The sequence below is a fragment of the Scardinius erythrophthalmus genome, assembly GCF_964197995.2.
Source record: "Scardinius erythrophthalmus genome assembly, chromosome: 9".
Classification (NCBI taxonomy): domain Eukaryota; kingdom Metazoa; phylum Chordata; class Actinopteri; order Cypriniformes; family Leuciscidae; genus Scardinius; species Scardinius erythrophthalmus.
In genome coordinates, this window is record NC_138229.1 from 19,107,775 (window position 1) to 19,251,953 (window position 144,179).

The 144,179-nt window shown below is 36.9% G+C and overlaps 4 protein-coding genes across 12 annotated transcripts in view; 2 read left to right on the forward strand and 2 right to left on the reverse strand.

The window, feature by feature from the left end:
- Positions 1-3,208: 3,208 nt before the first annotated feature.
- htr5aa (5-hydroxytryptamine (serotonin) receptor 5A-a) lies at positions 3,209-6,950 on the reverse strand (the record flags this gene model as incomplete). Its single annotated transcript, XM_081375526.1, has 2 exons — positions 3,209-3,544; positions 6,252-6,950. The coding sequence occupies 2 exons, from the start codon at positions 6,948-6,950 to the stop codon at positions 3,209-3,211; spliced, it is 1,035 nt and encodes a 344-aa protein (XP_081231652.1).
- Positions 6,951-18,556: 11,606 nt separating this feature from the next.
- paxip1 (PAX interacting (with transcription-activation domain) protein 1) lies at positions 18,557-36,371 on the forward strand. Of its 2 annotated transcripts, XM_081373403.1 has the most exons (21): positions 18,557-18,738; positions 19,366-19,500; positions 19,660-19,703; positions 19,870-19,933; positions 20,038-20,148; positions 23,058-23,687; positions 24,593-25,454; positions 25,616-25,710; positions 28,136-28,228; positions 28,406-28,543; positions 31,041-31,162; positions 31,384-31,568; positions 31,685-31,728; positions 31,893-31,960; positions 32,704-32,806; positions 33,135-33,303; positions 34,150-34,250; positions 34,453-34,587; positions 35,483-35,558; positions 35,725-35,785; positions 36,047-36,371. In XM_081373403.1, exons 1-21 carry the CDS (start codon positions 18,658-18,660, stop codon positions 36,060-36,062), a joined length of 3,333 nt encoding a protein of 1,110 aa, XP_081229529.1. In that variant the 5' UTR covers positions 18,557-18,657; the 3' UTR covers positions 36,063-36,371. The 2 variants fall into 2 exon arrangements, with proteins under 2 accessions (XP_081229529.1, XP_081229528.1); XM_081373402.1 differs by having other exon boundaries at positions 35,725-36,349.
- Positions 36,372-38,860: 2,489 nt separating this feature from the next.
- On the reverse strand, positions 38,861-103,873 carry LOC308696313 (sickle tail protein homolog). 8 transcript variants are annotated; one of them, XM_081374869.1, is made up of 22 exons: positions 71,267-71,396; positions 70,418-70,433; positions 70,153-70,249; positions 61,159-61,354; positions 60,384-60,582; positions 59,244-59,337; positions 53,466-54,256; positions 52,563-52,664; positions 52,383-52,423; positions 52,066-52,232; positions 51,093-51,268; positions 48,949-49,085; positions 47,489-47,636; positions 46,959-47,397; positions 46,653-46,854; positions 45,610-45,863; positions 45,152-45,292; positions 44,553-44,669; positions 43,559-43,624; positions 41,715-43,436; positions 41,124-41,246; positions 38,861-40,489 (listed from the first exon to the last, which is right to left on the reverse strand). In XM_081374869.1, exons 4-22 carry the CDS (start codon positions 61,259-61,261, stop codon positions 39,947-39,949), a joined length of 5,565 nt encoding a protein of 1,854 aa, XP_081230995.1. In that variant the 5' UTR covers positions 61,262-61,354; positions 70,153-70,249; positions 70,418-70,433; positions 71,267-71,396; the 3' UTR covers positions 38,861-39,946. The 8 variants fall into 8 exon arrangements, with proteins under 8 accessions (XP_081230995.1, XP_081230997.1, XP_081230991.1 ...); XM_081374871.1 differs by lacking the exons at positions 70,153-70,249; positions 70,418-70,433; positions 71,267-71,396 and adding exons at positions 74,399-74,679; positions 103,627-103,873 and having other exon boundaries at positions 43,335-43,436; XM_081374865.1 differs by lacking the exons at positions 70,153-70,249; positions 70,418-70,433; positions 71,267-71,396 and adding exons at positions 74,399-74,679; positions 103,627-103,873.
- Positions 103,874-124,618: 20,745 nt separating this feature from the next.
- The window catches only part of cUnh10orf67 (chromosome Un C10orf67 homolog), a gene marked incomplete at both ends in the record, with an annotated part of 19,955 nt that continues 394 nt past the window's right edge, over positions 124,619-144,179 (forward strand). The window contains 15 exons of the mRNA XM_081373780.1: positions 124,619-124,704; positions 124,839-124,959; positions 125,549-125,692; positions 125,791-125,865; positions 125,960-126,082; positions 128,620-128,758; positions 128,920-129,017; positions 129,738-129,803; positions 135,250-135,312; positions 138,679-138,732; positions 138,808-138,884; positions 138,974-139,039; positions 139,123-139,210; positions 141,528-141,614; positions 141,692-141,791. Of these exons, the coding sequence (XP_081229906.1) occupies positions 124,619-124,704; positions 124,839-124,959; positions 125,549-125,692; positions 125,791-125,865; positions 125,960-126,082; positions 128,620-128,758; positions 128,920-129,017; positions 129,738-129,803; positions 135,250-135,312; positions 138,679-138,732; positions 138,808-138,884; positions 138,974-139,039; positions 139,123-139,210; positions 141,528-141,614; positions 141,692-141,791 (1,387 nt within the window). The remainder of the gene's footprint in view (positions 124,705-124,838; positions 124,960-125,548; positions 125,693-125,790; positions 125,866-125,959; positions 126,083-128,619; positions 128,759-128,919; positions 129,018-129,737; positions 129,804-135,249; positions 135,313-138,678; positions 138,733-138,807; positions 138,885-138,973; positions 139,040-139,122; positions 139,211-141,527; positions 141,615-141,691; positions 141,792-144,179) is intronic.

Here is a 144,179-nt window from a genome sequence, read left to right on the forward strand (position 1 = left end):
ATAAGCCATTCAGTTGCGGTCTGTTTCAAGATTTTTATGCAGTCAGATTATATTGTAAAAAAAAAAAAAAACACTACAGAAAATATGTGCAATACCTGAATTTATTGACTTTCACTTAAAGGGATAGTTCACCCTTAAAGGACAATTCTGCCATCATTTCAACACCCTCAAGTTGTTCCAAACCTGTATGAATTTCTGAAAGTCAGTTGGGTCCCATCAACTGTTTGGTTACCTACATTCTTCTAAATATCTTCTTTTGTGTTCAGCAGAAGAAAGAAATCATACAGGTTTGGAACAACTCGAGGGTGAGTAAATGATGGCAGCATTTTCATTTTTGGGTGAATATCCCTTTAATAAAGGTTATAGATCCCATTAAAAGGTGTCACAGAAAAAGTGGCGACCCATAATCTTCAGTGAAGGAATCTCAGATGTGATATTTCAAAGAATGGATCTGACCTATAGCTTTTTCTCATCATTCAATAAAATATGCGTTATGTTTGTTGGCGAAGATGTCGTTTCCCAGGTTACCATCGACAATGGCATTTTCTTCCATCTCTTTGTGTTGTCTCTTTCTAAAGGCTGAAGAATCTGAACATTATTAAAAAAATAATAATTTCTGAATTCCTCGAGTCCGAGCTCACTGATCTGAAATCACGACAGAGCTCTCTGAAAAGCAAAAAATTGTGTGTTCTGTCATCCACTAAAAGAGATGTTTTAGATGCATCTGTCCTTGGTAAAGGAACAAGATTTTGCCAATAAATATTATCCCACACCAGTGGTTCAAAAATAGATCCGTATTTTACATGCAGCTGATTTCATTCTGATCTGCCTGTTTTTTCCCTCCTCAGGTAAAATAATGAGGACATTTGAATATTTGAGCCACACACTGATAAAATTATAATTTCATACCTGAATACCTGCAAAAAAAGGATCATGTATCTGTTTATTTCCTCAGTGAGTCAGATGTTTTACCATCCCTTCCATCTCTGCTAAAGGGGAAGGTGCCATTTAGGCAGGTGTCACATCCATTATTCATGTCTCCCACGCCACCAACAATTTTCTTACCTGACACTTCACTTCAATTAGCCCTAAAAACGTCTCTTTTTTTGTCACAGTGTAAAAAATATATTTGCAGCCATCTGAGCCTTTGGTCTGTCAATCTCTTGTCTCATGGATTTCAAAACACATTCTCTAATGTGTAAGTGCAGCAAGATAGAACAAACAGCTTAATAAGATACAGTTGATTCCCATGCACATATCTTAATACTCACAGCCAGAAGCATCTTTACTGAAGGTGAATGAGGGCATAGTATTAGATCTGAATACCTTTCAATGGCTTAATTATTTTCTTTAAGGCCCAAATATTAGACAATATATCTACAGCCCTTCATCTGTTCTTGATCAAGATTGCTTCTATTTACATTGCTATTTCCGCTCGTAATGATGAGCACTTCATTTACAAGTGGGAGCTTCAGACACGGATGGGACTGAATGAAAATCCAGGCTCTTCACAGATGTCAAGTGGCCCAATATAATTTGCACAGACATTACAGGGGAAATAAGTGCTGTTGATCCACCATTTTAAAATTCTAAAAGCAGAGATGACTTCAGTCAAAGTCTAAATTACATAGCTACTCACTTCACAGTTGGAAAGGTTCTGGCTTGGTCATCAGCTAAAATTGACGAGAACATGAGAATCAAATAACAGTTCGTAAATATTATCAGTGGAGCTGTAAAATAATTTCCATATTCAATCAAAACAGAGACAGTATGTCAAACTTATTTTATTCATTTTACCAAGCTATATCTTTCAGATTAACACACAACGGTAACAAAAAAACATCTGTACCACTCATTTGTGTCTGAATATGGCTGCATTGTAATCAGGAACAATAATAATCTACAATGAATAACATAAAAGGTAAAGGTTAAAAGGTAAATGTGTCCTAAACAAAAGGTGCAATGTGCCTGTAAATTAAAATGTAACCAAATCCTAAAACAGATCTTAGTTAAAATCATCAATTACCAAAGGGATGCCAATTACCACATGTAGTTCTGGGTTCTTAAATCCCATAAAACTTAATAATTCAATGGAAAGTTATTTTTGAAGTAAGAATTCCATACCCCCAAAAAGTTAATATAAAAACATAAATATAGTTCTCAATCGCTGTCTTAAATTATATACAGTATGTCTATTTTAACAGTTTTATATATAGGCTACTGTTCAAAAGTTTGGGGTCTGTACAAATGTTTTAATGTTTTTAATGCAAGGGGGCATTTATTGGATCAAAAATACAGTAAAAACCAAATTTCAGATTTTGAAATAAACATTTTCTATTTTATTATATATTTACATATATTTTAAAATGTTATTTATTCCTGTGATGGCAAAGTTGAATTTTCAGCATCATTACTTCAGTCTCCAGTGTCACATGATCCTTCAGAAATCATTGATTTGCGGCTCAAGTCTCATTTCCTGATTATTAATGTAGAAAACAGTTGTGCAGCTTAATGTTTTACTTACAGCTTAAACTGTTACTTATTTACAGGATTCTATCAAAAGACCAGCATTTTTTTTAAATAGAAATCTTTTAAATGCCTTTACTGTCACTTTTGATTTAAAGCACCCTTGCTGAATAAAAGTATACATAACAAAAAAAAAGTGTTATGAAGATACTCAATTTATAGTCATTCTACTGAAGTCACATAATGTTTTAAAATGAGTTCAGTTGAAACTAATGAATGTATGTCATACTGTAAATGAAGAGTTCAGATGCAAAAGCCTCTAAGTGCCATCTGAAATTTTCTTCTAGAATGATAATTTTTATCAAGCTCGTATATTTAAGTTCAGTAATTTCACTTAAATGACAATTAATAGGTTATTTTCATTGCCATTGAAGTGAAATTGCTGAACTTAAATATACGAGCTTGATAAAAATTATCATTCTAGAAGAAAATTTCAGATGTGTCTGACTGCCAAAAGCCAGAAGCAGTCTATATTCATTTAATGCAGGGAACAGACTGGCATTTCTGATGAGTGTTCTTCACTGTTATACACTGGGTCAATTGGTCACTTTTCCTGGCATTAAAAGCCCAGACATCATTCCGTTTATAAATCTGTGCTTTTTGAAGAGCTCAGATAACCACACTTCCCCAAATGGGTGGTTTAAACTGGCATTTGTGGCGAGGCCAAGATTTCTGCTATCTCTCAGTGTTGGCGGGAGAAGAGATTCCTGAAAGCATTATTATAGTTCTTGTTGAAGGCTGTGTAAATGAGCGGGTTGAAGAAGGAGTTGGAGTAGCCCAGCCAGAGGAAGACACTCTTCCATATCGGTGGAATGTGACAGGAGCACAGCGGAGTGATGAGCTCGGTGAGGAAGAAAGGGATCCAGCACAGGACGAACACTCCGATCAGGATGCCCACCATCAGAGCCGCTCGCTTCTCCTTCTGTTCTCGCCACGTCTCACTGTCAGTCTGAAATGTCACAGTTGCATGGCGGACCGTGAACACCATCTGAGGCTGTTGCCTGGAGGCCTCTTTTACCTGAGGGAACACATTGTGTCTTGAGTGGATCAGTCAGGAGCATAGATTATGATTTCAACCTACATTTATTTTATTATATTTTCTATAAAATCATTCAATTTCTCAATGTGTCCTCATACAGCATATATGTGGATTTAATTGAATAGGAACGTAATTTACATACACAGTAAAAATGAATACGCTATATCTAATCAATAAAATTGTGGCAACAGATTACAAGCAATATTATTAATTAAATGTAACAAATTAGAATTGAGTAGTAATTAATCAAATTAATTCCTTATAAGTTAAGCATTTAAAATGAGTAAAATGTACAAATTTTTTTTTATTGCCAACATTGAAGACACCTGATGTTAACAAGCAGAATCACTGAAGGAGAAAACCATTATTCATTTTAAGTCACCATTATGGTGATCGGTGTTTGTTTTAGTTGGGCTCTTGACCCTTAAATCATTGACTTTAGATTTTGTTTGGCTGCTGTACCTGAGTTATAACAGCCAGATGAACAAAGAGAAAAGGTGATCTGATGGTGTTGGTGGTGTTTTAACATAATCATTACTTCACAATCATTTGACCAGAATCTCCGAACTCATATAGATCCCAATTTACTTGGGAACCTAATTTACCAATTTAGGTTTTTAATTATAGCAGCACTGTTCTTGCACAGCATAATATTTTGAACTTTTACAATGTAGCCAAAAATTTCTTAAACATGACTCATATACAAATATATATATATATATATATATTTTTTGTGTGTTTATTTAGTTTTTAGACACACAGACATCAATAATCAGCCTGTGAATCTCAATAATGGTGACAATTATAAAGCATGTTGCAGTGCATTTTGGGTGCCACCAATCAAAACTCATTCATGGCTCCCATCATACATTTCTGCATGAATAAATAATGAGCTTATGATCAGAGGTGATCTGTTTGTCACCATTGCTGAGATTCATACTCAAATTCTTGATGTCTGTGTGTGCCTATATAAAAACTTGTTTTGTCTCTTTCTTTGGTTTTTTAAATTGATTTGATCATATGGATTTCATTGAAAAGGCTAAAAATATTATGCTGTTAAGGACAGAGCTGCTATAATTAATAAAGTAAACCTATCTCAGAATTCGGGCTCTATATGAGTTCAGTGATTCAGGTTAAATGATTGTGAAATTATAATTATGTTAAAACATAACCAACACCATCAGATCACCTTTTCTCGTTGTTCATCTGGCTGTTATAACTCAAGTACAGCAGCCAAACTAAATCTAAAGTAAATGGTTTAAGGGTCAAGAGCCCAACTAAAGCAAACACTGATCACCATAACGGTGGCTTAAAATTACGGTTTTCTCCTTCACTGATTCTGCTTGTAAACATCAGGTGTCTTCAATGTTGGCAATAAAAAAAATTGTTGTAAATTATACTCATATTAAATGGTAACCTTTTAATTAATTTGATTAATTATTACTCAATTCTAAATTGTTAAATTTAATTAATAATATTGCTTGTAATCTGTTGACACAATTTTATTGATTAGATATAGCATATTCATTTTTACAGTGTATTACATTTTAAATATTTACACTAATGTTCAAAAGTTTGGGGCCTGTAAGATTTTTTTTAATTTTTTTAAAATCTCTTGTTCACCAAGGTATGCAGAAGATATGCAGTAATGTTGTGAAATATCATTACAATTTAAAATGTTTGTTTTCTATTTTAATATATTAAAATGCAATTTATGTGATGGCAAATTTTCAGTCTTTAGAGTTACATGATCCTTCTAATCATTCTAATATGCTCATTTAATGATCAAGAAACATTTCTTATTATCAGTGTTGAAAGTTGAGCAGCTTAATATTTTTGTGGAAAGCATGACACATTTTTTGGCGTTTCTTTGATGAATAGAAAGATCAAAAGAACAGCATTTAATAGAAATTAGATAAATTAATATAGTTTTTTATAACAAAGCAAATGTTATGCTGTCACTTTTTATCAATTTAATACATCCTTGGTGAATAAAAGTATTAACTGCACCGATCCCAGATATTTGAATAGTGTTCAACTCTTAAATGATTTAATTACAGTAAGAATATAGATAAAAACATAGTAAACCAATCCAATGACCCAATGCATGACATGCTGACCTCACTCATGCATTCATGTAGGTTTTGTGTGCCATTTCTTCTAGGGTCTAGATAACATAATGTGAAATTGCATAGGACTTCTGCAGTATTAGAATGGCCATGAAAATAGCCATTTAAGCATAAGCTTTTAAACCCTTAAAGTTTCTGTGTCAAACCTTAGACAATCACTCCTAAACCCAATGAGGTAGAACAGGATTGGAATGGAATGGAAAATAATGTGGAACTTATCTAAGAAAGGTGTCAGGATTACTATTCGCCACAGTGTTGTGACATGCTCAGAGCTTATACCATGCTTTTCAAAGTAATAGAGCAAGCTAATGGGACATTCAGGTTCAATTGCCTATTGAATTGCTGTCTAGTGACGTTCTGTAGAATAATGAAAAGAGGAATATGAACAGTCTGATCTGAATCAATAGAATACGTTCTGGAATTTTAAAATATTGAGAAAGAAGTTCTATGTGCAGTACAGTCTGTACAAAATTAAAACATTGGTGTGTGCACATAAAGGTCCTAAACTATTGCTGCATTAAGAAAAAGCATTTCACAACATACAGTATCATTTATACCTCTCCAGCCTGTGCAACTGGAGTGATGGTGTTGGTCCTCTTTGATCCAATACGGAACTTAGCAGCTTTGTATATCTTCCAGTAGACAAACAGCACAACACAGAGAGGCAGATAGAAGGCCCCGAATGTGGAAAAGATGGTGTAAGACGGCTCCTGGCTCACCTGGCACTCCATGTCCATCTCTGAATAGGTCTCACCCCAGCCAAACAGAGGGGAGAGGGAAATAACAGACGAGAGCAGCCAGGTCAAGCCAATCATCCCATTAGAGATCTTCTTTCGGGTCTTCAGCGTGTATTCCAGGTGGCGCGTTATGGACCAGTAACGGTCAAGGGCTATTGCGGTCACGTTCCAAATGCTGGCCGTACAGCACAGGACGTCGAAAGATATCCAGACTTGGCAGAGAGCTCGGCCCAACTTCCATCTCCGACCGTTGAGCTCATGGACCAGACTGAGAGGCATCACCAAAGCAGCCACCATAACATCAGATATGGCCATGGATGCCACCAGGTTGTGGGGCACACGGTGGAATGTTCTGACTCGGAGAATTGTGACTAGGACGAGCATGTTCCAGAAAAATGTAGCCACCACAAGCATTGCCAGCAGTGTGAACGTCAAGACGCTGAACACTGTCTGTGGGCAGTAGACATTTCCATATTCTGAGCTTTGATTAAAGGAGCTGTTATGGCTGACATCAGCCATGTTATTAAGTGCACTTTTGTCCACTTTTGTCCACTTTACACCACTTACAAAATAGCGAGAAAGAACTTCACTGGACTGCAACAGCTGTAGAAAAAGTAAGAAAATAGAGATTGTAAAAAAATCAGCTTCTACACATATTCTGTGTTGTGAAAAAAAATAGTGATACTTAATCAACATCGGAAACTGAATGTTTGCTTGTAGAATCTGATATGAAATGATACAATTTACCATTTAGACATGTAGGGGTAATGTACAGTCAGCCAGTCAAAATCACCATAAAGCTGTTATTTGCAATATTTTGAAATATTTGACCTTTTTTAATTAAAGTGATAAATATTAAAGCTTAAAGTAGCATGAAACAGAAGTCGCAACAGTCTTTTCTTCCATTTTGTGACGTAAAAACATTTTTAGGGCGGGACTTGAATTTGTACCTCTGGAATTGATTGGATAGTTGTCATTTGTTATTTCTGTGATGTCAAAGGTTTCCTGCCTTTGCACCAGTAAACACGCCATCAGAGAAGAGATGTCGCTGCAAGAGGAAAGTTATTTTGATTAAAAATTAGGGCTGTCAAAGTTAGCGCGTTAATAACGCGTTAACGCAAAATCATATTAACGGCACTAATTTTTTTAACGCACGATTAACGCAGCGCGTATTTTCTGTTTGACCCGTGGCCCAACCCCTAGTTGGAGAAATGGAGATACACAGTGTTGCCAACTTAGCGACATTGCAGACCCTTTTAGCGATATTTTTCCCTTCAACAAATCGCCCAAACCTTATTTAGTTTCTGAGAATCTACCGGTAATGCCGACCTGCTCTCTCAGCACGCGCGCGCGCCTCTCTCTCTCTCTCTCTCTGCGTCTCGCGCGGAGGAGCAGCTCTTTAATTCACAGATATTATGTTGCTTCTCTAATTTTACAAGTATAGCCGAAATCAGAGCACAGATATTGTCTTTATCTTATGTGTAGGCCTATTTGATTTCACCAGACGACGGCTCGATTATCAGAATTTTTGTGCAGATTAACTTAACATCTTAGAAGGAAGAGCTGGTTATGTCTTAATGGGTCGCGTTTCAGTCACCATTTCAAATTCATTCCGTTGACAACAGAAACAGTAAAATATACCAATGAAAACATTTTTATTGAGAATTTAGCTTCATCAAAATGGGCACAGAGAGAGACAAACTACAATGTAATAATAAATAATCAATGTTGCCTACATTTAGCATTTTTAGAAGAGCTGCCCCTGTCATGCAAAAATCTAAACATGTTTGTGTTAGTAAATTGATCAGTGCAAAGAAAGAGAAGTAATGGTAACCTGGCATTTTTTTGTTCTTTCTACATGTCTAATAGACATGAACAAGTACTTTGAAAAACATCTATGACCTTTGAAACATGTCTCCTCCTTATGCTCATGCTGGTTTCAATAATAAACATACATTTGCATAAAGCATCTATTTATCCATGCCCACGTTGATTAGAGTATTACAAACTTGAAAAGTATTAATTTAAGGTACATTTAGAACAAATAAAAAAACGTGCGATTAAATGCGATTAATCGCGAGTTAACTCATGACAATCATGCGATTAATCGCGATTAAAAATTTTAATCGATTGACAGCCCTATTAAAAATATAAGGGCACATGAATTTGTAAAAAAAAAAAAAAAATAATAATGATGTGAAATCATTTATAATAAATACTGCAACATTCCATAAAAAATAGCAATTGTCAATTTTAACTTCTTGGTGACTTTAAAAGAGATTGCACCAGCCAGAACAGGCACTGTCCATAAAACGTAGGCTACAATTGTCCTGCTGGGAGAACTCCGAAATAAGGTAGAGCTGGATCCATGTGCAGCATGCAAGTTTTATTAATAAAAAGTTACGGAATGGAACGGAACAGAGATAGAGATAATCCACAGGGAACAGAACAGAGACAACCACCAACATGAAGCCATAGGACAAGACCTGACAAAGAACACAGGAAACGCAGGGGTATAAATACACAAGGCTAACAATACAACAAGACACACCTGGGAGAAATCAAGACTAGTGAACAGGGGGAACCAATTAGCAAAAGGACTACAAAAGAATTACAAAACCTAATACAGGAACTGAACATAGGCAGTGAATCACTCGCTAACGTCCGTCCTTCCGTCTCGTGGACTTGGATGTGAGTAATTTCTTACTTTGCACGAGTGCCCACTACTGGTGGAAATCGGACGTAAGGTTTAAATGGATTAAATGTAGTGCACTGAGCTCTTGATCACTTGGAATTCACTATGGAGCAGATTTATTATTTAAACCCCTTTTTACTTTGGTTTTATGCACCACATGCATATAAGTTGTTGAAGAACGAGCAAGAAGGTGGCTGGCTGCACACTGGATTCAGTACAGACTACAGAAGCTAGCATACATGACATATTTTTGCACAATGCAATCCATAATATATATATATATATATATATATATATATATATATATATATATATATATATATATATATAATATTTTTTTATAGACTTCTGTAGTCTATACTGAATCCAGTGTGCAGCCAGCCACCTTCTTGCTCGGTTTCCATATTCCCTTGGCTCTACGCACCTGAGGAATTTTTTTTGTGTGTGTCAATTTAGAGTGCAACAATTTTTTCTAGTTTTTATATGTTGTTGGAGAAAATATTTAAAATCCTATAGGTAATAAACACACAAAATCAATAGTATAAACTTTGACTGTGAACATAACATATAATTATTATATAATTCTTTAATAAAACAGAAAATCAAAATAACAAGACACTCAGGATACTAGAACTGGCAAATACTTGAAGAGAACAACCCAATGATATCTAACATAGACAGACAAAGAATGAACTGAGGAAAACATAGAACTTAAATACACAGACCAAACCAATCAATGCAGTGAAGGTGTGAACACTAATCAAACAATGAGTAACCAAGTAGACTAACCAGAAGCGGGAACAAGGAACAAAGGAAACAGAAAACAGAGGCCTACCATGAAGCTGGTTTAGGTGGATAGCAAGATATGTTTCAGTTTAGTTTGCGCCAAACCTGTTTTTTTAGGCACCATGAAAGTGGCTCGGCTTTTAGTGGTGTTCATCACCATAGTAACTTATGTTCCGCGGCTAACCTGCTCCGGGGCAGGTTATGTTCTAGGTAAGAAATCTTAAACCAAAACTGGACTAATCAGCTGTGAGCAAACTGACACATTTCTGATGAAATAAAGTCACTCCCCAGTTTCTCTTGCTCTAAATTAAAGGTCACTAAATAGTAAAATATTTTAAATACAAAATTGAAAAGATGAAAAAAGATGATTATTTATTATTTATAATTATTTTACATGAATTATATTATTATGTATATAATAATTATACCCCTAATACACATGATATACCCAAATACACATCAGTAATTTTAGTTGAACAACTAGGCTATTATATATAGTTTAAATGAACATATATAGATATGTAATATAAATAAGATTTGGAATGGTTTACATACATATATATGTACACATATATATCATCAAGTATGTAAACTAACAAATTTCACTTGCATATAATAGCAAGATATTTTCTTCTTTTTGTGTAAATGCATTTATGTACTTCAGAATCTTCAATCTCATAATCTTCGGCAGAAGAGAGAAAATCTCTTGCGATGAATGATTCTCTTGCGAGAATTGATTGGGAGTTTCTATATATTTCAAGGCAAGTGATTTGCTGTTCACTACTGTTGACAGAGAAAGTTGATGATCATAGTCATGGTATCAACAAAGCCTGATTTAATTGGTTTGGCTTTGTCAACTTGAAACTAATAACCATGAGTTTGTCCAACTACCATCATGGTATAGTTAAGAGCAAAACCACGCAGGGTAAAATTCCAAGACAGGAAAAACAAGACATAACCCTGACAGTATTGGGTTTATGCTGTGTCCACGCCATGGCCTAATGCTCTCTTCACGTGCTATCAGAATTATTGTGAAGGGGTGGATTCTGGTATCCACTGCTGCTTCAATGTATGTGATGAGTGATTATAATCAAGGTATTAATATTTTTCCTTCTAAATATCAAATGAGTTGAACGACTTCTCTAAGCTTATGCGATTTTATTTTGTTATGGAAGTTACCAGTGTGATTACTGAAATGTTCTTTTCATGTATTATCTAATGTCTGTATTTGATATCTGAATACAGTAACAATGCTTGCTTATTTAGCCCGGCTTCCAGAAATGAAATATGGACTTGTTTTGTTTGAGAAAGGTCTTCAACATCTGTCAACACATACATCTGTTTTCTGGGGTACCCTGCCAACTAGGTCACAAGGGTCATTTGAACCAATAGGTTGAGTGACCATTTCTTAGCTAAAAGCTGTACTTTACTTGATGTTGTGAGAAGACTCTCCTGTTTATAGTTAGAGCCTGGCCAAATCCAACCTTGAAGAAGCTGTGTGTCTGTGTGTGTGTTAGTCTTTTTGGTTACAGGGTAAAGGATTGACTGACTTGTTTTCTTCAACATGTTGGTGCCCAGCAACCCAAATCTGCGACCTGAAAGGAAAAACATGCCTTACTTCAGGGTCAGAATGTCAGCTGCAAAATCGATGGAGATATGCTTCAGTCTATCTGTTTATGTGTGGAAAATTATTGTTTATCTATTTCCTAGCCATTGAGAATCATTCAACCTGAAGCAAGGACGTAGCTTAGAACTTAGTGAAGGGTATAACTTCTGTGATCTTTGCAACTGTAAGCGGGGCAGCCTACACACTCCATGTGAGTCTTGAAGCTGACTTCTGCTGATGAAACTGCAAACTATCTTCAGTAAAACTTTTCTTCAATTTATTATAATTCTGACTACGGGGTCTTCATTCATCATATCTGGTTCTAGGTCTTTGACTGTAAATCCCCTTACTATTGTAAATATGAGTTTTCTAGTTAAAAATTGCACATAAACCCCCTCTCAAGTCGTATTTACCACTGGGAAGTTCAGAGATAATTTTGATACCCAAGTTCCAGAGTTGGCCGGGCCATAAACATGGCGGAGGAAAGAACGATTGCTGCTGTGACCGTATTCTTTATTAGATTTTTCCACAACAGTTACACCGCCTTGTCGTGTCTTTAAAGTAGTGCATATTTACATATATGAAACAAAAATAGCCTGTATTTGACTCAAAATTCCAGAGTTGCCAGCAAGCTGACTATATAGATCAGGGATGGGCAACTTCAGTGTTGGAGGGCCACTGTCCAGCAGAGTTCCAACCCAAATCAAAAACACATGAACAATGTCTTCAGAATTGCTAAAAAGCTACAGGCAGGTGATTTTTTGTCAGGGTTGAAGCTAAACTCTGCAGGACAATGGCCCGGCCCCTCCAGGATTGAAGCTGCTCATTACTGATCTAGATAGCACGGTGAATGTTCATACGGTTGTCAATTAATGAGAAGCTAAATATCATTTTTGCTTTAATGAGATTTTCCCAATAAATATGCAAGAATAAACCTGGTGTCCTCCATGATTCCTGTTCTTTCCGACAACAGAGCGCTTGAATGCAATGAGCTCGTAATCACAGTTTCAGAAGTGGGAAGTAGGACATTTCGATAGCACATGAAGGCAGCATAATTACCGTAGTTTTGAGATTACAACAGGTGACATTCTATTCTGAGCTGAAATTATGCATTTCTATGGCAACACTATTAACGCCTAAATGAATCTGCAGTGGTCATGTGGTACAAATAGGGGCTCTCCGAAAATTCCCATCTTACAAGCTGTACGAACTCTACAAGGACATGAACGCTTTTTACAAGTTGAAATAACATAATTACGGCAATTACAACATGGCACTAACGCACCTTTAAAACAGTAGTCTTCATCATCGGACTACAGGCTGCAGGGAGGACATCTTGAATCTGACCGCGATTGTCCAATCAGAATATTCCAGAGAGCAGTGTAAATAATTTTCTAGATGACCTAGAAAAATACATTTACCACAGTTTTGTGTCAGTTGACATTGTATAATAAATATCTGAAAACATGTCAAAGTTGCTGACATGCAAATTCTGTGTAACAACTTGGTAAAAACATTATAGCCCAATGGCAGAGAGGTACATACATGGTGCTGTAGATATTTTCTCAATGAAGGAAGATCTTTTTCCCCATCTGCCCATGATCAGTATAAGAAATGTCAAATACTCTTGAGTCTGAAGCTTCAGAAACATACTATTTTGAACAACCATTTGTGCTGATGATTCGATGTAAAATATAGCACTGCTTGTAACACTTCTCCTTCACAAATTGGATTCTGGGTGGATTGTGGACTCTTAACTGATCCCTACTTCTACTGCTCTGTTTTAATGATCAAAGTATTTGCATTTTGATATCTTGCTGGGAGCAAAATCTAATGAAGTCTTTGATAATTTATTCATATTTAATGTGAGCGAAAAGCTTAAATCCATATTTTACTACAGGTGCTTACATCAATATTTTAAAACAAGTATTCCTTCATGACACTAGTTTAATCATGCTTTGTGACTCCATAATGAATCTGCCACTGGAATCTGCTCAAGTATCTGTATCAAATCTGTTCGAAAACGTAATTGAGTTTTTGAACAATGTCTGTGTGAACGCTGGCCAAACTGATTAAGCATTCATGTATGGCTTGGGGAAATTCATAAGCAGAAACAATAAACATTTCAAACAGAAAAGGTGAAATACATGCAGATTGGAGACCAAAATAGCTTCAGTCTTCCCATGCCTTAAGGGTCAGTATGGATAATATAGGCTATGCTTGATGTATGTGAAACATTAAAATATTCAGAACACCTCAAGCTTGAACGTGTGCGTACAAAATATAATTTTTTTCTTTGGTCTGTGGTCTAAATCAAACACTAGCTCAAGGCTAATTCACACTGCGCTGACAGGCGATTACCAATAGCCAATTACAGTACGTCACTTCTCAAACATTCCAAGACCCGAAAACGAAAGCTGACCAACCGCGACAGGGGTAACACACTGATCAGACAAACCCTGCTGAAGGGTCTGTTGCTGTCTGTCGGTGCGGTGTGAATTGGCCTTTAGTGTCACACTGCTCTATTAGACAGTCTTTTAGAAATGATATGCATGTGTGGGAAGTTAGGACTTTCATAAACCACATAATTTCATATAATCAAATATGAGACATCCAACAAATGTGTCATCCGCTCTCACATAGCTAATGTCCTCTTCTTTGAATCATTACTTTAATGGCAGTTAAAACAGAGCAGCGTCAGAGGGCTCATCCTAATCACACGGGTACTTCTCTTCACAGCGGATTTCTTCAAATAGGTGACAAGGGTTCTTTTAACTGCTTTTACAGACTTGCTCAGTAACACAATGCTCTTTTACACTGTTTTAGCACGTACTTGTAAACCACACAGAAATCACACTTTGTTGTTGTTGTTGTGCATATGTAACACGCCAAACCAATTGCACTTCCTTATAGTTCTCACTTTTCAAGGTGCACTCAGTAAGTTTTAAAGGGGTGGTTAATTATGATTTCACTTTTCCAACTTTAGTTAGTGTGTAATGTTGATATTTGAGCAAGACAACATCTGCAAAGTTACAATGCTCAAAGTTCAAAGCAAAGGGAGATAGTTTCTTTTAAAGAAATGGCTTTTTAAGGACAACAACAAATGGCTGGTATAGGGATTACAGGACATTCCTCCCGGGTTAGTGACATCACCAACCCTAAAATTTACATAAATCCCACCCCCGGGAAAGTGATTTATAGATTATCATGACAGAGTATGCTAATCAATGACTAGAAGATGAACACATAAGCTACATAAATTCATCAACTAACCATTCAGAAATGTCCTGTTGCATTCTACATGTTGTCACTTCTTCTTGAGTCTCTCCATCATTGTCTGACTCGGGTTTGAACATAAAAGGCTAAACGTTTTTGAAATTTTCAGTGCATGTCTGAGGCTACGTTTACACGTAGGTGGCTATTTTCATAAACGGACATTTCACCCCTCTTCGTTTTCAAAAATAACATCGTGCACACGAACCTGTGTATATGCTGTCAAGAGCATGCCAAACCTGTAGGTGGCAGTGTAACGAGAAGCTCAAGCCCACCTTAGCCAATCAGAATCCCGAAAATAGTCACATTATGTGACGTCGCTACCTAAAACTCCGGTTTTCTCTGTTTACATGCAAACGTGCAAACGAAGATTTTCAAAATCTCCACTCTGGCCGGAGTTTTTAGAAAGAATCGGTTTCATTGGCGAATCCTCCGTTTGCGTGTAAACGAAGGGCACAAACGAAGGGAAATGTCTCCGTTTTTCAAAATAACCATGTACGTGTAAACGGGGCCTGAGAGAGGAGGTAATCGAAGCTCCGCCCTCTGTGAAGGGATTTTGCATTTGCATTTAAAGGGACAGACACATAAACGGTGCGTTCTTGCTCACCCTCAAAAAGTGACAATTTTAACATGCTAAAAAAATATCTGTGGGGTATTTTGAGCTAAAACTTCATATACACACTCTGGGGACATCATAGACTTATTTTACATCTTGTGAAAAGGGTAACCTATTATACCACCCCTTTAACTTTTGACACTATTGCTGTTGATGCATTAAGTTTGTTTTGCCACTTCATGTTTTTTTCTGTCTCCCGCTACACACATTTATAAGACAGACATTATTGGATTCAATCCCAATTCGTTTTTGTGCGTTGTTGGTGGTTTGTGAGGTCTGGCTGCTGCACTGCACTGTGATCGGAAGGACATGAGTTCTTCCCTGTGGTCGCTGTGTGTTGGATTAATTTTTTCCTTGATCTGTGGCATGGGACCTGCGGGTCGTCACAGTTTGTTTAATCACTCCAGTAGGGACTGCTTGTTTGGACTTTTTCTATTTCCACAAGTACTCCTGTCTGGACTGTCTGGTGGATTGTGCACATGCTGTCATATCTAAGTTCAGTTCAGTTCTTTTGTGGTATGTACATCATATTTGTTATTGTTTGATGTGCTGTTTTGTTTACATGTACTTTTAAGTTTATTCTTCATAAACCGTCAGCCAAGAGCACTGGGTGAAAGCACTAAAGAAAACAATATTTCTGATATTATTATTATTATTTATTATTTTTAACGCATGACACTGCTTGCCAAGTTGCCATGATCTCAATATGGCAGTGACCATGAGGAGATAACCTACTCCATGTAGAATGAAACAGCTTTTTCTGAGTGTACACTCTTAAAAATAAAGGTTCCAATAAAGGTATAGCAATGCAATAGAAGAACAATTTTTGGTTTCCAAAACAACCTTCCAGTGAACAGTTCTGAAAAGAAACATGGTTTTATACTGTGAATAACATTAAATATTTTTAAAGATACTTTTCCCACTATAAAGAACCTTTTGTGGACTGGTAAGATTCGGTTCATGGACTATCAATGCCAATAAAGAACCATTATTTGTTGTACTGTTCATTTGAAAAACGTTTTAATTTGCAATATGAGTGCATGATCATATATGTAGCCTATACACTTTAAATCCGTGATCCAAATTAGCTGCATCAAAAGGTACTGCACTGAACTGCTCGGTGAAGGTAGGTTACTTTTGTGCATTGATTAACATATGCTGCTAAGCATCAATGTTACTTGTCAAGCAGCCCAGCAATTAACATATGCAGATGCAAGTTAAGTACATGCGCATGCGAAAAAATCTGAATTCTGATCGCGCGACTCACAAAAGCATTTGTACAAATATTTCATGTCATTCACAAAATTGGTTAGTGCAAAGAAATTACGACTATGAAATGGGACCTTGCCATAAACATAGAAATAGGTCATTAAAATATAGGCTATCATTTTTACTTGACCACTGGCGCTGTCTTTTCATTGGTAGAAGCTTAAATTATTTTTAAGACATTTAAGGTTACAATTAAGTTCCACAAAGTGTTTAAATAAAGTCGTAAATGGTTCGCACTATAATTTCGTAATGCAATTCAACTTAGCCCACTAATGAATTAGAAAGACTAACTTCCACGTGACATTCATTATAGTACTTCAACTGTTATTTCTTAGCCAATTCAGCATCATTCATTGGTAGCATATAGCCTATATCACGTTGCTCTGTCAGATTTACACAAGCGGCATCTCTCCACATCCGTTTATTGTTTTTCTCCCCTTCCCACTTACCTTAGGAAACAACAATTTTGCTTCAGCGACGGCAGTGTCACCCAAACGGTAGAAAACAATATCCTGAGTGTCAGGATCTCGTGCAAGAGAGGAGTGACTGACCGACCGCACTACTGCAGTTTCTCAAGTCGCCACCTCGGCGCAGACAACATTGATACAAACAAGGGTTAGGCTACCATTTCACATCCCAAATGACATAGACAACTGATATGTTTTCTCGTCTACGTTTTTTGATTGTACCCTGTTTCCTTAATTTTTCATGGTTGTATATTTCTGCAGTCTTTACGCAGGGGAAATCACATTCACCGAGGCAGCTATTTCAACATGTGAAAGGCAAACAAACAAGCACACAGACTTGAAGCTGAAGCTATATTAGTAAAGCACCAATACATGTTTTTCTTATAAGCTTCATCATTTACGCTGTCTCTAAACTTAACCCTCACATTGTTGTTATATCTAGGCTATATTACTGAATAATTTTGCTGCTTTTCGAGCATTTCAAATTGAGAATAAACAAAAATGTCCTCACAAAGCCATAACAGTAGGCCTACAGAAAGGGAGAATGAATGAAAAAGTAGCTCTTAGCTGACTTTTTGGTTTTGGACTCACAAAGAAACTGGGAGCAGAAAAAGGGCAACATTTTTCATTGCAACTATTGTAACCTTATTTAGGCTATTTACACATTATAGTAACACGCTATTTTTCTTAACATGCATTTATTTTTAATAGATATTTTACTTTTCATTTTCTTTATCCATAAATATGTCTTCTGACTGACATGTCCAGCCAGCCAGTTCAATTGAAATAAAAGGTTTAATGCTTAACTTATTCTCTCTTTATTTTATTTTTGTGGACATAATATTTTACTTGATTTGAAGTTTCATTAGGTTATGTGTTGTCCTTGTTACATCATAGGTCTTATTAACAGCCCTTTAAAAATGTTTGACCTGTAACTGAATAAGTTAGATCTAAATATTAGTTACATCAAGTTTTAAACAAACAAATACAGGAAAGTGTAACGTTAGAACTGTGTAGCAACACACTGATACTTTTATATTTAAATCGATAATTAAGTTACATTTCTTCCTAAATAAAATGTTTGGTGCAGTAAAATGAAACGTTCACAATACAGAGACACAAGTGTTTCATATTTGGCGCTTTTATTGATGTAAATAAGCGCTTAGGAAATGACGCGCCGGCCACAAATGTGACAAATATAGGGGTGTTATGAAATTTACAGTACATTTGATTTTATAAAACTAAATATTTTAAGTCTACCAAACAATTTGGGAAACAAGATAAGCAAGTTAATAAGGGAATTTGTACAATTTATTCTTGCATTTTATATATTTACCAGACGTAATTGCGTAAAGTGATTGACCTCCCCCCATGAAAGACATGTAAGCGCCCAGAGCCCGCCGAATCCTCTTTGGCGCTTCTGTTCCTCTTTCCTATGAGGCCAGTTGTACGCTAATCTGACAGCCACACAATGCTTACTTTCCGCTGTAAAATAATTTAAAGCAGTTAAAACAATGTCGGAAGACGACTTAAAAGTACCGGAAGAGCTTTTCAAGGACGTGAAATTCTATGTGGTGGGAGACATTGATCAGAAGGTATATTTAACTGTAATAAGACATTCATTTAGCCTTTTGGCTAATAGTGGCTTACTGACTGGTGTTAGCATAAAGGCTAACCCACATAAACACTCATAACAGGGTGAAAAGTAGAGGATACATTTGGACAAACTGTATTTAATGTAACTCTTGAGTATATTAGGGTTTATTTATTCAGGACTCCCTCTTTTGTATGTATGGTGTACTCCTTTATCTGCTGTTAGCGAAAGTCCTTTCTTCAGCATGTTAGCCATCATCAGTGACAACAATGCGACACTTCCCACGTTGAACTAATCTTTCAGTTGTATCAGCGATTTATTTGCAAGTTAATTAATAATCATGCCCCTGGACTGTGTGTATACAATATTTGTCAAGGCTAGCTTGTATCTTAAATGGGAGGTCAAGGAAACGCTATAACGCTAGCATCTGTATCCCTCTTCTGTGTTTATCATAGTGTCTCATCTTTTGGCATTATGTGTAGTTTTTGCTTACATTTTTGCACGATTTTATGTACGGTTCCTGGTCCATATATTAAGAGTTGCAGCAAGCAGATTATAAGTTTGTTTTGATGAATTACCTGTTTTATGACTGACATGGTGATGATCGCCTGTTGACATTTGCTTATAGGTTGTGCAACTTCTGAAAGCTGGGAAAGGAAAAGAAGTGTCTTACAATGCCCTCGCCACCCACATTATAGCAGAAGATGGGGACAATCCAGAGGTCGGGGAGTCCAGAGAGGTCTTTGACTTGCCTGTTGTAAAGGTAAACAAACATTATATTGCACTGAAGGGTTTAGAAGTCAGACATTTTTAGTTGGCAACATTCTAGACAGATCTCCTGCCTATAATTATATGTGATCACTTACTGTTGCTAATACAATTGTGCTGCAATGTTTAACTTGCATATTAATTTCTGTTTCAGCCAAGCTGGGTGATCCTGTCGGTCAAATGTGGAGACCTGCTACCGTATCCTTTAAAGATTCACTGGTTTGAAAATCTTCAGTTCTACTGTTGTTTTTGCACCCATGTTCACATGTCACCATCAACTTCATGCAACCTTGGAACTGATAATGATTTAAAGAGGAATATCATACCATTTAATTTTTTTTTATCTTGACGGTTAATAAATCAGAGTTACAGGATTTTCTCCAGAGTCAGGACAAGTGTTCTTTGGTGTCACAGCTTGTCTGCCACATGTAAGTAATGCATGCATATTCATTAAAATCTACATATTATTGTCTGCCATTATCAGGCTGCGGGGTTTGATTTTAGTGTTTACTAATCTTGTCTTTTTTTATAGCTGGCAGAGGATCTCAACACACTTTGGGCCTTTATCACGTTCTATGGAGGTGACTGTCAGCTCCATTTCAACAAGAAGTGTACCCATCTTGTTGTGCCTGAACCAAAGGGGGTAAGCGCATGTCTGTCATCTTGTCTTAATGCATATAATTAATGTTTGCTATTATTAGTTAGATGTCACTCAGATTGAGGGTGTGTGTTTACTAATACTAAATATATAGGGCACAGTAAGGCATTGTGCATCAACAGTCTTATGGTCCACACTCTCCATAGTAAAGTGGGGGAGGTGTGTGAGATTCAGCAGCTCAGTTAAAGTTTACGACTAATAGAGTGCCTTTAACAGCTGCTATCTGCAAGACACTGTCTAGGTTTACATCTGTGAGTTGTTTTCTCTTGGATTATTTGAGGGATGGGACTGGATTGCTGGTCTGGTTTTATTGGCTCTGTTTTTGAGGTCTGAGTGGTGTATTCAAAAAGGGTCAGTTTTATTGCCCTATCTTCACTGTCTAGGTTTTCAAAGCCTGCCCTTTATAGGAAACTATAAAAGGTAATATCTGGTAAGCAATGCTGAAACCTTTTTGATTAAACTCATAATATTGAGAAATATTCTGTGTACTTTGATGAGTATCATGAAAATATTGTCATTGCAGTGATATGATCTCTTTGTTTTCTTTGACTTTTGGGGTTGTGGATTCAGTAGGCATTAGTGTATCTGTCAAACACAACATTTTATCATTATCATGCTGTAATTTATCATAAAATTATTTCAGAAAACAGCTATTTAAGTTGTTGTTCATTTTGTTTTTATATCTATCTGACTATATGATAATGTTTAATAAAAATAATAATAATAATTATTATTGTTATTTTTTTAGGGCTGCCTCAGACTATAGCCTATTTTCTGTCGACTGTTAGCCGTAGCCAGTGATTCCCATCCTCGTCCATCTCATGGCCCACACAACCAAACCCACAAGTTTCCACCGCCCACTGCAAGAATTTTAACAAACTTGACTTTGTCGCGTTGGTTAATGAGGACTTGGAAACGGAGATTTTTAAGTCTTTTTTTTAATACACTGGCAATGAACCGAAAATGCAGATAATGGGTTACAGAGCCCATGCCCGGTTCCTGGGTGCTCTAGCCTTAAAGGGATAGTTTGGGTGAACTATGGGTAAAATAGTTTGGGTGAAAATGAAAATTCTGTCATAATTTACTCACCCTCAAGTTGTTCCGAACCTGTATGAATTTCCTTAGAATTCAGAAATTAATTTTTCATAATGTTCATATTCTTCAGCCTTTAGAAATAAAGAGACAACACAAAGAAATGGAAGAAAATGCCATTGTCGATGGTAACCTGGGAAACGGTATATTCGCCAACAAATATAACGCATATTTTATTGAATGATGAGAAAATAGCTAGAGGTCAGATCCATTCTTTGAAATATCACATCTGAGATTCCTTCACTATAGATTATGGGTTGCCACTTTTTCTGTGACGCCGATGGTTAAAGTTTTTTTTTTTTTAATTGGATCTATAACCTTTATTAAAGGGATAATTCACCCAAAAATCGTAATTCTGCCATCATTTACTTACCCTCGAGTTGTTCCAAACCTGTATGTAACACAAACACTTGTGGACCATTTGCCAAATCTGTTTCACCAATATTCTATTATTACAGCTTATAAAAGGCTATAAATGACATATTTCAAGTTTCAACAACATATGACCAAAACCCATATTAAATAAATCGCAATTGGAATTTTTGCAAACGCTCGTTGGTGTTTTAAAGGGAGTTTTGAATTAATCGTATAAATTGTCTTATGTAGCTTGATGCTAATTGTGGCTTTAATGCACCTGCTGCACAGGTCCAGTTATATTTCATGATGTATTTTGTCAAAAAAATTCATAAAAAAAGTTTTTTTATAATAGGTGGATAAATCTGGGCTCGACATTAACGGTTGTCCGCTTGTCCAGGACAAGTGGATTTTTTTTAGAAGGGACAATTAGAAGAGAATTTTACTTGCCCAACCGGACAAGTAGCCTGATTAAAACGTCAAAAAAAAAATAAAAAAATAAAATAGGGAATCAATAAAATGAGAGAATGATTCTGATTCTATTACATTATGTAATGTAACATAATTTTTTTATTTGATCAGCCCTACCTAGAGTAGCATCCCTATGGTGTCTTATTATTCTAATTTAATTGGTTGATCAAATTTAAGAATTTAAAATGAATGATGAAGCATACATTTAATAAGATTAGGGGGGCAAATGCCCTAAATGCATTTAAATATATCAAAGCTGATTGAACTTAGGGTCAGTTTGCTTTTCCACTGCAGTTTAGCACTGCTTTAAAGTGGGTTGGATCATAGACTGATTGTTATAGTTGCGCCAAATTCAAATGACTCAAATCCAATGACGCTGGTAGTGACGATTCTCTCTGGCCAATCAGTGATCTGCTGTGTTTATACATCAAATTTTAGTATCAGTACAGCTCACTTGGAACCTCAACTGAGGTGGTACTAGAAAAAATACCAGGTACTAGGTACTGTACATAAAAATAACATTTTTAGAGATAACATCCTTAGATTTGAAATGCAGCATGAGCAGACTTGTGACTTCAACTTCATTGTATTTCTAAGTTGCTACACCACAGCCACATAATATTTTTATACATTTAAAAAACATTCTAAATATTTATATATTTGTTTTTATGTTTGAGCTTATTAATAACAGTCTGACTAATTCTAAATCTTTAACTGGAAACTGTTGGCTTTTTTTAAAGTTAGTTGTGTCTATTCAGAATAACTTATGAGCAGCAACTTTTTTTTATTTTGGGTATGTCATTTATGGCCCACTTGCAAAATGGGGGGTGCAGAGAAAATGGTTAAACAAAATGAAGAATATTACTATTGTAATATTTCACTGTAAAATAAAATTGAATATTTAAAAAATAATATAATATATTTTACAGTACAACTGAAATTTGCTCTTCATTTGTTTGTTTTTCTGTCTTTTCCAGGCCAAGTATGAGTGTGCTTTGCGTCATAGCAACATTAAGATAGTAACCCCAGAATGGATTTTGGACTCTGTAAAAGAAAAGAGCAGGAAAGATGAGACTTTATATCACCCACGGCTTACATTATATGAGGTACCGGAAGAGGATGGCAGCGAGTATGAAAATGAGAGAAGCTCAGGTTCTGAAGGCAGCTACAGTGATAGACGCTCACCTCACAGCCGAAGGTCCAGCCCTACATCATCTCGTGATGCTTCCCCAGTAGGCAGGCGTAGTCGTTCAACCTCACCAAAGCATGAGCACAAATCAGAGTTGATGTTCGATGACTCTGATGACTCGTCCCCAGAGAAGGAAGACCGCAACCTGAACTGGACCCCAGCTGAGGTGCCACAGCCTGGCCCTGCCAAGCGTCGACTACAGCCTGGCAAAGAAACGGGTTTGATCAATCTGTGTGCCAATGTCCCACCTGTACCTGGAGGCTTTGGGCCGCCAGATGCTCGGCTGGTCGGCACAGGTGGAGGTGTGCCTCTAGGGGTGGAGAGATCTGAGGTCATGGGTGGATGGAATCCAACTCCCAGGACACTGAGGAACATTACTAACAATGCAGATACGCAACAAGCCTCGCGACCCTCCAATGTAAGAAATAGTTTTGAGCGCTATAACCGTATGTACTCTATGACAGTAAAGATGTATCCATTGGTAGAGATTCTGTTAAGTACACTATTTCGGCTGCACGATATATCAAAAATCGATTTTGTGAAATGGCTTAGTACAATTGGCAAATCACGCAGGCTTACTTACCTTATTTAAATAAATGTATGTGCTACTGGTTTCAGACTGAAATGTGCCATTTACACATAAAGTTCAAAATATAGTGTTTCAGAGTCTCAGAGTGGCTTGGTGATCGGCACGCATGTAAATGACCTTATTCTGAAACCAGCACACTTATTTATTTGCTGGCAATTGGGTGTAATGGATCGTAGTCTTGCCTATTTAAACATTTAACCATTTTTAAACCTTTTAAGCACAAGAAGAGGAGAAAGAGAACTCACACACTGTTTTCTGTGCGCACACTCAAATCGTGCACACCAACAGTGCGTGAACACAGAATTGAGTTCTTTCACGTCTCCTTGTGCTTGAATGGACCCAAAATGATCTCAAAATACCCGCCTCTGCAAGCATTTTATTAAACACAGTCGGTTATGTGTTAAGTGTACGTAAACAGTTGAGAATAAAAAACGTATGTGTGCCAGTATATTGAATGCGTGCTGTCTATTATTTTACACTTAATACATTTCTGAACCTGCGTACTACAATTAGACCTTACTTTATTTGTAACTTTGTTCTATAGTATTTTTTAAATTTTTGTAATTTTTGCTTATTTTATTACTTAATTAAATATTAATTCAGTAATAAAACTTTTATTAAATAATGTAAAGAAGGTTTTTTTTTCTTCAGTTTGATTCTTTTCTTTACAGTTATGAAGCTGGTATGATTTATATTTATATTTCTTGTGTGTAATTAATTGTGTGTAATTTTAGATCCTCCAGGGTCTTTCATCCTCCTCTAAAGGTGTGGTGGAGCACCTGGGAAATCAAGGCCAGTCTGGTGTTCCCAACCAGATTCTGTTTAATCCAGGTACGACCCAGCAGCAACTACCACCTGAAGCACAACAGTTAATGCAGCAGCAGCAGTCACATCAGCTACCACAACATCCACAACAGCACCCACAACAGATGGCACAACAGCATCCTATTATGCTGCCGCAGGTCATGCAGATGCACCACCATCAGCAACAGCAACCGCAACAACAACAGCAGCAGCAACCGCAGCAGCAGCAGCAACCGCAGTCGCAGCAGCAGCAGCAGGGCTTTCCTCAAATGCCTCAGCAATCCCATCAGTTCTTACAGCAACAGATGCATCAGCAGATGTATGCACAACAACAGCAGCAGCAGCAACAGCAACACACATTCCCACAGCAACAAATGCGACCACAGCAGCTCCAGAGGCCACCCTTGCAGCAGCAGCAGCAACAACATGCATTGCAGCAGCAATTGCAGCAGTTGCAACAGCAGCATAGACTCCAGTTGCAGTTACAACAACAACAGCAGCAGCAGAAGCAACAACAACAACAACAACAGCAGCAGCAGCAAAACCAGCAGCAGTTGCACCAACAGCATTTGCAGCAGCAGCAACAACATTTCCTACAACAACAACTCCAACAGCAGCACATGCAACAGCTGCAACAACAGCAGCAAATGCAACAGCAGCATCTGCAGAACCAGCAGCCTCTGCAGCATCAGAACCAGCAGGTTACTCCACATCAGACCCAGACCATGCTGCAACCTCCAGTGATGCCTGCACAGCTGCACCAACTCTTTGGGCATGAGCCAGGCCAAGACAGTAAGTACAGTGTTTTTTTTTTTTTGTGAACAAAATACATACAATACATATGCTATTTAGATGTATGCTGAGTCTCAGCAAATTTTAGCTAGCCTAAGCATTTTTTCTTTATGAACTGAGAAGATGGCAGATAAATTTAGCTTCATGCATTTTTTTTTCAGTCCCTGAAGAGGGATTCCTGGTTGGCTGTATCTTTGCTATTGCTGACTATCCAGAACAGATGGCTGATAAACAGTTACTGGCCACATGGAAAAGGGCAAGTGACTCCACCACACCTCAGCCAATACTAAATTAGTTACACCAAACTGTAAACTTTTGTTTTGTTTTTTTTGTTTAGAAAACAGTTTAGAGTGATATGTAAAGTGTTGGGCCATATGCTCCATTTTCATATTGTCATATCGCCTGTGAGATCGGTGATACACAATATTATCGTGATGGGGGTGGGGCTTACTTATTTGATTATTAACTTGCTTATTTACTCATTAATTTGCTTTTATGAGAATCTTTTTTTTCTATTTTGTTAGCAAAGGTGGAGTGTTTATTTATAGGCTAAATCAGGTTATTTCCTGGTATAGTGAGGTAAAAAAAGATCCTAATCATTTTTGTATATTTGTACATTGAGTATATTGTACATGAGTATTTCAGCATGTCAGTGGGAAATTTATGGACACACATTATCCTCTCATGCTGTTACAGATGCTGCATTTTGACTGTACTTCTGCAAGAGATGGGAACACATTTTAATAATTTCTTGGGTCAAGAAAGAGTCAGAGTTTGTGATATATGTCCTCCTACCAGTTCTCTCTCTGTCTGCATGCACTTCACATATGCACACTTCAATAAGCCCAAAGAACGCGGGTTAATGTGTTTTAAATGCCAGGAGAAATGAGAGTAAGGGGCAAAAATCTAGCTGAGTCGATCGATTTATACTTCAACTTATGACTTGACTACGATAAAGGAAAACGGGTTAATGCGTTTACATGACCTCATGCATTGTCAGTTTATTCAGCATAATCGGGTTAAGAACGTGCATGTAAATGCGCTCATTCCTTGAAAGTGAAAGCAGACACGGACTGAGCTTTCAGCATCTGTCGCTGCATTAACAGCGCATTCTCTCAGAGACGACAATGGATATAACGGTATAGCAACTATCTTAATTTACTGGCTTAATATTTCTCTTGTGGACCTACAATGACAGTGAAAAAATTAGAATAATATTTCTTGATAAACAAGTGTTTGAAGCTGCTTTTGATTTTCACAGATGGCAGAGTTGTGCCGTGTTCGTGAACTAAAGACTGTTATTAGGCCTATATCATTTTAGTGATATTATTTTTATTTTTATTATTATTATTATTATTTTGAAATTGTATTGTTTTTAGTGTTATTAGTGTCATTAAATGTTTTGTTAATGTGCTGTGGAAACAAAATACTGACGAACAACGATGCCGTTTTCATCTCGGATCTGTATAAGAATGATGCGTCTGTTAAAGGAACACTCCACCGTTTTTTGAAATAGGGCTTATTCACCTTCTTTCCTACATTTAGATAGGTGGGCAAATGCATTTTTGTCTCAGTGCATGCATTGTTTTTGTTTGACAGGGTCGGTGCTAGCTTAGCTTAGCATAATGAATGGAATCTTTTGTTGCCAGCTAGCATGTCCTGCTAGAAACCCACCTAATTACTTCTTGTGGCCTGCGTATTCACAACGAGTACAAATAGCGATGCAGATTAACACTAGGCGATTTCCTAGGCAGATATTGACTTATATATTAAGGACTATATTAGGGCACAGGCGAAGCACTGCTACTTGGGCGTGATATCTCTGCGCCCAAGTAGCAGTGCTTCGCCTGTGCTTCCCCCTAATATAGTCCCAAGTCAATATCTGCCTAGGAAATTGCCTAGTGTTAATCTGCATCGCTATTTGTACCCGTTGTGAATACGCAGGCCACAAGTAATTAGGTGTCTAAATGTCTAGGTTATTTAAATGTAGGAAAGAAGGTGAATAAGCCCTATTTCAAAAAACGGTGGAGTGTTCCTTTAAAACAAGCACTCTTGACAATTTGTGAATGGATCACCTTGCAATTCAATTCTGATGTGGGATGTAGTTTTTTAGTGTGTAATAAAAACATTTCCTTAGAGGAGTGTCGGTGATGTGTTAGGCTTTGTGGTGATGTCGTTATTTAGGCAGGGCAAATTAATTGTAGTTCCAAATATTAATTTAATAATAATACTAGCTTTATAATAATAATAATAATTTAATACAGTAATGGGAAAACGAGCCAATTGTATTGATATCGTCAAAGGCATCTGCCATCAGCGATATCTCTGACTATCGTCTATACACAATACTATCGTCTATCGGCACAACCCTAATGTAAAGTGCTTCTAAATATACAGAAAATAACAGAGAACAGGTGATGAAGCAACCCAGTTCCAGTGCAACAAACTTCATTTAGTGGGAGGAATTAATTAAAATTGGTTGTTTTCAAGTGTCAGTAAATTTATTAAAATGAATCAGTTTCTTAGATTCTTAGATTCTGAATGTGAGTAGCACATAATGAAATGGTATTTTAGAACATCTGTAAGAAGGTGCATCGACCCATCGCTTAACACCCTTTTAGATATTTTTGTTTTTGTTTTTCTGGCAGAATCTAATTAAGACATTGCTATTTTGCAAACAGATCATTCAGGCAAATGGAGGCACTGTAGACTCTGCTCTTAGCCGCTGCACTCATTTACTTTGTGAGAGTCAAGTCAGCAACACCTATCTCCAGGTAAACATAAAAGCTTGCTTTGACAAGAAACATACATTATACATCATCCCCACCATCTTTTATACTGCATGGTTTAATTGGTGGGAATACATCCTGAATGTTATGTGTGCTTTTTTTAGGCTACTCAGTCGTGACATTTACTAATGATCTGTTATTAAACTGTTTTTCCTGCGCCAGGCTCTGAGAGAGGGAAAGCGTTGTGTGACTGCTCACTGGCTTAACACTGTCCTCAAGAAGAAGAAGATGGTCCCCCCTCACAGGACTCTTCATCTTCCCTTCAGCTTCCCTCCAGGGGCCAAGCCCTGCTCGCAACATGTAAGAACCAGCCCTTTCTATTCAAGGGTTCAGCATCATATTAAATTAGGCCGGGGTAAAAATATCAAAATTATAGATTAATTGCAGTATTAATTACATCAGTCTTTTAAACTATACCTGACTGTCATTACTTGGAAGTAATTGTTATTGTTATTATTAATAATAGATATTTGGGTTAAAGTAATGAATCATATTTATATATTGGGGTTAATTAAAATATGTGCATGTTTTTTTAAATAATCCCTATATCTTATTATTGTTGTTGTTATTATTATTATTAATAATTATTGATAATTAGGGATACACGATACAAAATATCTGCTCTATACTGATATCCGATTATTCAAAATTACGTCTGCTGATGCTGATAGTTTGGTGGTTATGTCTCAGGCTTTTGTGCTCTACTGTTTGAATTTTATTATGCTGTCGAATGCTACGAAAACCATCTCTGAAAATATCACGGTAAATGGTATTACAGTTCAATTCAATATTAATTCATTTTTATATATTTTAGGTAGTACATATCTCCCGACTAATGCTGTAAACTATACAGGGAACCTTCTCATTTTGTACATTTATATTATATGAAAGGTTAAAATTAATAGCAAAACCCAAACTATTATATTTAACTGCTATTTGTTTTCAGATATAATTCACACACTCAAATAACATATGTATGTAAACATTTTGTGACTAAAACACTGGGCAATTGCATAAGAGATGATCTTTTCATATACTAATCTTTTCACACCGCATTTAAGACTGTCAAAGTGGCATTTATTGCTTGAATTTTGAGGTGAAATTGACAGAATTTGAAACCATGGAGTGGGCAACCCTCATTTGAACTACTTGTGATTCATAGGGTCAAATAGATCCGGAGCTAATGGCGGCAATTGTTTTTTTAAACTGTGCTAAAGTGAGATTGTGTTATTACATTATCGCTTTAACTTCAACAGCCTTAAATTCTACACAAGACATTTCTTTACACTCTTTACTAGGGCTGGGTATTGGCAAGGGCCTCACGATACGATACATATCACGATACATGGGTCACGATACAATATATCACGATACGATACAATACAATACATATTGCGATATATTGCAATATATTTTTTTTTAATCAAAAATGTAATAAAAAAGAAAGGAATAGAGCTGAATGTACAACTTTTTATGTACCACCTGGGGTATTCTGGTATGTGTATCACATTATATTGATAACTCAGCAGACAAAAACTTAAATTCCAATTTATTCGCAAAGGTATTTGCATTGTGTCGAGTGTGTCTGCGTGCGCGAGCGACAGTGCGCGAGAGACGGAGTGTGTCTGCGCGCGAGAGAGACCGAGTGTGCCCCAGCATTAGTAGCCTAATTGGTACATAATATTATATACTATAAGAGGCATGGAAGTTCGATTAATGGACAGCAATAATCAGTACTACAAACGTCTTGTTTTGAACTATTGTTTATAATAATTTAATTGTTTTTATTTATATTGTTGTCCATTAATCGAACGTCCATGCTTCTTATATAATATTTATATATTATTACTACATACATTCAATCTTATTTAATCCTCCATATGGAAGTTTATGTGCTCGAATTATTTATATTTATTAAACAATAGTTCAAAACAAGACGTTTGCATTGATTATTGTTGTCCATTAATCGAACTTCCATGCCTCATATTTATATTACTATGTATGTACCAGTCCAATACTAATGCTCGGACTCGGTCTCTCTCGCACGCAGACACCCTCGGTTTCTCTCGCATGCAGACACACACTCGGTTTCTTTCGCGCGCGGATACACGGTCTCTCTCGAGCTCTGTTGCTCTCTCGCGCAGTTCGCTTCGCTTTTGTCCAGTCCGGCGCCTCATACAACTGGATAGTTGAGTGACAGTTGACAACTGTCGTGAGTCAGCGACAACTACAGCAGCGGCGGAGGAGGTCGTTTGACGCACACAGAGGGATTTGATGAAAAATTATTATTTTATTTTTTAATATCGATATTAGAGCTTGAAATATCGATACACTATCGTGAAAAAAAATATCGCGATAGTTAGCTGTATCGATATTTTTGCACAGCCCTACTCTTTACATTTCTTTACTTTATTGCCCCCTTTTGATTAGCAGGATACAATTGGCCCTGATCATCAGCTTTTTAAAAATAAATAAAAAATCAGCCAATATTGATTATTGACCAATACATCCATAACAATAATGTCCTGATTTTAAACAATCCTAGTATTTTAAGTAAAAATACTTGTGTTATTGAAATTAATAATAAAATACTAATCCAGGGCATGAACGTTCACACATTTTAGTGTGTGAACCATACTCATTGATATTGAATCAATACAAAAAAACAAATAAAATATAATCAAATACCCAGTCCTATGTTAATCATTTACCATTATCCAGTTTATCATGCATTTGAGTGGCTTTTACATGAACTTAAGTGTCATTATCTGATTTTGTGTTTTTTGTCGTAACTCAGGTTATTTCTGTGACTGGATTCGTGGACAGTGACCGTGATGATTTGAAGCTCATGGCCTATCTAGCAGGAGCAAGATACACAGGCTATCTGTGTCGAAGCAACACTGTGCTCATCTGTAAAGAGTAAGAACAATGCAGTCTCCTGTTGTTGCCTCCTTCCAACTTGTTGCTCACTTTTTTCTTCTAGCAACTGTTAAAAGTTTCGTTGTGTAGAAAATCTAAAGTAGAGTGTTTTTTTTTTTATATATAAACTAAACCAAAAGTAATTTTTTTATATCTCTCTGGAAACTCAATCAGTCTGTTTTTAGTAATTATTGTTAATATGCCCCTGTCAATGCCATCAGGCCGAGTGGGCTGAAATACGAGAAGGCAAAAGAGTGGAGGATCCCATGTGTGAACGCCCAGTGGCTGTGTGACATACTTCTGGGGCACTTTGAAGCTTTGAGGCAAATCCAGCACAGTAGATATTCACAGTTCAATTTGCCCGAACCACTGGCACCCAACCCACATCTTGTGCACAATCTTCTGAGTAAGTTTTATTTCAAATTTCAGCAATGTAATTGTAAGTTATTTTGACGCTATAGCTGGCAGATTTCCAGGCTATCGAGGAGGTAGAATATAACATGCTCTCATTTTTGTGGTCAGGTGCTTGGCGCATTCCTGTGAAGATCTCATCGGAGGCGTTGGCGGTGAGTGGGCTCTCACACGGACACACTCTGATTGCTCTCTCTCTCGTTTGTGATGCTTGAGTCTTGCAGTGAAGGTCCTCAGTGGATTCACATGTAACAGCATGTCTGGGCAGAGGTGTATGTGTGCAGACTCAGTCATCTTTTTTTGTTGTCTCTTCACGCAGACCTTGCGACTGCAGCTGAAACAGAAACAGGCTGACATCGGCTTGCAGCCGCCCAACAAGAGACCCAAGTGAGTACAAACAGTGAAAGATTGCTGGAACTGTAGGTAGAGCTGTATAGCAGAATCTGGATTGTGGTGTTTCCGTTCTTCCTATAATTTAGTTGTATCTCTCAATGTTCCTGCAAAACCCAAAGTGTACTTCAGTTTTATCGTGAATGCTTAGTGCATGAGTACAGCCAAATTCATAGCCTTTACAATAAACTCAATGTGGTAGCATATGTGAACACAGGCCCTCGACGCATGAATGATCAAAAGATTCATCTTTGTCCAGTGTCTTTCCCATTTCTCTCCAGGAGTTATGACCAATAAGAAATTCTTTATTTAAACTGGAGTTAAGTATCTCTTAACCCACTCACCCAAGAGCTAGACAACATCTCTTAGCGTCTCTTTTGTCTGTTTGTTGCATTTTGTTGTTCCATCTCCATTTCTTTTTTGACTGTGACTGACAGCTTTTGGACAAACTAATTAGTGCATAAAAAATTCAAGGTGCATGTGCTAGCTGAATGTACAGAGCTGTGTGTGTACAGTACACGCATACACGCATGATGATGAAATTTGCGCCGTGCGCATGGCACATATACACTAGCGTACGCCTAAAGACAGACATGTACTTAGGGAGTAGGTGACAAAAAAGCTAAAATAAATAAATAACATATTAAAAGTAAGTTCCATTAAGTACAAGAAGTTCAAAAACCATGGAGAACTTTCCGAGCTGAATTTTTGACAAAATAACATTGTCTCTTATTTTGCAGGCTAGAGGAGTTGCCAACACCTACTAAAAAGCTTCCACCTGAGTCCACACCTTACGTGCTTTTCACAGGCTTTGAACCTCTGCAAGCTCAGCAATACATAAAGGTATCTAAACACATGCTCACTTCCTGCAGATAGCGGATACTTCTAGTTTGAAGTACCATAACATTTCTCTATTCACAATGTGTCAAAGGCTGCTGGAAAGGTCTGAAAATGATGTTTGTAAAATGGTCATGAACTAATTTCATTTGAACTGTTTGAGAGCACTGAAAAATTGCTCCATTCAGATGCGCTTCAGTAAGTAACCCTCATGGTGTTCTGTTCGCCCTCCCCTGCATCCTTTTATCCTTTCTTTTTTGATCTCTCTCTCTCTCTCTCTCTCTCTCTCTCTCTCTCTCTCTCTCGCTCTCTCGCTCTCTCGCCTTGGCTGCAGAAATTGTATGATCTTGGAGGGGAAGTGGCTGACAGCACTCAGAAGTGCACTCATCTGGTTGCTAACAAAGTGACAAGAACGGTGAAGTTCCTCACTGCCGTATCCGTAGTCAAGCACATAGTCACTCCAGAATGGCTGGAGGAAAGCTGGAAAAGCCAGAAATTTGTGGGTGAGTCTGTGTGGAGTCTAATTTACGTTTCAATCGATTATTACTGATGTGTAGACGCTCCGAGGAGCCTTGCTTCATATCCCAGCTAGAAAGGTTTTGGATTAAAAAATCAAAAATTAATGGTATGTAATGAAAACATAGATTGGATAAAAGTTCGTTCTTGAGTTCACAAGCAGTTTCCATAGAAATGGATTACAATCTCAACTCAGCTTCTTGGGAAAGTAAAGTCCATCAGAAATGTGCTGATGTGGAAATTTGGTTTGGTATCTATAATTTTTGGTATTACTGCCAACTTTGACATCAACACCAAAAAAGTTTTTTTGCAAATGAGTATTGGAATCAATAGTCTTGTAATGTATTTTCCATAAGCTCCAGTCGAGAATGTTACAACAAATGCATTAAAACATTGAAATGCTTTGAATATACTGTTACCTTTTAGGTTTACACCTTTATTTAGTACTTTAAAAATAAGGCCTGATAAGATCTGCCTACAATATTGTTTCAGTCACACCAGTGGCTGAAATTTAAAAGTATAGTTGTTTCATCATTTACTCACCCGCATGTGGTTCCAAACCTGTATGACTTTATTTCTTGTATTTTGAGAAATGTCTGTTTTTGTCCGTACATTTGAAGTAAATGGTCACCAAACCTTATTAACGGTTATTAACATTCTTCAAAATATATTTTCGGTGTTCTGCAGAAGAAAGTAAGTCGTACATTCATGGAACAACGTGGTTGAGTAATTTACAGAATTTGAATTTTTGGGTGAACTATGCCTTTAAGAACATTATATTAGCAGGCATAGATGTATTGTGCATCCCTAGTGATAATCTGATTTGTTTGCAGATGAGCAGAGCTACATGCTGCGAGATGCAGAGGCAGAGGTGTTGTTCTGTTTTAGTCTGGAGGAGTCACTGAAGAGAGCTCATGCAGCTCCGTTGTTCAAGGTGAGGAGCTTTGAGGACATCACAGTCCGTCCACTATCACATCCCCACTGTATTCTGTGCAGGTTCACTTGTTTATGACTGTGCAGAACAATAAGCCAAACAGCTATTCATTTCAGCAGTGACATGTGGCCTAATTGGATATCACAGAGAATGCGTTTCACTGATGGGTGTGTGTTCAGTCGTCTCGCTCTTCTTTTAACAGGGGAAGTATTTCTATATAACTCCAGGAATCTGTCCGAGCCTCAGCACAATGAAAGTTATAGTGGAGAGTGCCGGAGGGAAAGTGCTCTCCAAGCAGCCCTCCTTCCGCAAGATCATGGAGCACAAGCAAAACAAGGTACACTAATCAGATCCTCAATACAGGGGTGTACGGGGCTGTTGTATTGCTGTGGCAGACTTAATGAACATCTATTTACAGCCTACACAACAGAGCTGTTTTCTAGATCTTGTGCTCTTTTTGTTTTGTTTGGTGTTTGAAATAATTGCTCACAATGTGAAATTGAAAGTACGTACTACGTACATTTAAGAGGAGTATCCATGATTAGGGCAGTACTTAATATACACTTCCAAAAGATTTTCCTTTTTTGAAAGAAATGAATACTTTTATTCAGCAAGAATGCATTAAATTGTTCAAAAGCAACAGTAAAGACATCTATCATGTTACAAAAGATTTAGATTTTAAATAAATGCTGTTCTTTTGAACTTTCTATTTACCGGTAGTAAAGAAATTCACCATAAAAACATTAAGCAGCACAACTCTTTTCAACATTGACAATAATAAATGTTTCTTGAGTAGCAATTCAGCATATTAGAATGATTTCTGAAGGATCATGTGACACTGAAGACTGGAGTAATGATGCTGAAAATTTTGCTTTACAGAAATAAATGTATTAAAATAGAAAAGTCTTATAAATTGTAATATTTTACTATATGTTTGATCAAACAAATGCAGCCTTTGTGAGTGTAAGAGACTTTCAGAAACATAACGTTTTACCCGATCTTTTGAACAGTAGTATATACAATAATTGTTAAATGCCATAATTATTAGTTATTGTAAGGTGTTACCAAAAGTTTTTGACATGTCTCATAACCATGGCCTGCTATATAACTTTAAATAAGCATGCTGGAAGTGCATGTAAGACATTATTGAAAACTAGTTAGTTCGGTTGATGTTTGTATGTGTGAAATAGTAACTGACTGTTGCACTCTGGATTCATCCATGTTTGATCTAGAACTTACCGGAGATCATTCTGATAACCTGTGAAAATGACTGGCATATGTGTCGAGAGTACTTCCTGAAGAACATTGGTAAGAGTGCATATCCTTCATGTCCAGTTCCCATCTTAGTATTTACATTTATCACTGTAGAGTATAAAACCACTGTAGTATGAAAATGACATGCGTCATGTATGTGTATAGATTTAAAAGACTGTTCATGAGTCATCAATCTAATGATTTATTTTCTTTATTTCAGATGTATACACTGCTGAGCTTATATTGACAGGGGTGTTGACTCAAACCTTGGATTATGAATCATATCCTTTTAAAATAGAAGCAAAATTTAACAGACAAATAAGCAACAATCACTTTTGAGCGGTTTCTTGTGATTCACTGAACCACAAGTATTTACTTTCAGCGATGTCGGACATCTCTCAATGAATTGGAATTTGTGCTATTAAACTTTGTTAAACTCATCATTTCTGATGTTACATGATGGCATTTAGTTAGACATTTGCAACATCTTTTTTTTTTTGTAAAGAATTATGGATGGATGTTTTGCTCCTTAACAATCTCACATATAAATTCACATGATGTCCTTGTTAGGACATGAATATTATTTGACTGCTGGTGCCCTGCTCTGGATTGATGCTAAAGGTTACTTGTTAAATTTTAGTGTACAGTTATGTTATATTTCAATGTTTGTATTTTATTACTTGATTAATAAATAATTTGTTACCAATTTTGTAAACAAAGTAACAGTGAATCTAAATAAATTACTGTTATTTGTAATGATTGTTTAAACCAAGGCAAAGCAGTTTTTACTGTGATACATGTTTGCCCCTTTTATGGTTTTGGAATAAAATCTGAATTTGATTGTGATTTTTAGCTAATGAATCTGTCAATATTTCTGACTGATTGTTTCGATTCTTACACACTTTTCTGGAGCCTTCTTGATCATTGACTAGTATTTGTTAATGTCAAGTCTAAAAGATAACCTCCTAAATCACAGATCTTGTATTCTATCTAAAGTAAAAAAAGGTTTAGCAGGTCACAAAACATATTTACACAATGGCTTCCAATCATCTCTCCTGACCGATGCTTTTGGGAGTACACAGGGTGCTCTGTTCTCATTGAGGCATTCTGCTCTTAAAAGCATTATTCCTGATAGACGAAATTCAATTAAATGCTAATGAAGTGTTAGAGTACTTACCGGTGGAAGGCAATTGTGTGCTGTCAGACAGTTCGCCTGGGGTGATCCCCTAGCTCCTGAGCTGGGTTGTGGAGAGGAGTTGGCAGTAATGCCCTCTAAAATGGGATAAATTAAAACTTACCAGCCAAGGTCATGTGCCAGAAATGCAATAGGGGAAACAATAGGTGGTTCGCTCAGAGCTGGGGATCACCCTCCCCCGAGTCTGGAAATCTAGATCGATACCTGTACCCGAAGTGTCTTCAAAATGCTTTTGTTTTGGCATCTAATATACTGCATCGGGGAATGCATGCAACTATATATTCTTTTGCAAACTTGTACTAAATTGTTTCATTCATGAATCCGTTGAAATGGTTCTTTAGCCTTTAATTGAGTGTTGTGAAATATTTTTTATCTGTTTAGCTCAACATTCATCATTCATGTTTCCATGGCGACAAAATGTTTTTTAAACTATCGGTTAGATGCTTAATATCTGCTTATGTTGCAGTAAATTCAGCTCTAGCATAAATATGAGCTTCCTCTTCTAGAGGCACATTAAAGAAAGCGAACTGCTATCGCAGCCGCCTTAATTTCCTATCCAATCGACACTCGTTAATTGCGATGAATTAAAAATGCAAATTAGTGACCAGATCTTTGATTAACTTACACAAGTTCCTTGTTGGTTTGTTAATGTCCTCAAAGATTTATGATGTTGATGCTCTTGTACCATAAAACATCAGGAGACACAATAATTAATCTTAAATGCTAAAAGGACTCGCGCTTTAATTACTCTTGTTCTCCTCCTCTCTGTAGCATTGTAGCATTTGGTCTCCTCACTTCTTAATGGTAAATGTATTATAATATACAAATTACATGCTAATTAGATGGTGCAAAGCTTAGGGATTCAGTCATTCTAAAATTTGCATATGAACTAATTATCTTTCATTAAAGCTGGCTAATTACAAATTTGAGGAGGACCTGGAATGAAAATGCAGCGCTCCTTTGTCCAGACAGTGTTTTCATGTCTAATTAGACATTGGATTGTTTGTGCCTATATGATTATTCGGAGAAACTGTGATCAAATCAGAAAAAATAATTTATACAAGTTAAAATTTCATTTTTGATATTCATTACAAACGCCCTTGAGTGAATTTCATGGTGCTTAGTATGTGAATGGCAACAATAAAACAGTCAACTCAGCTGATGATCAACTGCACCATGTGTCTGAACAGGTATGCTAAATTAATTCTTGAAGACTGAATTGAACTTGGCATTAAAAGTAATGCATATCTAAGCACAAAGAAGTCCAAATTAATAGATGTGCCAATCATTTGTCTCAGAGGAGTTTTGCTGTCCACATAATAGATATGACTCTTACATCAATCAGGTATTAATTGCTTTCACGTCTCATATAATGAAATGACTGCTAAAGGGCATAGGCATAGTTCTAAAATGGCTTTTGAAACCCATTTTTAAAGACTTTTGTTTAAGATCCCCACTTCAGTTTATCTGATATCTCAATATAGCCTTTCTTAAATTGTTACTTAAAGGTCTGAAACATTAAAGGGCAACTCTGGTATCACGTCCAAAGTGCCTGTTTACAGAGGCATGTCACATGTGAATACTTTATATATATATATATATATATATATATATATATATATATATATATATATATATATATATATATATATATATATATATATATATATATATATAAAAACATACTTTTTATTACTATGGGTGCTTTATCAACAAAAAGTGTGCTAAAACCGATGCCAGTTGCTTTCAAATGATTGGGTCAATATTATTTTTCCATCACAAAATACAGCTCTGCAAAAATGCATGATTACAACAAATACGAAAAAAGAAAAGAAAATGTAACACCTCCCCCAAAATAAATAAAATGAATTTTGAGAGGTTCATGCATTTGAGCTTTAGGTGATCCTGCAAGTCAGCACCGACTGCCCTCTGCAGCTAAAATATTGTTGTGATGGGAACTAGAAGTGCTGTCATTGGTGTTTGATCAGGCCTTGAAACAGGTTAAACTGGCTAGAGAGACAAGTGTGATGTTTTTACATTTGCTTTGAATTCTGCTCTTCATCCTTCCATTTTTCTGTATTGACATAAATATTCTAAAACATTATTTTGTTATTATGAACAGAATGAAAAAAAAAAAGCCTCAAGTGAAACGAAATGACAATACACTGGAAGCCCTTTATTTGATAATCATCTCTGGCAAGCATCTTCCAAACAATTTCTTTGTACAATTTATACAGTATTACAAAATCAGAGGTAATATTTACAGCATTTACCTTTGCATCATCCATGTTTAAATGTCTGAAAAGCATGCATAGGAGTAAAATTTGGAAATTATTCATAGCCAATATTTTTTTAGTCTAATATTTAACATTTCAGCATGTAAAGCACTGTTATTTTTGGCATTTGACATGAGCTATTTGAAGGAGTACAATAATGGTGTAACACAAAGCTAGGCTACAGAACCACAACAATGGTTGCACAACATCCACTCACGCTATATACACTTACGTTTTAGTCTTTAAATGAACAAAACTTTATGGCAAAACACTATAAACTGCATATTGTTAGTTAAAACTGGCAGTGCACTGGGGGCAAAGAGGCAAACATTTGGTTAAATCCCTTTTCAAACTGTCAAATCAATCACCACAGACTTGTTAAACCAATTCTTATAGACATACATTGGGCTCCAAAAGTCTGAGACTTCAAGTGAAATTGCTTCTATTTTGCATTTTTAATATTTAATACAACATTTTTCATTTAAAATTATATTACGAGCATTATATATATATATATATTAATAAGGATTCCTTATTAATAATTTTTTGTTATAAAAAAATAATCAATGTGCTCTCAGACTTCTGGACCTATATATATGAATATATGGCTAGATAAAACTAAAAACACAGAAATATAATGTATTCATCTAATTTCCTTTCCCTAAAAAAGCAATGTATATTTTACATAGTTCATGTAAGTAAACAAATGCACGTCTATAAAATATAAAGCCAACACTGTCAAGTTTAATCCCATACATAAACCAAAAACAAAGTTCATTATTCAGAAGCACCATATGTGGCTCTAGATTCTGAACTACTTCTGGATTTCAGAGGAAGTGCAGAACGACAATAACATCACCCCAAACGAACAGGCATGGCTAAATCAGTGTTTCTGTTTGTTACAGAAGTACATGGCCTGCAGAAGAACACCTTAAATCCCACCAGAATGAGTGCAAACATAAATGGACAGCTCATGCCATGTCTCCGGTAAAGGATGCTGGTGTGATAGTGGCTTGGCCACTGCGGGCCTTCAGAGACCTGCGGCTGCTGAAGCTGGACACGTGTACAGCTCGACTTCCCCGGCACATGGCAGTGGGAGACAGGAGGGAGGGAGAGGAAGGGGACGAGGAGGAAGAAGTAGAGTTTGGAGAGACGGCGGAGGAGGAAGAGTACGAGCTAGAGGGGGATGAGGATGAGGAGGAATAAGAGCAGGACTGGCCATTTTGAGTCTGCGGAGGGAGGGTTAGGTTTTGACCTTCAGAACACAGAGAAGGCTCGGGAGACTGTGAGGGCGAGACGGGTCTACAGCTGGGCCAGCTCAGACTGAGACATGGGATTGAGGACTTAGAAGAAGAGGAAGAGGTTTGGTTAGTAAGCTTAGACGTATTCGAACGAGGAGCATGGGTCGAGCTATGTTTCCATGAGCTAGGTATAAAAGCTGGGATCTTAGAAGCAGGCAAAGCAAGGAAAGCATGTTTACTATTCCCACCAGCTTTCATAGCACTCCCGTTAGCCTGCAAACAAAGATGCCGGAAGACATGGAAAGTCAAGTAGGATGATGACACATACGTGAAAATATAGAGCTCTATATTCCCTAAAAATAGTCTACATTACAATACAACACCAACAAAAATATTACTCTTGTAACAAAAGGCGTAATCTTGTCTCTTTTCTCTCACAGTTTGAGTAACACATTAAACAATAAAGAGAGAAAAGGGAATAAAAGGATGAATTTGGCCACCAGACCGAAGAGGCCAGAGGTTCTTCAAAACGTCTTCATAATCCAAAGAAATGGAAATATAAACCATCACTCCCCAAACAACACAGTGGGATTACAATCTAAGATCCTTTGTGTGTGTGTTTTTATGGGTGATTTTTAGATCCTGTATAGCTTAACTGGTAGAGCATGGTGCTAACAATGCCAAGGTCATGGGTTAGATTCCCAGGGAATGCATGGGTTGGTTAAAATAAAGAAGTATATCTTAAAAGTGTCTATATTTAAATGATAACCATGCACAAGGAATTGGTTGTGATAAAGCATAGGGGAAGAGTCATATTTGATCCGTGTGTGTCCACAGTAAAATTACTCAAACACATTTCCCGTCTGTGTCTTCATGCCTTACACTGGCTGCCCTACAGTAAAACTACCTGTCGGAATTGCCTCTGGGAGTCCTGGAGCTTTTGGGGCTTTCCGGGTTTTTCTGCACTACCTGGCTGCTGGCGGGACTTGGGCGAAGAAATCCGACTCGAAACAGGAGAGTCATCAGAGTTCTGCAAAGATCGACAAGGAAACAGCGTCAGAGACAGACTGAGGCGAATGACTACTACACATCAGAATGAGGACAGAGCTTTTAAAGATTTCTTATTTGTAGACATGATTGGGGACAGAAAAGTACAGGAAGCATGCTCAAATGTACAACCAATTTCCCAACCGCAGCACATGCACATTATTAATCCCACAATAAATCAGGGAAAGTCGGCAAAGATCAGACAGAAACGGTTCATGGGTTCAACCTCAATGAAAGTAGACAAGAGTGGTTTGAAAAAGAAGGACATCAAGTACATAATCATGTCCACTGAAATCACGCAGAGCCCTCAAAACAGAGTATTCCCAAGTGAGTTCACCAGAAGACACCTATGAAACACATTTACAGTTGAATAAAGTCAGTGGTTAGAAAGTCAGGCTCTTAAAGCAAACCCAAGCCACCAGCAGAAGGGTGAAGAGGAGTTGAGAAAGACCTGTATACTGCTGGAGGAACTGGAGGTGGACGTGCTTGAGGAGGATCGAGACTGTGTTTTGGATCTCTTTTGCAGTGATGACGTGTGGGGTTTGGGCTTTAGAGGTGCCGGCCTTTTTGTGGGACTGCCGTCCTCCGGTTCAGCATGACTGGCAGTTCTCTTTGCTTTTGATTCTTTTTTGCGGGAGACTTCGGAAACCACTGTAGGTCCAATGTCACTTATGGTACTTTCTAGCTGCTTAATGGTCTGGTCAAGGCTGTCTAACGTTTCATACGTAGTCTTACGGAGTTCCTTGGTTCTGTCTTTGGTGCTCTGTGATGTGCCAGTCTGGTTTTGTGATGAAGACCTAAGGCTGGTAGAATCCGAGTCTGCGTGGGACTTGATCTCAAACCTTTTAGCTTCTTTGAGCACGGTCACGGTTCCATCTGGTTCCTCTTCATCCTCGTAGACAACAACCTGCAGTGTCTTTTTGCCAGTTTTTTTACCTGTACGAAGGGCCTGGCCAATAGCTGCAAGCTGCTTCTTGGGGAACTTAAACTTGAATTTCTTTTTCACATCTTTAGAAGATTCTGTCTTGTCTCCTTCCTCAACGTCAAGAGCAGAACTCTCGAAGGAACTCTGCTGTTGTAGAGCCCCCGAAGCACTGCTATTTCTCTGACTGTTCACACTGTTCTCAGTTCTGCACTGATCTAGAACGTTATTTTTAGGTGTAACCTGACCAACCTGACTCTCTGAGTTGGCCTCTGCTTCCACCTCCTCCTCATTCTCTTCATCGATCCTCTCCTCTGACAGCACCCTCTCCAGCTCTTCTTCACACTCAAAGACGGTGGACAGTCGCTTGTAGGCCTGACAGATATCCATTGGCTCGTCAAAAATGATGATAACCGGCTTCTTGTCATATCCAGAGTCCTCTGGGCCAGATAGGGTTGGTTCTGAGCCCACTTTAAGAGTCTGGACATCCGTGCCCTTGCTGTCTACCAGCTGTTGGTACTCTCCTGTCGACAGAGCCTGAACCTTGTTTTTAGTTATCCTAAAGGCAATGTTATTTGGTGGAGGAGGACCTTCTTCTCCTGGGAGGTCTGGACTTAGACTGGCATCCTCAGTGTATATGTCCTGACTTCTAGATGCTCTCTTTGTCACTTCCTGCCCATTCTCATGGTCATTCAGCTGTGTTGAACATGAGGCATTAGTTTTTGGCTGATGGATCGGTGAGTGATTTTGAGGTTCAGCACTCTGAGGACTTTTGCTAACAAGTGTAACTTCAACTGTGGTTGCGCGATATCCATGCTTTATTGACTTTTCCAGAACAGGTGCGACTTGGTCAGAGGACGTACACAGTATCTGCTGCTCTAACTTCTCAACAGGTGAAACTTTCTCAGAGGGTGTGGGATCTACCTGCTTTAGGGACTTCAGGACCAATTCAGGACTCTTAAGCTCTTTTCCAACTACAGGGCTGTTCTTTAGAGAGTTATGTGGACCAGAAGACACCTGATGAATATAGTTTAGCTTGCTTTGGACCTCCTTGACTGATTGGCTTGACTGAAGTGAAATTACAGATAAATCATCTGATGTTAACAATTTTTGCTGCGAGGAAAGGTCTGAAGCATTCTCAGGTGCAACCTTTGAAGTAGAAAATGTTGCTTCCTTGGGCTCCTTTAGGTCATCTGGCCTATAGGTGCCCTCATTTGATGTCTTTGACGTTCCGGTGATATAATACATGACCTGACAAAGAAATCAAGAATTCTTTGGACTTCAAACAACACATTAAAGACAGAGTGAGCACAATTTCTAACACTTAAATCTCACATAAAACTAATGCAAACAGTAAAACAAATTATATTTACCCCAGGTGATGCAGTATTCTCCCTACTTTCAGATAGTGCTCCTTCTTCAGATAGATGAGTGGTGGTCTGCTAGGACAATTGGTTAGTACAGAGTCATTGCATTACACTGTGACAGACCTTTATTTACACTCTCAAATTAATACCCAGCTAGTCAGTACAATGCAGAGAGACACATAAAAAAACCCCAGATCAATGGCGCCATCTAGAGTTGTTTAGCTTTCATAAAGAATCTAAACATTAAGTCTCATCCATAGTTTGCAAACTACAATATGCTGTCAAGCATTGCTTAAAAATAATGTTTTTATTGTGACTAGACAAGGAGTAGTGAAATGTTATACATAGCATTTTCCATGCAAAGATGTTTGATGGTGATAGAGGTTACTGAGAAATACATGCTTGAATTTGAGTGTTTTTTTTTTTTTTTACAAAATATATTAGTGGAGAAAGTGACTTGCATCTAGTCTTTGTATAGACACTCTGCTTCTCCTGTTTTGAAAACCCTGACACTGTTGGCCTGTAGGAAAAAAGTATTCTAAAAACTAAAGTTAAACACACACATACAAAATAAAATATTTGGATATTTACATATATTGTTTATATTATATCTTTATATCTCATTAGAATGGCTATTCTGGCCCTTTTTGAAAGTGGACTCTGAATGCTAAAAAAAGGAAAAGGTCAGAAGTCAGAGTGTTCTGAATGGCCTTTCCACCACCCCAGTCACTCTGACCCACACAATCTTATACAGCTGTATCTATTAGCATTCAGCAGGAGAGTGTGAGTGACAGACCAGTGTTAGACACACAATCAAACATATTACACCCTCTCTTGATGAGGGGCTACGGTCAGGCATTGACGTTCGTCAGTATGTCAGTATATCAGAATGGGTTTTGTGTATTAGTGTCAGCAGAGCGGGAGGTTATGGGACACGATTGCACATGTGAGTAATGCCATGAGACTGCCACGGGGAGTTAGCACTCATCACATCCGTTACCTTTGTGTGGTAAGACAGGGAAAGCCCTGGCTCCATGTCACTGTCAGAGGGCTTAGGGGTTGTGAGATCAACAATGTATTTGGGCTGTAAATCTTTAATAGTGTACTTCTGAAACACCTGAGGAGGGGTAAGGGTTACGGGTATTAGAGGTGCCATGTCTGGTGGAGTTTTCCATCCTGCGTTTGTGTAATTATGTCACAGCAGAATATATATAGTGTATTTACATTGTCTTACTTTTTATTTTTATATATAGTTTTTACACTGTTACTTTTTATTGCTAATTAATAAAGTCATGGATTCATGATGACATCAGATTCATAGGAAATCTTACCCATTCTCAACAATAGAGGGCAGCACACTTCAAACTTCTGAGAGAGCCAATACACCATAGTGCCCTCATTTTGAAGCTTTTGTGTAAATGTTTACATTGGTGGGGCAACCATTAATGTTTGTATGGTCTCTATATTTGTCTCTTAGCACCTCTAACATGTCTCAACTTCCTGTGTGTTTGGTTCTTCTATACACGTGTTTGTAAAAGAAAGTGTACGTTTATGTCTTTGTGTGAGTGGCTCCTGTGAGGACGATTGTGGTTTGCTCACCTGTAGCTCAGCCATGATCTTATCTCCTTCATCCTCTTCATCTTGTAAGGTGGAGGTGTTGACAGGAGGGGTGCGGGGCTTGGGCTTGACCTCTGGGGGCACACGCAAGGGTTTGGGCTGCGGGGCCTCCTCTTCACCCTCCTATAGCCAAAACAACCAGTCGAGTGTGACCGACCCTCACCCTCCATTATGTCTCTCAAAACAACAAAAGCAGCTGGAATCTCTACTGTGATTTTCCGTCATTATTATTCACAAAAACAGGACGCAATGTGCAGCGCACGGCACACCCATGCAAAATATAGCACAGTGTGATTTCAACACGTAGTAGGTACGTCGCATGTTAGATGTGCTGTTTTCAAATAATAATTATGAAAAATGTCATGTTGACTGGGAATGCGGCTCAGCAAGGCCTGAGTCGCATGGATCTTAATTAGAGTAAGCTGAAATAGCACACGCACCTGAGCACTAGTGGACTCTTTCCGGCTGGTGTAGATAACCTCTCCTGAACGTCCAGTGGTGAGTCCAGTTCCAGAGGGGTAGAATCTGCGTGGAGGGGGAGGGGGAGGGGGAGGCGATTTGCTGGTCGTCTCAGTGTTGGGCTTCACTTTGTCAACACTGGCCCTGTGGGGCTTTTCTATGGTCGGCTTCTGTGGCCTCTCCAAACTGGTCTGGACTGGTTTATCTGCTTTGGGTCCATCCTGTGGTGCGGCTTCTGTTTGAAGATAAAAAGCGCCTCATTAATCCTGCAGTTTAGATTAAGCTCGAATCAAACACACCTGAATCAGCTAAAACAAAGATTATTTAAAAACTCATTAAAACAACTGGGAGGTGCAATGCAATGTAAGAAAAAAAAAAAAAAAAACTTTTGTCAGCCAAAAAACAAAACAAAAATTAGTGGTCCAACACACATGCAGAAAACAACAACAACATAAAACAGGAAATTATATCATAGAGAGAACCCCTGCAGACTCTCAAGACAAGTCCCAAGACAACTCAAGTCAAGGTGTTTTGAAATATTATATAATTTGACCTTTTAATGACAAGGCAGTTCAGGTTGTAAAATGTCATGTGGTATGAATCTGCAAAACGTAACAATATTTATGAATTAATAACTAATTAGGATTAATTAGGATAAGATTAGGATGATTTTAAGGGCCCTGGTCAGACAGGGGGCCCATTTGGATCTTTTTGAAAATAATGTGATTTTGTAAATTATGAGGTGTTAATCACACCTCTTCATGAATCACACAAATGACTTATTTTGGATTCAAAGTGGTGATTTTTGCAGAAAGGTGACACATTTGCAGACCTACATTTAGAAATCAAAATAATTCTTTAAATTTAAACTAAATTCTCAAAGAAATTGGCAGATGTCTGTGTATCCTTTCCTTTATCATGGACACTCTTATGTAATTTACCCAGATCCCAGTTTTGTGTTATTTATGTCCTACAATCTGAATGAATGGTTTATATGCAGATACACATGAGTGGACAGACATACCAGGGAGCGGAGACACAGGAAGTGGAGAGTCCACCTCATCTGGCAAGATGGGTGTTTGAGAGAGGGCGCTGTCCACCTGGCCGCTCAGCTCCAGGTCAGGTATGGCCTTCATAAGGCTGGCCTGGGTCTGCTGGAGGATCCTTTCCATTTCCCTTTCCGCTTCTGGTCCAGCAGAGTGAACCGTGTCCTCCCGTTTTGAAACCTGTGGAGAGCCCAAAAGAAGTCGTTGTTTGTTGCAAAAAAGTATATTTATGCCAGTCTACCAATCTTAATCAATCAAAAGTGAAAGGCACAGTTGAGCCTCACCTCTTCAGGCATGGGCCTGCTTGTGTTGACAGTGATCTCCTCCGCTTGCAGTGGAGATGAGGAGGATCCACTTGTGCTGATTACAAGCACAGCTTCCTGGCCCTGCGGAGCTGCTCTCTTTCGCAGGGCAGGGCTGTTTTCTCTGCTCCTGGGACTGACCTTCGCCACAGTGGGGGAGTCCCTGCCATGGGTGGGTGTGAGGGGGGGACTGGAGTGGTGTGCGCTGACGGGAGCTGTCTGAATGCGGTGCACAGTAACAGGAGGAGAAGATGGCATGGGTTCCGAGCAGCTGATTTTGGCAGGTGATCTTGGTTGAGGGGTGGGGGACTCATGAACAGGTTTTGGAGATCTGTACTCCTCCACAAAGGAAACTGAATTAGTAGGCAATGCCTTCACTTGGACTGGGTCAGAAGTGTGGTTGTGGCTCTCGGTGGCATATCTACAGGAAACAGAAACCCTAACAATGAACCCTTCAAACAACTACAAAGCTCTAAAGGGATTTAATATTCAAAGTGGTTCACAAGTTGCACCTTCTCAGTCCACTGAGTGTGTCAGTCAGAGCTTTGACTCTCTTCAGCATGCTGTCCATTTTGTGAGGCTCCTCCTTCAGAAAGCGCACCGCCTCCACCTCCACCCGCAACACGCCACGCATTTTCATCTGCAGGGCTGGGAACTCTCCTAAAATGATGCAATTCATTAGTTTACAAGAGAAAGATCTACACTGGTGTTCAAAAGTTTGGGGTCTGTACGATGTTTTTCAAAGGAGTCTCTTATGCTCACCAGGGCTGCATTTATTTGACCAAATTTTCTTTTTGAAATATTGTTACAATTTAAAATAACTGTTTTCTAGTTTAATATATTTTAAAATATAATTCATTCCTGTGATGGCAAAGCTGAATTTTACATAGACGGTATATAACAGCCATTACTTTAATCTTCAGTGTCACATGATCCTTCAGAAATTAACGGTTATGCTGCATAATATTTTTGTGGAAACCTGTCATGATCTCAGCCTGTGTTACCCTGGTCTTGTGTGGACTTGTATGTTATTTCCTGTTCTTTGCCATGTTTTGTAGGTTTTTTTGTTTGTTGATAAGTTCTTTGATTATTCCCAGGTGAGCCAATTACACCTTATATATTTAAACCCCAGTGTTTCTTGTGTTCCTTGTCAAGTCTTGTCCTTCATGACAGTGTGTTTGGTGTGCTCATTCTGTTCCCTGGTTCTCGTGTTTGATTTATCAGTTTTGCCTGAATTTACTTTTATTATGTTTGTTTGAATAAATATTTGCTGCATCTAGATCCTACTCGCTGTCGTTACTCTTGTTAAATCGTGCCACAATGTTAGATCGGATGGATCTCCACGTCAGAAATATCAAATATATTAGATCCGACCCCGGATGCCGAATTCCTGCCAGAAGATATAAGTCTTTTTTAACTGAGAAAGCCAGGGAAGAGCAGAAGCAGAAGTGATGATAATAAAAAGAGCAGAGTTTATTGAATAATCTTAGTTGCGTATGTTTCAATGGTCAGACTTTGTCTAGATGTTACACTACTCAATGCTCTGACTTCATCTGACCAGTACAATTCCAACAAGTGTTATTATACCAAGGGAAAAACAATGGAAATTAAACTACTGCTTCACAACATCGTCATGTGACGTTAAAAACCTTGAAATGGAGACATTCTCTTATCTCCAACTCGTGAAGCAAATATCCCTTGAAACCACACGATCATAAGATTTAACAACAATAGAAAAGAAATAAGTAATATATAATATAAATGACATAAATGAAAAATAATAATAATGAAATAATTAAATTATATTAATCAAATAATAAGAATACTATGAATAAATGAATAACAACTACATAAATGACTAACGATTATAAAATATAATGAATATATATAAATCTTACTGACCCCAACAGTAGTGTACCACCTTCTTTTAGAAAAGGAAAGTCCACAGGCGGAAAAATATAAATGTAATCACCTTTGAGTGTGGCCAAAGCTTCTCCTACTTTCCGTAAGTTGACTGCCCCTTCCTCCACATCCTTCAGAGTGACTGGCCGATGATTCATGACAGACGTGGATTCTTTCTTGAGCATCTCCACGTAGTTCTCCAGCTCTCTGTTACATCGTTACAACAGAGGATGTCATTTATCAGCACAACTGTCACTTAAATTGCGTGTTGAGAAATCAGTGACTACCTTATAATATCATACAGAGGTACAGTACAACATAATTACAGAATATACAATGGGGTCTAAAAGTCTGAGACCACTAGAGAAAATGCTTCTGTTCTTTTTTATCATTAACATTTTATTACAAATATAATATCTGTATAAATAAATGGGTAAAAATTAAACTGAATGATTTACATTTATTTCAGAATCTTTACGTATCTGTCTTTGCTTTTTTTGCTCGAGCTGCACAAGTTTGTGTAAAACCTAATGATCATGATATCCAGCATGATTTGATAAAAGCATCTAGTGCTCAAAAGTTTCTGTTCATTTCCTGGTTTAAGTGAACAAAAATCCCATATTTCCAATGTAGTCTCTGACATTTGGACGCCACAGTTTATATTTATTTCAATGCATTTAATCCAGGATTTGCAACTTTTAGCGACACTTAATACTGTGTAATGAGCAAGCCTTGACTGTGAGTCCTGCTGAAGGCTGAAACCTGAAACCTGTTTAACGTGATTTAGGCTTGTTTGTTAACTGACAGTTAACATACAGAGAAGTTTGGCTGTGTAAGCAAAGATGGTAACAAAAGTCTGCCCTCAGCCAAATACCTTCAGTGGATCATCACAACCTACATCTTTCTCAGATTCTCTGACTTCTTCCCTCTTAAAAATGGTTAAGTGTGAATTTCTGAAGTTGGACATCATGAGCTGTACCTGCATTTAGAAGCCTTTAGCATGACCAGCTATGCAGGAATCTGCAAGCCAGTACAAATGCTCTGAGATCATAGTTTAGCACCGTCTCTGTGGGAAATGGTTTGTGTTTTCTGTAATTTACCTGAGGGGTGCCTTAAGGGTTTTCCCATGCACAACGTTCTGCTTTTGGTTATCTTTCTCACTATAACACAATCTAATATAAGCCAGTATTATTATGCGTATGATGAACTAATAGATGTTGGTCACTAGAATAAATTGTTTAATAAATAATAATACATTTTTGTTTGTTTCATGCAGAGTTATTTAGTATAGTATTTATTCATATTTTACACTTTTACACACACTTTTATTTTAATATTTTCAGTTTGAATTTGATTTAAGTTTTAGTCATTTTGTTATGTGCTATTGTCATTGTTAGTTTTTATACTCTTACATTTTTCTTTCTAGCTTTAATTTACTTTAGATTTATTTCCTTTTTTAGTAATTTTAGTACTTATTTTATTTGAGTTAGTTGCCAAGGCACAGTTTCAAATTTTCATTTAAGTTTTTAAGTTTAAGTTTCTGATCCAAAATGTATATAAAAATCTTTATTTCAATTAACATCAATAATTTTCAATAGTTTTAGTTAAAAAACACATGTGGCTAAACACCCTCGGAAGCAATCTGACTTATATTTCCCCATAAGAACAACAGGCATTCATCGTGATGGGAAACAAGAAGAAGGTTTCACAAGCCTTATTCTTCAGAGACAGGTTGGGACAGTGGATTATTCAATGCGTCATTTCATGCAATCTCTAACACCACCCAAGGAAGGCATGATTAATTTGACTTTATCAAGGTTTACAACACCAAATGGGTTTTAGAATAATAGTACAGAAATTTTGTAATTTAGTACAGCACAAATGATGTAAAAAAAATCCCCTCTGCTCACATCTATTAAAAACCAACACTGATCTTTGTTTACTAAAGTATGCGTTCAGCATTGAATGGAAGAGACATGGGATTATAATTAATTAGTGAGGAGAATAGAAGTGAGCAGTTAATCAGCATCAAATCTGACTCATTTGCAGCAGCTTTGCTCTAATTTTCCCCTCTAGATCGCAGCATTTGTTCTGTTCATCCACAGCTGTCTCTCACATTCTACAGATGACCAATTCATGATGAATTCTTCATGGGTAATTAATGTCAAGGTCTTAACAGGATCAGTATTAGCACACCAGTCACTGTTGTCTTACCCGAGCTGCGCGAGAACCCTCTCCTCCATGCCCAGATATCTGTGTCTTTCTTCTTCCACCTGGACTCTTTGTCTATGAACAGTGTCCTCGAGGTGCAGCACAGTGCCTGAAACCTTCTCTGAGATCTCCTGCTCCGCCTGTCGCAGCATCAGCCTCATGTCATCCTGGTTTTGCAGCTGTATATGCAAAGCAAAGCTCTATCAACACAATTGTTTTCTGACCCATTGTTTATAATAACCCATGTATTTATTATAATACTACATCACATTACTATAATCACATGTTTGCATATATATATACACACTACTGTTCAAAGGTTTGTGGTCTGTAAGATTCAGAGGCTGCATTTATTTGATAAAAAATCTAGTAACACAGTAATATTGTGAAATGTTATTACAATTTTAAATTACATTTTAAAAATGTATTCAAATAAAAAGGTTATTTATTCCTATGATGGCAAAGCAGAATTTTCAGCATCTTTACTTTAGTCTTCAGTGTCACATGATCCTTCAGATATCATTATAATGTGCTGATTTGGAGCTCAAGAAACATTTCTCATTATTATCAATGTTGAAAACAGTTATGCTGATTAATATTTTTGTGGAAAGTGCGATAATTTTTTTTTCTGGATACTTTGATGAACAGAATGTTCTAAAGCACAGAATTTATCTGAATTAGATACATTTTGTAACATTATAAAAGTGTCATTACTGTCATTTTTGATCAATGCATCCTTGCTGAATAAAGGTGCTAATTTCTTTAAAAAAATCTTACTGACCCCAAACTTTTGCATGGTATTGTGTTATATTTAAAAGCGAAATATGTGAAGATAGTTGCTTAACTATTGAATTGTTGCATAACTATTCTAATACTTTTTTTTAATTTGACTGAAAGCACAGGACAAACATTTATCATAAATCAGAAATTCATCAATAGAAATCGCAGATTCCCTCCATTTGAATTCCCTTTGTACCTGCATCTGTTTGAGTTGGTGGAGCTGCAGTCTGAGGTCAGTGACGTTTCTCCTGAAGTTGGAGAGGATTGAGCATAAAGCAGGGTCTCTGACAGGAGGCTGAAACTGTGCTGAAGGACTGTCTGTCTGCACAGCTGGGTCCTTATATGATGTTACAGTATAGACACCTAGAGAAAAACACACATTTCGGATGTTATTGCTCTAGTAACATAAGGCATATTCTGTCTCAGTTAAATTAAGATTAAATTCAAATTCATGATTCACAGGAACAAAAAGGAATAATAAAGAAAGCATCATTCTCAATTATGTTTACTCACCATCATTCTGTGCCAGAGAACCCACCTTTACTGGTTTGTCACTATAGAGTAAGACAAAACTGTGAGTTTTAGAATAATTTTGCATGAGTTAATTATATTGTTTTTATCATCATATTATATCAATTCAAATTAAATTAAAGCCATTTATGAATCAGATTAAATGTGTCTGTGAACATTTACCCGGAAGTCTCTTTGGCATTTGTACTTGGCCCTTTCATTAGAGCATGTTGAACAAGACCAGTAAGACTGGCTATCTGCTGCTCCATAGCCTTTATTCTTTCACTGCAAAAAACAGGTCACATGTGTTTGTTAGACATGAGTCTAACGGTCAATAAAGACAATTCCATAATTTATCGCAGACCATTCAACTGTGGATCTAAGGAGTATTAAACAATGCTAACAATGGTAAACAATGCTCAAAGGGGGACCAGCAGGGGAATTATATTGACTTAATGCCTCTCTCTGTTTCTGAGGGCAAAACTCTGCCAAACTTTGATTTTGGAGGCATGAATAACAGCATATATATGAATGTTGGGCTTTGCTCGAGGAACTTTTGTCCTCTTCTCAATTTCACTCCACCACAACATGAATAATCTGATATTTTCTCCCATCAGCCCTAGATTACTCAAGCACTATTTGAACAAATAACAACATCAGAGGGAAGGGAAGTATTATCATTGTTTCCTTGTTTTATTAAGATCAAAGAAAAGCATAGTATATACTCTACCATTCAAAATTTGCAAGAGTTTTTACATGAAATAAGTCTCTCATGCTATTTATTTGATCAAAAAATACAGCAAAACAGTAATATCATTACAATTTAAAACAACTCTCCTATTTAAATATATTTTAAAATGTAATTTATTCCTGTGATGGCAATACTGAATTATCAGTAGCCATTTCTTGATCCTTCAGATATCATTCTAATATTGGTGCTCAAGAAACATTTATTATTACCATCAATGTTGAAAACACTTGTGCTGCTTAATATTATTTTGTGCAAAAATATTGTAACCTTTATCCCTGACATGAGCACAAAGTCAATGAGCTGCAGAAAGTTTAAAAAGCCAAATTCACTCTCACCTCTGAGGATCTCCAGCTGCCACATGACCTTGAAACGTCCTCTCTCCATGACCGGGCGGAAGGTCGGCGAAAACAGGGGAGGCCACGTTGCCTCTCACCCTAGTCGCCACCTCCACGGCTCCATTACTGTCCTTGCGGAAAGATCTTCGAACAGGTGACACCCTTTCCGCTGTCACACCCTGTGAGGGCATGTGGGAGTTCTGGCCTGGGAGCATGTCAATCATTCTGACCTCATTGACCCTATGAGGGGAAGCAGGTGGAGTTTTGGAGCCCATCGAGGCGAGCTGACTCTCGCTGTACTTGCGAGACTTCTGTCTGTAGAGGGAGTGCTGCAGATCCTGGCCATCAGCGTATGAGCCGACAGACTTGATGGAGGACCGGTGCTGGATGTAAGCTACCCCATCTGGGATGTCTCCGGTATGGCTGCCTTGTGATGAGGCGACGCTGTGTCTGGCCTCAGGCGAACCATACGCTTCTGAATACATAGGAACGCTCTTGCTGCTCAAATCCTCATCTGGTTTTACGTCCCGTCGCTCCAGGATGGCACTGGAACAAGGTGTGATGGAGCGACTGGAGGGCATGCTGGATAGACGGTCCCTGGGTAAGGTGGTGCCACCGGACATGGCAACAGTGTGAACTAAAGGCATCCTGGAAGGGGAGGAGGGCATGGAGCGAGGTGTAGGAGGAGACATGGAGCCCTGGACTGAATGAATGGGACTGTGAGGCAAAGTGTGCACTGGGCTTTGGCCTCCCGGCTGCTGTCTGTTGCTGTAGAGTCTCTCTCTTGTGATCTAGAGACAGACCAAAAAAGCACATCAGAGGGAATTTGGGTAACAAGCCCCACAAAGCAAGTTTTCGGGGGTATGTAACACTTTGTTGTCAGAAACAACAGGTGTAAAACGGTGGTCATCAGCTGGTAATGCTACATCAAGTGGCAACCCAACATATTACCAAATTTGTTTATTATACCATCATATCGTGATGCACCATAATTCATTTTTTTACAAAAACACAAAAATCTAAATCTAAATTTTAATTTAGCCAAAAACCGAAAATAAACTGCAAACTGGGGATGCATCTCAATCATCTCCCTAGGTCAGTAGTTAGGACACTGAATAGCTATTTTAAGGGCCGTCACAATCACAAAATCCTTCCAGGGCACTGAAACGTTCACTCCCTAAAAAGTCCCACAATGCACCTCAATATGTACCCTTAGCAGAAATTCTGTGCAATACATAAATTGCACGAGCCAACTCAATACATATCATGACACGCGATGAAAAAAACAAACCATTATTTAATTATATTTCAGCATAAACATACATCGCTAGACAGGTCATGAACATAATCCAGCTAACATTTATAATTACTCGGCTGAAATGTTGCAAGTATATGTAGCAATCAAATTATTTTACCATAATGTACTTTAAATAACAAATAAATAAATAAATAAATGTCAGAAAAATCAATTCTGCTGTTGTTCATAAATACCAATAGTTATAGTATCACCATCAGTGTCCCAATGTGTAGTTACCCAGGGTCCTTACTCACCTTACCAGTGCCTGAATTCATGTACAAGATATACTGATTCATGACCTAGGCAAATAAATTTGTCTAAATGGGTAATTAAACTAGGTATGCTGTTCTGGGTGTTGTGTTCTCGGGTGATAAATTAAACCAGTCATAGTCAAGTTCTTCAGCAACAATTTCTACTATAACAATTTCGACATATTTCTACTCTAGCATCCTTTTTGGTTACGGTGAAATGCTTCCACACTGTGCCTGCTGACATGTTTTAGCTTATCTAGCGTAGCGTGCCTAAAATAGACTCTGATACGGTCAAAAAGTGTCATTGGATCATTGGTTTCAGGCCAATTTTTTTTTTCATGTTTCATGTTTATCCTTGTTTGCAAGTAATGTAGTAATATGCATTTAATGTATTCTGGTTTATTTTCTCTTAGATTTGTGCTACTGTTCATAGTTTTTGGCATGGTTTTGGTATTGGTCTAATTTGGCTAGTTTCTACCAAGTGACAGATTATTTTTGTCAAAATTCTGTACGTTTGACTACAAGTATAATCTTAGATGTCAGTTTCCCTCCCTTTTAAAAGTTGATAAGCCTATTTATTTTACAATAACTATGCATGAATATATGGTTAGTTGCATTTTGCTTTTTAGATTGCATTCTTTTAGCTGTCCGTGACACTCTGATTCAGAACACCATCCCCCACTAGTTAAAAACTGCAAGTAAACAACTCTATGACAAAGAAAGTCAATGGATATGAAAAGGATCTTTGAATTTAATGAAAAGGAACTTTTTATTACATATTTGTCACAAAAAAAAGATTAACCTTTACAGAGAATTTTTCAAAGCAGGAAACTATAAAACAAAAACTGTATTGTGTGACTGTGTTGATATGCTTTATGTTTAGACAAGTGTACAGATATGAACAAAAGATTGAACCAGTGCAAAAGGACAGACAATAGCCCTGCCCAGACCTGTCTTTGTACAGTGGTCATGCTTAAGCGTGCAGTAATAAAGAGTGTGCGTGTAGGTGTATTATCCACCATTCAGAGCAACAACACTCTCTGCAATAGCCTAAAGATGAACACTATTCTCCAAACCTGTCCTTATAACTTTAGGTCTACCACATTCATAATAGGAACCAGGAAAATATAATTGCACTTAATGTAGTTAGTTGATGATTTGGCTGAATGCTTATGTCCTGAAAACTGTATCAAATGAATGACAAGACAATACAAGCTGCTTCAAATAAAATACCTCAGAGTTAAGTCTGTCTGTCATTGCTTCTTAAAGACTTCTTTAAAGAGGCTTTCTGTTAGAAATAGACTAAGTTCTCACAAAGGACAACCAAACTGAGTCAGGCATGTTTAAACAGGTGCAGCCATCGTTTCATTATTGTATTATCTAAGCTCAAAATAGGTGTCTTCTTTCAATAAGTACATAAAGACCTCCATAAAATTGGCTTAATATTTCTCACGTGACAACAGAAACCAAATTCACTACAAACATTCACGTCTAAACATAAAGGTCTTTGGGACCTTTAGTTTGTCACATGCCAGAAGTGATGCAAAGCACCTTGGAAAGCAAATTCAGAAAGCACTAGTGTACATGGGTCTATAAATAATGTATATGAAGGACAAGCTTCAACTTTCCAGAGATTTAGAGCGTTGATAAACAGCTAAAATGAAAGGCCAATATATCATCAAGCCCAAGCATTACAGAAAATGAGTCCATTTTTACAATCCTTCAAAGTAAGTGCATCACATCAACAAACCTGTCCATGCATGTTTGCTTTCTCACACTCTCAGAGGACCTGTTTTACACATCCATTTGTTTTTCTAGTTCCTATCATCCCACTAATCTTACCTTTGGTTTAGGTGGGAAAAGGGTTTCCCAATACCACACCATTTGGGCAGAGCGCAGTGTTTTTGCACAACTGTGCCAGTGAAGCTACTGTGAGGTCACAGGTTGGAGGCCTTATGCAGGTTATTGTCCCATAAACACAAATTGACAGATGTGCAAAGCACACTTCATAGAGATAAAATGGGAGTAGATGGCTGGTTATTCCAGCTGTGAAGGACAGGAAATGTGGAACATTAACAATAATGCATAGGCACATCCTTCTGTGAAAGACTAGTTGGTCAACTAACCAGTCTTTGATTAGGGACTAAATTTAGAGACACAAAATTTCGCTTTGGTGTGCAAACTGTCATAATGCTAAAACCCTCTGAAAGATGTTATGTTTATAAATTCATCCCCATTAAAGTACTGCTGCTTCAGCCATCAAAGCATCACTCCTAACAACAAATTCAATAAAATGTAATGCATTTATATCGATTTTCAAATTGCCTGCTGTGAGCAAAATTCCTGTAATTATGCACCGGCTTCCCACTCTTTTGGACCAATTCTTTCCATAACTTTTCCCTCAAATAGTGGAAAAGTTTCAAAATAATTTCACAGAGAGTAAACTCCTCTAAAAATTATATATATATTGCTATAGAAATTCAATGACTTTTTAAAGATTGAAGCTATTATTCCATCCCTTAAATTATATTTAAAACGCCCTGATATTTCCAGGTTTCCCATGACTGGTAACCCTGTATGTATGGTTATGTATGTTACTGTTTATAGTATTTATTTAAAGTTGTTTGTTACTAAATTTAGTCATTTAGTCGTTTTAGTCATTTTGTTATGGGTTGTTACATTTTTGTTATTTTTCATTTTCTAAATTATTCTATTTAGCTTCAATTTATTTTTTATTAAAGTTTTAGTAATTTTAGTAGTTCAGCTTCTACTTTATTTCAGTTAGCTGTAAGTTTTTCATCTAATATATATATTATTTTATTTAAACTTTATTTCTATTAACAAAAATGATTTTTAATAGTTTAGTTAATAATAACAACATGGCATCATCACCTTATTCAAGATCCAGAACCACGTTTGACTGGAGTCAGGTGGACATAACTCTAAGCCAGCCAAATTATAGAGGGCTTACTGGTGGACTAGTTGTTCTGACAACCCGCTATCTAGTTGATTTTGCAAATATGCACTTTTGCACATCCCTAGTCTAGAACAATTCTTCTGAACAAACTATGCTCAAGGAAATGATCAAAATCCAGTTAATTGCACTGGGTTGGAAGCAGGTCTGTTCTATTGATACAGCTGTGTATCATCTAGCCACCGTTCTTCACACTAGACGTGGTTATAAAAGATGCATAAGTCTCAGTAAACAGCAGTCTGCTTGCGTTATGGGTGGTGTGGTGATGCAGACAGGAGCTAGTCCCTTCTGCACTCTCATTAGAGCTGAGAAATGCTAGGTCAGACGCATCCGCGGCTGTGCTCTCCTGAGAGCTTGACCTCAGCTCATCCCTACACCCTGCCCAGGAATTTCAGCCTTGGCTTTGAATTATGCTCTTCCCAATCCTCCATGGCCTGCTGAACTTAAGATATGGATGAGATAGCTGGAGACACTGCACTCTTTTCCCAGAAGTGTTTATAATTAGATAAAGCAAATGACGCCACAGCACAACAGCATTCAAAATGTTTAATTAATCCAGCTACGTTCTGGCCTGAAATAATCACACTACACTTTTTAATATTTTTATGCATTCCAAAACTAGATCTAGCAGCTAAAGCAATATTCAATATGATTAAGATACAAAATCATCCTACTGTACATGTGTAGGTCAATATAATAAATTGACACAGTGATTCATGGAAAGCAGATGGGTTTGATTAGAGAGCAAGATGCTTAGAGCATGGTTCCAATTAAATCCGTTACTCAAATCAAATTCCATTTGTTGCATAATAAGATAAGGAACAGACATTGTTTGGCTTTTTAAAATGTGTTCACTGTTTAGCTTCATTGGTCTCTGGCAAAATTTTGCATTATCTACATTCCTGATGTCAGACAAATCCCTTTAACGCAGCGTGGCAACACTATTTTGCCTTTGACATACAGTAAAGATCTCAGCAGAGTCGACCTGTTTTGCTAAAGGCAATTGCCCATTTTAATTGTGCAAAACAGCAGTGGAGAGACCAATCAGTGGGCCCCCTGCCAACATTAATGGGTGTGGCTTCAAAATCTGAGCACTAAAGAACAGATCAGAAACGTATCCTTCACGCTCCTGCCACCTGTCAACACCAGATGCAAACGGTGTTGAAAAGAGCTTTTTGAATCGATGATGATTTGAACATGAAGAGTAATAATAATGGGACAGTTCTGTGGGGCTGGGGTCACACTCTGTCACTCACCCTAATATCTCCATTATTGGCTCTTGCATTGTGATTGAAGGCATGGGCTGGGTCTTTATGATACACTTTCAGGCAAGACTGTGATGTGATGTTCCTGTAAAGAAAAAATATTTTAGAATATTATTATTGTTGTATTTAATATACAACTGTTCAAAAGGTTGGGTTCAGTAAAATTGTAAACAAATCTCTTAGGGTGCATTTATGTGGTCTAAAATAAAAACGGTAATATTGTGAAATACTAATTTCAAATAACTATTTTACAGTTAAAAATAACTAGTTTTCTATTTTAATACATTTAAAAAAAAAGTCATTAATTAATGTGATGGCAAAGCTGAATTTTCAGAAGACATTATTTCAGTCTTCAGTGTCACATGATCCTTCAGAAATCATTACTATTTGTTGATTTAATGCACAAGAAACATTTCTTATTATTATCAATTTTAAAAACAGTTGTGCTGTTTAATATTTTGTCTGGAAAGCATGATACTTTTTTATGATTTTCTGATGAATAGTAAGTTCAAAAGAACATAATTTATTTGAAATAGATATTTTTGTAGCAAAGCAAAAGTATTTATTGTCACTTTTGACCAATTCAATGAAAACTTGATGACTAAAATATCTTCCAAAAAAAATCTTACCAACCCCAAATATTTGAATAGTGGTGTATATATATTTTTTCTCTGTGGTAAAAAGTCAAAAGTGTTTTGGTGCACATAACAGAGCATTATCACTTTGACAGAAAGGTAAGAAGCATGTCAACACAAGCTCCCTCCTCATAACTATAAAGCCTGTTAAGAAACCAAGCCCATCCTGCGCCAACTAACTAACACACACTGATCACATTCTCTTTCTATTCCTGCTAACCTATTAGGAAGCCGCAGGCCAGTGAAGAGTAGGGTGTGGAAAAGGGAGTCACCCAACAGTTTGAACTTACTTAAAATCAAAAACTGCCTGCAATTTTCTGCACTTAAGAACCAACCACACTGTAAAATGGAATGTCTGTGATCATTTTTGCAATATCATATTCAACATAATCTAACGTGTTGAGTATTGCATGTGACACTTTTGAGATTCATGGTATAATTCATGCAACAAAAAAAAGCACCCTGGTATACACCTCATATAGTGCAAGACACACACCTGACATCAGTCAACTCATAGTACATATTCCTCATGTCATCTTTGATGTATATAGCCACGCTGGGGGACTCCAGTGTCTTCATGGTGAGATGCTGGGGGAATGAACTGACAAACAGAGCCCTGAGGGTGTCTGCACTGGTCACCTCGTTGGGCATTCGGATCTGTTTTGTCTCTTCTCCATACTGCAGGTAGAGGACACCTACGAATAAACAAAATAAGAGATTGAAATCAGCATAATATGTACTCTTATGAATGAGTAAAGCTGTATAGCACTAAAAGTTGCCCTAAATGCATATAGAACAGAATATATATATATATATATATATATATATATATATATATATATATATATATATATATATATATATATATATATATATATATATATATATATATATATATAATTGGTAGCCTTATGACATGCCCAAAGGTAGGCAATTTGTCACAATGTGTTGGAATTTATATTACACACTATTTCTTTAATAATGATGCTATTGAAATGGTTTCAGTAAGACTTAATTCACAATATTCAAACATTGTGTTAAAATAACAACAGCCACTCAAACTAATTGATCATCCACTATATTGTGCAACATAGGTTCAACAATTCTCTTAATCTACTAATATCTGACTGACATCAACTCTACCTTAAATCTTGACAAACTTGATTTGTAACTTAATATTACTTCAAAAATATCTATTCACAACAACGAAGAAAGAAGAAATAAATCAAAGACACTCCCACACAAGTGAAAACACTGAGTCAGTACTGTACCTAATGACCTGTCCTTGGTCTGGTAAGATGACTTGACCACGGGGAGGCTCGCTCGGGAGCGGCTGCCTCGGGTGAAGGCGGAGGGGGCTTCTGCCTCTGACATGGCCTCCAAAGACTCAAGGGAGGCCAAAGAGAGATGCTCCCCTGGCTCCCCTACAGCAGACTGAGGGGTTACACTGTGCCCAGAACTCCTGATCTACAAGACAACACAAAATGATCAAAGAAGAGGTAACTTAGACAGAGCATTTAGATTTGGATCTAACATCAAACACTTCACAAAAGACAATATTTTTGTGTGAATAATTCAACCCTTAAGATTTGGTCGGTGTTATTTAAGCATCATTTCTGTACTATTATAATATTTATTAATATTTTGAATTAGCTTTTACAGTACCTGTCAAAAGTTTGAAAACATTACACTTTTTTAAAATGTTTTTGAAAGAAGTCTCTTATGCTCACCAAGACTGCATTTATTTAATCAAAAATACAGTAAAACCAGTAATATTGCAAAATATTATTACACATTAAAGGTGCATTGCGCAAGTCTGAGTTTTTGCAGAACTATGCCCCCTCTGGCGACAAGCGAAACTGCAACACTGCAACTGAACGCGCATGACGTCACGCCCAGTCTCAAATTGCGACCCGAATCCCTATTTATTTTACTGTACAGGATAGAGGCAATCGCAGTGATCAGAGAAGGGCTCATTCAGCCCATCAGGCAATTGTTTAAGCATGTATGGGTTAGAAAAACGGGTATTTGCTATTTTTAACATGAAATGTTGCGCAATGCACCTTTAAAAGAACTGTGTGTTTATATGTGGCACATATATATATATATATATATATATATATATATATATATATATATATATATATATATATATATATATATATATATATATATATATATATATATATATATATATATATATATATATATATATATATATATATATTGGCCTATTTTAAAATGTAATGTATCCCTGTGATGGCAAAGCTGAATTTTCAGCATCATTATTCCAGTCTTTAGTGTCACATGATCCTTCAGAAACCATTCTAAACATTTCTTATTATCAATGTTGAAAACAGTTGTGCTGCTTAATATTTTCGTGGAAACTGTGATACTTTTTTTTAGAATTCTTTGATTTATAGAAAGTTCAAAAGAACAGCATTTATTAAATATAAATAATTTTTAATTTTCACTGTCACTTTTGATCAATTGAATGCATTCTTGATGAATAAAAATATCATCTCTTTTTTTAATCTTACCACAAATGTTTGAAATGTATCATTGTTTCAACAAAAATGTTAAGAAACAAAAATTGTTTTCAACATTGATGATAATAATAAGAGCATAGGAGACATAAAAAAAATAAAAAATAAAAATGTTTCCAAACTTTTGACAGGTTCTGTATATTTTCAGTTTCAGTAGTTTAAGTTTTAACTTTAATATATTTTTATTTCACTTGTAGTAATTTTAGAACTTCAACTTCAGCTTATTTTATTTCAGTTAGTTGCCAAGGCAACATTTCTTATTTTCATTTAAGATTTATGTTTATGTTTTTTTTTATCTAATTTATTTAAATTTTATTTTATTTCAGCTTTATTTCAATTGACGATTTGAATTTTAGTTAACAACAACACTATTGGATAGTAGCCTATCTATTCTGCACTGGTAAACATTTGGAAACAGTTTATACGTTTATTAACAGTGTGGGGTATTCTAAATGTCAAGAACTGAGCAGAGGTACAGTCATTAACTTTAATGCTCAATGAAAGGCCATCGAAAGGTCAGAGAGGATGGTGGAGAAATGCTAAATGGACAGACAAAGATCTATTCAGTAAAATAATAATCATTTGAGAGAACAAAAAGGCAAAATATAACATTACAATCCTTCATTTAATATTATTCAACCACACTTTTAATGTATGTGCCTAAAAGAGATTAAATGAAAACAATCAACTACTAATGACAAGGATGACTACCAAATAAAAAGAAGGCACATTAGCAGCCTGACTCCTTTTTTCGCATGGCACAGGGATATACAACAACCGTCAACAAGTCAATTACGGCTAAGTCATGTAATTTAGCTCGCATTAAAAGAAAAATGGATTGATTAATCTCCAGTGACACAAAAGCAGTGAACACACAAAGACCAATTAGTGTGCTCTGGCACAGGCATTATCCTTTGTAGTCTATTTCTATTCACAGACCAAAGTGCATCTACGTGGTTGTCCTCGCAATAACACCTTTTGGACACACGGACAGCAGACGTAGGACGATGGATATGCCGAATTCACTGAGGATGGGTTTTCACCCTGAGGCTGGAAGTCATTGCTTCCTTCTCGGCAATAGGAAGAAGCGACAGGCAGAAGGCCACATATAATGAGTCAGAGAGCATCTCATCACAATGTCAGCACGCACACTGACCTGCTCTGACATGCACGCCTGTCAGATTACCACCCTGCATGACCCGAAGGAACTTAATCCTTATATACTGCACTGCTTCATTTTTGACTGTGGTTTTGGTGACAACGCAATTATGAGGTCAGAGGAGAAGCACACAATTACACCTTAGACTCTGCGTTTGACGCAGGCATTTCCGAAAGCGCCTGGGAACGGTAAACACCTTTTCAGAACTATATTTAAATCAGACCGTTATTTTGCACATCCCCACAGATTAGTTTGTGCTCTTAACATGTTTTGACTGAACAAATCTGCAAAGACACTTTAGAGGTCTTGTGTCGTGCAATAAAAAAATAAATAAATACTGCTGTACTTTTGGGAGGATCTCTGCTGAAGGTAGTCTGTATTAGAGATGCAAAACTCTCCATGACACACTGTATGCAAGTTGATACTAGGAGTAATGGTTATAATTGCTCAAACACGTACGTCTAGCACATTTATATAAAACAATGGAAAAGTCGTGCAGTGGAATATAAAAAACGTTGTTTGAACACCCCCTTAAAGTTTCAAAATGGTTAAAAAAGGTCTCATGTTTAAAAACCCAAGACACAGTGCACTTCAACAGAAGAAAATGCAAGGGTGCCATGTTTTTAGAATGGTGTGTCATGCGAGCGTAACAGTCAAACATGTTTATGCGAAAAAGCAAAATGCAGGAGAGTGTAATCAAAAAGGACAAGGTCTAGAGAGACACAATTTTCTCCCAAAAACGTATTTTAACTGAGAGCCCCGTTTTAAGAATTGGCTGTAATGATCAAGAAACTGCAAAAGAAGCAAGATGCAAGTGCAATGGTCAAATATTTCCATCTAGCGCATGTTTACAAACACAATGGAAAAGCAGAACAATGGAATGCAAAAATGCAAGACAAAGGGCAATAAAAGAGGGCATTCTAGAGATGTGTTTGTTTGATTCGGTGCGATAAGCTCCGTCTTAGCCATATATTTCTTTGTTTTGAACCATCATTTTACTACCATTTCTAGTTGTTTATACTACTACATTTTACCCAACATCTCAGATTAACCTGACATCGCTAGCTTTTGTTATTAGTACTACTAGCACAAAACGCTAGTAATTCGCTAGCCTGTTAACGCGCCACCCGTGCGCTCAGCTATTTTATTTATTTATTTTTCTCTCGCGCGTCCGCGCCTTTGAGTTCATAAAAAGCTCAGGTGAGTAAGAATCACTCAACAAACACGGTGAGTAATGTCTTGTCCTGTTATTGTCACTTGCACTTCATGTCACATGTTTAGTATAGGCTTCTCTGTCGACAATATAGGATTTATATGTGATAAATGTAAGGAGACAGTTAGGTTGACAGAGAAGATTTCAGAATTAGAAACACGCATCCAAACTTTAATTGAGGATAGTAAGAGTGCTAGTGCTTTAGATGTTTTGGATGCGCATAGAATAGTGCACACTTTACATGAGTCGGTTCTGGCTGAAGTAGAGCCTGTGCAGCCGGGCAAATGGGTGACAGTGAGGGATCGCTCTAGTCGCGGATCTAAAAACCACTCTTCCGTTCCGATTACCATAACAAATCGATTTGCCCCGCTCAGTGAAACACCCACTGAGAATGATTGTGCCCTAGTTATTGGCGATTCTATTACACGGAACGTGAAAATAGAGACACCAACCACCATAGTCACATGTTTGCCGGGAGCCAGAGCGCCTGACATCAAAGCAAATTTAAAAGTGCTGGCTAATGCTAATCGTAAATTCTCTAAGATCATTATTCATGTCGGCACTAATGATGTTCGACTCCGCCAGTCGGAGATCACCAAAATTAATATTAAAGAGGTGTGTGAACTTGCAAGTACGATGTCAAGGACTGTAATTTGCTCTGGCCCCCTTCCTGTTCGCAGGAGTGATGAGATAGTTAGTAGATTGTGTTCGCTTAACGGTTGGCTGTCTAAGTGGTGTCCGCTTAATAATATAGAATTCATAGACAATTGGAAAAGTTTTTGGGGCAAACCTGACCTGTTGAAAAGAGATGGTATTCATCCCTCCTGGGATGGTGCTGCTCTTCTCTCTAGTAATATGGCTCATAGTCTTAGAGCTCAAACATGACAATCTGGGGCTCAGGTCAGGAAGCAGACAGACTGGCTAAACCGACTGTCTGCTAGCGGCCTCTCGTCACCAAGGTCAGATAAATCCCATCACATAGAGCCTCTTTCACCTAGCTATCATCATATAGAGACTGTGTCTGTTCCCCGAATTTGGAAATCCAAAAAACGTTTAAACCCAACTAAGGTTAAAAATTTAATTGATGTTCAACAAATAAAAAACAGCTATAATACAGATGAGCAAATGCTAAAGCTTGGGTTGCTGAATATTCGATCGCTTACTTCAAAAGCACTCATTGTTAATGATATGATTTCAGATAATAACCTAGATGTGCTGTGTTTGACAGAAACCTGGCTAAAACCAAACGATTACATTACTTTAAATGAATCAACCCCGCAAGATTACTGTTATAAACATGAGCCTCGTCTGAAACGCAAAGGGGGTGGTGTTGCTGTAATCTATAGTAATAGTTTCAAAACCACTAAGAAATCAAGTTTTAAATATAATTCTTTTGAAGCATTGGTGCTTAATGTAAAAATATATAGTGTAAACGATAAATCACGTTTGAGATTTGTGCTGGCTACTGTATACAGGCCACCAGGGCACCATACAGACTTTATCAAAGAATTTGCGGACTTTCTATCAGAATTAATATTGACTGCAGATAAAGTACTAATTGTTGGTGATTTTAATATACACATCGATAATGAAAAAGATGCATTGGGATTGGCATTTAAAGACATTGTAAATTCAATTGGAGTTAGACAACACGTGTCAGGACCTACTCATCGTCGTAATCATACTCTAGATCTAATATTATCACGCGGAATAGATGTGGATGCCGTTGAAATTCTGCAGCAGAGCGATGACATCTCAGATCATTATCTAGTCTCGTGTAATTTGCATTTAGCCAAGGCTGCAAAGCCGACTCCGTGTTTCAAATATGTGAGACCTATCACTTCTGCTACTAAAGATTGCTTTATTAATAATCTTCCTAATCAGTTTCATCATCTCAGCATCTCAGATAGCTTAGAAGAACTAGATATTACAACAGAAACGTTTAACTCTCTCTTTTCCAGCACTTTAGACACAGTTGCTCCGTTGCGCTTAAAGAAGATTAAAGAAAATAGTCCAACGCCGTGGTACAACGAGCACACTCGGGCCCTTAAGAGAGCAGCCAGAAAAATGGAGCGCAACTGGAAGAAAACAAAACTAGAGGTATTTCGCATTTCATGGAAAGAGAGCTCAATTACTTACAGAGAGGCATTAAAAGCTGCTAGATCTGCTTATTTTTCAACCCTATTAGAAGAAAATAAACATAATCCTAGGTATTTATTTGAAACGGTGGCTAAACTAACGAAAAATAAAGCTTCAAGCACCGAAGTTTCCAAGCAACACAGCAGTAATGACTTTATGAACTTCTTCACTTATAAGATTGATAATATCAGGGACAAAATTATAACTATGCAACCGTCTACTACAGTATCGCATCAGGCAGTGCATTGTAGTCTCCCTGAGGAAAAATTTGATTCATTCGTTGCTATAGGAGAGGAAGAATTTACTAAACTCATTAAATCATCTAAATCTACAACATGTATGTTAGACCCTATACCGACTAAGCTACTGAAAGAAATACTTCCAGAGGTCATAGATCCTCTTCTTAATATCATTAATTCGTCTTTGTCTCTAGGATACGTACCAAAAAACTTTAAGCTGGCTTTGATTAAACCGCTTGTTAAAAAAACGCAACTTGATCCTTCAGAATTAGTCAATTACAGGCCGATCTCGAATCTACCTTTTCTGTCAAAGATATTAGAAAAGGCAGTATCCTCACAACTGTGTTCCTTTCTTGAAAGAAATGATATCTGCGAGGATTTCCAGTCCGGATTTAGACCGTACCATAGTACCGAAACAGCTCTCGTTAGAGTCACAAATGATTTGCTCTTATCATCCGATCGTGGTTGTATCTCTCTATTAGTGTTACTCGATCTTAGCGCTGCATTTGACACCATCGACCACAACGTTCTTTTAAATAGATTAGAACATTATGTTGGCATTACAGGAAATGCACTAGCATGGTTTAAATCATACTTATCTGACCGTTATCAGTTTGTAGCAGTAAATGATGAGATGTCTCATCGATCACAGGTTAAGTATGGCGTACCACAAGGCTCAGTATTAGGACCGCTGCTGTTCACTCTGTACATGCTACCATTAGGAGATATCATTAGGAAACATGGAATTAGCTTTCACTGTTATGCTGACGATACTCAGCTCTATATTTCTTCAAAACCTAACGAAACTTATCAATTCACAAAATTAACGGAATGCATAGCGGATATAAAAAATTGGATGACTTGTAATTTCCTACTTCTAAATTCTGAAAAAACAGAGATTCTAATTATTGGACAAAAAACTTCCTCACGTAATAATCTAGAATACTGTCTAACACTTGATGGCTGCTCTGTTAAGTCTTCGTCGTTGGTTAGGAACCTGGGTGTGCTCTTTGATACCAATCTTTCATTTGAAAGTCACGTGTCTAGTATCTGTAAAACTGCATTTTTCCATCTTAAAAATATATCTAAATTACGTCATATGCTCTCATTGACAAATGCGGAACAATTAGTTCATGCGTTCATGACCTCAAGGCTAGATTATTGTAATGCTCTACTGGGTGGTTGCCCTGCACGCTTAATAAACAAACTACAGCTGGTCCAAAACGCAGCAGCTCGAGTTCTTACCAGAACCAGGAAGTATGACCATATTAGCCCAGTTCTGTCAAAACTGCACTGGCTCCCTATTAAACATCGCATAAATTTTAAAATATTGCTGATTACTTACAAAGCACTGAATGGTTTAGCTCCGCAGTACTTGAGCGAGCTCTTAACGCATTATAGTCCGTCACGTCTATTACGATCTCAAAATTCCGGCCAGTTGATTATACCTAGAATATCAAAATCAACTGCTGGCGGTAGATCCTTTTCCTATTTAGCACCAAAACTCTGGAACAGTCTTCCTACCATTGTCCGGGAAGCAGACACACTCTGTCAGTTCAAAGCCAGATTAAAGACACATCTCTTTGACCTAGCTTTCACATAATACATTATAGACTTCTATAATTTAATGTTATGCTGCATAGATTAGGTCAGCCGGAACCGGGAACACTTCCCAAAAATCCTGATGTACTCGTTACATCATGAGAAGAATGGCATCTACGCTAATTTTAGTGTCTGTGTTTATCCCAAGGTTTTTCCTGCAGCCTGCCGGATCCAGGCCGTATCCAGATCTGACGAAGGACCTTCACCTGGACCGATGACAACGCAGTGCTGAAGTGCCAACTAGTCTCTCCCTATGGAGGATCCCACTACCACTCTACAGATAAGGCGTTGTCGGGAAAATTCGTCTTGCGGTCCTACCCCAAAGCAACAAATAAAATAAAATTCCTTATCAAAATTTATAAGGAAAGACAAGTATTTTGTTTAGGCTTGGCTTGTAGGGAATTCCAAACCTGCGTATATTCTAACGCACATAACTATAGAACCCATTCTAAATGCGCATGTGACCGCCATCAGCGTTTCTCACAGGTTCGCGTTTAAAGTCTGTGTAGAGAGAATGGTGTCGTCTTAGCGGCCCCTAATTTAATAACAAATGATCACTGCGACGGAACCAAATCAATTAAAACTAACTTTAGATGGAAATAACTTAACTCTGCTGTAAAGCCGAAACAATCTCTGTTACCTTAAATTATACGCTTATCTCTGTAAAGCTGCTTTGAGACAATCTACATTGTTAAAAGCGCTATATAAATGAAGATGACTTGACTTGACTTGACTTGAGATGGATTTCTAAAGTTACATTTCTTTTAACTTGAGTGCTGCATTTTTAGAACATCGTGTCATTAGCGAGATGCTGTAAAAGACGGTCAAAGATGTCTGTCTAGCATGTTTACATAGAAAACCAATGGAAAAAACAGTGCAGTGAAATGCAAACCGGAACGGCCCCTAAGAATCCCCTAAGAGTCATCTTCACTTTTTTTTTTTTCATGAAACTGCTGCACTGACACCAGATTCACCAAACTGAAGTACATTAATGCACAAGTTTTCAAAGTCAAGAACTATGATGACTGACAGAAAACAGTGCTCTGGCAATTCACTTGGAGGCATATCCAAAAAAAAAAAAAAATCATTCTGAAGGTCCAGGCTGAGACTTGAAAGTGATGAATATGAGTTTGATCTTATCTTTGCACAGGTGTTGCATTGTGAGTCGACTAACAATCGCTCCGGTGTGCACAGACGAGACAGGAGCAAATAATAGGCTTTTATGTTGACTTGGAAAAAAAAGTGCCCAGATTAATGGTGCATGACAGCTTGGATCATTTCAGACATGCATAATGCAACTGTACGTTAAACATTTTATAGTGTGGATTAAATCAAATAAATATGGGTGCATTCTCAAGATTGCTTACCTATTCCACATGCATAAGCAAGCCGTGCCGACATACGCTGGCACTTGGGCATTGTCAGAATGCGTTACCTGCAGAATGCCAGGAAACTGAAAGAGGCCTGAAAACAGCAGTTTAAAGCATAAGGGTGGGCTTGAGGGGGGCAGGTCGCACGGTTCACTGCACTCTCCTCTAATCACAGGCAGATGAATGGCCACAGACCATGCTTCATCTGAGCTGGTCTAATGCCAGGTCTTTGAAAGCACTGGCAGGGTCAGATAAATCATACCTCATTCTCTCTGGGTCTGGAGAATATTGAAGAAAGAAAGAACGAAAGAGTGAAAAGGGGATGAAAGACACACTCCCTCCTGCTGGATGGGCTTCAGTTTTATTCAGTGCCAGCGGCATGATATGATATTACTCAAGGCTGTGCCCAGCCACGAAGAAAACTTACCAAAACTATGCTGAAAAGCAATATATATATATAAATAGGCTATATCGAGACAGATACTTCGCACTGAAAGAAACCAGTTATTGGGAGTGTAAGTGATACTTTTAAGTTAAAAGATGAAGAAAAAATCCCCCAAGAAACCCTTCCAAAAAGTACTCTGGAGGCACTGTGCACATAACATGGTAAAGTGATAGTATCAGATGGTACATTATACTTTTTATCATGGTATTTGCATGGTACTCAAGAGTCCTTCAAAAAGAACACCATGGTGCAGGTACATGTTCAAAACACTGTGGTATTATCATATTTCTTTAGGGTAGAAATGACAGTAGTTTTTTTTTTATCTCATAATATGATAACTGCCATGATATTCGAATTGTTTTGCATACGTCCTTCTTCTGAGTATTTTGATCCAAAAGAGAACCAGTATGTCGACTTCTCTGCTTACATGTTCAGTTTTCACATGCATTACCTCGATGACTTGGAAGACAAAGCGTTCATTCATTAGGTAAAACGCTCATAATTTTGTTTAATGCCCCTAACGCGTTATTTAACTACTTAAAACCTATTCAAAATGAGTAAAATCAAATTTCCTTAACAACAGAGCAAGTTGAGAATAGTACAGTTTACACAGACTGATTTGCTGACACGGTAAAACAATTGTCATTTTAGCTTGATTCACAATACCTTGATGCAAAACTTCCACCTTGAATCTTCAGATAATGGAGCAGGACATATTCCAGATAATAAACAGTAAATGTCAAAATCAATAAGTCTGGTTTCCTGACTGAGAGTAGTAGATCGCTGCAGAAGTTTCTGCAGTGTGTGAGGTGATCTTTGAAAGCCGTGACATCAGCGTCTGCACAGAGACACACCCACATTAACTTAGCCTACCTGAAAGACTTGTCGGGCTACAATGAAAGAGGTTGCGAAATGCGCCTTCTTGTTTAGCCTACTACAACTACGTCCTAGCGACGGTTAGTTCTGAAATAGCCTATTGGTGGGGTATTTATTGTTAAAAATGTATGTAAAAATGTATCACAACCCTCTCTGGAATAGGTTGCTTGTGAATCGTGCGGACAGTGGGACAAACATCACTAAACGTTTTTCGAGAAACCCATTTTAGTTGTGTTCTGTATTATTGTCTCTATAAACTAACAATATAGCCTAAATATAATATTTCGACTCAATTCAAAATTTCATGTCGATGTATTAAACGTGTGTAGGCTATTAGGCTATATATAGCCTAATAGCCTACAAACTATACTATATAGTTTTAGTAGCCTAATAATAATAATTAAAGTAATAATAAATATTGATTTAATTAAATGTAAATGTAATTCTAAATCAAATCCTATCAGGCGGCAGCAATTGACCAACGGCAAGTAGTTTTGGCCAATGGCCATCAGACATTGCAGGATCGCTCACAGGTTTGATTTTAAATTCTGCGTACACACAGTTTCTCCTTGTAGGCTACCCTATGTTCTGCTTTATTTGTTGTAACGTTACTTGGCGTTTGAAAGCAACTACTGATACTAGAAATTCTGTACTGAAAAATACTAGAGACTTTGATATCAGCTGAAGTAGGCTTATGCCTACGTGATGGCAAGGAATGCATTTCCTCTGTGCATCTGATATAATCTTATGTTCACGTGACACACACCAAAAACACACGCGCGCGCGCACACACACACACACACAGTAAATATGCTATAATTTATTATTTATTTAATTATTATTTATTGTAAACCTTTTAAAAGTTTTAAACATATATATATATATATTTTTTAAACGTACAGTATGGCATTTTTCGCCACTAGGGGTTGCTAACCTATTTACAATAACAAAGGCATAGATTGATCATTGATGACGCAACATTTGCTAAGAATTATGGATTTTGCAGTCAATGTCAAGCCGACTGATCTAATAATGTTTATGGATGACTGAATACATCGATGTTTTTATCATGACTGTGATATGAAGCAGTTTGGGATTGCTAAGGGACAGCTATCAGCTCCAAACGCGACGCGAGTCCTGCGGATATAAAAGGAAAATGGACATTTCATTCTACCGAACTACACGCAGACTTACTACTCACAGGTCAGTTTATTAGACAAATTAAACTTGTGAGGTAATGCAGCGCTGTTTCACTTGGTCTAACATTACACTATCACACTAAACTGCATTTGAATGTGTTGAAATGTGTTAGTCTGACTGTATGAGTAGCAGTAAACTAGATCAACATTAGAATAACATACAGATATGACATTTTATCATTGTTGAACTATAAAACATTGATTAGTTTTATGTAAATATGCTCACCTGTTTAATAAAGTACATGTAGGAGCGGTCGAAGTCTAGGACGTGGAGCTCTCGTTTATATATTGTCTATGGGAGCTCTCGGCATCTCGAAAACACCACGCTGATATTGATTCTCGTTTTAGTTCTCCTTTTTTTTTATCCAAAGTCTGCTTGCCATGGTCCATAATGTTTGAACGAAACAACAACAGCGTGCAAATAGACATTGCGAACTACAAAAAGTTGTCCGCGTCAGTCGCTTTGGTTACTATCAGACGGCTCTGGTTCATAGCTCTGGTTGCCATGGCAGCACGAGATGAAACCAGGGACCACACGATATGACGCCATTGGCGGTGACAAAACGGAAATAAAGAAACGGGACGTGTCTACGAATTAAATTACAAATTTCTCCTGGTTTGAAAGTTGTTGGAAACAGTCGGGATAATGTAAGTACACAACAAAAAAAAAAATATATATATATAACATAGATACAGTGATTTTTGCTATTTTTAAAGCAAAAAAGTTACATATTGTGCCTTTAATTAGACTAAGCTATTGTTTATTCAAGCGTAGGCCTATATTCAGATAACCCTTGCAAGCGTTTAAGCTAGGCTATATGACTACACACCACTCAAGCTTATCCAACCATCAAAGATACAATGAAAATGTCAAGCGGAAAGTAGCAGAAATAAAAATGTCAGTGCGCCTTTAATCTGTCAAGAGTAAGGCGATACACGTGTAGATCATAGGAAGGATACTCAGTCAGTATGCTATGTAGATGAAATATGGAATCATATCAGCTTGTGTGTTGAGGGACCAACTGTAAAGGTTCTTGCAAGGCATGGTACATTGGCTCATTGAAATATATAATGTCATGAAATTAACAGAGAAAATAATTGAAATTTAAAGAAAATATTTATCCACAATAATTCACATCATTGACAAGCCTTTGTTTTTGTGCTTCCCTGCTGCCATATTATTTTATCATAGCTTCCATCTCTTTTAGATGTTTCTTCTTTGATTTGACTTTGATATTCTTGTAATTAAGACCGTTGAAAACCTAATTTAGCATTTAGTGGAGTTCTGTCAGGACCACTACTGTCAAATACGATTGACAATTAGCATACAGTTTGGATTGGCGGTATATGGTTCCGTTCTGGGCGAGAACTCCCTGCGCATCCATGCAGCCTAGCATGGATAAGAGCAGGGAGAGCAGCAATAACCCCCCTTGGGGTAAACAGAACAGAACCAACATGAATGTTTGCAAATATATTTAATTCAAGATTTTAAAGTACAACATAATTCGAGAATTTATTCTGATTCAAGGGGAATCAGAATGCCAAATCCTGACTGGGCGAGAGGAGGAGCTGAGGATGGAGGAGGGTAATTAGCTCCTGAGAAACGCGATAGATGTTGATAATACTGAAGGAGCTTATGAATACAGTGATAGGCGTCGTATTATAGGTAATTTTTCGAAATCCAACCAGAGCAAAATTTGTATTATTTCAGAGCTAAGCTTACCTGTTCTCTGAGTCTTTCCTGGTGCCCCATGATAACAGAAGCATGATGGGGATACTTCTGTTTCAGATGCTCAAGAAAAGCCTCTTTCTTATGGTCCATGTTGTAGGACTGCATGATGATCACGTCCCCGGCAGTGCGAGGCCCTCCTACTGTGTGTCTCCTTGGCACGGTGCGGGGGGACCAGGGTTCTGACTGCTCGCTCTCATCTGCGCTGCTTTGTTTTCTGCTGTGGCTGTCCACATCCTCATGGGAGCACAGCCTCTGGTTGCTTCTTGCTGGCTCTTTGATTAAAGGCATAAGAAAACATACATAGGAATACAGATTAGATAGGGACACTCAGTGGGTGGCTGTACTTGGCTTGAGACCTGCAATTAATTAGTGTGATAAGCAACATAGTCAATGCAATGACCGGCTTAGAGTCAGACAGCTGTTGGCCAAGAGAGCACTTATTGAGCAAAGCTACAAACAGGCTATTTGTTTCCCACTATCAGCTTGCACCTTGCCAAAAGAGGTCTCTGAGCACTCAGTGTGATGGCTCATTATTAGCCCGGGCTGACTGCATAGCATTGAGGCCCTCCAGTGGGGACTTTCTACAAAGCAATGAGACAGAATGGCAATTCCATTCAACAGTTGCATATGACATGCAATTGTTGTCAGTAACTAAAACTAAAATTATTAAAAACCATTTAATAAAACAAAATATAAATATTGGAATCACTAAAAAAAAAAAAAAAAAGCTAAATAAAAATATATTTTTAAAAAAGTAATAAAAAAGATAAAAGCACATAAAATATTTGCTAAAATTAAACCGAAACAAAAAATTCTAAATATTATTTAGGAATATAATTGTATAGATAATACCAAAATACCACTATATGGGCACAGTTTGGATATACACATGTGGATAAAAAAATGCACTTATGTTGTGGATGTGAAGGGGAGACATTTATTCATTTTCTTATGCAATAAAACAGCTTAACAAGTCTTTAAAAATCATTTTAGATACTGTACCATGATACTTTATATATTGCAAGCAATGCACAAAACTCAGTAAAAAGTTGTCTGCAAATTAAATTTCCATCGTTCATGGAAACTGTAGGGGAGTGAGAAATGGCACAGAGTTCGAAATGCAACAAGACAGGCGTGTGCTGACTCCCCCAAAACATCAGCTTGACTATAAACAACCATTCTTAATAAACAGACTATTCCATGGATCTTCAATATTACATTTTTGTTCTGGTGAATGTGTCAACAGGTTTACTATAAAGAATTATTGCCTCATTATTGGCTATGACAGACACATTCCATCATGGGAAGCTAATGGGAGACAGGCAGTAAACCCATCTAATTCCCTCTCTCATGGTAGCCATTTGGTGTCTCAAGCTTCTTGTTAGGGAAAGAGTTTAATGCTTAATGATGACATCTAAGAAAGTTTCATCAACAGATTGTAGATATTCTATGGCATGTGCAGCAAATTACTCATTTTTTGCCAGTGTCCTCCCTTTCTGGATAAGCTTCACTGAGGAGAAAAGAAGACAAACTATGTACTTAAGCGACCTGTTTGTAGTACAAGACTAAATATAGGGCCTGAGATGATCCACTCACAGACAATATATGATGGGATTTGTGGTTTTGTTGGTCTTTCTTTGTCGGACTCTAACATGCCAACTAAGATGGCATCTCAGTGAAAATCTCTTTAGCAGGAGTCCAATGACTTACCTGACCTTAGCTATCCACAGCCCATTGCTCTCTTATATGAAAAAAATTGACACTTTAAAATGACTTGTTTCTTCACAGAGACGTTGTAAAAGAAAAATCACACTGTCAACAAGACTGAAGAGGGTCAGACCGATGAAGATGAAAATGTTCCCTGTTTGCATGCCTATGCACTTATTCCCCGTAAAATATATTGCGCGAGAGAATATAAATCATTTTTCTCATTTTTGTGCAGAAAGTGTCACATATTGTGAATGAGGTATGTTGAGGAGGAGTGATAACTTACATCTGTACCAAAAGAAAAATGAAACATTTTTATATGGGCGCTTCCCGTCTCTGACCAGAAGAGAGATGTTCACTACATTTTCACAACCAATTTGAGGAAAAAAACAAAAACATGCTTGGTGTGTGATCAAAATCAGGCATCTGGACAGCCCCCGAGAGGAAGGCCACGGTTAATGCTGCTGAGTGGTCATAGATAACTGATGATAGCCAGCTGTTCCTGTGATGATTATGTATGAATGCCTGATTGTTGCTGGCCTAAAAATTGCACTCCTCTAGAATAACTGCAGTATTATTACTATATCTGTCATGATTCCTGTCTTGTGGGGACTTTTGTTATTTCCTGTTCTGTGCCATGTTTTGTAGTCCTTTGTAGTTTTTCTTGTTTATTAGTCTCCCCAGGTGTTTCTGAATAACCACGCCCCCTTGTTATCTTGTTTAGCTTGTTTGCCTGTGTATTTAAACCTCTGTGCTTCAGTTGTTGGTTGTCGGTTGTTGTTGCTTGTAGTGGTTCCATGTTCCACCCACATGTTCCACCCACATGTTCCACCCACATGTTCCACCCACATGTTCCACCCACATGTTCCACTCCTGAGTTCTGTGTTTGGTTGGTTGTTTGCCCGCCCTGGATTACCTGTTTGTTTTATTAAAGTCATGCTTGCATGCGGATTCTCTCTCCGCTTTGTTTCTGCCTCAACGTTACAACATCTATGAGGAACATGGAGGACATGTTGTCATGCACATCCTTAACAATTGATTTGCAGATGATCTTTAGTGTAAGGTTGAGATTTTGTATTACTTTATTTTAAAGTTTTATTTGTAAAATTGTTATGTGATCTAAGATATAATATGAATAGGCTATTATTTAAATTAACAGTTTTCAATTTGAATATATTTTAAAGTGTAATTTATTACTGTGATGGCAAAGCTGATTTTTCAGCATCATTCCTTTAGTCTTCAGTGTCACATGATCCTTCAGAAATCATTCTATGTTGATTTGCTGCTCAAGAAACATTTCTTATTACTATCAGCAATGTTTAAAACAGTTGCACTGCTTAAGATTTTTCGTAGAAACTGTGATAACTTTTTGTCAGGATTCTTTGAAGTTTGAATCTTTTGTGAAAATGAATTTTAACGAATGTCTTCACTAAAGACACTTTTGATCAAATTAATGCATCCTTGATGAATAAAAGTATATATATTTTTTCAAATAATCAAAAAATCTTATTGAACAGTAGTTTTTTATGGAAACAAAATTGGAAAAAAATATTGTGATGCTGTGCCATAAGTGCCATAAGATATGATAATGAATAAATGGCATATTTTGTGTTAGTGTCGGGGTGAGCTGTGTTGTTTATTAAATCTGTCAATGTTGAAGCATCTCTCCATTCATCCATTTATCATCTACATTATTTTTTTTATTGTCTTTTAATTACTTCAGATGAAGAAAGAATGAACTAACATTATCTCCAGTGGCCTTGAAAAGCCCCTCTGGGTAACTTTCTATGTTTACATCCAATTTCTCCCAGTGTAAAACTTGCCACTTAATGGTCTTTTAATGCTATCCAGTTCCAAGTGTATGGATTAATAAAAAACTTCCCCTATCCTTTCACTTCCTCGGAAAACTCTCCTCAGTAAAACAGGCAACCACTGGAGAAAATCCAGGCATTGTCTGTCATTTTGCAAGCATGTAAGGTCACTTTATGGAGAGGATTTCCTCTCTCCACTCACAGATGCTGCATGTGCACATGGGACTGGATGACAAAACGGTATCTCCAAAACTAAACTTAAGCATTATGGTGTGGACATGCTGAGGCACAGCCAGACAGCATTAGCCATTGTCAACACATTCGAAATTCTCGCTCTGACATTTCATCTGAAGTTTCCCATTAAACACATCGCACGCAGGACTCAAAACTGTGTTTGACTAATGTCTCATCACTCCACTAAGCTATAAGTGTGGATGATTTCAAGAGGTTGAGGGATTTGCTGGTCTGGCTTCACAAGTATTTGCTTTCCTCTGCAAGTAAATGTTGCCTCTTTCGTGAGATAATTAGGTAGCAGTCACATGCCATAGACACAAAAAAATCTATTATATGTTGTCAATAAAGGGCCACACAAGAAATTCACTGTGTGCTTCTTCCTGAGAGAATAATCAGCTATAGATGCACAGCTACGATGTGACAAAAAAGGAGGAAATCCCTAATGTTAGCATCTAATGAATAAACGGTTTTATATTGCTGTTTTTACTGTATTTTTGGTCAACTAAATGCAGCCTTGGTGAGCATAAGACTCCAAACATTTGACCGAAAATAATATATATAATTGTTTATTTATTATTATTTTTTAACAAATGATGAGAGAAATATTGATTAAAGAAAATCTACAGATCCACAGTGAGACAATGATTTCTCAGGCTAGTTCATTGTCTTCCCATTCTGAGGGTAAAGGGGTTTTTTTTATGTGAAAAGGAAAATGACTTTCCCTTACTGCAAACCAACTTCTAACTGGCATTGTGAACATCCTATGGCATTTGACATAACTGGCATGGTTAGAGTGTTTTGTGTATGCTCAGGCTGCTGTGTATTGTGATTAGTATTCAGTGTGGTGTCTTCAGTTGAGAAAGTATTATAGGCTAAAACTAAATAGTCATAAAATGTGGGACTTTTTAATGACTTGCTTTCAATTGGTTTTCACTACAGCACTTGCGTTATAGGTGTTTGCGCCTGTGCTAACCACGATAAGCAGCTTTGCATACTTACCTCCCTGTCCTGTTATGGGAGAATTGCTTTATCTTCCAAATCCTAAACTGTGTTTGGCACTTGTTTATAGTCTAGCAATAAATGCTCTGAGTCTTAAGTGTTACATAACTCCAGGGACACTGTGTGAATAAAATAAAACCAACACATCCATCATTCTCGTCAACTGACTTAATGATTCCTTGACCTGTTTGAACACATCTTCAGTTATACAAAGTGCAAATTTCAAAGCATTCAAAATAATACAGTCCCTGAAATCAGGGTCCAGTTCTGGTCGGATTGGATCAAATCTTCAAAAGGGGTTGTTCAAAAGAAAAAAGGGATTCTGAAATCGGATTAGATCACAAAATCCTAACAGTTGCATACCTTATTGCATGTATATTTGTTTGTTTTTGTTTTGGGACACTTGAGGGGCTATGGACATGGTGATGGAACAATATGAGATGGGAGTGTAAGACTTGATTTTCCTGCTAAGACAAAACCTGAGATAAAACTCAACTTGCAATAAAACGCACCCTGGAGAGAAGACCTTAAAGAAAGAGCACAGGACATTGTCTTGTCCAAACTTTTCTCCTTCCTTATCTGTGCACCCCCCTCTCCCTCCTCCCTTCCTTTGCCCCTGATTCAAGTCATTAAAAGTTCACTAAGAAGATCTACATACATATTATGTATCTTTTGAATCTATTGTTGTTTCCCTTTTATGTTTGGTATCATTTTAAATGCCTCAGTGCTATTGGTAAAATTTCATTGCAGTCATTGAACAGAAGAAAAATTGAACACTTAGAAGAATCCTGTTCTCCTCTATGGGTGGTGTCTCTTCAAGATATCTGATAATTCTTCCCTCTCCCCCAAAACCAGGTGTTACCCCCTGGGGTACATGAATAGACCCAAAACAACACTAAAAATATTTGTACAAGCCTTTTGTTCTGGTCTGTGTATATATGGGTAAGTGGCAGAGCAGTCTTTGGGAACCTGTAACCAGGATGGGAACCTGTTTTCCCGTCGGAACACACTCACACACCACTGTGTGTCTCTGTCAGGAATGCATTTCTTACTCTTGGAGTCATATTTGAGCAATTGATGTCATGTATTTTAATAATTTACTTGTGTAAGTGGCATAGCCTAATACAATTTTACCTGACAAATAAAATGTCATATTTGATTTATTCTGCATTATTCTGAAATAATTTTTCTATTATGGATTAATGTGTAGTCTGGTGTTTCCCCAAATCTCTTCCAGGATAGATCACACTGACCCAAATATTAATAATTAATCATAATTATTAATTATTATTATTAATATTTCCCCTTTGAGCTAATATTGTTACACTAGCAATAACAAGCTAGCTTTGAAAGCATAAGATCCCTACAGACCATCTCCAAAGCCATGCCTCCTTTAAAGGAGAACTCCGGTCAATTTTAACATTGAGCTCATTTTTTTGTACATTTGGAGTGCTGTCAATACAGAGAACAACAACAAAAATCGGTGTTGCCTACACCGAGTTATTCTATTTTTAAAATGTGCACCCTATTGACTTCAATGGGGCAAGTGGTAAGCCTGCTTTTTAGCCTCTTAACATCCTTTAAGTGTCATTACAAGGGCACAGAAAATGTGAGTGATTCCTTCCGAGTGAACACGGGTGAATCTGACTGCAGTAGATGTTAGAGATATTAATAAAAATGAAGTTAATTCAGCCAGCGCTCATACCTCTGTTTACATCCTGTTTTCGGTGGAAGGCCATAGTAATCGATTGTCGAGTTCACGCGCATAGGTTTAGTGCCTATGATCACGCGCGTGAACTCGACAATCGATTACTATGGCCTTCCACCGAAAACAGGATGTAAACAGAGGTATGAGCGCTGGCTGAATTAACTTCATTTTTATTAATATCTCTAACATCTACTGTAGTCAGATTCACCCGTGTTCACTCGGAAGGAATCACTCACATTTTCTGTGCACTTGTAATGACACATCAAGGATGTTAAGAGGCTAAAAAGCAGGCTTACTACTTGCCCCATTGAAGTCAATAGGGTGCAAATTTTAAAAATAGAATAACTCGGTGTAGGCAACACCGATTTTGTCGTTGTTCTCTGTATTGACAGCACTCCAAATGTACAAAAAAATGAGCTCAATGTTAAAATTGACCGGAGTTCTCCTTTAAAAACACAGGTACAGTAGGGAGCAAAGAAAAGCATCATGAGAGACACTTATAATCTGAAAAAGTGTGTATCTGAATCAGGGTGATCCAATTTTGCTTTGAAACAGCACAAAATAAATATGGATTAGCTGATCATGGATAGCAAAACATGGGATTTCCAAATAATTCTGATCCAGATTTAACTTTTTGAACACATGGGCCCAGGAGTTAGGCTAGATGACTTGAGTATCTTCAGTTTGGTTAACTAAATGTCTTTGATTTTCAAAACACTATCAGTGCCGTCTAGTGTTTAATAAGACTGACAGTTCTCAATATGACAATTTGAATGATTAAACCTGGAACTAAAATATGGAAATACTTTAAAATTAAAATGATTTTTTTTATGTGTTAAAAGAAACACCGATTGAAATTTGAATATTCACAAATATTTGATAATATTGAGCCAGCACAGCTTTCTAAAAAAACAGTGTCCAATAAAATGATAGGAGTCTGTAATGTAATGTGGCTGCCTTTGAGCTTCACACACTGAGAGGAATGTACCTCTCCTGAAAAACTTATTCCATGACCTTGCAATTATTTTGATAGCCTCTCGCAGTCCAAAGTAGACCGTGTCCATAGAAACCTGTGAAGTGCTTTATTAGCCACGAGTATCAATCTCTCAGTGTAGCAACAACATATTTAAACCAAAATTTAGCGAGCCAAAAAAGAAAAGAAAAAATTGTTAAAACTCAACTTCAGGCTGTTCAAATCTGCTTTCCATCAAGGATCGGAGCGTATTGTTAGAGAACTATAACTGTAGTGAAGTGAAGAGCGTAGGAATCTTCCATTAACCTGGCAATGCACTTGGACACCAGCATCAACACAGTCAGGAAATAGGCTATCACCCAGATCCCCCTTGCACAGGCTTTTCCATTCATTCAACCTTGGCTGTTTTTCCTGCCCCCATGTAATTCACACAGACTAACAGTAAGCCAAACCCAACTCTCCTCCTCACCTAAAACTAAAACACGGTATAAACTATGGCAGCAACACTTTTGTAAGGAACTGCTCCTAGACACGAAGGATGAGGATCCAAATGCAGTTTTAATGAAGGGGTAATCTACAATCGTAGTAAAAGACAGGCAAAAGGTCAGAGCACAGTAAATCAGTCCAATAAAAAAAACAAATCCAGAGGGTGAGACAGGAATGGGAAAACGAGGACACAGTCAAATATCAAAAACCAGAACCATGGAAAACAGTGGAAACACTAAAAAATGCAGTGTTACACATACAAGACTTCACAGGGAATGATAGAAAGAACCTGGCTTATATAGGGTGAGTAAACAAGATAATGGATAATGTAGTTTCATAAGAGAATGACAATAGTCTGGGGTGGAGTGCCCAGGGGTGCCGCTAGCAATTTTGGGCCCTATGAAAGAATATGAGGTTGGGCCCCCCTAATGCACCCATTCCATTACTAAGAACGATCCTTTACATTGTCGTTTTCTGGCCTTGGCTCTGACTAGGCAGAATTTCGGATCGTACCACACAAGTCTTGTACATGGCCATTCAGCACATAGTTATAGGCATCTAAAGATTTATATGCCCTCAGTTTCTCTTTACCCTCGGTTTCTCTATCGGGTAGGTGTAGAAGTCAGGCCACTCAACCGAGGTAACGTAGCGTTAACGTTAATCCTGTCAGATCATCCATCCATTGACTGAGCTTGTACGGGTCAGCCAATCTGGTTCCATCTGTTAAAATTAACTTTTGCAAATAACAATCGCAGTGCTGGACAGTGAGTGACCTTGCACATTAAGATAAAATCGGATTTTCTCCAGGCATTGTTAAAAAAACAAGTTAACAAAACTTGCAAACTAAGTGAAGCGGCCAGAGGGATAGTTCTGCCACCACCAAAACGTCACCATGTTTACATATATACCCTAATTTAAATTGTAATTTTATTTAAATTATTTATATTTCCTTTTGAATGTTTAGATGATAAAAAAATAAAAAAATAAAAACCCTAAAAAGGGGGTTAATACATGTTGTAAATGTACGGGGGAGGAGTCAATTGAATTAGCATAGCGAAATTATCAAATAGTGCATTAGAGAATTTAAGCTCCTCATCAACAAACGATCATCATATTGGAGAGCTATTAAATATGAAGAAAAAGACTGCAGACTTTAGACACATCTCGGGAATAGTTCAGAACAGACATGTCCTCTTGTAATCTGCAATTGGTGAGTAACGTTAGCTACACTGATCTTTTTGAAGATTCACTCACGGTATAAACGTCAAATAACGTAGATTTTAATATAAATGATTGCACTTTGTTCACCCTAGCTAGCCTGGTGATGAAAAAAATGAAGGGAAAAGGTTGTTTTAGATCTAAACATATAGATCAATGTGTTGAACAGGCGTCTTTGACCGTTATTGCATCTCTTCTGCTTTGTCAGTTTCTCGCGCAATGTTTTAAAACACCTTGTCACAACTTTTGAAAAGCACAAAGCGCGTTTCTTAATTTAGCTTACTGCAGTTTTAAAGCCCTCACTATATGTTATAATATACAGTATAGGCCATGGCCTACATGGACATGAATACGTAGCTACGCCTATAGGCTATGTCTAGGACTGCAAGTCGACAGGTTTCATTAAACTGTTATTGATTCTAAGAGCTGATAAGGTAATATTAAAGGTTTTAAGCAAAATTTATACTGCTTAGTTCTTTGTAGACTTTACAATGTGACCTTAAGATAAAATGGAAAATTAAATAAGTAAAATGCAATAAATGCAGGGTATTGAAGTCATTGATGCAATTAATTGTTTATTCTTAGCACCCCCTTTGAACTGTTAAGCCACACCCCCCCCACCTTATTCCACCCTAATTTGTTTAAGCAGTAAGTGACAACTAGGGAAAAATGCTCCTCAGCTGATATTACACAGAAACTCGACGTGGATGACTTCAGACTGTTCCAGCAAGCTCATCGTTTTACCAGTACTTCTGCTGTGCTGAGGAGATGGTGAAGTTGATTTAAAAAATAACAAAAAAATTAAATCTTGTTCTCTCCAAGCTCAGAACAAATTGCAGTCTTCTCTGAAAAGCATGATTCATGAGGCTAACTTGCATTAGATTGTCAAAGGAGTGTAAATATTAATATGTGAACTTCAGCTGAGATTAACCAGGGTTCTAGGGCACGACAGAATATAAATGGACATGTGCACAGAGAGAGCTCATTAAAGTACATCACACTCAGACACTTTAGCAGGCTAGTGCAGAATCTGCACGTGATGCACTGGGTGAAATGCTTTGGGTTTTGGTGATCATCACTTCATTGTTTTTTGAGCAGTAAACTGGGCTGATAGAATGCATCGTCCCTACAGGATTGAGTTAAAGACCCAAACACAACTCTTGAAGTTACAATGTTTTTTTTTTTCAAGAGTGCTAAGATACACTAAAAGCATATAGTTCAAGTCATTTCCTCCTTGAAGCAGACATGGTTTGCAGTGACAAATCCTTTAAAGACCCAATGAAATCAAAAGTCGATGTGTGTTAGCTTGGCCATCTGTATATTAGTAATATAAACACCAATATATTAGTGTTGTGCACAGGTAAACATTTAAAATATAGCCTATAGTTTTATTCTTTCTGTAAAATGGCCCAAAAAAATAATAATTCTGCACATCTCTGCCCAAATTACTGTCCAGAAAGTGAATGTCCCTTTACACAGATGATAATAAAGGCGATTCAAACTTTTAACTCAACGACGGGAGTTGAATTCATTCCCTTTTTGAGAAAGTGGTTTTCTCGACCTATCCCAGTCTTCAACATGAGATCTGTGACCCCATAGGGCAGTAGGGGTCAAACAATTGTTGTTTGATATCACAACAAATTTTGTGAAAAAAATAAAATAAAATATGGGTTAGACAAAAATACATTGTTATCCTAAACTAAGTTAAGAAACTATAGCTCAGCAAAATGTTTCATTGTGTTTCCTGCATTAAAATGTATTAGGACAAATTAAAATGTAATGTAGAAGTATAAAACTCTTTACATCAATAATGAATATTTTAATGGCATTGCAGTGTAAACATCATAAAGTCGGTAAATACATTAAAATGGCACTAACCACATTTTATTATTGGCCATTTATTAATATGCAACACTCAACCTGATGTGTGCTCTGTCTTTCCCACCCAACTGGAACACGATCTCTACCGAGGGGGGCCACGGACTTGTGATCCAATAATCTAGTTCCTCATAATTACTGTATATATGTAACTTTAAAGTGCCCCTATTATGTTTTTTTTTTTTAATATTCCCTTTCATGCAGTGTGTAATAGCTGTTTGTGAATGTAATTGTTCTACAAAGTTGTAAAGTCGAAAGTGGACGATAAATAAAGTTATTGTCTCCCGACTCTGAACTGTCTAAACGAGTCGTCTGTAATTCGAATCCCACTGCGTTACAGTTCTACGTCACTATAGACAATCTACATTTGCATAATGCCCATCTATGTTGTATGTTGTCTGCGAACAACTTCACCATCCCTCAAACACGTAATTTTACTGACGAGTCGACTGCTTCTCGAATCTCAGAGTTCATCGCAGGATTTGCAAAACTCTTTTTATTTACCCAGTTTATTTGGACCATCTTGCTCCTCAGAATCACAACCTGTAAGTATGAATAATTATTGATGTATATATTAAAATACGCAATTTTGTGTTTTATATTGTGCAAGTTTCCGGCTAACTCACATTATCACTGTCTTACTGAAATAGTTCTGCTAATCTGCTAATATGCTGTATTTACCTACTGTGACGATAAATGCAGATTGTCTGCTGTTCTTACTATTTTGAGATAAAGGAAGCAAGATTTGTTTTTGCAAATTTTAATGTTACATCAGTCATTCACATTAGTGCTCAGCTACGCATACGCATGGCGTTATTGAAACGGTTAATACAGTTCCCGCATGTGCACTGCAATAAATTAGAAATATACACATCAGTTTGTTGATGGACATACACTTGTTAATGCTGATGGTGAGGAATTAGTTGCAACATCTCATAATGTACCTCACAACGAGAAGTCACTGAAAAACGTCCTGCTCAAGTCATCTTTGCGATGGAGGTTCGGGTTGAATAACTAGTTCTTCCAATGTTTCATCATCGGACTCGTGTTTGGATTGATATGGTAAAATTGACGTTATCGTTACTGTCTTTACAGTGTAATCGCTTAGGACTGAGCTGAGGAAATCTCCTGAGCTGAAGTTCAGTTATGGTAATGGGCGTTTAGTTTCCGACACTCGCTGTAGATCAATCGTAACAGACTGGGCTGTCTGGCCAATCAGAGCAGAGTGGGCTCTCGGAAAGGAGGTATTTAGAGAGAATCATTAAAAAATTATGTGCAATATATATTATGAGAAAATTCAAGTGTTTTTTGACCTTTGATGCATGTAAACCTGTTGTAGGAAACCTCCAAAACAAAATTAGGAACCTTAGAAATAGCATAATAGGGGCACTTTAATAAAATGTAGAAACATAATACAATGTACCAATAAATGTATACTTCCTGTACAAACATGTGCCTGTTGCATGAATACCTGCTACTTCAAATGACATCAAATGTATTAAAAAAACATTTGATGCTGTTGTTGGACATATTGAATGAGCCTTTCCTGCTCTCTAACTCAGCGCTGGTGGCACATTCGTGTCAAATACAAATCCTCCCTAAGTCAGCAAAGCATCGGAATGCAACCCATCCAGCACCCACTCACACAAATGCCTCGGCTCAAAAGATTTGGGCTGATGCATGGCCATCAGCATTTCAGCAGACCTCAACAACAATTAAGCCTCATCAACCAGTGCTATTTCCCAGACCATTTAGCTGGCTCACAGTAGAGCCCTGCATTCTACCCCATTAGGACTCAAATCTCTGTTAATCTATCACAAATATCTGAAGTTGAACCCTGATTTCAATACTGCATAGCCAACTCATTACTGATACCATGGCTCATATGCAGAGCGTGTTAAATGGCATCCTGCATTATTCTGAAACAATACATTTTTTATATATTGAAAATAAATTTCTTATTTGACTATAGAAATTTTCAGAAATTAACCTCCTAATGTTTAATCAAAATGTAGATAATGTGAAACGACAAACTTCTCTCTGGTGTCGTATATGCTGGATTTCTCCAATAATTCCGTCTGCTTAAACCCCGCCACTTCACAATCAGCTTCAAGCTTTCATTCATTTTTGAGAGCAAAGGCCATGTCAAAATCTATTCACAACAGTTAGATAGAACAAAGTCACCAACATACTTTTTCACTTTTTCGATAATCCATTAAATTTGGATGTACGTCACAATTAGAAAAGATCTGTCGGTACTTCCATTACATCGCAACTTTAATGAGGCTGTAAAGTTGTTAAAGCTACTAAGCCCAACCCACATAATTACCTCAATAATGTTCATCCGCAAATAATTTGCAGGTTTTTTTTATACTCCGACCGCTAGAGGTACAAAAGTTAAGTATTGTAGGATACTGGTAGAAGGATACTTTGCGATGGACCATTCCCAGCACTTGATTTGTTGCAATGCAGACCGTAACAGACCATTGTTTGTGCAGAACTGGTTTAATACAAAAAAAAAAAAAAAAAAAAAAACAACAATTCATAATTAAGAAAACTCATTGTTATAATATTATCACCAAGAGTTTTTTAATTTTAAGGGCTTTGCTGCATCTAGTTGCAGTGTTTTCAACAGACCATAAAGCCATCAGACATCTTATTTCCTACTAAAGGACAGAACTTTTGATTAAACGGAGATGACTGCTTTATTGCGCTCTCTAATGCAAGAAACGATCACTTGGCCAGCATGTGTGAAAGTATATGACACAAATAACATCTTTACTGCAAATGAGGTGAGCAACACTCCACTTGCACATTTCACACTCTCATTTTGCCAATGTCAATCTATTGAAAGTGAGGTAGAGCCAAAACACTGTTCCTGTTACTAAATCATACAAGCACATATGTGGTTCGCCAAAATAAAGCATTACTCAAACATTTTCTGAGTAAAGGAACAAGAAAAGTGAAAACTTTTGGCTCCATGCTGATACCTTTTTAGCAACTGCCAATTTTTCATTCCACGATCGTTCTATTAAATTAATCATCTGAAATGATACAAGCTCCCAATTCCTGAAAATTAATAACCTGAATATGAATTATATGACATGACCATACATACTTCATCACTCATGGTGGTGCATAAATATGGATTTACCTTAAATACAACAGTGCAACAGAGTGAGGTAGATTAAGTATGAAAACGTGCTCTGAGTGCCATAAACATATATTACATGCTTGCCATGTAAAAATGATCTTTCAAAATCTGAAACGTCACACTCTTTACAAAAAGCTTTGCAAAAATGCTGAAGTCTAAATAATTGTAGCACTTTTACTACAGGCTGAATGTGGTTGTTAAAACATGCAATATAAATCTCAATGGCAAAGTTCAAAATCTGCAAAGGAGTTCTTAAGCAACAATACAAACATAAAACCAAAGCACCCCAAACTACAGTTTATGAAATGTGTGCCTATAAATGAATTGACATTTATAGGGGTAATTCAGTCCTACAAAAACTCACCAGCTGTAAATGTCCTCTGAGTAAGTTGGCATGTGCATCCTGCTCGGTGTGAGGCTCACACTGCCTCCCTCTATTACAGTTTTTTACAATCATTTTGCTACTATTTTCAGAACCTTGATGTCATTTTTCAAAACTCTAGACACAAAACTCAAAACGGTTATCACTTGTAACACAGGCTATCTAATGTTCAAAACATTGCATTGTGCATTCACATCTTTAAAGAAATCTTGCACTTGCACAATCATTGTTTCAAAAAACTAATTTACTGTGAAATACCGTTGAGACATAACTATAGATCACCCACACACAAGCAACTGATAGTTTCATTGTGTCATTGTTCGTACAATCATTAAATATTGTAGAACAAAATAGTTGATACAGGTTTCATTATGGCACTACATGTACAGTAAATACATCTCTGTAAAAGCACTGCAGTAATAGAGAGAATACTACAGTGGAATCATTGAACAAAGTTTGTAATATATTGATGAAAAACACTACAGTACAATCACAACATAGGGTTATTTGAATCAAAGCAAAAATACTGTAATTAGCTATGAAATAGAAAAGAAAAGACTGCAAAACATCAAATGCAGTGTTCCTCAACTTGCTTGCTTGTACTGTAAGAAACAGAACAGGAGTGATTATCTGTACAGTGCAGTGCTGTCAATACTGTATAGTCTAAAAAGGTGGTACAGTATTTGGGACCATAGACACAGTGTCTGATGAAGCATTATGATCAAATATTAGGCTACATCCATGGATATTGTAGTCTAAATGGTTCATGCTCCACGCTAATTGGTGACAATGAATCCCGTTATCTTGAAACTTTCATGATTTAGTAAACATGGAAGATTGTTTGTCTGTTTCCATACAACTATGCATTAAGAATAATGCAACAGTTACTTATCATTTTGAGCAGTTGTATCAATTGATAGTTAGATCAATGTAAGGAAATGAATAGACACTCATTTGAAATGTAATGTGTGAATTGCCTTTTGAAATAGTAATACTTTGATGTTAAGTTGTGTCATATTGAACAGGTGATTTTTGTTGAATGAACAAATGATCTAAGTTTTATGTGTATTGTATCCAAGCAATTGAGAAAAGGGTTAGAGTTTTGAAAAATGTGCATTTTGATCATTGGTTGTGAGTTTTGTGTCTAGAGTTGTGAAAAATGACATCAAGGTTCTGAAAATAGTAACAAAGTGATTGTAAAATACTGTAAATATACGAGTGTCTCGCTCACTTTTCAAACCACTGCTCTACTCTCTGCCCTTCAGAGCTGAAATGTATGTAAGTTAGACCGTGTGTGAATTAGAGATGCAGCAAATGGGAGGGTCTATTGTAAGACTAACCTTTGTAAACTATCAGCAAACACAGGACAAGAGGTGATCGAGAGATCACTGACTAAAAGGCATAGACAAGTAAGAAGTGTTTATGTTTGTGGTTCCAGAGGGTTTGGACACAGGTTAAGGCATCAGGGGTTTAAGACAAAGAACACAAAGCCAATGAGAGCATTCCTTCACGTTTAAAAGCACAGCTCTTATTCTGTCAGCAAGGGGTTCGTTTTTCAGCAACAAACCCTACCTGTGACCCTGAACAGACAACAACAGAGGTTTCAACAACATTTTTAACAAAGTTTAAAGCAGTAGAGCTGATTTTGATCTCTGCACCCCCACCTTAATAAAGTGGGATAGCAAGATGTTTCTCAGAAGAGGCAAAAAATTCCATCCCTCATTGTTTTTCATATAATATTTCCAACACCTGCCCATTGTTTGCAGGAATTGGAAAGAGTTTTGCTTGTTTTAGTTAATCACCAATTTCCGTAGCTGGTTCCTCCACCCTCTCTTCCTGTCCATCCCCAGATAGAGCGAGAAAGAAAGAATCAACAAGCCTTTGAGCCAAAGCAACTATCCCTTCTACACAACGAGTCTCTAAACAACATACTTTTATACTGTATTATACACTAACACTCAAAATGTTGGTGTTGGTAAGATGTTTTAAAGTGTTTTTAAACAATTCTCTTCATATTGATAGATAAAAAACTGTAATATTATTACAATTTAAAATGAATATATTTATTAAACTGTACTTCCCAGCAGCACAGCCATGTGGGGCCCAAATGGGTTTGACCTGGGCTATCTAACTGGGACCCAGCCAGTTTTGTCCTCAGTTTCCATGTAGGCCCCACATGGGCTTGCCCAGATGAAATGAACACTGCTTAGTGTGCACAGTACAGGCTGTTTAATGTAACACTGAATCAGTGTTGGAGGTAATGAGATAATTAAGTGATTGAATAATGATAGTGCATTATTGATGAACACCTGCTGTTAACAAGCATAATCACTGAAGGAAAGAGAAACACAAGAACTACTTCCAGCCACAACCTTGGATGAAATCAACTGAAGATAAAATACTTTACATCACCTGTTAGGCGCATCTCGTCAGTAAAGTCGGTTCCTTGATTAGTAGTAAATCGCCATCACCTGCTTTCAGATGGAGCGGTGTTAAATTAACACTCCTGGGGCTGGGAGTGTATATGAGTCCACACTCAAGAGTGTAAAGTGTTAAAATACATTAAACAGCCTGTACTGTGCACACTAAGCAGTGTTCATTTCATCTGGGCAAACCCATGTGGGGCCTACATGGAAACCGAGGACAAAACTGGCTGGGTCCCAGTTAGATAGCCCAGGTCAAACCAATTTGGGCCCTACATGGCTGTGCTGGCTGGGTTTATTTCTGTGATGGCAAAGCTGAATTTTCAGCAGACATTATTCCAGTGTCACATGATCCTTCAGAAATCATTCTAATATGCTGATAGACATAACACATATGGGGCCCTATTTTAACGATCTGAAACGCAAGTGTCAAGCGCAAAGCGCAAGTAACTTTGTGGGCGGGTCTTGGGCGCTGTTGCTATTTTCCCGGCGGGATAAGTGATTCTTGCGCCCGGCGCAAATCTAAAAGGGGTTGGTCTGAAGTAGCTTCATTATTCATAGGTGTGGTTTGGGCGTAACGTGAAATAAACCAATCAGAGCGTCATCTCACATTCCCTTTAAGAGCAGGCGCGCTTGTTCTAGCGGATTCCTATTATAACGGCGGATTTGCCAGGCGCGCGCCAGGAGCGCTTCACAGCCAAGGAGACCGACGATCTCGTCAGGGACGTTGGGGATGGAGAAACACACCCAAATTAACTTTGGTTAAACAGGCGTATGATAATTTGGGTAAATGTGTAAGCTAGATGTATGCTTTTATAATAAACTATCTATCTATCTATCTATCTATCTATCTATCTATCTATCTATCTATCTATCTATCGTAATAATGTATGATTTGCAAAAATAAAAACCGCTGCTTCTGATGAGAGAAGCAAAGTGTATGCGCGTTGTGCACACGCTACATTGATTATGGCCAAGCATGCGCCCTTAAAATAGCATTTGAATAACATGCGCAAGCGCCACTGACTTTAAACTATTTTTTTTCGGTTAGTGGCGGAATTGTTTTCTAAACCTTCAAAATAGCATCAGGGAACGTTTGCGCCGGAACACGCCTCCTCTTTGCTCTGAACCGCCCCCGGGAGCGCAAGTGTATTTCTTAGTTAACCGACGTGCGTCTGTGGAGGGAAAAGTCCGCTGTGACTGCACTTTTCATATCAAGTAACTTTCTCCCCACCCACTTTTAACATTTAAAAGAAAGACTGAGAACAAAGCGATAACAGTCCAACTATACAGTCCAATGGGCAAAACTGACATTTATATGAAGGGCTGCCCAGAGGACATCATATTTTTAGTCGTTCCTCTTTCAGCACCATTAGATAGACACCAACAACACAGATAAAAGTCCCTGAGCAGGTCAGCTTTATTCAACCAATAAGAGACTTAAGAGCTGCCACAGCCAAGTTTATACCTCTAAGCTCTTCACTAATGGTATTCTGTTTCCAAGCTAACCCATAAGGAGGGTATAAATACACCAGGTCTCTAGGATACAAGTCACACTCATGAAACTCTTTCTGACTTCAGGTTTTAGTAAAGGAGAATTGACTGCAAATCAGCGCCACTCAGCTTTGTTCAGTGGTCATGTACATGTCTGGTTTTGTTTTAGACTGTCTAAAACAATGTATTAGTGATGCCAATTGATTAAAAGAAATGAACATAAACTGCGCATTTTTCTGTAATAATTTTCAATTAATCACACCTAACATTACAATTTGTAATATATTTTATATTGTAAAGCATGTTTTCACACTGAATGTCAAAATCAATGTAGAAACAATAATGACGTATATTTTAAATATTTATTTTATTAAATACTATGAATGAAGGCCAGTATCACTGATACACACTGCTGGGTTGTTTTAACCCAATGTTGGGTCAAATATGGACTAACCCAACGTTGGGTTAAAAATGCAATTTAAAAATAGACAAACCCAGCCGTTGGATTACATTTTTAATGTAACCAATGCAATTTGTCCTTTTTTAAATTGCATTTTTGTCCATTTTTGATTTTGTCCAAAATGCAATTTGTCCATTTTTAAATGGCATTTTTAACCCAACGTTGGGTTAGTCCATATTTGACCCAACATTGGGTTAAAACAACTATTGGTATACCAATACTGATACTGATGTCAAATGGATTTTTCATTTCATCAATTTCTGGGGATAAAATTTGTAACTAAAACCATTCAACATTAAAGCGGCGCTATGCAGTGTTTGGCCATTTCGCTTTTTACTCGCGGGTTTCTCTGTAGAGCTCCCCCTACAGCTTCGGAAAAGATATTTGACATCACTGTCGTAAAAACTTTGGCGACTCTCCCCCCTCCCATCTTCTCAATCTGGTCATGCGCATTTGTTTTCAAAGAAGCCGGCGAACGCACGGAGCCATGTCCTCTGAGTTATGTATGATACACAGAAAGCTATAGCGAATAGTGTGTAGTGCCGTAAAGCAATTCGTTACATCGCGAGACCTGATATCACGCGATACTTCCTGACGCTGAGGCCGGCGTTAAAGTTGCAAGGATGTTTTTTTCTGCTCACAGATGCTAGGGGAAAGCGAGACGGCCACCATTCAACCCGAAAAAAGTTATATAACCATTCCAATGACTCCAAAGCTGTTCAGTTGAGGTAAATTAAGCTAAAAAACCCTGCTTAGTTCCCCTTTAAATAATTGGAAGCCATCACTTTTAACATTTAACTAATAGGCTTAAAAAATACTTCTAACATTAAGGTTAGTTTAATCTCAGTCTAAGGAGTTAGTGAAAACACAATCTTGCTCTATTTTAACTGTACCCAAAAAAAGTTTATAAATAAAGTTATTTGAAAAAATATATTTAACAATACATTCTAAAAGTAAAGTGATTTTAATGTATTTTTTAAAACACTCAATTAAGTTTTAGCTCCTATATCTTTGATTAACAGGAAAAAACAAAAATAATGTGATATTATACCATTATGTTTTGGTTAGTACAAAAGATTTTAGTACTGTTTTACAATATTTGTCCTGAAATATATTTTAGATAATTTTGTTTTGTTTTGTTTTGTTTTGCATTATCCAGAATTTTAAACATATTAGTGAGCTGTCAAACTTATGTCTTAATGTTTAAAAAAAGAAAGAAGAAAAAGAAAAAAAGACAGATATTTACTATATAAACAACTTTTAAAAAATATAAACAACTTTTAATATAAAGGGCCTTTATGTAGAATAACTGTATAGCTTGCAGCCGATTCTTAAGATTTTATTGGTCATGTCTGCCAATCACAGTACTGATTGCCCACACCAAACATTGATCACTAAACCTACCTGTCACTGTAACCTTAACCAATGAAATTAGCTGCAGGGCGGGATTTGGGGAAAAAATTGCACCTTTGAGGGTTTAAACTAAATTGGCTGTTGGACAGTGTTACTTTATAAAAACGAGTGACTTTTACACTTTTTTTTTTTTTTTTTAATGTCACATATTGTGATATTTGCATTTTATTTTTGTAATATCGATTATTTTCTCATTCAGCTTTTTTGAGGAGACACTGCCTCCCTTGGCTCCTCGGAGGAAACGCCCCTGAGTCACTCATGAACTGATTTGTAGGAGACATAAAGGATGTATTTGAAGAAATGTCTCAGTCAGTGTTTTGATTTTTTTTTTTTTTAAAGGCTGCCAAAAGAATGTGACACCTTAAAGCAGCACAGTGCAGGGAGGGACACAGATGTAATGGTGGTGGTGGAGGGTTTTCCTAGGTTGACAAAGCCAAGCTGATTGATCTAGTTCACTTGTGCCCTGGAGCAGGGTCCTCTGGACTGCCATGCTGCAATGGTTCACTACACTCTCAGTGAGCGTGTACAGCACACATCACAAACAGCACAGATGAGCGGAGGAGAAATTCATTATGGTCCTGAGAAGGATTGTTCCTCTGCTGTTTGCTCCTGTGTAGAGCTTCTGACAGGGAGCAATGGTGAGGTGGTTAAAAGAGCAGGAAGGAGGGACTCTAATCTCTCTTTTTTTTATGCTGTGCCTAAACAAGACATAATACTATCCTGCAGTGTATAGTACCAAATTACCAGCCTTTCTGGGCAGACTAACCAGTGACAAATGTAATCTAAATCTGTAATTTATCAACGGCTGAAAATGCCCATTATAAAAAAAGATAAAAAACAACAACTTTTGGCTACAATGCAACATGCATCCAGCTACAAAATGAATTCTTTTAAAATCACCTACATCGTACAAGACTTGCATTTAAACAGAAGGAATTTTACAGACTTTACTTCTCTGATTCAGGTGGTTACAAAGATATATAAGAAAATGAAAAAGCACTCAAAACATTAGTGTTTGTCCAGACAAGGGCTCAGATATGAACCCAAATATCTAGCTATAAAGAGGAACAGTGTGGCATGTTAAAAACAGTGGCTTTTGATCAGTTAGATCTGGCTTGTTTGGCTGCAGTTGAATTTAGTGTTGTCCTTGTATGACAGCTACAAGATGCTTCTGTGATTTGACAGCATCTGTTGTAGTTATCTAAAAGGACAGTTGCAGCCAAGCATAAAGATGACGTATTCTGTTTTCATTGCTGTGCAATAAAAGCCATTTCAAAAAAGTTAAAGCTTCAAATGAGGATGCACATAATAAACTGTTCTCGATGCATGTGTACAGACCTCTGACAGAGCTTTTTCTTGCATGGGCAGTAATAAAGAGCTCAAGTTATGTACATTAGTTTGTTCTTGGCTCATTATGCACCTTGAAGCAGTTTATCACTACCAAAACTCGTCACATTATGAAGCAAATGTTGGTTTATTCATTTATCTAGTTGATTTTTTATTTTTTTTTGTCAGCCATGTAGTTGAAATTTTTGCTTTCATCATATCCTTTCGTTATAATACCAGTGGCAGTAGATATAAATGTATCAATAATTTTACATATTTACCTAGTCTTTTTCGCTGTTGGCCTTTCATAGTGCTTTCTAGAGAACAACAAACAAACAAATCATATAGGAGATGTTTTGTTTACTTATGTACAATTCAGTTATTCATTCGTGGATCTGTGGCTTGCCAATTATTTTGCTGGTTCTGATAATGACTCAGGTCAGGATGTTTTTATGTTTAGAAGATGCCAAAAAAAAAAAAAAAGGATTGTTGCGGCTTGTTCACGTTTTTTGTTGGGACTACATGAATAATTTTTGTTGACATAACTAACTGGGTAGTAGGTCTGTAGTTCCCAGCATGGTTTGCCTGGCACATAAATCATAAATATCTTATATTTGGCTTTGTTAAATTTTTTAAGTCGAGTAAAAAATCTGAAAAATAATAAAAAAAACTTTTCTTTTTCATTTATGTGAAATATTTTCATAAGATTTAACATTAGTTAAAGTTAGGGTTTTGAGCTTGGAATGTTAATTTTGCATTTAGTTTGCTTTTTAATGTCAGGTCTCTCTCCTTATTGAAAGTTTCTAATGCTGGGTCCCTTGTCACCTATTTTGTACCTCTGTAACTTTTACTAAACTGGCATGACCGTAACTTACAAAAATGCCCTGAAAATAGCAAAACCAGCTATCTGGTGCTATAGCCACAAAACCACCAAATCATACTATTGGAAATGCATCTCATTCCTTGTCTGAGTGTGTGTGTGAAGAGCGAGAAACAACATACACGGCACGACGGCAGAGAAAGAGAAGAGGCAAACCAAACCACACTATTTTTTTAATTAAACATGACCTCCACCTTTGTTAATGTGTTACCTCAGGAAACTGTCTCCATTCAATACCACACACCACTCTTGCCAGTTACAACACTTATACTTGTGAAACATTGTGAATGTCTGATTAGTGTGACTTTACTCACATGTCAGGCTATTTCAAAGTACACAAAAATAAAATGAGCGGCTTAAAGTCAGTGGCTTGTCAAACAACTGAAAATAGAACATAAACTTTGAAATCAGCTCTAGAGAATTATTATTTTACACAGACTAGCCTCTGCTGGCAAATGGTCTGAAATGAATCTTCTTTCCTGACTATAATGAGTAGGAAATAAATTATCTGAGAAGAAGTATAGTGCAACCTGAGGAAGAGCTACTGCCGTCCAGTCACCTCTAAGTCTCATTATAGCCCAATTTCGTTGTGGGGGGGATGTGTATCTTTAATAACTCAGTCTGAAGACGCCAAGCTAAGCATTCTGCAGTGTGGATCTTGGCCCACTCAAGTTTTGAAGTATCTGTGGTTCAACAGTGAGGACTGATATTCCTGGGCTCAGCAACTATATAAACGGACAAACTGAACTCGACTGGAGATTAGACTGAACGCATGCTCACAGCAGCTTTAAAATCTAAATCATTATCAGAAAATTGCACAGAAGTGGCCAGCATATTAACCCGCATTCTGCAGTTCTTCCATGCAGAACGTGCCACTGAATGACAGGAATGTTAATTCAGTGGCACAGGATTGAATCTATGGGGAAAAAATAAGCTTCATCATTTTATTTATTTTTATTGTTTAGAAGAGGTTGTTGTACTCTGCATTCTCTGTGTTTTCTATACTGTTTTGCTCCAAAGCTGTGGAAACACTGAGAATGCTACGGAGCTAAGCTGGCGGCATGGACAAAAATTAGGTTGGACAGGGCAGCAGAGAGGAACGGGACAAGACATGCACACATCCTGTGTGAGATCACACTGATGTCAAACCATATCGCTTCCTGCTGATTAAGCTGACGTAATGGCACATGAAGATCTGGCTAATTCTTGTATTACATTAGTGCATCAGAGGCAGATGTGGGGAGGTTATATAACTACAGAGCATCAAAGTTCAGTTCACTATAGCAAGATGAAGACATCTTAATTTTTTTTGTGTACAATAAGCAGATTAGTAAACTGATTTAGTGAAATTTTAAGCTTTGATGAGAAAACAAACACATTTTGGAGTCACTAAAGTGTTTTCTAATGGTAGTGTAAACATCCTGTTTCTCTCTTATAGCATTTATGGTGTGATGAGCATTAACTAGAGGAACTTTTCTTTCTGATAACTTTTCATTTTTGCCATACAGTTGCAGAGAAGGAAAATGTAATCCCACAATTTAGCAGATATGGGGCCCAAATGATCTCCAGCCTTGCATACTTCTGTAGCCATCATTTTCTTTTCCCCAAGCTAGCACTAAAAAGGCAATCATAATTTAAAGCAGTTACAAATAAAAAGTAGCTAGCTTGAAGTTACTTAAGGGCCGGGCTGGTAATTTGTGGGTGGGGGGTTGTCCATGCAATAGCCTCCAAATGCTATGCAAATTTCATAAATATAGTGAGATTTTGTGAATCTATGGTTTGAAATATAAGTTAAATCAGTCTGAATGAGCCGTCTTAGAATGATTCTGATTTTCTAATGCTACATGTGGGAGGAATAAATAAATGATTCACAAGTTTGAATCGGACTTTCCAATACTAATAGGCTTTATGTTTAATGTCCACATGAACAAAAAGTGTTAACAGCAGTATGAACTGAAGGCGATATATATGGACTTTAAATAATCAGCTAACTTGGCCTATTTTAATTGTTGCCATTTTATTTAATTATAAAATCTGAGTGTTAGTGAAAAGAAGATATCAGTCGACATATGCAATGGACATCTTTGGACATGGATCATGGACATGGCTCATCTTTGGTAGCTCCTTTGAAGGCATCTTGAGTAAAAGAGCTATATATATTTATGAAGTGATCTCAACTGGATGCAATGCAACCTGTTTTACAGAATATGGAGGGTTTTTTGTTGCCAGTGTGTTTGATTATTCTCTTGTTGGAAACGTTCCACCTACTGGAAAAACGGCATTAATATGAAACTAACTCATCTACTTTCACACAAGTTAGTAGTCTACAATTAGGTAGTGAACAAACCCTCAAATCTCAGGTGCAACTTTTGCTAAAAATGCAATTTGGAGATCAGCTGAATAGGAAAAAATATATTCTTTTTATAAACATGGGCTACAGTTCAGTGCACAGATAGCCACAAGAAAAGATGCTTTAAAATTAGGTGGCAGCTCATGAGGGAAATTGGTGCTGCAGGTTTTTCAGAGGAATCTCTTTCAGCACATTTGGAGCCTCTGAGGGTAGAAAGAACTCTTAAGAGTCCACGCTGTGTTGGATTCTGTGCCTGTGGAAATGTCATGTACTGTATCTTCAGCAGCGTGGCAGGATTGGTGCTGTCTCTGGAATAAATCTCTGTTTTAACAGACCCGACAGAGGGAATGGGTGACAGCAGGGGCCAGTTGTTTTAAGGCTGTGCCTTCAATCTCATACCTCTCTAAGCAGTGTGAGTGAAAATCATTGAAGTGAAAGAAAGGTATTTTGGCATTTGAAAGTCACTGGAGACTGATATAATAAATAGGTGCTATACATGAATAAGTATAAATCATAAATACTATAACAGCAACTAAAAATCAAACTGTAATCAAGTAGTGACAGATATGTAATAACAATATATATATATATATATATATATATATATATATATATATATATATTGTTATTACATATCTGTAATAAATTGTTGTTGTTGTTGTTTTACTGACCCCAAACTTTTAAATGGTAGTACATATATATCTTTGTATAAATTACCATTGAAATAAAATTGTCTGCAAACATTTTGGTGACATGTTTTGTGGGCTGAGCCTACCTGGTATAATGACAGTTCTGCAGTATCAGTCAATGGAAAAATAAACGTTTTTTTATTTTATGAATAAATCTACTTTTTTATTTTAAGTAGAGTGCTGCAGCTGTGACTTCAAAACCCAGAAGCCTATTTCACAAATGGTTCCTATGGGTTTTTATACGGGTGTTTTTCAATTTATGAGTAAAATAAGCATAACTTGACAATACTTCACTCTTAAAAATAAAGATTCCAAAAGGGGGTGTTCGTATAGCGATGCCATATAACAACCATTTTGGCTCCCCAATGAACCTTTAAGTGAGCAGTTCTGAAAAGAACCATATTGTCTTAGTGTAAAGAACATTTTAATAATCTAAAGAACCCTTTTCCACTCTAAGGAACCTTTTGTGCAATGGAAAGGTTCCATGGGTGTTAAAGGCTCTTCATGGAGCCTTTCAAGAGTGTTGGACATTTTAATCTAACGTAAATTACACACACTAAACACCCATGCTGAAAAAGCACATTTTGAAGCTGTCTTTATTTTTTTTAAATATTTTTTTAGATTTTTCTAATAAGTTACAATATAAGAACATTTTGGTGCAAGTGTGTGCAGTTTACGTTGTAGAGCAAAATGTCCAAGTATCATCAAGTTATGCTTACCACAGAACTTATTTTACTCAAAAATATATAGAGTGATACAGGGATGACATTAAAGCCTGGAAGACTTTCGCCACTTGTTCCCTCGAGATTTTCCTATGATGTTTTATAATGTGGTTTTTCAATTATGATTAAAATAAAACATAACTTGATCATTTATAATTTGACGTTTTGTTCTACAGCGTAAACTGCTCACATCCCAAACTGTCTTATTTACACGTTAGAAACATACATACATTTTAAAAAATAAGCATAACTGGCTCAGAATTTCACACTCGGCTGCAACGACCTGTACGACCGGAGCAGGAGCTTGGTTCGTATTGCCAGCAGTAAGTCAGACTTGTTCCCGGTGCGTGTTGGACTCCGGCAGGGCTGCCCTTTGTCGCCGGTTCTGTTCATAATTTTTATGGACAGAATTTCTAGGCGCAGCCAGGGGCCGGAGGGGGTCGGGTTTGGGGACCACACGATTTCATCTCTGCTCTTTGCGGATGATGTTGTCGTGTTGGCCTCATCAGACCAGGACCTCCAGCATGCACTGGGACGGTTTGCAGCCGAGTGTGAAGCGGCTGGGATGAAAATCAGCACCTCCAAGTCCGAGGCCATGGTTCTCAGTCGGAAAAGGGTGGCTTGCTCGCTTCAGGTTGGTGGAGAGCTCCTGCCTCAAGTGGAGGAGTTCAAGTATCTTGGGGTCTTGTTCACGAGTGAGGGAAGGATGGAACGGGAGATTGACAGGCGGATCGGTGCAGCTTCTGCAGTAATGCGGTCCCTGTACCGGTCTGTCGTGGTAAAGAAGGAGCTGAGCCGCAAGGCGAAGCTCTCGATTTACCAGTCAATCTACGTTCCTACTCTCACCTATGGTCATGAGCTGTGGGTCATGACCGAAAGGACAAGATCCCGGATACAAGCGGCCGAAATGAGCTTTCTCCGCAGGGTGGCTGGGCGATCCCTTAGAGATAGGGTGAGAAGCTCGGTCACTCGGGAGGAGCTCAGAGTAGAGCCGCTGCTCCTCCACATCGAGAGGGGTCAGTTGAGGTGGCTCGGGCATCTTTTCCGGATGCCTCCTGGACGCCTTCCCGGGAAGGTGTTCCGGGCATGTCCCACCGGGAGGAGACCCCGGGGAAGACCTAGGACACGCTGGAGAGACTATGTCTCCCGGCTGGCCTGGGAACGCCTCGGTGTCCCCCCGGAAGAGCTGGAGGAAGTGTCTAGGGAGAGGGAAGTCTGGGCATCCCTGCTTAGATTGCTGCCCCCGCGACCCGGCCCCGGATAAGCGGTAGAAGATGGATGGATGGATGGATGGGCTCAGAATTTGTGTTTTCGGTATGGGTGGGTGTAATGGTATTGTTAGAGAAAAATTTTAAGACAAAAAAATGTCCAAGTATTGTCAAGTTATGGTTTTGTTTTACTCATAAACTGAAAAACCCAATTATTAAACCCCATAGGAAAATCTCAAGGGAACCAGGGGCAAATTAGTCTTCCATGTTTTGACTTCATGGTTGTAGCACTCTATTGCAAGTTTATATCTTACAATTCTGACTTTTTTTTCTTGTAATTCCAAGCTTATCTCATAATTCTTAGAAGAAAAATCTGAATTTTGCGATTTTTTTAAAAATATATGTTATAGATTTAAATATTATGTAATGCTGTTACTGTAGGGCATTATGCCCCCTATGAACTGAATACTGTATGTGAATATTATGTGTAGATCTATTGCTTACATCAAATTCATGCTTTAAAAGTATAGGGTAACTGTTGCAGGTTTCATCATTCCAGTCTGTCCATTTAATGGTTTGCAAACATGTACTGTACGACTGCGTTTAGCTTCAAAGGGCGTATTCGACGACAGTATTCTATAAAATGAAGACCATCTTTTTTGCATTCTGATTCTGACAACCAAAGGCACAACATAACTGACTGAGTTTGGACTGAATTACTCAGCTAAATTACCAAAGGGCATGTTTGATATGTGTGTTATTATTGTGGAACTTTGGATTACAAGGAAGGTAGTGGCTGATAACTGGCCAAAATTTGAATGAAATAATAAATAATAATATAAGTATAGCACAAGACCATTTTTGTGTTTGGTATAATACTTGAATTAAAAGGCTCAATCCTTGTACCCATTTAGCTACCATGTTGTGGTTGCTAATCTGACCTAATTAGAGCAATGACAGTTCTTTAAAACTTTTGCCTAACCAAACTGTCAAACTTGCAAGTCAACCGCTCTGACATCACCTCAGAGATTTTCTCATTACTGCTGTTCTCTCTGAACATCACATAGTTTTCTCAAATCTTTTTTGGGCCCAAATGTTGATACATCAGTGCACACAAGTACACAGATGTCATTGTTCATTTATTAAAATATAGGTGAGATTATAAAATCAACATAAATTGTCATTAAAATCAGTCTGAAATTGCATAGAGATAGACTGATACAATCCTCTGGCTCATAAACCATTTTTATTCATTGTAATGCTTAAATCAGCTTTATAAATATAGCTATGTTCATCTAAATATTCAATCACTTTCTAAAAACATGAGTAACTCAGTGAGTCTAGCTGAGAGTGGCTGGTTTGATAGCACCAATGAGATCAAGTGATTTGATCAAGAATTTGATGATGAGGAGGGGAATGTAACTAATCAGCAGAGTGAACAGTGAGGGTTAAAGCCCTGTCTTAATCTCCCCATATAGAGGGGATATCAGCCAAACTATACAAGCGCACTCATGTGCTGCAGTCAGGAATACTGGACAATAGCTCCTTAGACGAGCTATCTAAACTAATGGCGGAAATGTAATCATCTGTATGCGTGTACATGGTCATATGTGTAATATTTTGTAGCGTGACATATACAAATACATTTAATCAATATAATCACAAGCTATAGTGCTAACATTTAGATTTATGAAGCAGTAATACCTGGATTGGATCCCACTGGATTGGTGGCAGAAGACTTCTGGGTTGGTCTGGATCTCACCAGGTTGCCCTCACTGCCAGCCCTCATCAACCTCTCCCCGACGACCAGCATGTGTGAACGGTTCCCTTGAGGTTCCTTTCGGGATTGCTTGGAGGGTTTGACCAGACGTGAAGGTTTGGACATCTCTCTAGGTTCTCCTTAAGCACTCTCGTTAGGGATTTTTCCAAAATTCTCCCCTCCCTCTGAAACTGCACTCACCTTCACCTGTCCAAACTTTGCAGATAACCTGACATCCAACTAATTCATTTGCTGCTGTTCTCTGTTCAAATTAATTCTTTATCTGATGAATACTGGAGAGTGGAACCAGTTGAAGTAGTTGAGGAGTCCTTGGAGACCATATGCTCAGCTTGAGGCAGCACAGTGAAGACACAACTGAATGCTTGAAAAACTGGATCATTGGAAGAGCTGAGGTTGATAAACTCTCTCGCTATGTAGAAACGCACAGCATGCTGATGTCTAATCACTTCTCCCGCTTTGGAGAAATGATCCTCCTAATAATCCAGCACCAGGCAAGCATCGGGCTCTAATCAGCTTGACTTGTGTAGTTGCTGGTGAAACACAGTGCTCTTAATGCAGATGTAATCTATGTGTTAAGTCGCCATGCAGATTTCACCAAGGAGCCAGCAGAGATGATCACTGTGTGTCAGTTCCTTTCCTACTGCTGTGCATGCAGACCAGAGCCACAGCTAAGTCACATTCGGGCATAGAGAGAGAGAGAGAGAGAGAGAGAGAGAGAGAGAGAGAGAGAGAAGGGATAGAGAGCAGAGAGATTTACTCCCATATGTATGGTTGTGATAGGCTAGGAGCTCCCTCCCCACCTTATCCTCATTTAGTGAGTATGTTGTACTGCTCTTGAATGATTAGCACACAGGTAAACTATCTATGTTGAATGAACTTATCTGTCTGTCTGTCTGTCTGTCTGTCTGTCTGTCTGTCTGTCTGTCTGTCTGTCATGCTTTCAAAATGCTTCTGGTTTGCAATTTTGGGAGGTAATGTGACACTGACTCTGTTTTACACCTCATGTTGAACTTGCATAACATCATTTCACACATCCAAGATGATTTTCTCATGTTATGTTGACGTAAGTCTGCCCCCATCTGGATCATGTTACTATGGATCTGGAGCTGAGGGAGCCAAATTATTTTAAAGTTAACTGAGTAACTGTCACACTATTCGATAATGGCACAGTTCAGGTCATTAAAGACTTAAAAAAAAAAAAAACAAACAAAAAAAAAAACTGAAGCTGTAAGGAATAAAGAAATTACTCAAAACAATAAATGTTGCAGCAAAGAAGGCAGTCCTCCTACTAAGTCTCTCCCATTCCCCTCTGGAGTGACACTAAAATAAACCAGAATAAGGGATGGAGAAGAGTGATGAAACTGATTGTGCTTCAAAGCCTGTAAGGGAAGAGAGGATCTTTAACAATAACTATCTGCTCTTCATAATAATACAGTGCAGAACCAATTCATAATCAAGAATGTTTAGAGTTATTTAAAACAAAAATATCTCGGCATGAGCCAATATTTTTAATTGGGATAAGTGCTCAACTATAGCTGTTCGCATGGATGTTTTTACATATGCACTGACATATTTACAGTCATCAACATAGTGTGCATTTGAACTTAGGGTGCATTGAATGGTGTGTTCTTCTAACCACTGTGCTGCTATATATGGCACCAATAAGAGTATATATTCTTTGTCTTTTAGACTTTTGAGCATATAGTAAGAGAATTCACCTGTATTAGATTACTGTACCAATGTCATTTCTGTATACCATATTCTTCTAGCATGCTAACAGTATTTCCATGTAAGTACAGTATAGCTTTAAGCTAAATTCACCTTAACCCTTAAAATGGGAAAACACAAATTCTTAAAGAAGATTAATTTATTGCTACACTGTAAAAAACAAACAAAAAAAAACACTCTTACTAGCTGTAAATATAGATTATTGGAGAACGTTTAATTTCAGTCTTTCAAAATTCATGTTTAATTCAGTGTTACTTAGTAATTAAGGGTAAATTTTGCTAGTAATTTCTGAGTGTAAAATTGTTTCAACAACAATTTTTTTGTATTTTCCAATGACTGAACTCAAATAATACAATTTCTTTTCTCCAAATATTGCTTTTACTTTCAGTTTTACGGTTTGTATGCAAAATATAGGCATACTTACAAACATAGCATGCTGCTACTTTTCTTTTTAGATAAAGATGGTGACTTTTTTATAGCAAGTCAGTTTTTACCCAGTTACAGGAACGCTCTTTTAATTTTATGTTTTTATTTTTTGAATTTCAGGGTAAAAAAAATGTTAATTCAGGGTTAAAATTATTGACCTTTTTACACTTTTTTTGTGGCTATAGCATTAGCTCAAAAACTATGGATGCATACTTTGAGAATCCAACAGCAACACAACGATTTTGGATTCGGTCTAGCCGCAGAAGGATTTGAAGATGTAGTTCAGCAGTTCATCTGGCTGTTTTTTTAAACACCGCCTATTGTAAAAGGACATTGTGGTCAAAAGCAAACATTTCTGGTGTGTAATAGGGCATGCAACTAAAGCATATCATAGACATTTCACATCAAACACGGCCTGCAGCTACACAGTGTCTCAGATTAAAAGAAGACAATCCACATCCCCCTCTGTGATAGCCATAACACATGTGCTAAACTCAACTTACAGATGCACTGAAGTATCCTGTCGTCACAACAATTAGGTGATGCCCATGTCTCCCTGCCCCCTCTGGCAATTTTTTGTGTCTGTCATGGGTTACCATGCTCTGTAATCTGTGCCAAAAATATCTCACAAGCACATAGTCCAGGGAGTTCATGCTGTCATGGTTCTCTGAAGAACAGGAATAAAATGGTTTTAATAGGTGTTTATTTTCAGCCCACCCTCAGTTCACATGAGAGAAGGCCTAAAGATGTCTAAAGAATGAAAGCTAACAGACATGTAGGAACACAGGATCCAAGACTTTTATGTGTATCCTCATCTCATGACAGTTTGACTTGTCAGCCTGTCAACAGCGTCTGGAGCTGATTTTATTCAAAAGTATACATTCAGCAATCCTGCCTGAACAGACTAGCAATCAACTCTGCTGTCAAGTGCTGTCACTTGAGAGAAAAATTGTTGTATGATTTTATTATTTACCATGTGGGTTAGGAAGAGTTCACAGATACATTGACCACATTGCATTTTCCTTTTAAAACATTTTATCTGTAACACCTCTCTATAAAGCCTACTTTGGCTAAATTATTTAATTTTGTTTTTTTCAGGTTACATTGTAACCGCAGTAGGTGGCAACAAGTGTCTTTATAAGTGAGTTGTAGAATCATTCACTGAACCAGTTTGTTGAAAAACACTACAACACGCAGTTGGCTTGGAGATGAGCATTTAATTCTGCTGTTGCTTTGTTATAAAACAAAATATAAAAAAGCACTATATTCTAAAATGTAGAATCATTTAAAATTTAAGTTTACAATATATTATATTATATATAATATTGTAATATATATGTATAGTGTATTATACTGTAAGTATGTTTACTGTATACTGTTGTACTGTATACTGTTACTGTTTTATATATACAGTATATGTATATAAAATGTAATCATTATATATTTTATTAATTGTATTATATTATATATTAAATGTAGACTACATACTGTAACTTTTGGCCCTCTATCGGTTAAAAACCAAAACTGTATGCATTTTGTAGATGAACATTGTTTTGGTTGTGCTTCGGTTCTGCATGACTTAAAAGAGAGAAATTATCCTACTGCTCATAAAACATTAACTACTATGCTTAAGCGATATAACCAGTTTAGATGGAAAGGATCTCAAGCTTAGCTGAGGACATCGTTCAGTTCACGTGTGTGAACTCGACAATCGACTACTGTGGACTTCGACCCAAAAACAGGAAGTAAATACAGGTATGTGCGCTGGCTGAATTAACATCACTTTTATTCACTTTTAATCTTTCACATCAACTGCAGTCAGATTCACTGTGTTCACTCTGAAGGAATTCACTCACCTGGCTGGGCACTTGTAATGACACATCAAGGATGTTAAGAGGCTAAAAGCAGGTTTAAAACTTGCCCCATTGAAGTCAACAGGGTGCAAATTTTAAAAAGAGGATAACACGGTGTAGGCAACACCGTTTTTTGTCGTTGTTCTCTGTACTGACAGCACTCCAAATTTACAAAAAAATGAGCTCAATGTTAAAATTGACCGGAGTTCTCCTTTAAGTACACTTTTTGAGTATCTGTACTTTACTTGAGTATTATTTTTTCTGGAAACTTTTTACTTTAACTTCACTACATTTGAAAGACAAATATCTTACTTTGCACTACATTTCTGTCAAGGTCCTTGAGTAGAAAGTAGTAACATCAGTCAGGGGATGATTTTGGTTGGAAATGAAAGTCGGGTTGAACCCGTCAGATTGACGTCAGAACCCAACGTTGGTTTGACATTAAACAGACGTTGGATTTTGGTTGGAAATGAAAGTCGGGTTGACGCCAGAAACCGATTGATGTTGGTTTCTGACGTCAACCCGATTTTTATTTTCAACCACAATAAGTCTGTCCAACCTTGGAGATTAATGTCAATCTGGCGTTGGATTCTGACAACGTTTTCATTTTCAACGTTGAGTTTGGTCTTCTAAATGCGAATTTTGTCCACTTAGTACACTAGTACTAGTACACTTGTCCATTTACTGTAGTACACTAGCTTATAGATAACAGTAAGGCTAACATATACTAAAAGCAAAAAACTTTAAATAGGGCACTATTTGAGGGAACAGCCATTTGGGTGTCCATTGTGGATGTTATTGAGTGCACTTATTCAATCTCACATTCAATCCCACTACTGGAACTGTGTTCTAGAAATAAATTTGATATTAATATGAGGGTAGCTAGGCAGGCATAGATTCAGAGGCATAAGGTAGGCTACTGTAAGTATTACATAAAACAATGTAACAATAATAAAACAATGCATTGACATTTTCTTTTCTTACTTTTGATACTTAAGTACTTTTAAAAACAAGTACTTCTGTACTTTTACTCAAGTAAAAATCAGTCTTTACAACATTTACTTGGAACGGAGTAATATTTGACCAGTAGTATATGTACTTTCACTCAAGTAAGGAAGTTGTGAACTTTGTCCATCTCTGCACCTTTCTCACCTGTTGAGTAATAAAAACAGCATCTCTGCGTCACTTTTACAACATTTAAAATCCCTCAGTTCTCGCCTTCTCCGAATAGCCAATGTTGATTTAATTTTATTATTTTTGCTATCACATTTAGTTTGCTCCACGCCACCTTTCTTGCTCGTTGTTGTGACAACTAACCTAAGCCACTCCCACACCATACAGGCGTCAAAATAGCCTGTACATCTTTTCTCTATTTACGGATATGACCAGACAAGCACGGGCGAGTGATATATGTATGCAATTTCCTGCAAAAAAAATCCTAACAGGTCTAAATAATAAACACTTAATAGGCTTCCCATAGTGAATCAGGGTAAGACAAAAACACGTTTCGGAAGAAGGACTGATGATGTATTGATTCATTATTTCAATTTTGTTAATTTTTAACAAAAAAAAGTTACATAGTGTACCTTTAACTGTCAGTAATATTATACTATTATACGTTAACTGTTTGTATAATCTTTGGTCAGTATTATTAAAAAATTCCCATTAAATCTTGACACACCTGTGTTTTAAGAAATAAGTATGCGCAGTTGTAGAGGAATAATGGTTCTATGGTAGCTCTGCAGAAGGGTCAAGACACTGGCCGTTTCTCAATATGCGTTCTTGTCTGTACTTGTGTTCTTGTGGACTTGTGAAACGTCATCAGTCGCTACTGTCCCAATACACAAGTTTGCATTTTGGCAAGAACGGTTAAAAATCCCGGAAGTGTTCTTGACACGCCCATTTTACCGAGGATGCATAGGTTGGTAACTTGTGTGAACTTGACGGCAGAAATATCCCAGCATTCATTTCGGCATTCGAGGAAAGAGAGGCAGGTCAATACAGCAAGTCATTTTTCTACAATTTCGTACGCTATTTCATCACTAAATTCACTTCTGAGAACATTTGATGCGAAATACTGGCATTTTTACGAAAATTTATGGCGAATCGAAAATGTGCTCAAACGTTTTCGGAAGTGAGAATCTCCATAAGCGTAGCTTTATTGTTATGAATATACATTACATTGTAGTGTACAGTTGAAGAGAAATCCTTTGAGCAGAGGGTAGGCTTGGGAGATAAAGCCTGGCTGTTATCGTCAATAATTCTTGTTATGTTTGGGTACTGCCAGAGCCATAGAGAGAACTATGGTTCTGGGTACTGCAGACGGCGTCTGTGCGGGGGTATTATTGCGCAATACCAGCAAGAACACATCGTCTCAAACTGTCAGCAGTGTTCTGTGTGCTCGTCAACCTTGTGAGTTCATTCTTCCAAGAACAACTAGCAAGAGCATTCTCCCTAAAAGCACAAGTCCATTCTTTGCATTCTTGGTTTTGAGAAACACTCAATGTTTTTTCAGTTTGTAATGTTTCGATTCTGAGTGGGTTAGGCGAAACAAAAATGGCCAATTGGCCATAATGGCATCATCACAATTTTAAAGTTCAGTTAGGCACGTTACAGAGTTATTGAATCATTTTGGGGGTGAGAGACTTCTGACCACCCTATCTATATATTCAACATCATTTCAATTTCAGGCAAACATGCATAATTACACAACATTTTATTTCCTGTCTTTACATCTGAACCAGTGTACCATGATGACTTTGAGCTCTTTCCCTCTCCTCTGTTTAAGGGGAGCGGGCAGTTCTCCGTCCCTGATTGTCTAAGTAAGTTATCAGGAAATGAGTTTTCCTCCTCTTAATTTAGTTTGCCTTTGCTATGAGCCAAAGGGTACGTACACACACACATACACACTTGACTGATCTTTGTACTTATGGGGTGTGTGTGTGTGTGGAGGGGGAGGAGGCACAATGATGGGGAAAGGAAGTAAGTAACTATGGGCTACAAACCTACTTATGGGTTATTGATTTTTTTTTTTTTTTTTTTTTACAAAGCTCAGCCACAGAGACAGGTACCTGAGTATAGTCCAGCTAGTGTCATGTTGTGAAAGGGTGCAAGAGTTCACCAGGGAGGAGACGGTGTCACTATAGTGTTTCTTCTCCATTAGCCACAGTAATATAAATGTCACCTTCTTACCCAGAGACAAGATAAAATAAAGCCCTCATTATCTACTCTCAGGATGAAATGCCATAGCTGTGTCATGGTCAAAAATAGGCCACTCTGACTTCCCTGAGTAAGAGGGGAACAGTGCACACTGGATTTGCTTAGAATATACTCCTTCCTCAAGCTGCTTATTCTGACACCACTTAGGAGACAAAAAGTAATAAGATATGACTGTTAAGTTCTGTTCAAGACCATATTACAATGCTAAAACCAGATGCTATTGGACAAATGTTGCATATCTGCCACTTTTTCATCATTTCCAATAAACGGAATAACAATAATGTAAAAAAAAATTCTACATCCTCAAAAGTGCCATTTGCAGCCAGAGTTTAGTGCTAATTTTAGGAATGGGGAAGATGGGCACAAGTTGATAGTTTGGGGAATGATCCATTACAGGTGCTTATATCTATCCATAAATCTATCTATTTTCCAAACAGCTTTTCCTAGGGTGGCATGGATTCTTGGAGCCTATCCAAGCATCTTGGGCCAAAGGACAACGTCATTCCTAATCCAATCTTAACTCGCAGTGAGTCAGCTAAACAATTAATAGGTGATGACCTGCATAACGTACTCATTATGGTTGTTGAGAGGTAAATCACTATTGAAGTTAGCATGAGAAAGAATTTGCAATAGTCTTTTCTCTTACTAGTAACTATTCTTTTGTTACTAGTAACAAATTATTTTTTTTGCCTTTGACTTCTATAGGGATCTGTCATTCAGATATCAACTATTCAGTTCTGACTAGTGTGTATTCCAATTGTGACTAGTACATATATATTAGATGCTAGTAGTTATTCATTAGGTACTAGTACTTATTTTTTAGATACTTGTACCTATTACTAGATACTAGCAGCCTGGTTAAAACCAGACCCTTCTCAGTTGAAACTGAGTATAGGGTCTGGGGAAGCTATGTATACAAATCATTTCCAAAGGGGCGTCACCAACTGACGTAGCTCAAATTCATCTGGGCGCAATTGTATAGTCTTAAAACCAATCAGATCGATGAAGGGGATGACGTATGCTTCGAGTGTTGTTCTTTGCTACGGTTTTAACGAAAACGGTAAGTTTAAATCGCTCAAAACAGACGCGATAATTGATTCGTTTATATACTGTCTATGATTCAAACGAGTGATGTTTCACGGCGGCAACCGGCGTCACATGTTGACGCTAAAGGGTGCCCTTTGCGTCGGATATTAAAGAAATTTCAAAAGCGTCAGTATTATGACGCCTTAGGATGAGAATGCGTTGCATGTAAATCCCTCCCCAAACGTTTCTGATTGGTGCCGCGATTTCAGCGGCACAGTAATGAGTTTGAATGGGCTCTTCTCCAGACTATCCTGAAGAGAGAATTAAAATTCGCCGGAAGTAGTCTGGGTTTTCCCAGGCTAAGATACTAGTATTTATTCAATAAATACTAGTACTAAGTCATTAGATACTAGTACCTATTAAATATATACTAGTACTTATTCATTAGCTACTAGTACTTATTCAATAGATACTAGTACTTATTCATTAGATAGTACCCATTAATTAGATAGTACTTATTAATTAGCTACTAGTACTTATTCAACTAGTACCTATTTATTAGATACTAGTATTTATTCCAAATGTTACTAGTACGATTTTTTTATTTTACTAGTAAGATTTTTAATTGAACTCTACAGTGGCTGTTCTGACTAGTCATAACATAAGACGAGTAAAAAAGCAGCTGTGACTAGTAAAATAAGCATAGTTACTAGTAACAATTACAAAAGATACTAGTGTCTAATAAATAAGTACTAGTATCTATTGAATAAGTACTAGTAGCTAATGAATAAGTACTAGTATCTAATTAATAGGTACTAGTATCTAATGAATAAGTACTAGTATCTATTTAGGTACTAGTATCTAATGACTTAGTACTAGTATTTATTGAATAAATACTAGTATCTAGGTACTAGTATCTAAAAAATAAGTACTAGTACCTAATAAATCACTTCTAGTATCTTATAAATACGTACTAGCCACAGTTGGAATACATACTAGTCAGAACTGAATAGTTGCTGAATGACAGATCCCCATAGAAGTCAATGGCAAAAAATTAATAAAAAAATAATAATAATTGTTACTAGTAACAAAATAATAGTTACTAGTCACTATTGAAATAAGCACAAGTATCTAATGAATAAGTACTAGTATCTATTTAATAGGTACTAGTATCTAATTAATAAGTACTAGTATCTAATAATAAATACTAGTAACTAATGAATAAGTACTAGTATCTAATGAATAAGTACTAGTACCAATTTAATAGGCACTAGTATCTAATGAATAAGTTCTAGTTTCTTTTTAATAGGTACTAGTATCTAATAAAAAGGAACTAGTATCTAATGAATAAGTACTAGGCTAATATATTTAAAAAGGTACTAGTACCGAAAGAATAAGCACTAGTATCTAACAAACAGGAACTAGTACCTGCACTAGTAGCTAATGAATAAGTTGTACTTAATGGAAAAGATACTAGTACCTAAAAAATAAGTACTAGTAGCATGAAAATAGATACTAGTAGGTTTTAAGGATTAAATGTTAAAACGGCTTGCCATACTAATGCAGAAAATGCCCAACTTCACTTTACAACAAAAAAGCAGTGTGAGCCGCTGAAAGTCAAACAGGCTGGGGTTGAAATCCAGATCTGTCCATCAGCATATAATACCCAATCGTGACGAAGAGTTGAGGTCAGACGAACTGAGAGATCAAACAAAGGGGCAGACCCTGATCAGGCTGATAATCAGAATGGCAAGACAGTTCAAGCAAGCAAGCACTGTACTGAGACAGAATCCAGGCTCTAAAACTAGAACCAGGTCAGATGTTCAAATCCTGGAGAGCTATCCAAGATCAGAGAGTTCTGGGGGCAAACAGGCAACAAGCAGGGATCCCAAACTTAACAAAATAACAGGAAAAAAGTACACTAGAAGAGAACAAAGGGACATAAAGGATTTATCAAGAATATATCATAATCAAGAAACAAAGAGAAACAGGTGAGCGATCACGAGCGGGTGGAAGAGACAGAAACAAAATGAGAAAACAAAATAAGCAATCAAACCCGAGTCATGACAACTGTGACATATATCTGAGTGAAACGGCTTCTTGAACAAGAAAAAAATGTAAGCGGGGCTTCATTTTTATCCATCGGGAATTGATTGGCCAATGCTAGCCGAGACACAAATGTTTACCTACTGAACAACCACTAGCTCTGCACCCCTATACCTAAACTCGCTACTTATGTATGTGGCCTCCAGGAGCTTGTGTTCTGCAAGTGAACGGTGCCATCCCAAAAAGGCACAAAATCACTTTCATGTAGCCTACTTTTACCTTGACTGTCCCAAGCTGGTGGAATGACCTGCCTAACTTGACCCAAGCTGCTGAGTCTTTAGCCATTTTCAAGAAACAGCTGGAGATGCATATTTTTCATCAACACTTGCCCTTTAATACTAATTACTATTCTATATATAGTATCTATGTAAAAAAAAAAATTGCTGCATGTTCTGTGCTAGATTAAAGCCTTGTGCACACCGGGACAACTATCGGGCACGCTTATTGCCAATTTTCAACGCCTCGTGACTAAACAAAGTAATGTGAGAATACCCTATTTTTTACAGTCTATGGAGAATACACACCGACACCAAAACGGCAAGTGTAAAAGCATTTTGGTTGTAGTTCCACCAAAGTTCCACTGGGGGCGATCGCCCATGAGTGCAAAATGAATGGGAGTCTATGGCGCTAGACGGCTAAATTTGTCTCTTTCATCCGATTGCCGTTGAGAAATCTCAGATTTGATTCTAGGTTTTGCAAGTTCAACATGGGTTATAGGTCGAAAGTTGAATGAACAAGTACTTATGTCCTTTCGATTTCTTACAAGTTGAGTTGTTGTTGCCCATAACACGCTAGCATTCTGCTAATGAACGCTGATTGGTCAGTGAAGGACTGATTACGACCAGAGCAGAGCCGTAGAGAGAGTGCGCCGAGTGCATACTCTTTCTATGCCTCTGGACCAGAGATGCCGCTTGATGGCATCGTGGCATCCGAAGCGGGACCAGAAACAAACAAAACAAAAACTCTTCTAGCACGTGTATTTACCTGTGTCAGCTGTGTTGTCGATGCCTCGAGAGAAAAGAAAGTGCAGAGCGCGAACGCACCAGAGTGACTGAAGGATTGCCGTTACAGGAGAACTCCGGTCAATTTTAACATTGAGCTCATTTTTTTGTACATTTGGAGTGCTGTCAATACAGAGAACAACGACAAAAATCGGTGTTGCCTACACCGAGTTATTCTATTTTTAAAATGTGCACCCTGTTGACTTCAATGGGGCAATGTTTAAACCTGCTTTTAGCCTCTTAACATCCTTGATGTTTCATTACAAGTGCACAGAAAATGTGAGTGATTCCTTCAGAGTGAACACGAGTGAATCTGACTGCAGTAGATGTGAAAGATATGTATAAAAATGATGTTATTTAAGCCAGCGCAAATACCTGTGTTTACATCCTGTTTTCGGTTGAAGTCCAAAGTAGTCGATTGCCGAGTTCACGCGCATAGGTTTAGTTACCTATGATCACGCGCATGAACTCGGCAATCGACTACTTTGGATGCAATTTTTTTTTTAACTCTAGACACAAAACTCACAACCAATGATCAAAATTTTTCAAAACTCTAACCCTTTTCTCAATTGCTTGGATACAATACACATAAAACTTAGATCATTTGTTCATTCAACAAAAATCACCTGTTCAATATGACACAACTTAACATCAAAGTACTACTATTTCAAAAGGCAATTCACACATTACATTTCAAATGAGTGTCTATTCATTTCCTTACAATGATCTAACTATCAATTGATACAACTGCTCAAAATGATAAGTAACTATTGCATTACTCTTAATGCATAGTTGTATGGAAACAGACAACAATCTTCCATGTTTACAGTTTTTCACAATCACTTTGTTACTATTTTCAGAACCTTGATGTCATTTTTCACAACTCTAGACACAAAACTCACAACCAATGATCAAAATGCACATTTTTCAAAACTCTAACCCTTTTCTCAATTGCTTGGATACAATATACATAAAACTTAGATCATTTGTTCGTTCAACAAAAATCACCTGTTCAATATGACACAACTTAACATCAAAGTACTACTATTTCAAAAGGCAATTCACACATTACATTTCAAATGAGTGTCTATTCATTTCCTTACAGTGATCTAACTATCAATTGATACAACTGCTCAAAATGATAAGTTACTGTTGCATTACTCTTAATGCATAGTTGTATGGAAACAGACAAACAATCTTTCATGTTTACTGTAAATCATGAAAGTTTCAAGATAACGAGATTCATTGTCACCAATTAGCATGAAGCATGAACCAATTAGACTACAATATCCATGGATGTAGCCTAATATTTTGGCTAATGAAAACATCCATTGTGATGTAGATGACAACCTGTGGCCAAATCCACAACACAGAGTTGATGACAATGTAGAAGTACAGTAATCGCTCCTGTTTTGTTTGTTACAGTACAAGCAAGCAAGTTGAGGAACATTGCATTTGATGTTTTACAGTACTGTCTTTTCTTTTCTATTTCATAGCTAATTATTTTTGCTTTGATTTAAATAACCCTATGTTGTGATTGTACTGTAGTGTTTTGCATCAATATATTACAAACTTTGTTCAATGATTCCACTGTCTGTAGTATCATGCAGTGCTTTTACAGAGATGTGTTTACTGTACATGTAGTGCCATAATGAAACCTGTATCAACTATTTTGTTCTACAATATTTAATGATTGTACGAACAATGACACAGTGAAACTATCGGTTGCTTGTGTGTGGGTGATCTATAGTTATGTTTCAATGGTATTTCACAGTAAATTAGTTTTTTGAACCAATGATTGTGCAAGTGCAAGATTTCCTTAAATATGTGAATGCACAATGCGATGTTTTGAACATTAGACAGCCTGTGTTACAAGTGATAACCGTTTTGAGTTTTGTGTCTATAGTTTTGAAAAATGACATCAAGGTTCTGAAAATAGGAGCAAAGTGATTGTAAAAAACTGTAAATCATGAAAGTTTCAAGATAACGAGATTCATTGTCACCAATTAGCGTGGAGCATGAACCATTTAGACTACAATATCCATGGATGTAGCCTAATATTTGATCATAATGCTTCATCAGACACTGTCTATGGTCCCAAATACTGTACCACCTTTTCAGACTATTTACAGTATTGACAGCACTGCACTGTATAGATAATCACTCCTGTTCTGTTTCTTACAGTACAAGCAAGAAAGTTGAGGAACACTGCATTTGATGTTTTGCTGTCTTTTCTTTTCCATTTCATAGCTAATTTTTTTTTGCTTTGATTCAAATAAACCTATGTTGTGATTGTACTGTAGTGTTTTTCATCAATATATTACAAACTTTGTTCAATGATTCCACTGTGTCTGTAGTATTCTCTCTATTACTGCAGTGCTTTTACAGAGATGTATTTACTCTACATGTAGTGCCATAATGAACCTGTATCAACTATTTTGTTCTACAATATTTAATGATTGTACGAACAATGACACAGTGAAACTATCAGTTGCTTGTGTGTGGGTGATCTATAGTTATGTTTCAATGGTATTTCACAGTAAATTAGTTTTTTGAACCAATGATTGTGCAAGTGCAAGATTTCTTTAAAGATGTGAATGCACAATGCAATGTTTTGAACATTAGATAGCCTGTGTTACAAGTGATAACCGTTTTGAGTTTTGTGTCTATAGTTTTGAAAAATGACATCACACTGTAAAAAATTATTCTGTGGCTTAGTAAATATTACAGAAATTTTTAACTTTATTAACTTAATAAAATCTCTGTATATTGTTTACTTGATTGTTTGAGTTAAACATACCAAAATAATTGAGTAAAAATCCAACAGTTAATTTTATCTAAAATTTACAGATATATTTAAGTTTTTTTCAATAAAATAATTTAGTATTTGACTAACCAATTATTTCTTTATAATATACTTAATATATATGTGAAATTTCTATCAAAATATTTGAGAATGTTTAATTAAACTGATCTGTTTCAAGAAACAAAAAAAATACTTAATTCAAATCAATATTATTAATATATTTAACACGCTCTTAAAATTGAGTAAGTTTACTCAATTAAAACAATGCCCCCCCTCCCCCACCCTCTGACGTGACGAAAACTCGACGGTTGGAGTGAGCGTGGCTGTTTGAACTCTCCAGTCTCCAGAACAACAGCTCTCTTCTCAGCGTCGCAGATTTGGTGCATTTTCACTGTGAAATTCAGGTTGGTGTATGTTTTATTTTATCTATAAAATCATTACTGTGCTTTAAATCATATTTAATGCAAAACAACATAGCCTACAGAGGCGTAATTCGACACCTAAACGAGACGAGAGCCGCGTTTGTCTTTTTGCGTGATTGAAACGCTTTGCATAAACACATGACTGACTTTCATAATGATAATGAATATAATTATTATCATTTGGATGATAAAATGTCCTCAGAACTATCACTTTTTGTTTATTGGCAGGTTATGTCAGTCGCTCGCAGTATATTTCGGCTGTGCCTCGACTGTGAGTGAAGCAGGACGGCGGTATGAAGTTCAAAGTTCACCCGCAGAGCACGAGTCTGTCTCCGGCACGAGGACCAGCGCAGATTCGGTGGATATTGGATAACAGAGTGGTTGATTACACTTGAATTAGGCTACCTGAATGTTTAAATATTTCATTTTTACTTGTTAAATAAGTTTAAATGCAGGCAATATTGTATACATGTTAAAAACAGTCTAAAATGTGCTGTATTGCTGTACTCATTGAAAATAAAGGCCAATGTAATGTATAATGGTGGTTGTCTGGAGTACTATTTTACAAAGGTTTAGAGAAAATAAAAAAGTTAATATTACTCATTAATAAAAACAGTTAATATTACTCATAAATATTGTTTTTTTAATGTTTAAATGTTAAATTATTTCTACTCAATTTTATTTGTTAATGTACCAGATGCAGTTACTCAGATTTACTTAATTTTTTTACTTGCATTTACTCAATTCATACAGTATATTTCATTGATTTCACAGCTTTAAAATTTACTCAATTTTTTTGAGTGTAAAAATGTTTCACCAATAAAATTGAGTAAATAATAGTTAAACTTTTTACAGTGCAAGGTTCTGAAAATAGTAGCAAAGTGATTGTAAAAAACTAAAAAAAAGAATCACCACATTTTCAAAAAGAATTGCTACTTTTTCAAAATGAATCGATACATTTTTGAAAATGAATCAATACTTTTTCAAAAATACTTGCTACATTTTCAAAATAAATCACTACTTTTTCAAAAAGAATCGCTACTTTTTCAAAAAGAATCGCTACATTTTCAAAATAATCAATACATACAATCAATCAATAAAATCACCACTTTTTCAAAAATACTCGCTACTTTTTCTAAAAAAGAATCGCTACATTTTCAAAATGAATCGCTACTTTTTCAAAAAAATCACTACATTTCAAAAAGAATCGCTATTTATTCAAAATGCATTTTACATTTATTCAAAAATACATCAATACATACAATCAAATACCACCACATTTTCAAAAAGAATTGCTACTTTTTCAAAAAGAATCGCTACATTTTCAAAATGAATCAATACTTTTCAAAAAGAATCGCTACTTTTTCAAAAAGACTCGCTACATTTTCAAAATGAATCGATATTTTTTTCAAAAAGAATCGCTACATTTTCAAAAAGAATTGCTATTTATTCATAATGCATTTTTACATTTATTCAAAATACACCATTACATACAATCAATCAATACAATCACCACATTTTCAAAAATTGCTATTTATTCATAATGCATTTTTACATTTATTCAGAATAAATCAATACATACAATCAATCAATAAAAGCACCACTTTTTCAAAAAGACTCGCTACTTTTTCTAAAAAAGAATTGCTACATTTTCAAAATGAATCGATACATTTTCAAAATGAATCGCTACTTTTTCAAAAAAATCGCTACATTTTCAAAAAGAATCACTATTTATTCATAATGCATCATTACATACAATCAATCAATACAATGACCACATTTGCAAAAATAATTGCTACTTTTTTTAAAAAAAGCTACTTTTTCAAAATGAATCGCTACTTTTTCAAAAAGAATCGCAACATGAATCAATACGTTTATTCAAAACTAATATCTACATCCATCACTAATAGCTACTTTTTCAAAATGTATAGCTACTTTTTTAAAAAAAGAATCGCTAGTTTTTCAAAATGAATGGCTGCTTATTCAAAAAGAATCGCGACATGAATCAATACGTATATTCAAAACTAATATCTACATCCATCACTAATAGCTACTTTTTCAAAAAAAGAATCACTAGTTTTTCTAAATGAATCGCTACTTTTTCAAAAAGAATCGCGACATGAATCAGTACGTTTATTCCAAACTAATATCTACATCCATCACTAATAGCTACTTTTTCAAAAAAGAATCACTACTTTTTCAAAAGGAATCGCTATTTTTTCAAAAAAGAGTCGCTACTTTTTCAAAAAGAATCGCTACTTTTTCCTAAAAAGAGTCGCTACTTTTCTTAAAATAAATCCTTACGTATATTCAAAACTAATGTCATCCATCCGACATGAATCAATACGTTTATTCAAAACTAATCCATCACTAATAGCTACTTTTTCAAAAACAATAGCTACTTTTCCTAAAATGAATCTCTACATTTTCGGAAAAGAATCACTCAATTTTTCAAAATGAATCAATACATTTATTTAAAATTAATAGCGAATAAGTGATATTTGCTATTCAGTCAATTTCTGTGTCAGCCTAGTTGTTCTCACTTTCTACAGGGTAAGACTAAACCATCAGCAATAATCAAACTTATGCCATATGCCATTTTGAACCTCTGTCATATGCTGCCAACTCTAACTAATTATTTTCTCTGTTTATTCAGAAGGGAAGCTTTAGCTTATGTCACCAGAGGCCATTTGTTAATATCACGGTTTCCCCCTCCCAGTGATGTGTTCTCTAGGGACTGCCATGTCTCGTTTTGGTTTCCTCAACAATCTGGCCTTGATTAGATCCCATGGGGTTCATTCAAGTCTGTGTTGAGTATGTTCCTTTTCCACTGTCTGCATGCTGTGCATTAGGTCAATCATAGAGTATGTGCTAATTTATTAGATTACCCTCCAAAAAATAAAATAAAAATAAAACATCCTTAAACAATAATAGAAAAACTCTTTTTAAAATCAATTAATTTTTTCAACTTCATTTATTCCATTCCATTTGTTTTACAGTTTTGTTCTTTTCATTGTTCAATGTACTTTTCAATGTTCATGTTCTTTTTGCTGTTTAAACAAATTCAATAATTAGAGAAAATGTCTTATTATGACAAATGATTAATTGGCAGCCTGCCTATTTCTGACTGTTGGGGCAAAAAAACAAAACAAAAAAAACTTACTGCCCACTGACCTATTTTCTACAGTTTAGTAAATATGGGGATTACTGTGACTACTTCTGTGCCCATATTGATAACAATTTAATTAGGAAGTATGTAAATGAAGAGTCAGAATGATGTATTAAGAAAAAAAAAAAAAAACATGAATTTCAATTTTTATTTTCTTTATAAAGTTGTAGGTGTCTGAAATAGACAACATTTAAGTTGCATTTTTTTTTTAATAAATGTAAAAAATAAATGTATGCTAAATTCAAATTCTGTTTTATTGTTTATTTGTCTTGCTTTTATTTGCAAGAATAACTCCATTGCAGGTTCAGACGTTTTAACCAGTGGAGGGCAGCAAAAAGCAACCTTGTGATTGTGCTTGCTTTTAGAGTAGAATCAACCAGAATAGTAATGTCAAATCTGATTCCTGACTTGATAATTAGCTGAAATCATCTTAAAATTAACTGTTTGCAGTGACACTAATTTAATTTGTTGGCATGGCAAATCCATAGAAGCCCCATGAAACTGAACCCCTGCGTGCACACTAACGAGAGCCTGGAACATTTTTCCATTTATGTTGCTGAGTGTCATGTTGACATCTATAAATGTGCAATATATAAATACATCTGTGAAGCATTTTCATAATTTGCATACATTAGTGTCAATAGGCAATATAATGATCTTGTTGTCCCTTCCGAGAGCACCCATTTCCCCAGTCATTCTGTTAGATTTGATTCTTCCTCAGAATGGTCCCCATGAATGGAGTCCATGTGACAACACCCCTTTCAGCATAGCTCTCCTCAGGCTCGTACTGGGGCCCCAAGGCTTCTGCAGAGTGCTGGTTCAGAATAAATGAATTAAGACTGATTTTCATTGTCAGCTGGTGGGCCATGTCTTAGGGAATTTGTTGCTTGACTTGGCTTTAAAAAATACCCTCCATTTTCTGTAAAGTTATGCCTGCCTCATTATGACGCATAACTACTCAGAGCAGTTTCTTAATAGCCACTAAAAGAAATGAGTGGTTTAAAGTAAAAAATACTACTGTAAATATGTTACATTTTAATTTTTAAATTTGGAATTTTGTTGTGCAATTGTACATTTCATGTTAGAACAATATTTAATATTTGCTACTTATTACAAATAAAACAGTAGGCTATTTGTTTGTTTTCAATAAATTGCGCTCAAAATGGAGAAACAACATTTATTTTTTAAATAAATTTGAAGTAAATTAGAATTTACACTTTATCACACTTGACTGAGACCCTCTGAACAAATAAATATGATATTGTATATCTTTGCAGATTTCATTGTTTTTACATAGCACATTATGATCAATATAGTTTAAAGTTGTGTACAAACAAGCATTTCAATACAAAATCATACCCATGTCGTGTGAGCTGAAAATGACAATCAGACAAAAAAAAAAAAAAAACACTGAAAACATTTATTTTAGGTGTGTTAAAGAATCATGTCCAAGACAGTTGCTCTCACTTTACGCCTGACTGATACTCAATGATGCATACGTTATTGATCTTCATTACAAGAACCGCATGAAATAACAAACCGCTTTGGACTGCATACAAAATGAAGATGAGAAATCTCCATGCAGTGAAAACAGAGCCAAAAATATCCACTATTAGCCACTGAGAGGACTACACTGATTAATTAAAGGGCCATATTGGCTTGCCCCAGGGCAGACTCTTACAGTAGAAGCAACGCTGTCTCTGAGGGGGAGGGGACATACCTAGAGTCTGCTGTTGTGACTGCTTCACTGAGGGTAGGGTTTACACCATGCAGGGGAGTATATTTCAGTATCAGGGATTATGTTGTTTAAGCAGACTCAAAGAGATTATGCCATCTAGACAGACTACGGCAGACTAATCTATTTTAATGGACTTTTCCTTGTCTGAAAATGAAGAGTGGGCTTTATGATTGGAGACATGGAAGTGCACAACAGCCTCCTTAAAATATATTAAGGAGGTAAACACATGCAAAGTCTATTGTCTGTCTTCAGTCTGAGATAGGCTATGAATTGACTAGAAATGCTTAATAAACACAGAGTCGTCTGCTGTCATGGTGAATTAGGATAGCCATATAGAGCTAATCAAGGGCTTCAGAATTGCACTTGGAATTTCATTTGTCAATATTTGTTCTGCTAAGTGGAGCAGGTTCAGTCCCATTTAAATCATATTTAGTCCCTGCAGGATTAAAGCAATTGAATGATTTTGGCTCAAGCCCTTGGCTCGATTATTATTATTATTATTATTTTTAAATATATATATATATATATATATATATATATATATATATATATATATATATATATATATATTTTTTTTTTTTTTTTTTTTTTACCGTGAACTGTTTTAAACTACTGTGCAACTCCGAGACAATAACTTAATCATTTTACATGACACTTGAGCATGGTTGTCAAGCTTTTTTAATACTGCTCAAGTGTCATAGCCTACACTATACAAATAGCCAAATCTGTACTGGTAGCTTATTACCCGGACATTATCCAGCAAATGTCCAACGGACATTTCCGTCAACCCTTAAACACAACGCCATAAAGTTTAAAATTCAAATACAAAACACATGTAAAATAAATAAATAAATAAATAAATACGGAAAATGATGTCAAATTAATACATATTAATAACATACAGGTCAGTTTAAATAATTAAATTATTAACATTTTAATAACTATAAAAGCGAACGTAGCCTATATTTTATTTTCTATACCGTTCTATTATTTAAAACGATAATATATTTATCATGTGCAACGACTGTGTATCATATTATGGAAGCTTGTTTCCGCCACGGAATATAACAATTTAAAAGATTGCGACTTTTTATCTCAAATTCTGACTTTTTTTCCTCACACCTCCCAATGTGGACTTCTTTTCTCCGAACTGTGAGATACAAACTAGCAATTGGGAGATATAAAGTCCAATTCTGAGGGAAAAAAGTCAGGATTTCGAGTAAATAGTCAGAATTGTGAGATAAAAAGTCGAAATTACCTTTTGTTTTTTATTCAGTGCATTCAGTTCAGGCTCATGTTGCAGTGTGACCTGAGTCGTTGGTTTCTTGTTAAGTTTCTGTTGCTACGGCAACCGTTTTGCGCACCAGAAATCTGTAGCAAAAATATTGTGCGATTGCATTTTATGCCCTGTAGTTTGGAGTCATGGACGTTATCGAAAAGAGAATAAACAGCATTGCGAATGAAGCAGAGGAGGAGCTGATTTCAAAAGAGATTGACGAAATACGTCGGTAAGAGTTTTTTTCTGCTCTCTTGCAAACAAGCTGTAAAGTTGCTGAAGGCATCCGAGATCAACTTCAGCTAAGTTTTGCCGGTGAACTAACATTATGCCGATTTCACCACACGATCTTTTCTCCCTCTTCAGGTATTCTCTGTCCAATCAGTTGAGGGCAGGTTTTTTTGGACAAGATGCCTGTGTCCAAACTGACGAATCAGAGCTGCCAAATATAAAGATTCTTGCTGCCGACACTGCAGATCTTATGAAGGTGTGTATCTCTGCTAACTTAGATGAATAGTCAGTCCCTTAATGTCTTAAGCTTGGTCTGTTCATTCATAACACTTAATAGGAAGCAATCTGTCAGCTATCAATCAATCTGCAGCCATCTCTAAAAATGCAAGTTTGTTTTCTTGCCTCAAAAAAGACCCACCGAAAGCTGATACTGTGTCAGTGCATTCCGCTAGATACACTCAGTGAGTTCATTCATGCTGCTGGCTTTTCATCTTATTAGTTCAAGATTCTTCTAACTTTAGCTCTGAGTGGCCTCACTGTGGGCTGTCCTGGTCACCTGCTGAGAGGGCATATGGTGGCTTTGTGGTGAAGAACAGTGCCTTCACAAGGAATCCTCTAGCCTGCAGAGTTAAACATATTGATCAGCAGGCTTGCAGCCGAATAAACGCTATACTAAATGTGTTCTAGTTCCATCACTCACAGTGAACTATGGTAAAGATATCCTCAACAATATTGTGATGGCACCTCACTAATATATTAGTATTTGTAGTTGGGAGTTTGATTTTTTTTATTTCCTACCTAAAGCAATATATTCTGTCTTATTAAAATATTTGATTTTATCTCAGGAAATGCACTTGTTTAAAGAAGGCACTGAAAAGAAACTGAAAATGATAGGTTTTCAGTATGAGACCAAACTGCAGGAAGAATCTGATGCCCTTTATTCAAGAATGACTGAGAAGATCAAAAATCAAGAAAACTTCTACAAAGAGGTCTGTATTCAAGTTTCATCAATAAATGTGTTTCTTCTGTAATGATCATTAATACTGCATTGAACTTGACTTCAATTTGGTGTCTGGTTTATTTTAAGAAATTATCTGTTCTCCGGAGAAGCTATCAGCAGCAGCTCTCTGATGCTATGCAGGTGATCAAAGCCAGCTATAAGGTAAGCTTTTAATGAGTTTGGAACATCAACAAAGATTTTGTTTTTAATTTGATATTATTTATTGTTACAAAATTCACAATCGCATTTCTTAAAGAATAAGGAAGACACCGATCTGGTTTGTGATGTTACTGATGGAAGAGTAAAGGACCTTCTTAATGAGCTTCAGGAGAAGAACCTGAAGATTGAGTGTATAAGTGAACAGCTGAAGAAATATGAGGTACAGACAACGCCATTCATCACAAAAACACGATAGTGTTTCATTTTTTGAACTATAGGCCTGTATGTGTGTAAATATTGTATCAGCACGAAGTAATGGAGAAGGACCAGAATGGATACTACAGGGTGGGCCATTTATATGGATACACCGTAATAACATGGGAATGGTTGGTGATATTAAAGTCCTGTTTGTGGCACATTAGTATATGTCATGGTCACCACCCATCTTGAGGAGTTTGCCCCCTCACATATACTAATGTGCCACAAACAGGACTTTAATATCACCAACCATTCCCATGTTATTACGGTGTATCCATATAAATGGCCCACCCTGTAGTTTTCAAAAGGTTGGGGTCAGTAAGATTTAAAAAAAAAGTTTTTTTTAAATAAGTTTCTAATGTAACACTAATATTGTAAAATATGATTGCCAATTTGCCATCAAAAACAGCTGTTTTCTATTCAAATACATTTTAAAATGTAATTCATTCATGTGATGGCAAAGCTTAATTTTAAGGAGCCAATACTCCATTTTTCAGGGTCACATGATCTTTCAGAAATCATTATAATATGCTGATTTGGCGCTCAAGAAATATTTCTTATTATTGTCAATGTTGAAATTGATAATAAGATATTCTAGATATATCTAAAAAAAATGAGGGTAGCTTTTGCACTGAAGCATTACTTAGCCAGTAGTGCATTTATCATTAATGATGTCAATATGATTCTTGATTGCTTAAATGTCATCCAGCGTGTGTTGATATTGACCAGCAGGATGGTAATTATTGTTTAGTGGCCTGCTCCATTATGGCCTGAAGTGTACTTGGGAGTGGCCTGGCCCCATTGCCATACACTAATAAGCAGGTTCTTGCGTTCCACAAAGTGAAATCAATTACTTACCTTTGTGCCCTTGCAAAAGGGGTTTACATGCAACATGAATGAGCTATCAGGTGCCAATAAGTGAGGTGTCTATTATTAGCCTTTTTAATAGGATGCCCCTCTCACTCCGCCTGAGAGAGTTATCTCTCACCCTTAGTGTTTGAGTTCTGTCCAACCAAAACGGCTGCTTGTGTAGGCAGATGGCTGGGAGAACGGCCATACAAAACCTGCCACTCAAAGTGTAACAAATGAGTGCAGCCCGGCGGAGTTGAGCTTTGTTCATTGTGCTAATGAGAACTCTCACGCCCACAGGAGAGACGCATGGCTAATCACCTGTAGTTCTGTTACTGCAGCAGATGGTGGAGCCAGAGTTAAAGGTTGGACTGTTCAGACAGGGCAGAATGATGTTCCTTGGAGTACAATTTTTTTGCCTCTTTGATGATGAAAAATTACATTTAGTAAGTATGAATGAATCCATAAGTTTACTATCTCCGCCACTTCCTCACAGTCAACAGCAGATGATGACAATGAAACAGGGAGGGAAAGCTGAAGTGACCACCCTGCATGGAGTAATATCAATGTCCATTCCTATTATTGATAGAGTAATGCTCTGGTCCATGACATGTACATCATCATCTGACAGTCACACTTGGGGAGTCACATTCATAACACATGGCTCTTTATTCTGGGAATAAATCTGTTTAAAGAAACCACATGCAAGATTTCATAAATCGGAACAGTTTCGTTAATTCTGTGAGACTAAAATGGCACCATGACTTTTATGTTGAGATTATCAAAAAAGTAAAATCATCAAACGTAAAAATAAACTTATTGGAATCAAAAACTCTCTATGATCGCAATTCCTTATGAATGAGAGTGAGAGAGACAGAGTGAAGAAAGTGAAAGAAGAAAATCCTTTGAAAGCCTTTGAACGCCTGCACAATCTTAAGTGTGACAGGCATGCAAAAGCCCTGTTAATGTTCGGGGCATGAATGGTTGCTGCGGTACAAAGTAGAGGGCCAACTGCGTGGATATCACAGGAACCTGATGGGCTCCATGCGGCTCCCAGTCTGCAAACTTCAGAGCGCTGACATGTGATGTGATCCTGGTGACACAGGCAGCGCTGCTACTGAGGGACAGCACAAAGGCAACAAGCCCCCCCGGGAAACTGTGCTCTCTGCGAACCCCCTGGGGCTGCTCAGCCATCCTCCAATCGCCCCCCTCAAACCCTGGCTCTGCCGAGCTTGTTAGAAAGCAGAGCCCAGACTGTGGGTGGATAGGCCCCAGCTGCCTTCCTTGACTTCCAGAATAAATTGACCTGAATGACAGGGGCACACAAACAGTATGATATGTATTATTCCTGTCAATAAAAATGTCCCCATGAATTATGGGCTTTGTATGTAATGTACTGCCGTCTTTCTTCCGGGCAAGAAGAAAAGGCCGAAAGAGAGAAAAGGAGAAAAAAAAGAGATTGCCCTCTTCTAAGTGTGTTTGGTTTTTGTTTCTCGCTTTTTATTATTCAGGGGGAAATGGTAGGAGGCAGAAAGTTGTACGATTGCTTTGTGACTGAATGGCACTCATATTTGCCACGCAGCTTGAGCGGCGTGGCTTTTGTTTGGCGCTGTAAAGGGAAAGTTAAAAAGGACTTGTGTCATTTTTCAGATCGGCACCGAGGGAGCGGAGGACCTTGAAAAAAGCAGACTGAAGTCAGAGAATGAAAAGCTAAAAGATAACATTGACTTGTTGCACGTCGAGCTGGAAGAAATTCACAGAGTCCTGGAATCCAAAGAGCAGAGTCTGGGTAATGTCATGTTTTAGCTCGGTTTTTGCTGAACCACACACACAAAAAAGTATGTATCATTTTTTTTCCGGTGGGTTTTGGGACAAAAACAAACATTTGTCACAAATGCTTGTTTGGGAAATATAGACTCTTTCCCTTATCTGTCCTGGCGTGTGATGTAGTTAGCATTCAAAACGCAATGTTTGAGGACACTTGTCAGACCATAGCTATCATCTCACACTCTGTGGGAGTCTGTGAGGAGAAAGCAAACACAAGACAGGTGTATTCTCAAGGGTCAGGCCTTTATCTCTCATAGTGTTTGATATTCATTCATTGCTTATGTAACTTTGGTAACCGTCTGAATATTTTATGCCACTGTTTTTTTCTGATTACGTATGAACACCTATTTTTCATCATCCATTTTATTGGAACATAAACTAAAACAAATCCTTTTATGTATCTCCATTCAGAATGTGAAGAACCATCTGCTAAAATGTTTTGCATTGGCTGTGACTAAAGATAAGAGCTGTCCAGGTCTTAAGTCTCTAAGGAAATAAAAGCACTTTGGCATTAACACACACTTGGCCCTTGAACTTAGTGGTTTGTGTTTGGTCAGTGCATGTGAGTGGACGTGTCAACAGCATTGCACCAGGTCAGAAGCTTGTCAGGACCCTGAGCCAGAACAGGTCATGCAGGCCAGGGCTGGGCTTCAGTCCACTGACCCAAGATGCAAAAGATGAACAAAGACAAGTGGATGTCCTGTCGTTGTGCTCCTGACATCAGCCTTTGTTTCTCTTCTAGATATTGTCCTTTTTTAAAAAACAAATGTTCTCTTTTACTTCTGAATTTAGCACAGTTTAAATCAGAGGCGGAAGACAGCAAAAAGGCCTTTCAAATGGTATTATATAGTACACAAAGAAGTTAAAAACACACTTTTAAGTGTAAAATACATTTATTGCATTTGTTTTATTTATAACACTTTCATTTTCATTTATTTCAGTTGAGAGATGAACAAGGACAACTGAAAATGCAGTTAAACTTTGAGAGAGAAAGTGTCAGAGAAAAGGTGAGTTTTTTTTGTTATGTTTTTTCATTTGTTGAAGGAAAATTCTGGATTCAATAGTTAGAACTCAATGCAGCATTTGTGGCATATGCTATGTTATGTTCTGGTGAGACACTACACTAATATAATAATACAATGGAAGTAAGTTCACATGATTTTAGTGTAAAAAAATAATTTGCTTACCTTTTGTGTGTAAAGTTATATGCAAATTTACAACTTTTTAAATACGTTTTAGCAGAAGAATTAATGTAAGTGCTTTATAAAATGTAAGCTTCACATTTCTGCTTTTAAATCTTCAAATAATTGACCCCTTTCACTTCCATTACCTAATATTGTTTTTCCTGTTCCTGAAATGGTTACTGTGTGACATCTAAGATAAATAGGGCAGCATATGTCAGGTTTGCAGCCCAGACAATGTTGTCCCTCATAATTTTGCATGTTTTACTCTTGTGTTAGCTCTATGAGCAGAGAGAAGCATGCCAGCGGAGCAAATTACCATGAATTAAATACTATGCAGCAACTGGTGCATGAGGGAGAACTAAATTATTTTATGATATGTGATCAAGCACAGCTGAGGATATCTAGCATCAAGCTGACATTGTAGCATGTTGATATTGGTAAAACATTTGGCGAATGGACGTGGGGCAGCGTTTTTGACATGTATTGATATAGTATTGTTTATTTAGTGTTTTATCTTTTGTGTCGTAAAGATGAAGTGTGTGTGAAGTAGCACTGCGTGGTGTTAAGATTGGGGCCATGCCAGAGTTTATATTATTGCACTACAGTAAGAAACCATGTGGTCCAAGTGCTTTGTTGTGCATTTTGAATACGCTCTAAGTTGGACTGCTGCCTTGTATTCATAAGTCCTTAGCTCAAATGCCAGCCTATTGCTTTATTTTACCACCAAAACCTTTGAATACAATATTAATTCATTTAAAATTATTTCAGAATGCTAAATTGTTCATTTACATACTTAGAATGCAGACAGTTTTACAGAAAAAATGTGGTTAGCACGTATCATTTTACACAGCATTTGATTTTTCAGTTGATTGCGAGGAACAATATGCACCACGTTTGCCACACAATGGCTGGAATTAAAATATGAACACAGAGGACAACGTAAAAAGAGTGTGAAAGACTCTATGGTACTCAGCCATTGAATCCGGCCACACAGAATCTCGGAGGTTAAAAGTCTCCCTCTGGCCTTGCAGGGTTGCTGGGAGACAAGCAGCAAGGGTCCTGTCAAAGCTGGCATAATTTACCCTGCAATCAAATGCTCATATTAGCACAGCTCTTCAGCAGAGTAAAGAAGAGAATGCATGCAGTATGCATAAAGATGTTTGTCACGTGTTAGTTTTTTTTATTTATTTAAATTTTTTATTATTATATACAGTATATTACATACAGTACATTACGTAACCCCTAAACCCCATGGTGAAGGAAAAAAAACATGCGAATGCAAAGTTTCTCGGAATGCAAAACTTTTGCGAGGGAATGCAAAAGCTTTGACTATTTTTCCTCCCATTTCATATCCCTTTAGGGGCTCCGTACTTACATAGCCCACCACTGAAAATGAAATTAATTGTTGAAATACATAAATAAAATAAACAAACTAAAGTTCAGCAATGAAGACATTTTTTTAAAATAAGACATTTTTAATTTTAAAGGGGTCCTTGTTATGATTTTACTTTTTTAACTTTAGTTTGTGTATAATGTTGCTGTTTGAAGATAAACAACATATTTTATGTTACTACGCTCAAAGTTCAATGCAAAGGGAGATATTTCCTTTTACAGAAATTGCTTTTTAGGGCCACAACACATGGCTGATAGGTACTACAACGAGCTTCTTCCCGGGTTGGTGACATCACAAACCCTAACATTTACATATATCCTGTCCCGGCGGGAACATGCAACAAAGGGAGTGAGGGCCATGTTGGGCTGCATTAGAAGATGAAGAGTGTTGTCACTGCATTTTCCACCCCAGAAAAGGCTGACAGATTTAGTGTGGTTAAAATTTATTTTGAAAAACTACTCCTGAATATTGTAAGTTAACCTCAACGTTTCTTGCGCTGCACATTTTATGGAGAACAGCAAACATAACGTTACAGAAACAATACAATAACTAACATTACAGTATTGATGTAGTGTTTGTTTACTGTAGCTTTAGTAAGCTCTTGATTTTGTAAGACTGTTCACCGCCCCTTAGGAAAATTATCCATGATTTTATGATCGATAAACTGTTTGTATTACCATAGTTTTCCGACAAAATATGATTAAATGGTGGACAACGTCATGTCTATAATTTATCAGAAACAAACAAACAAACAAACAAAAACATACCACTCTGAAACGTCCAGTGAAATCCGTTCTGCACGATCCTCTTGTTCCCCGTTTACATGTAGCATTGTATTCCGATTATAACCAGGTGCAAGTCCAATCAGAATGAAAATGCTCCATGTCAACACCTCAATCGGAATAAAAATGCTCAAACCGATTGAAATTTCAGTCGGATTGAAGGGGGTGGAATAAACCTTTTCATGAACCGATCAAACGAAAGATTACACCATGTAAACGAGCTGATCCGATTACTTTGAGCGTACGTCTTTCTGCGCATGCCTGGTTTTGCGCCAGATAATTCTGTCAGCTAACATTATGCCTTCTGTTTGTGATCCGTTGTGGATTCTGATCACCGTATAAGGTAGGAATATTTATACCCGATGCAAAAAACTATGCGCGCTAACCATTACCATAGTAAACATGGTAAATATGTACGCTTGAAGAAATCAGACAAATCATAATCCTGTTTTTATTTTATCTGTCAGTAGCCTATGTCTCGGACTATCCTTTTTTTCTCTGACTGAAAATATAACTGTATCCTTCTGGGAGAGAGTGCCAAAGCTCCTCCGGTCATATTTTTGGTGGCATATTTGTAGAAATTAACATTCTTTCTAAATGTGATGTAAATACGTCCTGTTACTAGGCTACCAAATAAACAGAAACAGACGCGAATAAGTTGTGTGCCCTCTTTCTTTTGTGAACGTTCACAAACGTCATAAAAGGTAAATCACTTTATTTCTGTGTGACTAATGTGCAATTTTGACACAAATTAATTCATTATGATTAATGTATCGATTTTTATTGTAAACCTGTGGTAAAACATCTATTCTTGGGTTTTAAATATTTAATTAAACAACAAAAATGCCAGCAAACAGTCGCTCTTGTTTTGCGATCACGCCAGTGATTTCTTTCTGATCAGTTTTCTGATAAAACTTCCTTTTTTTCTTCTTCTTTTTTTTTTTTTACAATAATAATATATATTTAATTGTATGCTATAATGAGTGTGATATGAGTATGAGAATGAAAAACTGATGCAAATACAAAACAAGACAATAATAAACAAAGAACAATAGCCTACACAATACAATAAAACGGCCCGTTTATGGCTCGCACTGGCCCGACAGTGGAAACGCGGCTGATGCCTACAACTAACGCGTTAAGTGATGCACCATCTTGACAGGATTGAAAACGTGGAAATAATGAGCTTCCAGATCCGGCAGACAAGCTGTGTGCGCATGTCAGAAAATGATTTCGATTGAAAGCGTCAGCACATGTAAACACCAGATCGGTTTAGATAATATCCCATGTAAACAGTCAACCGGAATCCGTCAATCAGAACGATCTCAATCAGAATAGCAAAAAAGTGTGCATGTAAACGGGGGGTTCGAATCGGTTCGAGTTGGTTTGAAATTGACGCCATCTTTAATGTTTACATCTGAGCAGAGCTCGCGGTAATAAAGGGGCGGGACATTCCCCGAACTCGCGCTAAAGCGGTGCCAATCACAACACACTGGGTCAGCTAACCAATCACAGGACATTTCGTGTTTCGGAAAGAGGGGCTTACTCGAAAACGACGCGTTCCAGACAGACTGGGGAAATGGGAGCTGTAATAATGTAGCATCGAGCATGAAAATATATTAAAAAACACCCCAAAAACAAAATCAAGACTTCATAAAAGGGCATTCATATTTTTAAATTTGTATTGAATATATTATTATGCACATTTGTATAATTTAATATACAAGTACTGTATGATACAGTTTTTAATTACTTATTTATGTTGCGTTCATTTAAAAAACAATATTTTCTATCCCTTTTTTCAGTTTTAAAGTGCTTTATAATAGAGAAGCATATTAGTTTCAGATCAATAATGTTCTTCCGGCTCTTCACATAATAGTGAGTGGACACAAAACCTGGTAGGACCAGGAAAGAGGCTAATGGAGCAGGTGGTGGCCAAACACACTCTATGTAGAAACCCTGGTTAAAACCACTAATGAAGACCTCCTTAATGTTGTTTGAGCCACCAGGAGAAAAGGATTATCCATATTTAGTGTAGCTGTTTAGATTGGCCTCTTTTCAGTCTTGCATCCTTTGTTGAGCCGCCCTTTTGTGCTTTGACTGACAAAATCAATGTTAAGGTCTAGCGTGGTGGCTATGCATAAAAATGTAAAGTACATAAAAAAAGACATTTTGAAAAAACAAAGTTTTTTTCACCATTTTATTGTAGGGCTGGGTATCGATTCAGATGTTCCAATTCGATTTCGATTTGCAAGCTCTCAATTCAATTAGATTAGATTTCGATTCTCGATTCGATTTTCGATTGCGATTCTAAATTCGATTTCGATTTCGATTCCCGATTCTATTCTCGATTCGACTCAATGAATATAGATTTAATACAAATCCTTTAATTATAAAAAAGAACTGTGAACATAAGTTTACAAGTGGTTAATTAATAAAAAGAAATTAAGAGCCACAAACCTGTAGGCCTATATTAAACTCTTTTTATTTTAGGTACACTTGGGTACATTAAAACAGAACACAAATTTCAAATGCATACAATGAATAGACAGGATTTTGATGCAAGATGAAAAATTTATGCTGAAAATTGGACAAGTCAGAACAGTCGCATGCCTTGATACTGTGTTTTGGGTGATAGATAAATAAATATGGAAAAAAAATCGATTCGTGGCCTTTGAGAATCGATTTTGAATCGACCACATTTTAAAAAACGATTAATCGAAAAATATTTTTTTTTGCCCAGCCCTATTTTATTGTGGTGACTTTGATCAATGGAGCAGAAAATTTGTTTCCATAGCCAAAGGGTTGCAGAAAAGACCTATAATGAGAGGCTGAAGCCCAGGCCAGAGTGGAGTGTGAAGCTCAGCTGGGTGTAAGCTTCGCCTCTTTGAAAAGACACCCAAATGAATGGCCCATCAACCACACAACTGCCCTTGTCATCTGTACCATTTGCTGATCACTTCTGAAGTTTTAACCTGGGTGTAAATACTCCTAAAATTCCAGAACCTTTGGGATGGTTGTGAGTAAGCAAGCAACATGAAGTCTCTCACTGTCTGCTCTTGTTTGTGAGATAACATTTAATTTTTTTTTGCAGATGAAACAGTTAAAAGAGGAGATGAAGAAAGAAATTGCATGCATTGAAGCCTCACGCTTAGAGGTGAGTATGAGACGCAGCTGAACACATGCTCAGAAACGGCACGGACTTGACTTAAGTCCTATCAGTCTCAGGATGTTTGGAGGTCTTGAACTCTTGACCATCCATTACCCCAGACATCAGTGTCCTAAAGTAAAGACGGAGGATAAGGTGCACACGCAGTGTCTAAGTAATATCGATTTTAGCCATGATTCTATGGTTAAAATTCAACCCATACCAACAGTGAAACGCATTCATTAACAGCCCTGAATGATGGATGACAGCTCTCTCTCCCTCTGTCAAGTGCAGATCTTTGTCTTTTTTCATCGAAATACACATCTAAAATGCCTTTTCTATCACAGATGTGAATTACAACCTTGCTAAGTTAAGTGAATTCTTAATTCAAGCTATTAATGCTCACCTACGCTATCGTTCAAACGCTTGAGGTCATTAAGATTTTTACATTTCTTTTAATACTTTAATTCAGAAAGGACACATTAAATTGATCAAAAGTGACAGTAAAGACATTTATAATGTTACAAAAGATTTTAATTTCAAATAAATGCTGTTCTTTTGAACATTCTATTCATCAAAGAATCCTGAAAAAAAAGCTTTTCAACGAAAATGTTTAGCAGCACAACTGTCAGTGCTGATAATAAGAAATGTTTCTTGAGCAGCAAATCAGCATATTATAGAATGATTTCTGAAGGATCATGTGACACTGAAGACTGAGGAGTAATGATGCTGAAAGTTCAGCTCTGCCATCACAAGAATAAATTAAATTTTAAAATATATTTAAATAGAAAACAATTCTAGTTAAAAAAATATATATATATCTATATATATATATATATATATAGTTATAAAGTTGTACAAATATTTTACAATATTACTGTTTTACTGTATTTTATAAAATCATGCAGCCATGGTGAGCTTAAGAGCATAAGAACCTTCTTTCAAAAGTATTAAAACATCTTACCGACCCCAAATATAGTTTATAAATTGTCATAGACACTCATTGCTGACTATTCTATTCTATTCTATTCTATTCTATTCTATTCTATTCTATTCTATTCTATTCTATTCTATTCTATTCTATTCTACATTAAACATATTTTATACTTTATGTATATGAATTAATTATTATTATAATATAATTTAATAATTATTATAATCATTATTTGTTTAAATTTTTTTATTGATATTTTTATATAATGCTATTTCCAGTGCTAATCATACTTACCTTTAAATAAACACACTATAAACTATTATTGTAGCAGATCCTTTGTAAAAATGGCCATAGCATCACGGCTTCTTGGACATCTTTCTGCTGTTTTTTATTTTATTTGCTTGTTCATGGCTTGTTAAGGGGGAGGGGGGGAATCAGGACGATGACTCTGTCAACATGCTGACCGCATAGAGGCGGCCGAGGAGGTGGCCAGTGTGAATCCCTGGCCTCGGTGCCTAGGAGAGGGTGGAATGTGGCATGCAGCTGACACAACACGGTGACAGGCTGGAGTGGGTGATGGGGTACAGCTGAATCAAAGTGGACAATAAGCCCGGTTTAAAGTCCACTTCATAAAGCACCCTTACAATGAGCTTGGCCACTGTGGCTAGTTATAATGGAAATGTGTGGAACTCATCTTTTTTTAGCTTCAATTTTAACTGGCACGTGCCTAACCCTGTATAGACAGTGACTCAAACGTAGATACAATGCTCAAAAAGTTTGATTTATTTACCTAGGAAAACAATGGTTCTATAAACACGTGGTCTGTGTTTGAATGATTAGAAGCACTATTTTTCAAAATCATGTCATTTTAATTGATAATGTTTTTTTTTTTCCTCAAAATTATTATTTTTAAATTATTCCAAAATACACACTACAAACAGTTTAGGGTCAGTACGTTTTTTCTTCTTTTTTTTTTCTAATTAATTAATACTAATTCAGCTTTGCCTTCACAGGAATACATTACATCTTAAAATATATTAAAATAAAAAGAAACATTTAATTTATTGGCACCATTTAATATATATATGTCATATTTCTCATTATTACTGTTTTAACTGTATTTTTGCTCAAATAAATGCAGCCTTGGTGAGCATAAAGAAAACTTTTAAAGCATCTTACTGACCCCAAACTTTTGAATGGTAGTGTACATGGAATGTATCGGAAATGTTCAAAAGGTTATTCTTCGGTTGAATGGTCAATTATTCATTATTTTATGTCTAAACTATATATGTGCAGCTGCATTCATCAAACTAGTAAGGAAACAGGCTGAAGTGTAACCGGCCTTCATTAGTGTTCATTCTCAATATAGAGTACTTCATGAGGCCTTACACAACTCTCTGTTGTATTGTCACAAATCAACACCTACTCCTTTTTGCACACAATGGGTCTTTGAACAATCTGGCAAGGAAACTTTCTTTTTCCCATTCTCTTTTTTTCTTTGGTTAGGATGAAAGAAAAAGGGTGGACTGACATCCTTTCTGTGTTGGGTTAGACTAACAACACACTCTGCACCCACTCTTACTAAGAGAAACTTAAAAAGGGACTCCCACGTTCTGTTAGGCCTTTTTGGGGGAACACGGGTGGAAAAGTGGATGTCCGAGCTGACCTCAGGTGACCTGACCTTCACACTGCTCTGAACGTATGCACTCAATCAGCCAACATGACATTCCACAAAGCTGTGTCAAGCTTTGATTGGACATGCCAAACAAAGTGGACATTTGGTGTTAAAATGACCCTTTGTGAGCGATGGACTGATATAATGACACACCGAATATGGCCCTCCATTTAAATCTCTATCAGAAAACAGATAAAACTTCAAAGCCATTTCCTTTCTTCTGAGCTGAGGTGGACAGGCACATGAAACGTGTTGCTAGATTCAGTGGACAGTTCACCCAAACTTTTTAATTCTGTCATCATTCACTCACCATTATGTTGCTCTAAGCCTGCTATAAACTTTATTTAATGTGACAAACACAAAAGGAGATGTTTTTAAGAACGTTGGAGTCCAAACAACTTTGGACCCCACTGACTTTCATTGTATGAGCAAAACACGCTGAGACATTTCTCAAAATCATAGAAGAAAGAAAGTAAAGTAAGAACAGAATATTGGAACATGCATTTTTGTGAAGCTGCTGTGAAACAATATGCATTGTGAAAAGCGCTAAACAAATGAACTGAATTGAATACAGGTTTGGAATGACATACTGTAAGGGTGAGTAAATTATGACAGAATTGTCATTTTTTGGTGAACAATCCCTTTAAGATGTAATGCAAAGACACAAAAGTAACATTTTATTTGTACTTCTTTATTGATTTACAATTATTATACAGAAATGCATCATTGTAATTTTAGTATATGTTTGTGATTCTCCCGTTGTCAGAAGGCTGCCACTAAAATTGAGAAGCAGAAGCCAGCAGAACTTACAACCATGGAGGTACCCTTCTCTTTGTTGAAGTAGCATACACGCATCCATAAACTTCTCTAAAACTGAGCATTTTTTTTCTTTCAGCTTGGGGATACAGAGCTGGTTCGAAAAATGAAAGAACACAGAAAGACTGAAGCATTGCTGAAAAAGGAGATTGAAAGGTAAAATAAAACTTTGAAAGAGATCAATCTTACAGTACTTGTTCTTTCCACTGCCCTCTGTTGTTCTTATTGTTTTTAAATGTTATCAGGCTCAATAAGCAGCTGTGCATGTCCAATCAGGTGTGGGAAAAGAAGTTTGAGATTTTAAGACAGAGGTACACCCTAAAGTTTTGTGATTCCAATTTTGTTTCATTAGGCTCCATGAGCTCTGCTACACTGATTAATTCTCTCTCTTAAGTTTCCATGCCATCAAGGATGAGATGTTTTTACGGCAGACTTTGCAGCGACAGGAAGCCATTCTGCACAACGCCTCAGTCAGTTTTGCGGTCAGTAGCTTCTCTGAGAGCAATACAGTTTTGTCCACTTTGAAACAATATGCTTCATCAAAGCTTATCTTACCACTCTGAAAGAGGGAAGGAGCTTTAATCATGTAACCCTTAATGAAATCTGCACCTGTGGCCTGTCCCGCACACACACAGAGAGCACATATACAGTAGAGGTTAACCCAGAACAGACTTTAACAGGTGCACACCCATTAAGCCCCTCATCTCTTGCCTCAATTGGTGAAGGCTGATGAATATGCATAAGTTTTGTTTTTGTTTTGCTCTGCACCCCACACCCCATTTAGCAGGCGAACAAATGTAACTCGGCTCACCTCGTTGTGGCCTGCCTGTGTCAGATGTCATTTATTAAACAAAAAATGTACATGAAAACAGCCGATAATAGAGACGTACTTAATGTTTGCCATTATATATGCTATTTTTGTTGTATATACTGTACAATACTGTTCAAAAGTTTAGGGTTAGTAAGACTTTTTAATGTTTTTGAAAGAAGTCTCTTATACTCTCCAAGGCTCCATTTATTTGATCAAAATTACAGTAAAAACAGTAATATTGTAAAATATTATTACAATTTAATAATTAGTTTTAAAAAGTACTTTAGTCTTGTGATGGTAACGCTGTATTTTCAGCAGGCAGTACTCCAGTCTTTAATGTCACATCATGCTGATTCAGTGCTCAAGTAACATTTAATTATCCTTGTTGAAAACAGGTGTGCTGCTTTTTTTGTGAAAACTGTGATACCTTTTTTTTCAGGATTCTTTGATCAGTAAAAAGTTCAAAATAACTTTTCTAAAACACGTAACGTTGATGTGTTCAGTCAATAGATGCATAGTTTTTCTTTACAAAGTGACATTGCCAACTACTGGCCTGACATGCATAATACAGCGTTTTTAATCGTTTTTGCGGATCCATGTAAACGGGGATTGTTTTGACAATGTTTGTGAAAAACGCAAAGTAAAAACGTTTCCATTTTTAGTACATCGTTATCATGTAAACGTACCCTTAAAATTCGGGAGTTTATCACACTGACTATCTACAATGTAAGGCGGAAATCTCTTTTCTAACCCTTTAAGCCGATTTCGCTTCTCTGTTTGTGATCAGATCATTTTGAGGGTGTTTACAAAAAAAATTACTTCGATTTTTCCGCGTACAGACGACTTGTCAAAACGATCCCGTTCACAAAGATCCGCGAAAACGACAAAAAAGGCTGTGTTATGCATGCCAGGCCAGTAGTTGGCAATGTCACTTTGTAAAGAAACAGTATGTGCCTATAGACTTAACACGTAGCCTAACACACATGCGCATGACGTCACTGTTTTCACAAATTTTCATTTTTGTTGTTTAGATGGAGACAATAATAGTATAATTTACACAAACTTGTACTTTGAAAACAGATTTCAAAAGTTGCTTTTCAGGTCGCCAAAGCGCCGTTGTTAAACGGCAATTAAAAGTTTTCAACTTTTAGTTGAAAACAGTGTCATTTAAACAGCCCTTCCATCAGAGATGGCAGAGAGAATAGAGACTCACGTATTGAATTATATGGACTCCTTATATTATTTGGTATCATTTTGGAGTCCCCAAGTGTCCTTTTTTTGGAAAGACTAAATTTACCTTGGAAAAAAAATTCCTACATTTTTCAATCTATGGTTTACTTTGCTGGATATAGCAATTAATGATGTGTTTACGTAAATTAATGTGTTAAACATAAATGGTATGCTTAATTTCACAAAATTTGTACGATTAATCACAATTAATAATTTTAATACTGACCCTAAACTTTGGATCAAAAGCTTACACGTGTGTGTTACTACTTAAAATATGTCCCCAGAAGTGAGCTAAATCTGACATAAATTTATATTATAAATAAAGTAAATATATGTTGTTGTTTTTTTATTGTAAAAATGTTTTCTGTTAAATTGTCTGTAGTATTTATGATTAACTACATTAAAACAATGTAGTTCTAGATACTTCCGCATTTAGAGTGTGTGTTTGTGTACAGGTTGGGTTATACTTGTGAAGATCAAATCTTTAAAAAATGTCCTTAGTAATATGGGAAATATGTTGAAAACGGACTTATGAGAAATGGTCCTCATTGCTTGAAAGGCTTTCATGAAGTTTTCATCATGTAGTCCTCATTACTTGAAAGGTTGAAATGTTTTAATTTTAGCAAATAGTTTGAAGTTTAGCAAATATCATGACCCCTGTATAAAAACAACTGCATCTATGAGATGTCCGCATTAATAAAGTGAAACCAACATATATGAGAAAATGTGAGATATTTCAAATGTCTTTTTTCTTGTAGATAGATGCTCCTTGCTCACCACAGCAGAAGAGTCCAGCAGATGATACTGTTAAAAGGTTGTACATAAACAGCAAAGTGGCTCCTTTGGTAAGGAACCTTTCAACTGAAACTCTTCTGGTTTTGTTGTGATGGACTTTGTAGCATAAATGTCCCTCTGCTCTAAGCCACGTAGGCCTATATATGCTGGAGGCCAGTTGAAAAGGGACCGGGTCGTGGACATCAGTCTACAGAGTGAGAGAGGTGCAGATGCTCTCCCTGGATTAGGTTAGTGCACGTCAACCTGAAAGAGATAACAACACAGACAAGTAACTAAAAGATCTAATTTAACTTGATTACAGTTGTCGTGTAGCATTAACACCTGTCCTCTAATTGACCACATCAAAAAAGATGTTTATACATTGTTCAAAGATATTGATTTGACCAAATATGTCACATCACTCTGAAAAGCTGCCTTGTGCACTATTATCATATTAGCACTGACACATGAGGAGAAGGAATGAGAAATGATGGAGAGAGTTGTCTTGCCTCTGCTACTTTTTAATCTCTCTTTTGCCTATTATTGACTTTCTGATGATTGGGATCGAGGTTAATGAGCTTAGCAGGCGTGACTTGGCTAGATAACCTAAAAGACTTAGTTCCTTCTGTCAATATGGAAGCTCTCAGACACAAATATCTGATGCACAGAAGCTAACTAATCAATCTGCCCAAATTACAGCGCTGTGCCGTCGGTGGATTTCAACAGGCCAGTTGTCATAGACAATAAATGTGTCATTGGTTCTGCATTAGTTCTTCTTTTTATTGCAAATGTTTGTTGATTTTAATGGATATAATATAGTTACAGTCAAAAGTTTAGGGCCGGTACGATTTCTTTGGAAGTAATTGATACATTTAATTAGCAAGGTTGCATTAAACAAAAATAAAAAGAGACTGTAAAGACATTAAAAATGTAGACTTTTATTTCAAAAGCATGCAGTTCTTTTGAACTTTCTATTCATCAAAGAATCCTAAAAAAGTATAAAATAACTGTTTTCTGCATTGAATAATAATAAATGTTTCCTGAGCACCAAATCAGCACATTAGAATGATTTCTGAAGGATCATGTGACACTGAAAGAGTAATGTTTCTGAAAATTAAGCTTTCATAATATGACTATTTTTTTTATGTATTTTTGATCAAATAAATGCATCCTTGGTGAGCATAAGAGGGTGTGTATATAAATGAAATAATAATAATAATAATAATAAAAAAAAAAAAAAAAAAAAAATATATATATATATATATATATATATATATATATATATATATATATAGTACTATATAAAAGAAGGATATAAGCGTCCGCTTCATATCTAACCCTCTGTATATTTGCTTAAGTACTTGTGAAAAGTATCTTGTACTTGCAGCCTGGGCTCTGGATAGAGATGTTTACAGGCCACTGCAGTAGTTTATAGTGGGTCAGCATGAAGGGGGTCACTGGTCCTCTGTCCAGAGGGCCTGGCCAGTGACCTCTACAACTGCTAGCCGGCCCATGTCTAAATAATGGGAATCTGGTCCATACATCACCACTGACACCCAATAATTGAGACACTGGAGATAAGGCACCAGCTACTGAGGGTCTTGACACTTGGAAAGAGTTGGCAAACATTGTTGTCACACAGCAGATTGTGTTTATTCAGTGTGTCACCAATCTAAGGTGGTGTGAATAATTTCAAGCCTGCACTTTTACAAGCTTGTATTTGGACATCCAAGCCAAGGCTGTCTACAGTCTGTCTGTCTGAGTGTTCTTGTTAGCTGAGCCTAATTTTTTTAATAAAGAATACTGTCGTCTAAAATTAATCTGATTTAAATGCCAATTTGTTTGATTAAGGAAAATGTCACAATAATAATAATAATAAAAAATAATATAGTAAGTATTAAACTTTTTAACAACATTGTGAACACTATCAAAGAGAGTAAAATGTATGCAGCAAGTTAAAATCGCTTTTTTTTCTAAAATATTTAAATGTTCCCTTTTTAACATGGCAAGTGCATGGATTCAAAGTCATTCGGCAAATGATCAAAAGAAGGGGGACAAGACTGCTTGGACACAACCATAATAAATTTTTCTTCCTTTTTTGTTCATGAATACGTCTGGCCCATATGCTTTTCTGCAGAACTATTTGAAAGCAGCATTTACAAACCCAGGCCCACCACATTAAACTCTATAACAATCTTCATTCATGGTAACTTATCAGACTCAATTAATCAACCTCAACAATGGCAATTCTGATGTGTTCAAGCAACCTGAAAGGCATAGGTCAGCACTAGGGCAGTCCTGAGCTTGACTTTTTCTGCACTTAAAACTATGTATTCTGTCAGCAGCAATTATTAAGACTCTTTTTACCTCATATTTAGACCCACACCCAAAAAAAATGTCTTAAGTAAAACAAACAACTTTCAAAATGAGCTTTTTGTTTGTCTTTTTTTTTTCCTCTAAAAGGCTACAAAGCCCTGCAGTTGATAAAAAGCCTCTCAGTCAGTCTCAAAGGAGCATGTCTTCTCTACTGCAATGTGAATGGTATTGTTATGGCTATTCCAGTGGGCTGAAAAGGGGTAACCACTGGTTTGATTCGGTTACACGGTGTGGTTAAGTTCTCCCTCCCACCGCCTTGG

Coding starts and splice junctions, on each gene's coding strand:
- paxip1 (XM_081373402.1), top strand. CDS start 18,658: ATGTCGGAAGACGACTTAAAAGTACCGGAAGAGCTTTTCAAGGACGTG. Junction 20,149..23,057: donor TTGTGCCTGAACCAAAGGGG/GTAAGCGCATGT, acceptor TGTCTTTTCCAG/GCCAAGTATGAGTGTGCTTT. Junction 31,569..31,684: donor TCTTGTGCACAATCTTCTGA/GTAAGTTTTATT, acceptor TTTTGTGGTCAG/GTGCTTGGCGCATTCCTGTG.
- LOC308696313 (XM_081374865.1), bottom strand. CDS start 103,807: ATGTCCAAACCTTCACGTCTGGTCAAACCCTCCAAGCAATCCCGAAAG. Junction 74,680..103,626: donor TCCAGTGGGATCCAATCCAG/GTATTACTGCTT, acceptor CTTTAATCAAAG/AGCCAGCAAGAAGCAACCAG. Junction 52,665..53,465: donor GCAGCTGGAGATCCTCAGAG/GTGAGAGTGAAT, acceptor TGTTTTTTGCAG/TGAAAGAATAAAGGCTATGG.